General features: G+C 39.6%; 1 protein-coding gene and 1 pseudogene across 1 annotated transcript; one reads left to right on the forward strand and one right to left on the reverse strand.

The window, feature by feature from the left end:
* Window positions 1-40,492: 40,492 nt before the first annotated feature.
* CWH43 (cell wall biogenesis 43 C-terminal homolog) lies at window positions 40,493-116,673 on the reverse strand. The gene is made up of 16 exons (XM_517303.5): window positions 116,526-116,673; window positions 114,332-114,523; window positions 111,426-111,546; window positions 110,910-111,064; window positions 108,179-108,380; window positions 104,459-104,547; window positions 99,007-99,264; window positions 95,666-95,791; window positions 85,639-85,718; window positions 74,288-74,393; window positions 72,058-72,193; window positions 70,305-70,454; window positions 64,860-65,004; window positions 58,169-58,230; window positions 51,317-51,472; window positions 40,493-40,707 (listed from the first exon to the last, which is right to left on the reverse strand). Exons 1-16 carry the CDS (start codon window positions 116,566-116,568, stop codon window positions 40,629-40,631), a joined length of 2,100 nt encoding a protein of 699 aa, XP_517303.3. The 5' UTR covers window positions 116,569-116,673; the 3' UTR covers window positions 40,493-40,628.
* Window positions 85,783-86,370, forward strand: LOC104006119 (triosephosphate isomerase-like; annotated as a pseudogene).
* Window positions 116,674-144,179: the final 27,506 nt, after the last annotated feature.

Raw genomic sequence — 144,179 nt, forward strand, 5'->3', positions numbered from 1 at the left:
AAGTTCTTCCATTTGTTTGTATCTTCTTTTATTTCATTGAGCAGTGGTTTGTAGTTTTCCTTGAAGAGCTCTTTCACATTCTTTGTAAGTTGGATTCCTAGGTATTTTATTCCCTTTGAAGCAATTGTGAATGGGAGTTCACTCATGATTTGGCTCTCTGTTTGCCTGTTATTGTTGTATAAGAATGCTTGTGATTTTGCACATTGATTTTGCATCCTGAGACTTTGCTGAAGATGCTTATGAGCTTAAGGAGATTTTGGGCTGAGATGATGGGTTTTTCTACATATACAATCATGTCATCTGCAAAGAGGGACAATTTGACTTCCTCTTTTCCTAATTGAATTCCCTTTATTTTCTTCTCCTGCCTGATTGACCTGGCCAGAACTTCCAAAACTATGTTGAATAGGAGTGGTGAGAGAGGGCATCCCTGTCTTGTGCCAGTTTTCAAAGGGAATGCATCCAGGTTTTGCCCATTCAGTATGATATTGGCTGTGGGTTTGTCATAGATAGCTCTTATTATTTTGAGATACATCCCATCAATACCTAATTTGTTGAGAGTTTTTAGCATGAAGGGTTGTTGAATTTTGTCAAAGGCCTTTTAGCATGAAGGGTTGTTGAATTTTGTCAAAGGCCATAATCATATGGTTTTTGTCACTGGTTCTATTTGTAAGCTGGATTACGTTTATTTATTTGCATATGTTGAACTAGCCTTGCATCCTAGGGATGAAGCCCACTTGGTCATGTTAGATAAGCTTTTTGATGTGCTGCTGGATTCGGTTTGCCAGTATTTTATTGAGGATTCTTGCGTTGATGTTCATCAGGCATACTGAGTCTAAAATTCTCTTTTTTTGTTTTGTCTCTGCCAGGCTTTGTTATCGGGATGATGCTGGTCTCATGAAATAAGTTAGGGAGGATTCCCTCTTTTTCTATTGATTGGAATAATTTCAGAAGGAATGGTACAAGCTCCCTTTCTACCTCTGGTAGAATTCAGTTGTGAATCCATCTGGTCCTGGCCTTTTTTTGTTGGTAAGATATTAATTTTTGCCTCAATTTCAGAGCCTGTTATTGGTCTATTCAGAGATTCAACTTCTTCCTGGTTTAGTCTTGGGATTTACCCATTTCTTCTAGATTTTCTAGCTTATTTGCATAGAGGTGTTTTTAGTATTCTCTGATGGCAGTTTGTATTTTGTGGGATCAGTGGTGATATCCCCTTCATCATTTTTTATTGCATCTATTTGTTTCTTCTCTCTTTTCTTCTTTATCAGTCTTGTTAATGGTCTATCAGTTTTGTTGATCTTTCCAAAAAACCAGCTCCTGGATTCACTGATTTTTTGAAGGGATTTTTGTGTCTCTATCTCTTTCAGTTCTGCTCTGATATTAGTTATTTCTTTTCTTCTGCTGGGTTTGAATGTGTTTGCTCTTCCTTTTCTAGTTCTTTTAATTGTGATGTTAGGGTGTCAACATTAAAGGAGCACTAAACATAGAAAGGAAAACATGGTACCAGCCATGGCAAAAACATGCGGAATTGTAAAGACCATCGAGGATAGGAAGAAACCGCATCAAATAATAAGCAAAATAACCAGCTAACATCATAATGACAGGATTAAATTCACACATAGCAATATTAGCCTTAAATATAAATGGGCTAAATGCTCCAATTGAAAGACACAGACTGGCAAATTGGATAAAGAGTCAAGACCCATCAGTGTGCTGTATTCAGGAAACCCATCTCATAAGCAGAGACACACATAGGCTCAAAATAAAGGGATGGAGGAAGGTCTACCAAGCAAATGGAAAACAAAAAAAGGCATGGGTTACAATCCTAGTCTCAGATAAAATAGACTTTAAACAAACAAAGATAAAAAGTGACAAAGAAGGCCATTACATAATGGTAAAGGGATCAATTCAACAGGAAGAGCTAACTATCTTAAATATATATGCACCCAATACAGGAGCACCCAGATTCATAAAGCAAGTCCTTAGAGTCCTACAAGGAGACTTAGACTCCCACACAATAATAATGGGAGACTTTAACACCCCACTGTCAACATTAGACAGATCAATGAGACAGAAAGTTAACAAGGATATCCAGGAATTGAACTCAGCTCTGCACCAAGCAGACCTAATAGACATCTACAGAACTCTCCACCCCAAATCAACAGAATATACATTCTTCTCACCACCACACTTAACTTATTCCAAAATTGACCACAGAGTTGGAAGTAAAGCACTCCTCAGCAAATGAAAAAGAACAGAAATTATAACAAACTGTCTCTCAGACCACAGTGCAATCAAACTAGAACTCATGCTTAAGAAACTCACTAAAAACCGCTCAACTACATGGAAACTGAACAACCTCCTCTTGAATGACTACTGGGTACATAACAAAATGAAGGCAGAAATAAAGATGTTCTTTGAAACCAATGAGAACAAAAACACAACATACCAGAATCTCTGGGACACATTCAAAGCAGCATATAGAGAGAAATTTATAGCACTAAATGCCCACAAGAGAAAGCAGGAAAGATCTAAAATTGTGAAGCCTCATTTTTGAGATCATTGAGGCTTATGGTGAAAAACAGAATATCCATGGATAAATAATAGAAGGAACCCATCTATGAAATGGCTTTGTGGTGTTTGGATTCACCTCACAGAGTTTAACCTTTCTTTCGATTCAGTAGGTTGGAAAACCTCTTTTTTTAGAATCTGCAAAGGGACATTTTGGAGCCCATTGAGGCCTATGGTGAAAAAGAGAATATCAAAAGAAAAAAACTAAAAAGAAGCTATGTTTGAAATGACATTTTGATGCGTGGATTCCTTTCATGATTTAAACATTTCTTTTGATTCAGCAGGTTGAATACATTCTTTTTGCGGAATCTGCGAAGGCACATTCAGGAGACCATTGAGGAATATGTTGAAAAATGGAGTACACCAGATAAAAACTAGAAAGAAGCTAATAAAACTGGTTTGTGATATGTGAATTCACCTCACATTGTTTAACCTTTCTTTTGATTCTGCAAGTTGGAAACTCTCTTATTATAGAATCTGTGAAGAAACACTTTGCAGCCCGTTGAGTCTATGGTGAAAACCCAAATGTCCCCAGATAAAAACTAGAAAGAAGCTATCTGTGAAACTGCTTTGTAATGCTTGTTTTCCTCTCAGAGAGTTAAACCGATATTTTTATTCAACAGATTGGACACCTTGTTTTAGTAGAATAGGCATAAAAATATTTGGGAGTCCATTGAGGCCTATGGAGAAAAAGCAAATATTTCCAGATTAAAAACTAGAAAGAAGCTAACTGTGAAACTGCTTTGTGATGTGTGGATATCTCACAGAGTTAAACCTTGCTTTTGATTCAGCTCATTAAAAACACATTTTTTTTAGAAACTACCAAGAAACATTCTGAAGATACAAAATGTGCAAAAATCACAAGCATTCCTACACACCAATAATAGACAAACAGAGAGCCAAATCATGAGTGAACTCCCGTTCACAATTGCCACAAAGAGAATAAAATACTCAGGAATCCAACTTACATGGGATTCCTCTTCAAGGAGGACCTCTTCAAGGAGAACTACAAACCACTACTCAATGAAATAAAAGAGGATATAAAGAAATGGAAGAACATTCCATGCTCATGGGTAGGAAGAATCAATATCATGAAAATGGCCAGACTGCCCAAGGTAATTTATAGATTCAATGCAATCCCCATCAAGCTACCAGTGACTTTCTTCACAGAATTGGAAGAAAACTACTTTAAAGTTCATATGGAACCAAAAAAGGCCCCCATCACCAAATCAATTCTAAGCCAAAAGAACAAACCCAGAGGCATCATGCTACCTGACTTCAAACTATACTACAAGGCTACAGTAACCAAAACAACATGGTACTTTTACCAAAACAGAGATACAGATCAATGGAACAGAACAGAGCCCTCAGAAAGAATGCTGCATATCTACAACCATCTGATCTTTGACAAACCTGACAAAAATAAGCAAAGGGGAAAGGATTCCCTATTTAATAAATGGTGCTGGGAAAACTGGCTAGCCATATGGAGAAAGCTGAAACTGGATCCCTTCCTTACACCTTATACAAAAATTAATTCAAGATGTATTAAAGACTTAATTGTTAGACCTAAAACCATAAAAACCCTAGAAGAAAACCTAGGCATTACCATTCCGGACATAGGCATGGGCAAGGACTTCATGTCCAAAACACCAAAAGCAATGGCAACAAAAGACAAAATTGACACATGGGATCTAATTAAACTAAAGAGCTTCTGCACAGCAAAAGAAACTACCATCAGAGTGAACAGGCAACCTACAAAATGGGAGAAAATTTTCACAACCTACTTGTCTGACAAAGGGCTAATATCCAGAATCTACAATGAACTCAAACAAATTTACAAGAAAAAAACAAACAACCCCATCAAAAAGTGGGCAAAGGACATGAACAGACGCTTCTCAAAAGAAGACATTTATGCAGCCAAAAAACACAGGAAAAAATGCTCATCATCACTTGCCATCAGAGAAATGCTAATCAAAACCACAATGAGATACCATCTCACACAAGTTAGAATGGAGATCATTAAAAAGTCAGGAAACAACAGGTGCTGGAGAGGATGTGGAGAAATATGAACACTTTTACACTGTTGGTGGGACTGTAAATTAGTTCAACCATTATGGAAGTCGGTGTGGTGATTCCTCAGGGATCTAGAACTAAAATACCATTTGAAGTAGCCATCCCATTACTGGGTACATACCCAAAGGACTATAAATCATGCTGCTATAAATACACATGCACACGTATGTTTATTGTGGCACTATTCACAATAGCAAAGACTTGGAACCAACCCAAATGTCCATCAATGATAGACTGGATTAAGAAAATGTGGCACATATACACCATGGAATAGTATGCAGCCATAAAAAATGATGAGTTCATATCCTTTGTAGGGACATGGATGAAATTGGAAATCATCATTCTCAGTAAACTATTGCAAGGACAAAAAACCAAACACTGCATGTTCTCACTCATAGGTGGGAATTGAACAATGAGAACACATGGACACAGGAAGTGGAACATCACACTCTGGGGACTGTTGTGGGGTGGGGGGAGGGGGGGAAGGATAGCATTAGGAGATATACCAAATGCTAAATGACTGGTTAATGGGTGCAGCACACCAGCATGGCACATGTGTACATATGTAACTAACCTGCCCATTGTGCCCATGTACCCTAAAACTTAAAGTGTAATAATAATAAAATAAAATAAAATGAAAAAGAGTTTTTCAAACCTGCTATATCAATAGACAGGTTAACTCTGTGAGATCAATCCACACATCGCAAAGCATTTTCTCAGATAGCTTCTTTCAACTTTTTATCAAGAGTATCTGTTTTTCACCATAGGGTTCAAAGGTCTCCAAAGTGTCCCTGTGCAGATTCTACAAAAAAAAGGGTTTTCAACCTGATGAATCAAAAGAAAGGTTTAACTCTCTGAGATGAATTCACAAAGTGAAAAGGATTTTCACAGACAGCTTCTTTTTAGATTTTATCTTGAAATATTCAGTTTTTCACTATAAGCCTCAATGGGCTCAAAATGTTTCTGCACAGATACTATAAAAAGAGCATTTCCAACACGCTGAATAAAAAGAGAAGCTTAACTCTGTGACAGCGTTTTCACAGAGAGCTTTTTTTTTCGTTTTTATCATGGGATATCAGTTTCACTGTAAACCTTAATGGGCTCTGAAATGTCCCTGCGCAGATTGGACAAAAAGAGCATTTCCAAACTACAGAATCAAAAGTAAGGTTTAACTCTGTGAGGTGAATCCACATAGCACAAAGAGTTTTTCACAGGTAGTTTCTTTATAGTTTTTATTGCAGTATATTCAGTTTATCACTATAGGCCTCGATGGGCTTGCAAATGACCCTCCACAGATTCTACAAAAAGAGTGTTTCCAACATGCTGAATCCAAAGAAAGGTTTAGCTCTGTGAGATTAATCCACAAAGTGCAATCCATTTTCACAGATAAACTCTTTTTAGTTTTTATCAGGAGATATTGGGTTTATCACTACAGGCCTCAATGGGCTCTCAAATGTCTCTGTGCAGATTCTACAAAACAGTGTTTCTCACATGCTGAATCAAAAGAAATGTTTACCTCTGTGAGATGAATCCACAAAGTGCAAAGCCTTTTCACAAATAGTTTCTTTTTATGTTTATTGCAGGACTTTTGGTTTATCTCTGTAGGTTTCAAATGACTCCCAAATGCCCTTGAGCAGATTCTATAAAAAGAGTGTTTCCAATCTGCTGAATCAAAAAAAAAGATTTAACTCTGTGACATGAATACACACATCACAAAGCATTTACACAGGTAGCTTTCTTTTGGTTTTCATCACTGGATATAAGTTTTTCACTATAGGCCCCATTGCAAACCAAGATGTCCCAGCGCATATTCTACAAAAAGTGTGTTTCTGACTTGCTAAATGAAAAAACAAGTTCACTTCTGTGAGATGAATCCACAAAGGGCAAAGCATTTTCAAACACCTTCTTTTTAGTTTGCATCATGGAATATCGGTTTTTCACTATAGGCCTCAATGGCCTCCAAAATGTCTTTGTGCAGATTCTACAAAAAAACTGTTGCTGAAAATTATCTCCTGAGGGGAGGAGCCAAGATGGCCGAATAGGAACAGCTCCAGTCTACAGGTCCCAGCATGAGCGATGTAGAAGATGGGTGATTTCTGCATTTCCATCTGAGGTACCAGGTTCATCTCATTAGGGAGTGCCAGACAGTGAGCGCAGGTCAGTGGGTGTGCACACCGTGTGTGAGCTGAAGCAGGGCGAGGCATTGCCTCACTTGGGAAGTACAAGGGGTCAGGGAGTTCCCTTTCTGAGTCAAAGAAAGGGGTGACGGACGGCACCTGGAAAATCGGGTCACTCCCACACGAATACTGCGCTTTTTGGACGGGCTTAAAAAATGGCAAACCACAAGATTATATCCTGCACCTGGCTCAGAGTGTCCTATGCCCACGGAGTCTCACTGATTGCTAGCACAGCAGTCGGAGATCAAACTGCAAGGCAGCAGCGAGGCTGGGGGAGGGGCGCCCGCCATTGCCCAGGCTTGATTAGGTAAACAAAGGAGCGGGGAAGCTCGAACTGGGTGGAGCCCACCACAGCTCAAGGAGGCCTGCCTGCCTCTGTAGGCTCCACCTCTGGGGGCAGGGCACAGACAAACAAAAAGACAGCAGTAACCTCTGCAGACTTAAATGTCCCTGTCTGACAGCTTTGAAGAGAGCAGTGGCTCTCCCAGTATGCAGCGGAGATCTGAGAATGGGCAGACTGCCTCCTCAAGGGGGTCCCTGACCCCTGACCCCCGAGCAGCCTAACTGGGAGGCACCCCCCAGCAGGGGCACACTGACACCTCACATGGCAGGGTACTCCAACAGACCTGCAGCTGCGGGTCCTGTCTGTTAGAAGGAAAACTAACAAACAGAAAGGACACCCACACCAAAAACCCATCTGTACATCACCATCATCAAAGACCAAAAGTAGATAAAACCACAAAGATGGGGAAAAAACAGAACAGAAAAACTGGAAACTCTAAAAAGCAGAGCGCCTCTCCTCCTCCAAAGGAATGCTGTTCCTCACCAGCAACAGAACAAAGCTGAATGGAGAATGACTTTGACGAGCTGAGAGAAGAAGACTTCAGACAATCAAATTACTCTGAGCTATGGGAGGACATTCAAACCAAAGGCAAAGAAGTTGAAAACTTTGAAAAAAATTTAGAAGAATGTATAACTAGAATAACCAATACAGAGAAGTGCTTAAAGGAGCTGATGGAGCTGAAAACCAAGGCTTGAGAACTACATGAAGAATGCAGAAGCCTCAGGAGCCAATGCGATCAACTGGAAGAAAGGGTATCAGTGATGGAAGATGAAATGAATGAAATGAAGTGAGAAGGGAAGTTTAGAGAAAAAAGAATAAAAAGAAATGAGCAAAGCCTCCAAGAAATATGGGACTGTGTGAAAAGACCAAATCTACGTCTGATTGGTGTACCTGAAAGTGATGGGGAGAATGGAACCAAGTTGGAAAACACTCTGCAGGATATTATCCAGGAGAACTTCCCCAATCTAGCAAGGCAGGCCAATGTTCAGATTCAGGAAATACAGAGAACAACACAAAGATACTCCTCGAGAAGAGCAACTCCAAGACACAATTGTCAGATTCACCAAAGTTGAAATGAAGGAAAAAATGTTAAGGGCAGCCAGAGAGAAAGGTCAGGTTACCCTCAAAGGGAAGCCCATCAGACAAACAGCGGATCTCTCGGCAGAAACCCTACAAGCCAGAAGAGAGTGGGGGCCAATATTCAACATTCTTAAAGAAAAGAATTTTCAACCCAGAATTTCATATCCAGCCAAACTAAGCTTCATAAGTGAAGGAGAAATAAAATACTTTACAGACAAGCAAATGCTGAGAGATTTTGTCACCACCAGGCCTGCCTTACAAGAGCTCCTGAAGGAAGTACTAAACATGGAAAGGAAAAACCGGTACCAGCCACTGCAAAATCATGCCAAAATGTAAAGACCATCGAGACTAGGAAGAAAGTGCATCAACTAACGAGCAAAATAAGCAGGTAACATCATAATGACAGGATCAAATTCACACATAACAATATTATCTTTAAAATGCTCCAATTAAAAGACACAGACTGGCAAACTGGATAAAGAGTCAAGACCCATCAGTGTGTTGTATTCAGGAAACCCATCTCATGTGCAGAGACACACATAGGCTCAAAATAAAAGGATGCAGGAAGATCTACCAAGCCAATGGAAAAAAAAAAACAGGCAGGGGTTGCAATCCTAGTCTCTGATAACACAAACTTTAAACCAACAAAGATCAAAAGAGACAAAGAAGGCCATTACATAATGGTAAAGGGATCAATTCAACAAGAAGAGCTAACTATCCTAAATAGATATGCACCCAATACAGGAGCACCCAGATTCATAAAGCAAGTCCTTAGAGTCACCTACAAAGATACTTAGACTCCCACACATTAATAATGGGAGATTTTAACACCCCACTGTCAACATTAGACAGATCAACGAGACAGAAAGTCAACAAGGATACCCAGGACTTGAACTCAGCTCAGCACCAAGCGGACCTAATAGACATCTACAGAACTCTCCACCCCAAATCAACAGAATATACATTTTTTTCAGCACCACACCACACCTATTCCAAAATTGACCACATACTTGGAAGTAAAGCTCTCCTCAGCAAATGTTAAAGAACAGAAATTATAACAAACTATCTCTCAGACCACAGTGCAATCAAACTAGAACTCAGGATTAAGAATCTCACTCAAAACCACTCAACTACATGGAAACTGAACAACCTGCTCCTGAATGACTACTGGGTACATAACGAAATGAAGGCAGAAATGAAGATGTTCTTTGAAACCAACGAGAACAAAGACACAACATACCAGAATCTCTGGGACGCATTCAAAGCAGTGTGTAGAGGGAAATTTATAGCACTAAATGCCCACAAGAGAAAGCAGGAAAGATCCAAAATTGACAAACTAACATCACAATTAAAAGAACTAGAAAAGCAAGAGCAAACACATTCAAAAGCTAGCAGAAGGCAAGAAATAACTAAACTCAGAGCAGAACTGAAGGAAATAGAGAGACAAAAAACGCTTCAAAAAATTAATGAATCCAGGAGCTGGTTTTTTGAAAGGATCAACAAAATTGATAGACCGCTATCAAGACTAATAAAGAAAAAAAGACAAGAATCAAATAGATGCAATAAAAAATGATAAAGGGGATATCACCATTGATCCCACAGAAATACAAACTACCATCAGAGAATACTACAAACACCTCTATGCAAATAAACTAGAAAATCTAGAAGAAATGGATAAATTACTGGACACATACACTCTCCCAAGACTAAACCAGGAAGAAGTTGAATCTCTGAATAGATCAATAACAGGAGCTGAAATTGTGGCAATAATCAATAGCTTACCAACCAAAAAGAGTCCAGGACCAGATGGATTCACAGCCGAATTCTACCAGAGGTACAAGGAGGAACTGGTACCATTCCTTCTGAAACTATTCCAATCAATAGAAAAAGAGGGAATCCTCCTTAACTCATTTTATGAGGCCAGCATCATTCTGATACCAAAGCCAGGCAGAGACATAACAAAAAAAGAGAATTTTAGACCAATATCCTTGATGAACATTGATGCAAAAATCCTCAATACAATACTGGCAAAACGAATCCAGCAGCACATCAAAAAGCTTATCCACCATGATCAAGTGGGCTTCAACCCTGGGATGCAAGGATGGTTCAATATATGCAAATCAACAAATGTAATCCAGCATATAAACAGAGCCAAAGACAAAAACCACATGATTATCTCAATAGATGCAGAAAAAGCCTTTGACAAAATTCAACAACCCTTCATGCTAAAAACTCTCAATAAATTAGGCGTTGATGGGACGTATTTCAAACTAATAAGAGCTATCTATGACAAACCCACAGCCAATATCATAGTGAATGGGCAAAAACTGGAAGCACTCCCTTTGAAAACTGGCACAAGACAGGGATGCCCTCTCTCACCACTCCTATTCAACATAGTGTTGGAAGTTCTGGCCAGGGCAATTAGGCAGGAGAAGGAAATAAAGGGTATTCAATTAGGAAAAGAGGAAGTCAAATTGTCCTTGTTTGCAGACGACATGATTGTATATCTAGAAAACCCCATTGTCTCAGCCCAAAATCTCCTTAAGCTGATAAGCAACTTCAGCAAAGTCTCAGGATACAAAATCAATGTACAAAAATCACTAGCATTCTTATACACCAACAACAGACAAACAGAGAGCCAAATCATGAGTGAACTCCCATTCACAATTGCTTCAAAGAGAGTAAAATACCTAGGAATCCAACTTACAAGGGATGTGAAGGACCTCTTCAAGGAGAACTACAAACCACTGCTCAAGGAAATAAAAGAGGATACAAACAAATGGAAGAACATTCCATGCTCATGGGTAGGAAGAATCAATATCGAGAAAATGGCCACACTGCCCAAGGTAATTTACAGATTCAATGCCATCCCCATCAAGCTACCAATGACTTTCTTCACAGAATTGGAAAAAACTACTTTAAAGTTCATATGGAACCAAAAAAGAGCCCGCATCGCCAAGTCAATCCTAAGCCAAAAGAACAAAGCTGGAGGCATCACACTACCTGACTTCAAACTATACTACAAGGCTACAGTAACCAAAACAGCATGGTACTGGTACCAAAACAGAGCTATAGATCAATGGAACAGAAGAGAACCCTCAGAAATAATGCCGCATATCTACAACTATCTGATCTTTGACAAACCTGACAAAAACAAGCCATGGGGAAAGGATTCCCTATTTAATAAATGGTGCTGGGAAAACTGGCTAGCCATATGGAGAAAGCTGAAACTGGATCCCTTCCTTACACCTTATACAAAAATCAATTCAAGATGGATTAAAGACTTAAACGTTAGACCTAAAACCATAAAAACCCTAGAAGAAAACCTAGGCAATACCATTCAGGACATAGGCATGGGCAAGGACTTCATGTCCAAAACACCAAAAGCAATGGCAACAAAAGACAAAATTGACACATGGGATCTAATTAAACTAAAGACCTTCTGCACAGCAAAAGAAACTACCATCAGAGTGAACAGGCAACCTACAAAATGGGAGAAAATTTTCGCAACCTACTCATCTGACAAAGGGCTAATATCCAGAATCTACCATGAACTCAAACAAATTTACAAGAAAAAACCAAACAACCCCATCAAAAAGTGGGCGAAGGACATGAACAGACACTTCTCAAAAGAAGACATTTATGCAGCCAAAAAACACAGGAAAAAATGCTCATCATCACTTGCCATCAGAGAAATGCAAATCAAAACCACAATGAGATACCATCTCACACCAGTTAGAATGGCAATCATTAAAAAGTCAGGAAACAACAGGTGCTGGAGAGGATGTGGAGAAATAGGAACACTTTTACACTGTTGGTGGGACTGTAAACTAGTTCAACCATTGTGGAAGTCAGTGTGGTGATTCCTCAGAGATCTAGAACTGGAAATACCATTTGACCCAGCCATCCCATTACTGGGTATATACCCAAAGGACTATAAATCTTGCTGCTATAAAGACACATGCACACGTATGTTTATTGCGGCATTATTCACAATAGCAAAGACTTGGAACCAACCCAAATGTCTAACAATGATAGACTGGATTAAGAAAATGTGGCACATATACACCACGGAATACTATGCAGCCATAAAAAATGATGAGTTCATGTCCTTTGTAGGGACATGGATGAAATTGGAAATCATCATTCTCAGTAAACTATCACAAGAACAAAAAACCAAACACCGCATATTCTCACTCATAGGTGGGAATTGAACAATGAGATCACATGGACACAGGAAGGGGAATATCACACTCTGGGGACTGTTGTGGGGTGGGGGGAGGGGGGAGGGATAGCACTGGGAGATATACCTAATGCTACATGACGAGTTAGTGGGTGCAGCGCACCAGCATGGCACATGTATACATGTGTAACTAACCTGCACAATGTGCACATGTACCCTAAAACTTAAAGTATAATAAAAAATAAATTTAAAGAAAAAAAAAAACTGTTGCAAACCTATTGAATCAAAAGAAAAGTTTAACTCTGTGAGATGAATCCAAAAAGTGCAAAGTGTTTTCACAGATAGTTTCTTTCTAGTTTTTATCACAAGATATCAGTTTTTCACTATAGGCCTTACTGGGCTCCAAAATTTCCCTTTGCATGTTCTACAAAAACAGTGTTTCCAATCTGATGAATTAAGAGAAAGGTTTAACTCTGTGAGATGAATCCACAAAGCATGTAGCTTTTTCACAAATAGCTTCTTTTTAGTTTTTATTGTGACATTTTGTTTATCACTATAGGCCTCAATATGCTCCCAAATGTACCTGCACAGCTTCTACAAAAAAGTGTTTCCAACCTGCTGAATCAAAAGAAATGTTTAACTCTGTGTAATAAATTAACACATCACCAAGGATTTTCTCAGAGAGAATCTTGTTAGTTTTTTGCATGGAATATCAATTTATCACTGTAGGCCTCAATGAGCTCTAAAATGTCCCCAAGGAGATTAGAACAAAAGAGTTTTTCCAACCTCCTGAATCAAAAGAAAGGTTTAACTCTGTTTGATGTATCCAAAAAGTGTGAAGCATTTTCACAGCTTCTTTTTAGTTTTACTGTGGAATATTCAGTCCATCATTATAGGCCTCAGTGAGCTCTCAAATGACCCTGTGCAGATTCTACACAAAGAATGCTCCCATGGAGCTGAATTAAATAAAAGTTTAACTCTGTGAGATGAACCCACAAAGTGCAAACCGTTTTCACAGATAGCTTCTTTCTACTTTTTATCACAAGATGTCATATTCTCATTATAGGCCTCAATGGGCTCTGAAATGTCCTTGAGCAGATTCTAAAAAAGAGTGTTTCCAACTTGCTGAATTAAAGAAAGGTTAAACTCTTTGAGGTGAACCCACAAAGCACTAAGCATTTTCACAGATATCTTCTTTCTAGTTTTTATTGGGGGATATCAGTTTGTCCCTATAGGCCACAATGGGCTCTAAATATCCCTTTGGAGATTCTACAAAAAGTTTGCAACCTGCTGAATCAAGAGGAAGGTTGAAGTCTGTGAGAGGAATCCACAAAGGGCAAAGCATTTTCACAGATAGCTTCTTTTTAGTTTTTATCACAGCATACTCAGTTTATCATTATAGGCCACAGTGGGCTCCTAAATATACCTGCACAGATTCTACAAAAAGACTGTTCCCAGCCTGCTGAATCAAAGTAAAGGTTTAGCTCTTTGAGATGAATCCACAAGGTGCAAAGCATTTTCACAGGTAGCTCTTTTTACATTTTATCAAAGGATATTCAGTTTATCATTATAAGCCACAATGGGCCCCAAATGTCCCTGAGCAGATTATACAAAAAAAGTGTTTTCAACCTGCTGAATCATAAGAAAGAAGTAACTTTGTGAGATAAATCCATAAAGTGCAAAGCGCATTTAAATATAGTTTCTATTTAGTTTTTATTGCGGGATATTCGGTTTTCACTATACTCCTAAATGGGTTCCAAAAGGTCCCTGTGAAGATTCTCTGAAAAGAGTGTTTCTAACATTCTAAATCAAAAGAAATATTTAACTCTGTGAGAGAAATCCACACATGGCACTGCATTTTCACAGATAGCTCCTTGCTAGTTTTTATCAGAAGATAGCTGTTTTTCTGTATATCCCTCAATGGGCCCTGAAATATTCCTCTGCAGATTCTAGAAATAGAGTGTTTCCAACCTGCTGAATAAAAAGAAAGGTTTAACTGTGTTAGATGAATCCACAAAATGCAAAGTGTATTCATAGATAGCTTCTTTTTAGTTTTTATTGCAGGATATTCAGTTTGTCACTATAAGCCTCAATGGGCTCTCAAATAACCTTGTGCAGATTCTACCAAAAGAGCGTTTCCAAGCTGCTGAGTCAAAAGGAAAGTTTAACTCTGTGAGATGAGTGCACAAAGCACAAAGCATTTTCACAGATAGTTTCTTTTTAGTTTTTATCACAGGATATTCTGTTTATCACTATAGGCCTCAATGGGCTACAATATGTCCCTGTGCAGATTCTTCTAAAAGAGGGTTTCCAACCTGCTGAATCAAAAGAAAGGTTTAACTCTCTGGGATGAATCCACAAACACAGAGCACTTTCACAGATAGCTTCATTCTAGATTTTATCAAGGGACATTGGTTTTTAACTATAGTCCTCAATGGGCTCCGAAATGTCCCTGCACAGATTACACTAAAAGAGTGTTTCCAATGTGCTGAATTAAAAGAAAGGTTTAATTCTGTTAGGTGAATTCAATAAGTGCAAAGCATTTTCACAGATAGATTCTTTTTAGTTTTATCCATGGGATATCATTTTTCTCCTATAGGCCTCAATGGGCTCTGAAATGTCCCTGTGCAGATACTTCAAAAAGAGTCTTTCCAACCTGATAAATCAAAAGAAAGGATTCATTCTGTGAGATGAATCCACACATGGCAATGCATTTTAGCAGTTAGATATTTTCTAGTTTTTATTGTAGGATATTGGTTTTTCATTACAGGACTCAATGGGCCTCCAAATGTCCCTGCACAGATACTACAAAAAAAGTGTTTCCAACCTGGTTAATCAAAAGAAAGAATTAACTCTGTGAGATGAATCCACACACGGCAAAGCATTTTCAGTGGTATATTCTTTCTAGTTTTTAACGTGGGATATCAGTTTTTCAGTACAGGCCTGAATGTGATCTCAAATATACATGTGCAGATTCTACAAAAAGTAAGTTTCCAACCTGCTGAATCAAGAAAAGGGTTTAACTGTGAGATGAATCCACACATTACAAAACGTTTTCTCAGATAGATTCTTTCTAGTTTTTATCAAAAGATATCAGTTTTTCTATATAGGCCTCGATAGGCTCTGAAATATTCCTGTGCAGATTCTACAAAAAGAGTGTTTCCAACCTGCTGAACCAGAAGAAATGTTTAACTCTGTGAGGTGAATTCACAGAGTGCAAAGCATTTTCATAGATGGTTTCCTTTTAGTTTTTATTGCAGGTTACTTCATTTAACACTATAGGTCTAAATGGGTTACCAACTGTCCCTGCACAGATTCTACAAAAAGAGTATTCCAAAAAACTGAATTAAAAAAAATGTAAATCTGTGCAATGAATCCAGAAAGTGCAGAGCATTTTCACAGATAGCTTCTTTCTTGTTTTTATCATGGGATATTTGTTTTTGAATATAGGCCTCCTTGGGCTTTGAAATGTCCCTGTGCAGATTCTACAAAAAGAGTGTTTCCAACCTGCTGAATCAAAAGAAATGTTTAACTCTGTGAGATGAATCCACAAAATGCAAAGTGTTTTCAAAGATAACCTCTTTTTAGTTTTTATCACAAGATACCAGTTGATCACTACAGGAATCACTGGGCTCCAAAATGTCCCTGCACAGATTCTACAAAAAGAGTTTTTCCAACCTACCGAATTGAAAGAGTTGTTTAACTCTGTGAGATGAAGCACGAAGCATTTTCACAGATTATTCTTTTTAGTTTTTATCATGGTGTGTTCCATTTATCACTATAGCCCTTAATTTTTCACTGTAGGCTTCAATGGGCTCTGAAACGTCCCTGTGCTGATTCTACAAAAAGAGTGTTTCCAACCTGTGATTCAAAAGAAAAGTTTTACTATGTGAGATGAATCCACAAAGTGCAATATGTTTAAACAGATAGCTTCTTTCTATTATTTATCATGGGATATTGGTTTTTCATTATAGGCCTCAATGGGCTCCTAAATGTTCTTGCACAGATTCTACTAAAAAGTGTTTCCAACCTGTTAAATCAAAGGAAAGGATTATCTCTGTGAGATGAATCCACACATGGCAAAGCATTTTAACAGATTCTTTCTAGTTTTTAGTGTGGGATATTGGTTTTTCACTGCAGGCCTCAATGGACTCCCAAATGTTTCTGTGCATATTCTACAAAAAGCGTGTTTCCCAACTGCTTAATAAAAAAGAAAGGATTAACTCTGTGAGCTTAATACACACACAGCAAGGTGTTTTCACAGATAGATTCCTTCTAGTTTTTATCAAGGAATATCAGTTTCTCACTACAGGTATCAATGGGCTCCCAAATGTCCCTGCACGGATTCTACAAAAAGAGTGTTTCCAACCTGCCAAATTTAAACAAAGTTTTAACTCTATGAGATGACTCTACACATCACAAAGCTGCTAATTCAAATATAGGTTTAACTTTGGGAGATGAATTCACAAATTGCAAATCAATTTCACAGGTAGCTTCTTTCCAGTTTTTTTCATAGGATATCAGTTTTGCACTATAGGCCTTAATGACTTTAAAAGTGTCCCTGAGCATTCTACAAAAACAGTGTTTTTAACGTGCTGAATCAAAAGAATGGCTTAACTCTGTGAGATGAATCTACAGTGTGCAAAGCATTTTCACAGATAGCTTCTTTTTAGTTTTTATCATGATATATTCAATTTATCACTACAGTCCTCAAAAAGTTTCCTAATGTCCTAATAAAATGCCAAGCATTTTCAAAGATAGCATCTTCCTAGTATTTATCATGGACATTTGATTCATCACTGTAGGCCTAAATGAACTCCCAAATGTCCTTGTGCAGAATCTACAAAAAGAGGGTTTCCAACATACTGAATTAAAGGAAAGTTTTAACTGTGTGAGATAAGTCCACTAAGCACAAAGCATTTTTACAGATAGATTATTTTTGTTTTTATTCTGTGGTATTCAGTTTATCACTATAGGCCTCAATGTGCTCCCAAATGTCCCTGTGCAGATCTACAAAAAGAGTGTTTCCAACCTGCTGTATAATAAGAAAGGTTTAACACTTTGAGATGAAACTACACATTGGAAAACGTTTTTACAGAGACCTTCTTTCTAATTTTTATAACAGGATATCTGTTTTGCACTATAGGCCTCATTAGGCTCCTGAATGTCCCTGTGCAGATTCTACAAAAACAGTGTTTCTGAACCTGCTCAATCAAAAGAAAGGTTTAACGCTGTGAGATGAATCCAAAAAGTGCAAAGTGTTTTTCACAGAGTGCTGCTTTCTAGTTTTCATCATGGGATGTCGATTTTGTACTATAGGGCTCATTGGGCTCTGAAATGTCTTTGTGCAGACTCTACAAAATGAGTGTTTCCAACCTGCTGAATCAAAAAATGTTTAACACTGGGATGAATCCAGAAAGCACAAAGCATTCTCACAGATAGCTTCTTTTTTGGTGTTTGTTTGTTTGTTTGTTTGCGGGATTATCGGTTTATCACTCTAAGTCCCAATGGGCTCCCAAAAGTCCCTGCACAGATTCTACAAGAAAAGTGTTTCCAACCACCTGAATCAAAATAAAGGTGTAACTCTGTTAGATTAATCCACACATCCTGAGTGTTTTTACAGGGAGCTTCTTTCTAGTTTTTATCACGAAATATCAGTTTTTCACTACAGGCACCAATGGGCTCTGAAGTGTCCCTATACAGATTCTACAAGAAGAGTGTTTCCTACCTGCTGAATCAAAAGAAAGGTTAAAATCTGTGAGGTGAATCCACAAAGCACAAAGCATTATCATAGATAGCTTCTTTTCAGTTTTTATCAAAGGATATTCAGTTTATCACTATAGGCCTCAATGGGCTTAGAAATGTTCTTGCACAGATTCTACAAAAAGAGTGTTTCCAACCTGATTAATCAAAAGAAAGGTTTAATCCTGTGAAATGAATCTACAAAGCACAAAGAACTTTTAAGAATAGCTTTTTTGTTGTTTTAATTGCAGGATAATCAGTTTATCACTCAAGGCCTCAATAGACACTAAATGTCACTAAACAGATACTACAAAAAGAGTGTTTCCAACCTGCTGAATTAAAAGAAAGGTTTAAATTTGTGAGATGAATCCTCAAGGTGTAAAGTGTTTTCACAGATAGCTTCTTTTTAGTTTTTATTGTGGGATATTCAGTTTATCACTATAGGCCTCAATAGAACACCAAATGTCCTTGTGCAGATTCTACAAAAAGAGTGTTTCCAACCTGCTGCCTCAAAAAAAGGTTAAACTCTGTGAGATGAATCCACACATTGCAAAGCATTTTCTCAGATAACTTCCCTCTAGTTTTTATCATGGAGTTTTCTTTTCTTCACTATAGGCCTCAATGGACTCAGAAATCTTCCTACTAAGATTCTCCAGGAAGAATGTTTTCATCCTACTGAATCAAAAGAATGTTTTAACTTGTGGAATGAATCCATAAAGTGGAAAGCACTTTCACAGATATCTTTTTTAGTTTTTATTGCAGAAAACTCTTTTTATCACTATAGGCCTCAATGGGCTCCCAAAGACCCTGCACAGATTCTACAAAAAGAGTCTTTTGAACCTGCTGATTCAAAGGAAAGTTTTAACTCTGTGAGATGATCCACAAAGCACAAAGCATTTTCATAGATAGCTTCTTTTTAGTTTTTATCGCAGGATATTCTGATGATCACTATAGGTCTCAAGGGACTCCCAAATATCCTTGTGCAGATACTACAAAAAGAGTGATTCCAACCTGATGAATCAAAACAGTGGTTTAACTCTGTGAGATGAATGAATAAAGTGCAAAGCATTTTAACAAGTAGCTTCTTTCTTGTTTTTATCACATGACACCTGTTTTTCACTATACAACTCATTGTGTTTCAAAATGTCTTTGCACAGATTGTACAAAAAGAGTGTTTCCAACCATCTGAATCAAAAAAAAAGGTTTAACTCTGTGAGATGAATCCACAAAGCACAAAGAATTTAACAGTTAGCTTCTTTTGAGTTTTTATCATGGGATATCAGCTTTTCACTATAGGCCTCAATGGATTCTGATGTGTCCCTGCACAGATTCTACTAAAAGAGTGTTTCCAACCTGCTGAATCAAAAGAAACATTTAACTCTGTGAGATAATTCCACAAAGTTCAAAGCATTTTCACAGAAAACTTCTTTTTAGTTTTTATCATGGGATTATAAGTTCATCACTACAGGCCTCAATGGGCTCCCAAATGTCCCTGCGCAGATTCTACAAAAAGAGGGTTTCCAACGAGATGAATCAAAAGAAAGGTTTAACTTTGTGAGATAAATCAACACTTCACAAAGCATTTCCACAGATAGCTTCATTTTAGTTATTTGGGGGGAATAATTTGTTTTTAGCTATAGGTCTTAATTGGCTTCCAAATGTCCCTTTGCAGATTCTAGAACAAGAGTGTTTCCAACCTGCTGATTTAAAAGACAGGTTTATCTCTGTGATATGAATCCACACATGGCAGAGCCTTTTCACAGGCAGCTACTTTATAGTTTGTATTGTGGGATATTTGATTTTTCACTAAAGGCCTGAATGGGTTCCCAAATGTCCTTTGCAGATTATACAAAAATAGTGTTTCCAACCAGTTGAATCAAAAAAAAGGTTTAACTCTGTGAGGTAAATCCACACACTGCAAAGCGTTAGCACAAATAGCTTCTTTCTAGTTTTTTGGGGGTAATATTCAGTTTTTCACTATAGGCCACAATGGGCTCCCAAATGTCCCTTCATAGATTCTACAGGAAGTGTGTTTCAAACATGCTGAATAAAAGAAAGGTTTAACTCTGTGAGAAGAATCCACTCATTGCAAAACGTTTTCACAATAGCCTCCTTCTAGTTTGTGTCATGGAATATTTGGTTTTTCACTATATGCCTAAATGAGTTTCCAAATGTCCATTTGCAGATTCTACAAAAAGAATGTTTCCAATCAACTGAATCAAAAGAAAGGTTTACCTCTGTGAGATGAGTCCACACATCACAAGCGTTTTCAAAGAAAGTTTCTTTCTAGTTTTTTCATGTGATATTCTGTTTTTCACTGTAGGCCTCAATGGGCTTTCAAATGTCCTTCTTAAATTCTACAAACTGAGTGTTTCCAACATGCTCAATAGAAAGAAAGGTTTAAATCTATGAGCTGAATCCACACATTGTAAAGTGTTTTCACAGATAACTTCTTTATAGTTTTGATTATGGGATATTTAATTTTCTACTATATACCCCAATGGGCTCCAAAATATACCTTCACAGATTCTACAAAAAGAGTATTTCCAACATGCTGAATCAAAAGAAAGGTTTAAGTCTGTAAGATGAAACCACATTGCATAGTGTTTACACAGATAGCTTTCTTCAAGTTTTTATCATGGGATATTCAGTTTTTGACTATAGGCCTAAAAGGGCTCCTATATGTCCTTTCACCGATTCTACAAAAAGAGGCTTTCCAACCTGCTGAATCAAAAGAAGTGTTTAACTCTGTGAGATACATCCACACATCTCAAAGCCTTTCCACAGATAGCTTCTTTCTAGTTTTTGTCACAGGATATTCAGGTCTTCAATAAAGGCCTCAATGAACTCCCAAATGTCCCTTTGCAAATGCTATAAAAATAGTGTTCCCCACCTGCTGAATCAAAGAATTGTTCAACTTGGTGAGTTGAATCCACACATTGCAAAGTGTTTCCTCAGATCACTTTTTCTAGTTTTTCTTGTGGTATATTCGGCTTTTCACTCTAGGCCTCAATGGCCTCCCATATGTGCCTTGGCAGAATCTACAAAAAAAAAAGTGTATTCAAACTTTCAATAGAAAGTTTTAACTTTGTGAGATGAATCCACACTTCACAGAGCGTTTCCACAGATAGTTTTTTTCTAGTTTTCATTGCAGAATACTCAGTTTTTCAGTATAGGCATCAACGGACCCCAAAATGTCCGTTCACAGATTCTATAAGAAGAGTGTTTCCAACATGCTGAATGTAAAGAAAGGTTTATCTAGATTTGATTTATCCACACATGGCAAAGCATTTTCACAGATATATTCTTTCTAGTTTTTATTGTGGGATACTCGGTTTTTCAATGTGTGCCTCTAAGAGCTTCCAAATATCCCTGTACACATTCTACAACAAGAGTGTTTCCAACCTGCTGAATCAAAATTAAGGTTTACTTCTGCGAGATGAATCCACACATCACAAAGCATGTCCTCAAATAGCTTTGAGGGTTTTTTGTTGTTGGTTTTGTTGTTGTTGTTGTTGTTTTTGTTTGTTTGTTTGTTTTTTTGGCCAAGGGGAAATATTCAGTTTTCCCTACAGGGCTCTATTGGCTCACAAATGTCCCTTTGCAGATGCTTCCAAAAGAGTGTTTCCAACCTGCTGAATCAAAAGAAAGGTTTAACTATTTGAGTTGAATCCTCACATCCCAATCATTTTCACATATATCTTATTTCTAGTTTTTACACAGAATATTTGGTTTTTCACTATAAGCCTCAATGGGCTTCCAAATGTCCCTTTGCAGATTCTACAAAAACATTGTTTCATACCTGCTCAATCAAAAGAAAGGTTTAACTCTTTGAGATGATTTCACGCATCACAAACTGTTTTCACAGACAGCTTTTTCTAGTTTTTATCTGGGGATTTTCAGTTTTTCACTATAGGCCTCAAGTGGCTCCCAAATTTCCCTTCACAGATTCTAAATAACGAGTGTTTTCAACCTACAGAATCAAAATAATGGCTTACCATTGTGAGATGAATCCTCACATTACAAAGCATTTTCAAAAATAGCTTCTTTCTAGTTTATATCACAAAATATTCAGTTTTTCAATATAGGCCTCCATGGGCTCTCAAATGTCCCTTCTCATATTCTACCAAAAGAGTGTTTCCAACCTGCAGAATCAGAACAAAGGTTTAACTCTTTGAGATGTATCCTCACATGGCAAAGCGTTTTTACACACAGCTTTTTTCTGGTTTTTATCACGGGATATTAGGTTTTTCACTATGGGCCTCAATGGGCTCCCAAAATGTCCCTTTGCACATTCTACAAAAAGAATGTTTCCTACCTACTGAATCAAAAGAAAGGTTTACCTCCATGAGACAAATCCACCCATGGCAAAGCATTTCACAATTCATATCATTCTACTTTTTAATCACAGGATATACAATTTATCACTATAGGCCTCAAGGGCTCCAAAATATCTTTCATACATTTCCAAAGAGAGTGTTTGCAAAGAAATGTTTAACTCTGTAAAATGAATCCACACATTGCAAAGTGTTTTTCACAGATAGTTTCTTTTCAGTTTGTATTGTGGGATTTTCAGTTTTTCACTACAGGCCTCAATGGGCTCCCAATTATCCCTGGGCAGGTTCTACAATAAGAGTGTTTCCAACCTGGAAATAAAAAGAAAGGTTAAACTTCGTTAGCTGGATCCCACATTCCATAGTCTTCCCACAGATAGCTACTTTTTTTTTTTTTTTGAGGAATATTTGGTTTTTCACCAAAGTCCTCAATAGGCTTTTTTTCTTTTTTTTTTTTTTTTGAGATGGAGTCTCACTCTGTCACCCAGGCTGGAGTGCAGTGGTGTGATCTTGGCTCACTGCAAGCTCTGCCTCCTGGGTTCATACCATTCTCATTCCTCAGCCTCCCAAGTAGCTGGTACTACAGGCGCCTGCCCCAACGCCCAGTTAATTTTTTCTATTTTTTAGTAGAGATGGGGTTTCACCATGTTAGCCAGGATGGTCTTGATCTCCTGACCTCATGATCTGCCTCGCCCTCCCAAAGTGCTGGGATTACAGGTGTGAGCTACCACACCCAGCCCTCAATGGGCTTTTAAATGTCCCATCACAGATTCTACAAAAAAAGATTTTCCATCCTGCTGAATCAAAGTAAAGATTCAATTCTGGGAGATGAATGCATAAATTGCAAAGAGTTTCCACATATAGTTTCTTTTTAGTTTTTGTGTGTGTGTGTGTGTGAATATTCGTTTTCACTACAGGCCTCAAGGGTTCTCAAATGTCTCTTCACAGATTCTACAAAAACAGCATTTCCAGGGTGCTGAATCAAAAGAAAGGTTTAAGTCTGTGAGATGAATCCACACATTGCAAAGCGTTTTCACAGAGAGCTTCTTTCTAGTTTTTATCCTGGGATATTCACTTTTTCACTATAGGACTCAATGGGCTCCCAAATATCTTTTGTAGATTCTACAAAAGAAATGTTTGCAACATGGTGAATCAAAAAAAAGGTTTAATCTTCTAAATGAATCCACACATTGGAAAGCATTTTCCCAGATAGATTCTTGCTAGTTTTTATCACAGTATATTCGGTTTTTTGCTATTGGGCTCAATGGGCTCCCAAATGTCTTTTGTTGATTTTCCAAAAAGTGTGTTTCCAACCTGCTGAATAAAAAGAAAAGTTTAACTCTGTGAGATGAATCCACACATCAAGAATCATTTTCACAGAGCTTCTTTCTAGTTTTTGCTACAGGATATTCAGTTTTTCATTATAGGCCATAATGGGCTCCCAAATATCCCCTCGCAGATTCTACAAAAAAAAAAAAAAAAAAAAGTGTTTCCAAGCTGCTGACTCAAAAAAAAGGTTTAATTCTGTGACATGAATCCACACATCACAAAGCATTTCCAGAGATAGGTTCTTTCATGTATACATATGTAACAAACCTGCACATTGCGCACATGTACCCTAGAACTTAAAGTATAATAATAAAAAAGAAAGAAAGAAATGATGCAAGCAAAAAAAAAAGAAAAGAAATCTACCTGGTGGTCTACTCGAGTTCTGCTGAGTTGCCACCCAAGCCACAAATCCAAGTCCTTCCCACTATTGCCTTCCATTTCCACAAGAAAAAAGTCTCTCCCCATGGCCACCACTGCCCCAGGCCTGCAATGAGTCCTGCCTGGGTACTGCCAATGTTCACTCAAGGCCCAGTGGCTTTTCAGTCATCTTGTGGTAAATGCTGCCATGCCTGAGACTCACCCTATTAAGGCAGTGGGCTTCCCTCTGGCCCAGGGCAGGTCCAGAAATACCATCCAAGATCCAAGGCCTGGAATCAGAGACTCCAAGAGCCTACTTGCTGCTCTGTCTCACTGTGGCTGAGCTGGTACCTAAGTTGCAAGACAAAGTGCCTTTTACTCTTCCCTTTACTCTTCTACTCCTTTTCTCAAGCAGAAAGAATCTATCCCCATAGCCACCACAGATGGTAATGTGGTGGATCAAATTTAAAACCAGTATGTCTCTGAGTATTACCCAAGGCATGGTGAGTACTGCCTGGCTACCATTACTGATTATTCAGGGTCCAAACGCTCTTTAGCCAGCAGATGATAAATTCTGCCAGGACTGGGTCCTTCTCTTCAAGGCAACAGGTTCCCTTCTGGCCCAAAGCATGTCTAGAAATGTCACTTGGGAGCTAGGGCTTGGAATGGCTGCCTCAAAACTCTGCCCAGTGCCCTAACCTACTGTGGCTGAGCTGGCATCCAAGTTGCAAGACAAAATCCTCTTTATTATTCCCTCTCTTCTCCCCAAGTGGAGGGAAGGAATCTCTCCCAGAGCTTTGAGCTGTGCTACCGGAGGTTGGGAGAGAAGTGGCACAAGCACTCCTTTGGCCACACTGGCTGGTGTTTCACTAGGTTGCATGTCGCCCAAGTCCACTGGCTCTGAGACCAGCACAGAACCAGGACTTGCTCAGCAGGTCTTGCTATTTCTTCTGCCCTAGACTGCCTTTCAAGTTTATTTAGGACCCCCAGAGCACTTTAGCCCGCCCTGAAAGGGCTTCCAGATGGGTGATTTTCCTCTGACTAGGGCTGTTCTAAATCCTCCTTCAATGGTCACCAGCTGAGTTCTGCATGGTGTTGCTTTCCACTGTGACAGGGTAGCACTGAGTTCCAATGCAAAGTCCCACAATCACTGCACTTTCCCTCCTATCAAGCACACAGATTCTCTCTCCACACCATACAGCCATTGCTGAGGGGGTTAAGGGAGGGGTTATGTAGGCAATTCAAGACTGTCCTTCCTAACTCTTCAGTGCCTCTTTCAGTTACATGAAGTTAAACCAGGTACTGTGAATGCTCATCTGGTTTTTCTTTCTTATGAAGGTGGTTTTTGTGTGAATAGTTGTTCAATTTGCTGTTCCTGTGGGGAGGACAATTGGTGAAGGTTTCTATTTGGCCACCTTGCCCCACTATTTTTCCTTTGTTACTGTTTCTTCCATTGTTCCCAGAATCTATGTGATCATCTAAAAAGTGTACTGGGATTAAAAATCAAATGAGAAATCAGAAACAATAGGATATTTCTTGAATTGCCAGATTCCACTAAGCAGACAATTGGCTGAAGAGAAAGTCCTGAAGATGGACGGCCTAGCCTCCAGGATGGAAGACATTAGCTGTTAAGACCTTGTCCAGTATAAAGAAGGGGGAGAGATCTGGATGCTTCCTTTTCTCCTGCAGGATTCCACTTTTTCCATCTGCAGACCATAACCACCCCAGGTTGGGGGTCACTGGATTACAAAACCTACCTCCCTCAGGGCACACTCAAGAAACTAGTGCATTGTTATTTACAATTTAAAATAAATCTGAGGGGAAAAGAAAGAAAACAATATCCAAATTCAACATTTAAATTTAGCTAGCTAAATTTTTAGAAGAAAAAAACAGAAATGGAAATTGCCAGAGATGTTAGAAAATGTTTATGAGGACATTGTTAGAAAGCTCTGTTATGGCAAAAATAAAAAATAAAAACAGAGAGAAATGTTAATATACTGTCTATTTTTCTATGAAGCAGTGTTAATATGAGAATCTGCACACTTTATTTCTCTGAAAAGCAAACTGGAATTGATTTATTTAATTTCTAATCTATAGATTTCCTCAGAAATCTTAAAAATAAGGAGAGCTAGGAACATAATTGTATTTTGCTGGATTCACAGATTATACCACTTCACTAATCATTTCAAGTTCGACCATGTCATGAAGTCTCCATCACTTCTTAGGAGGTCACCTCCCTCCCTGACAACTTACATAGTAGGCCTTAGCCTCCTTCCCCAAAGCTGTTCAGTGGGTACACTCAGAAGGGCCTCAACTGGAGAAACTGTAGTCAGCCACGCTCTCACTCTGCCCATAATATCAGGACCTTTGTTTTACCTCAGGATTTTGCAACAACAAGCATCTGTGAAGTCAGGACACATAGAAGCACTGGAATAATGATCATCAAGTTAAAGAGGATTAACATAACACCAATGTTCCACTAGTATTGTGTAATAATAACTATACTAACTTTTTGTTCACTTGCACACAGCACACTACTGTATGAAGGTGTGAAGGGATTTTTAAATATGTGTTTATTTTTATATATAACAAACAGTATCTTTGGGAATATTAAACAGATACATTTGAATTTTACCCCCATTTCCCTCTACCTTTGGATCTCAGTTTCTTCTGAGACATCTTCCAGTTCACAAATTCTCTTCAATTATTTGTTTATTCTGTTGTTAAATCATTCCACTGAATTCTTAATTTCAGTTATTGTATTTAAGAGTTCTACAATTTTTCTTTTTTTCTATCTTATCTTCACTCTTTTTTTAATACTCTTCTTTTTTTATTATACTTTAAGTTCTTTAAGTTTTTATTATACTTTAAGTTTTATTATACTTTAAGTTTTATTATACTTTAAGTTTTTATTATACTTTAAGTTGCAATGCTCTGATGGCCAGTGATGATGAGCATTTTTTCATGTGTTTTTTGGCTGCATAAATGTCTTTTTTGGAAAAGTGTCCGTTCATATACTTTGCCCACTTTTTGATGGGGTTGTTTGTTTTTCTCTTGTAAATTTGTTTGTGTTCATTGTAGATCCTGGATATTAGCCCTTTGTCAGATGAGTAGGTTGCAAAAATTTTCTCCCATTCTGTAGCTTGCCTGTTCACTCTGATGGTAGTTTCTTTTGCTGTGCAGAAGCTCTTTAGTTTACTTAGGTCTCATTTGTCAATTTTGGCTTTTGTTGCCATTGCTTTTGGTGTTTTAGACATGAAGTCCTTGCCCATGCCTATGTCCTGAATGGTATTGCCTAGGTTTTCTTCTAGGGTTTGTATGGTTTTAGGTCTAACATGTAAGTCTTTAATCCATCTTGAATTGATTTTTGTATAAGGTGTAAGGAAGGGATCCAGTTTCAGCTTTCTACATAAGGCTAACCAGTTTTCCCAGCACCATTTATTAAATAGGGAATCCTTTCCCCATTTCTTGTTTTTGTCAGGTTTGTCAAAGATCAGATAGTTGTAGATGTATGGCATTATTTCTGAGGGCTCTGTTCTCTTCCATTGATCTATATCTCTGTTTTGGTACCAGTACCATGCTGTTTTGGTTACTGCAGACTTGTAGTATAGTTTGAGGTCAGGTAGCATGATGCCTCCAGCTTTGTTCTTTTGGCTTAGGATTGACTTGGCGATGTGGGCTCTTTTTTGGTTCCATATGAACTTTAAAGTAGTTTTTTTCCAATTCTGTGAAGAAAGTGATTGGTAGCTTGATGGGGATGGCATTGAATCTATAAATTACCTTGGGCAGTATGGCAATTTTCACACCATTGATTCTTCCTACCCATGAGCATGGAATGTTCTTCCATTTGTTTGTATGCTCTTTTATTTCATTCAGCAGTGGTTTGTAGTTCTCCTTGAAGAGGTTCTTCACATCCCTTGTGAGTTGGATTCCTAGGTATTTTATTCTATTTGAAGCAATTGTCAATGGGAGTTCACTCATGATTTGGTTTTCTGTTTGTCTATTATTGGTGTATAAGAATGCTTGTGATTTTTGTACATTTATTTTGTATCCTGAGAATTTGCTGAAGTTGCTTATCAGCTTAAGGAGATTTTGGGCTGAGACAATGGGTGTTTCTAGATATACAATCATGTCATCTGCAAACAGGAACAATTTTACTTCCTCTTTTCCTAATTGAATGCACTTTATTCCCTTCTCCTGCCTGATTGCCCTGGCCAGAACTTCCAACACTATGTTGAATAGGAGTTGTGAGAGAGGGCATCCCTGTCTTGTGCCAGTTTTCTTTTTTTTTAAGTTTTTTTTTCTTTTATTATTATACTTTAAGTTTTAGGGTACATGTGCACATTGTGCAGGTTAGTTAAATATGTATACATGTGCCATGCTGGTGTGCTGCACCCACTAACTTGTCATCTAGCATTAGGTATATCTCCCAATGCTATCCCTCCCCCCTCCCCCCACCCCACAACAGTCCCCAGAGTGTGATGTTCCCCTTCCTGTGTCCATGTGATCTCATTGTTCAATTCCCACCTATGAGTGAGAATATGCGGTGTTTGGTTTTTTGTTCTTGTGATAGTTTACTGAGAATGATGATTTCCAATTTCATCCATGTCCCTACAAAGGATATGAACTCATCATTTTTTATGGCTGCCTAGTATTCCATGGTGTATATGTGCCACATTTTCTTAATCCAGTCTATCATTGTTGGACATTTGGGTTGGTTCTAAGTCTTTGCTATCGTGAATAATGCTGCAATAATCATACGTGTGCATGTGTCTTTACAGCAGCATGATTTATAGTCCTTTGGGTATATACCCAGTAATGGGATGGCTGGGTCAAATGGTATTTCTAGTTCTAGATCCCTGAGGAATCGCCACACTGACTTCCACAATGGTTGAACTAGTTTACAGTCCCACCAACAGTGTAAAAGTGTTCCTATTTCTCCACATCACTCCAGCACCTGTTGTTTCCTGATTTTTTAATGATTGCCATTCTAATTGGTGTGAGATGGTATCTCATTGTGTTGCATTTCTCTGATGGCCAGTGATGATGAGCATTTTTTCATGTGTTTTTTGGCTGCATAAGTGTGTTCTTTTGAGAAGTGTCTGTTCATTTCCTTCGCCCACATTTGATGGGGTTGTTTGTTTTTTTCTTGTAAATTTGTTTGAGTTCATTGTAGATCCTGGATATTAGCCCTTTGTCAGATGAGTAGGTTGCGAAAATTTTCTCCCATTTTGTAGGTTGCCTATTCACTCTGATGGTAGTTGCTTTTGCTGTGCAGAAGGTCTTTAGTTTAATTAGATCCCATTTGGTCAATTTTGGCTTTTGTTGCCATTACTTTTGGTGTTTTAGACATGAAGTCCTTGCCCATGCCTATGTCCTGAATGGCAATGCCTAGGTTTTCTTCTAGGGTTTTTATGGTTTTAGGTCTAATGTTTAAGTCTTTAATCCATCTTGAATTGATTTTTGTATAAGGTGTAAGGAAGGGATCCAGTTTCAGCTTTCTCCATATGGCTAGCCAGTTTTCCCAGCACCATTTATTAAATAGGGAATCCTTTCCCCATTGCTTGTTTTTGTCAGGTTTGTCAAAGATCAGATAGTTGTAGATATGCAGCATTCTTTCTGAGGGCTCTGTTCTCTTCCATTGATCTATATCTCTGTTTTGGTAACAGTACCATGCTGTTTTGGTTACTGTAGCCTTGTAGTATAGTTTGAAGTCAGGTAGCCTGATGCCTCCGGCTTTGTTCTTTTGGCTTAGGATTGACTTGGCGATGCGGACTCTTTTTTGGTTCCACATGAGCTTTAAAGTAGCTTTTTTCAATTCTGTGAAGAAAGTCATCAGTAGCTTGATGCGGATGGCTTTGAATCTATAAATTACCTTGGGCAGTATGGCCATTTTCATGATATTGATTCCTCCTACCCATGAGCATGGAATGTTCTTCCATTTGTTTGTATCCTCTTTTATTTATTTGAGCAGTGGTTTGTAGTTCTCCTTGAAGAGGTCCTTCACATCCCTTGTAAGTTGGATTCCTATGTATTTTATTCTCTTTGAAGCAATTGTGAATGGGAGTTCACTCATGATTTGGCTCTCTGTTTGTCTGTTGTTGGTGTATAAGAATGCTCATGATTTTTGTACATTGATTTTGTATCCTGAGACTTTGCTGAATTTGCTTATCAGCTTAAGAGATTTTGGGCTGAGATGATGGGGTTTTTCTAGATATACAATCATGTCATCTGCAAACAGGAACAATTTGACTTCCTCTTTTCCTAATTGAATACCCTTTATTTCCTTGTCCTACCTGATTGCCCTGGCCAGAACTTCCATCACTATGTTGAATAGGAGTTGTGAGAGAGGACATCCCTGTCTTGTGCCATTTTTCAAAGGGAGTGCTTCCAGTTTTTGCCCATTCAGTATGATATTGGCTGTGGGTTTGTCATAGACAGCTCTTATTATTTTGAAATACGTCCCATCAATACTTAATTTTTTGGGAGTTTTTAGGATGAAGGGTTGTTGAATTTTGTCAAGGCTTTTTCTGCATCTATTGAGATAATCATGTGGTTTTTGTCTTTGACTCTGTTTATATGCTGGATTACATTTATTGATTTGCGTATATAGAACCATCCTTGCATCCCAGGGATGAAGCCCACTTGATCATGGTGGATAAGCTTTTTGAAGTGATGCTGGATTCGTTTTGCCAGTATTTTATTGAGGATTTTTGCACCAATGTTTATCAAGGATATTGGTCTAAAATTCTCTTTTTTTGTTGTGTGTCTGCCTGGCTTTGGTATCAGAATGATGCTGGCCTCATAAAATAAGTTAGGGAGGATTCCCTCTTTTTCTATTGATTGGAATAGTTTCAGAAGGAAAGGTACCAGTTCCTCCTTGTACCTGTGGTAGAATTCGGCTGTGAATCCGTCTGGTCCTGGACTCTTTTTGGTTGGTAAGCTATTGATTATTGCCACAATTTCAGCTCCTGTTATTGGTGTATTCAGAGATTCAACTTCTTCCTGGATTAGTCTTTGGAGAGTGTATGTGTCGAGGAATTTATCCATTTCTTCTAGATTTTCTAGTTTATTTGCATAGAGGTGTTTGTAGTATTCTCTGATGGTAGTTTGTATTTCTGTGGGATCGGTGGTGATATCCCCTTTATCATTTTTTATTGCGTCTATTTGATTCTTCTCTCTTTTCTTCTTTATTAGTCTTGCTAGTGGTCTATCAATTTCGTTGATCCTTTCAAAAAACAAGCTCCTGGATTCATTAATTTTTTGAAGACTTTTTTGTGTCTCTATTTCCTTCAGTTCTGCTCTGATTTTAGTTATTTCTTGCCTTCTGCTAGCTTTTGAATGTGTTTGCTCTTGCTTTTCTAGTTCTTTTCATTGTGACGTTAGGGTGTCAATTTTGGATCTTTCCTGCTTTCTCTTGTGGGCATTTAGTGCTATAAATTTCCCTCTACACACTGCTTTAAATGTGTCCCAGAGATTCTGGTATGTTGTGTTTTTATTTTTGTTGGTTTCAAAGAACAACTTTATTTCTGCCTTCATTTCGTTATGTACCCAGTAGTCATTCAGGAGCAGGTTGTTCTGTTTCCATGTAGGTGAGCGGTTTTCAGTGAGTTTCTTAATCCTGAGTTCTAGTGTGATTGCACTGTGTTCTGAGAGACAGTTTGTTATAATTTCTGTTCTTTTACATTTGCTGAGGGGTGCTTTACTTCCAAGTATGTGGTCAATTTTGGAATAGGTGTGGTGTGGTGCTGAAAAAAATGTATATTCTGTTGATTTGGGGTGGAGAGTTCTTTAGATGTCTATTAGGTCTGCTTGGTGCAGAGCTGAGTTCAATTCCTGGGTATCCTTGTTAACTTTCTGTCTCGTTGATCTGTCTAATGTTGACAGTGGGGTGTTAAAGTCTCCCATTATTAATGTGTGGGAGTCTAAGTCTCTTTGTAGATCACTAAGGACTTGCTTTATGAATCTGGGTCCTCCTGTATTGGGTGCATATATATTTAGGATAGTTAGCTCTTCTTGTTGAATAGATCCCTTTACCATTATGTAATGGCCTTCTTTGTCTCTTTTGATCCTTGTTTGTTTAAAGTCTGTTTTACCTCAGACTAAGATTGCAACCCCTGCCTGTTTTTTTTTTTCCATTGGCTTGGTAGATCTTCCTGCATCCTTTTATTTTGAGCCTATGTGTGTCTCTGCACATGAGATGGGTTTCCTGAATACAGCACACTGATGGGTCTTGACTCTTTATCCAATTTGCCAGTCTGTGTCTTTTAATTGGAGAATATAGTCATTTACACTTAAAGTTAATATTGTTATGTGTGTATTTGGTCCTGTCATTATGATGTTAGCTGGTTATTTTGCTCCTTAGTTGATGCAATTTCTTCCTAGCCTCGATGGTCTTTACATTTTGGCATGTTTTTGCAGTGGCCGGTACCAATTGTTCTTTTCCATGTTTAGTGCTTCCTTCAGGAGCTCTTTTAGGGCAGGCCTGGTGGTGACAAAATCTCTCAGCATTTGCTTGTCTGTAAAGGATTTTATTTCTCCCTCACTTAAGAAGCTTAGTTTGGCTGGATACGAAATTCTGGGTTGAAAATTCTTTTCTTTAAGAATGTTGAATATTGGCCCCCACTCTCTTCTGGCTTGTAGGGTTTCTGCCGAGAGATCCGCTGTTAGTCTGATGGGCTTCCCTTTGAGGGTAACCCGACCTTTCTCTCTGGCTGCACTTAACATTTTTTCCTTCATTTCAACTTTGGTGAATCTGACAATTATGTGTCTTGGAGTTGCTCTTCTCTAGGAGTATCTTTGTGGCATTCTCTATGTCCTGAATCTGAATGTTGGCCTGCCTTGCTAGATTGGGGAAGTTCTCCTGGATAATATCCTGCAGAGTGTTTTCCAACTTGGTTCCATTCTCCTTGTCACTTTCAGGTACACCAATCAGACGTAGATTTGGTCTTTTCACATAGTCCCATATTTCTTGGAGGCTTTGTCCATTTCTTTTTATTCTTTTTTCTCTAAACTTCCCTTCTCACTTCATTTCATTCATTTCATCTTCCATCACTGATACACTTTCTTCCAGTTGATCGCATTGGCTCCTGAGGCTTCTGCATTCTTCACATAGTTCTCGAGCCTTGGCTTTCATCTCCATCAGCTCCTTTAAGGACTTCTCTGCATTGGTTATTCTAGTTATCCATTCATCTAATTTTTTTTCACAGTTTTTAACTTCTTTGCCATTGGTTTGAGTTTTCTCCTGTAGCTCAGAGTAGTTTGATCGTCTGAAGTCTTCTTCTCTCAGCTCATCAAAGTCATTCTCCATCCAGCTTTCTTCCATTGCTGGTGAGGATCTGCATTCCTTTGGAGGAGGAGAGGTGCTCTGCTTTTTACAGTTTCCAGTTTTTCTGCTCTGTTTTTTCCCCATCTTTGTGGTTTTATCTACTTTTGGTCTTTGATGATGGTGATGTACAGAAGGGTTTTTGGTGTGGATGTCCTTTCTGTTTGTTAGTTTTCTTTCTAACAGACAGGACTCTCAGCTGCAGGTCTGTTGGAGTTTGCTAGAGGTCCACTCCAGACCCTCTTTGCCTGGGTATCAGCAGCAGTGGCTACAGAACAGCAGTGGCTGTAGAACAGCAGATCTTGGTGAACCGCAAATGCTGCTGCCTGATCGTTCCTCTGGAAGTTTTGTCTCAGAGGAGTACCCAGCCGTGTGAGGTGTCATTCTGCCTATACTTGGTGGTGCCTACCAGTTAGGTTGCTTGGGGTCAAGAACCCACTTGAGGAGGCAGTCTGCCCGTTCTCAGATCTCCAGCTGCATGCTGGGAGAACCACTACCCTCTTCAAAGCTGTCAGACAGGGACATTTAAATCTGCAGAGGTTACTGCTGTCTTTTTGTTTGTCTGTGCCCTGCCCTCGGAAGTGGAGCCTACAGAGGCAGGCAGGCCTCCTTGAGCTGTGGTGGGCTCCACCCTGTTCGAGCTTCCCGGCTGCTTTGTTTACCTAAGCAATCCTGGGCAATGGCAGGCGCCCCTCCCCCAGCCTCGCTGCCACCTTGCAGTTTGATCTCAGACTGCTGTGCTAGCAATCAGTGAGACTCCGTGGGCATAGGACCCTCTGAGCCAGGTGCAGGATATAATCTCCTGGTGTGCCATTTTTTAAGCCCATTGGAAAAGCGCAGTATTTGGGTGTGAGTGACCCAACTTTCCAGGTGCCATCTGTCACCCCTTTCTTTGATGAAGAAAGGGAACTCCCTGACCCCTTGCACTTCTTGAATGAGGCAATGCCTCACCCTGCTTCAGCTCACACACAGTGTGCTGCACCCACTGTCCGGCACCCACTGTCTGGCACTCCCTCGTGAGATGAACCCACTACCTCAGATGGAAATGCAGAAATCACCTATCTTCTGCTTGGCTCATGCTGGGAGCTGTAGACTGGAGCTGTTCCTATTTGGCCATCTTGGCTCCTGTCTAATGTGGGTATTTTCTAATTGATTTCTGATTCCAGTAATTCTAATAGTTCATCTGTAGATTATTTTTCATTCTTTACATAAACAATCATGTTGTCTGAAAATAATGACAATTGTATTTGTTTTTTTCTTACCTTCTATCCTTTATTTGTTTTTCTAACTGTATTGCACTGGCTAGGACCTCTAGTACAATAGCACATAGTAAGCATTTATGCCTCATGCCTGATCTCAAGAGGAAAGCATTCAATCTTTCACAGTTATCATGTTCACCATAAGATTTTGTTCATATGCTTTATTAGATTAGAAAATTTTCCTCTATTCCTAGTTTACTAAGAGATTTTTGGTGGTTTTAAAAATAATGAATAGATGTTCCCCTTCCTGTGTCCGTGTGTTCTCATTGTTCAATTCCCATCTATGAGTGAGAACATGTGGTGTTTGGTTTTTTGTCCTTGGGATAGTTTGCTGAGAATGATGGTTTCTGTTGTGGGGTGGGGGGAGTGGGGAGGGATAACATTAGGAGATATACCTAATGCTAAATGACGAATTAATGAGTGCAGCACACCAACATGGCACATATATACATATGTAACAAAACCTGCATGTTGTGCACATGTACCCTAAAACTTAAAGTATAATAATAAAAATAATAATGAAAAGAGATTAAGTTTCATCAAATGCTTTTTAAATATATCATTACATATACTGTTGATATGGAGAATTACATTGATTTTGAAATGTTAAACCAACCTTCCATTCCTAGAATAAATTTAACTTGATCATAATGTAGTCCCTTTTCATATAGTGCTGGATTTGACTTGCTAATATTTTGTTTAGCAATTTTATATCCATGTATATGATAGAGATTGGCCTATAATTTTCTTTTCATTTAATATTCTTTTCAGTTTTGATATTGTACTATTCTGGGTTCTCCAGAGAAGCAGAATCAAGTGTGTGTGTGTGTGTGTGTGTGTGTGTGTGTGTGTGTGTGTGTGTGTGTGTAGATAGAGGCAGAGACAGAAAGACAGAAAAGACTACGAGAGAGATGTATGATAAAGAACTGACTTGTGTATTTATGGAAGCTGAGAAGTGCCATGATCTGCAGTCAGCAAGCTGGACCCTAAAGAGAACTGGCACAATAGTTCCAGTCTGATCTGAAGGTGTGAGAACCAGAAGAGCCAATGGTGTAAGTTCCAGCCACAATCCAAATCTGAAGGCAGGAGAAGGCTAATGTTCCAGCTCAAAACCAGGCAGGCAGAGAGAGTGAATTCTCCCTTACCCTGCCTTTTTGTTCCATTCAGGCCTACATTGGATTGGATGAGGCCTCTCCACATTGGGGAAAGAAATCTGCTTTACTCAGTCTACCAATTCAAATGTTAATTTCATTCATAAACACCCACTCCCGCACACACAGGATAATATATAACCAAATATCTGGGCACCTTGTGGTCCAGTCAAATTGACAATAAAATCAACTATCACAGTTACCAAATTTATGGTGACTTCATGCAAGTTGGGAAGTATTTATTCCTTTTTATTATTCTTTGTAAAAAGTCTATAAGATTGGTGTTATTTCTTCCGTACATAGTTGCTAAAATTCACCGGTAACCTATCTGGGTGTAGAGTTTTTGCTGTGGGAAGTTTTATCAATCAGGATTTAATCAGAGAAAGGGAACTAGAATATATATAAGGATTTATTACAGAGACTTGACTTTACATAGCTGTGGTTGCTGATTAAGTCACCTGTAAGGCTATTGTCTTGAAAGTTAATATTAGAGTGTGAAATCTGCAAGGCAGGCCATGGAGAAAGGAAGATGGATGTAAAGTTGGGGAGATCAAGAACAAGCTGGAAGACACAGGAATGAGCTGGAGCACATGAGAGTAGACTGGAACTGATGTCAATTTTTCTTGCCTCTGACCTTGATGTGTGGCTCAGAAGTCCTGTTTTATGTTTGGTTGTTTAATTATTAATTTTATTTCTTTAGTAAGTTTTCTATTTCTTCTTGTATCTGTTGTGGTAAACTTTATTTTTTGAGACATTAATTGGTATAAAATTGTTAATAATGTCCTCTTATTTTCTTTATAATGTTTGTAAGATCTACAGTTGTGTCTACTTTTTCATTCCTAATGTTGGTCAGTTTTGTCTTCTTTCTTTCCTTTTTCTTCTGATCGGTCCTACCAAAGAGTTCAATTTTATTAGTTTTTTCAAAAGAGTCAACCTTTGGTTTTGTCACTTTTATCTTTTGTAATTGTTTGTTTTCCATTTCACTAATTTCTGTTCTTAGCCTTTTTTCCTTTATTCTACTCTCTTTTGGGTTTAATTTTCTGTTCCCTTTTCAGCTTCTCTTGATGGGTACCTATGTAACTGACTTTTAGTCTTTCTTCTTTTCCAGTTCATGCATTTAAGTCTACATATTTTCCTCTAAACACAAAACTATATCGTATAACTTTTGATATGCCATATTTTCATTACTATTTAGTTCAAAATATTTTCTAACTTCCACTGTGGTCTGTTTTTGACCCATGGATTACCTAGAAGTTTATTATTATATTTCCAATATTTGGGACTTTCCCATTATCTTTTTGTTATTTGTTTCTAGTTTAGTCTTATCACCATCAGAAAATATAATCCTGTATGAAGTCAATATTTTGACATTTGTTGAGCCTTGCTTTTTGGCCTAGCATATGGTCTGTTTTGGTAAATGTTCTGCAGGCACTTGAAAATAATGAGTAACTTGAAGTTCCTTAGAGCACTGTTCTACATATGTCACTTCAATTAATTGTGTTATTCAAGCTTTCTCCTTGTTTTATCATTTACTGAGAGAGGTGTATGGAAACCTCCCACTTAGATAAGCCATGGACATAGAAGTTAAGATCCCAAGAGCCTAATGAGTAAGCAGGAGGCTAAAACATAAAGATAGTTAATCTGATTGGCATTAGAAATTAGTAGAAATTTGGGGGAGATATGAACAACTAGAGAAGAAAATAGGATATTGCCAAACTACATGATGTGGAGAAAAGATTTGCAAAGCAAGGGAATATCTAATTACCTCATTTGAATATGTTTTGAGTTCTACAATGTAAACCCTTCTCTATCTTCCCAAACATTCAGTAAAAGATGCTACCCACTAAGATACATAGTAAGAGTTTTTTATTTGTTTCTTTTGAGGAAGTCAAGAAAACAACCGAAATCTCTGCTTGGCATAGAACAGAGGCAGCTCCTGCTGTCTGTGTGTGGATCTGTCTCCCCAGCCACTAACGATGTGTTTTAAATGCATATCTGCTTGCATTTACCTTGCACAGTAGCATGATTCGGGTGTCAGAAATGCAATGAGACCACGTATAAATTGAAATATGACAGTAGAAGGTGATCAGTGAGAGAGATGCCTATAAGAATGTGAGTCTTGTCTCCTTCACTTCCCACAATTCACAGAAATCTTGGGAAGACACTCTCTTCTGGAAGGAGTGGAATGGGCATTCTGGCTGTCTTACCTAGAGCTTAAAGGTAGAGAGACCCCAGTTGGCACATGGGTTATATAACCCTGCATTATTGTTGTCAGGAGATAACATTGGTAAAGCATCTAGCTCAATAGAGGGTAAATAATCAGTAGCTGCTATTCAAGATATCTTCGTATTTTCCCATCTGCCATAGTTGTGTTTAGGGTAATGTCTTTTTCAGTTAAGTGACACCTCCCACCACTACCACATGCCTAGTACAGTATAATGGACAAAACGGACACTGAATAAATATGTTTGTTGTTCCCAGATTCCCAAAGTTTTTCAAATATAAGTAAGTTTAAGGACTGTGTTACTTATGTATTGATACAAAACAAATTACCCCATTACATAGTGGCTTAAAACAACAAATGGTTATTATCTGTCAAGATTTGGGACCAGTTAAGCTAGGTGCTTAGGGCTCAGGATCTCTCATGAAGTTGTAGCCAACATGGGGCTGAAGTCATCTGTAGTTTTTCTGGGGCTGGAATTTCCAAATCTAAGGTGACTCACTCCCATGGCTATTGGCACGAGGCCTCAGTTCTCACCACCTTTCCAAGGGGCTGCTCATGACACAGCAGCTGGCTTCTCTCAGAAGCAGACAGTGAGATTAAGACAAAAGCCCCAGTATTGTTTATAACCCAGACTTGGAGTCACATACCATCGCTTTCACTTTATTCTCTTCATTAGAAGTAAGTCACTAAATCTAGCCCATACTAAAAGAGAAGTGAGTGAGGTTCCACCTTTTGAAGAAACTGCAGGATCATTCACGGACTCATCTTTAAAACTACTATAGGAATTCAGTGTTTTGCATATGGCAATGTGTTCAGTATATGATATCGTTTGGAGTTTGGATGTGTCCCCAGTCAAATTTCATCTTGAATTGTAGCTCCCATAATCCCCATGTGTCATGAGAGGGACCTGGTGAGATGTAATTGAGTCATGGAGGAGGTCACCCACATGCTGTTCTCATGATAGTGAGTGAGTTCTCATGAGATCTGATGGTTTCATAAGGGACTTTTCCCTTTTTGCTCAGCACTTCTCCTTCCTGCCACAATTTGAAGAAAGATGTGTTTGCTTCCCCTTCCACCATGATTGTAAGTGCCCTGAGGCCTCCCCAGCCCTGTGGAACTGTGAGTCAATTAAACCTCTTTCCTTTATAAATGATCCAGTCTTGGGCAATTCTTTATAGCAGCATGAGAACAGACTAGTATGATACAATTTTGTTAAATAGATCTAAGGAATCTCCTTAGATTGTGACATAATACTTTTAGAAACTTTCTTTCTGACAACTTTTATCCCTGCCCCCAAAAGATAAAGCAGCATTCAGTGTCCTTTCCAGTTCTAAGACCTCATGTGCCTCCATGACCTACATTCAAATCATTATCTTCTGTGGAGATGGTGCTGTTGTGTTGAATTCTCCCCTTTGCCTGCCTACTTGATTCTACAGAAGGAAAGTCACTTCATGGGACCCCTCTGTGTGTTAAGGTATGCTTGCTGAGAGTCTGGTGGCCTGACTGATGGGAGGCATCAACACAGTGTGCCATGTACAGCCATGAAGTGACATAAGCATGGGGAAAAAGACAGACGACCCCTCACAGTTCAGGGAAGGATGGTGATGGGCTGCTGCTTATGTTAAGTCAGTAATAGTCACATGCACATTATTCTTCTAGTAATTAGACTTAATTTGTTGAACATTTTCCCCAGCTTTGTCCCAAGAAGGGTTTAAAGTGCTTGATTTTCACAAGTAGTCCTTCCAGCTCATCCACAAATCAATGTCCAGCTGGGTGCAGTGACTCAAGCTTGTAATCCCAGCAGTTTGGGAGGCTGGTGGGAGGATTGCTTGAGCCCTGAAGTTTGAGACCAGTTTGGGAAACATAGTGAAACCTCTTCCCTACAAAAAAGTAAACAATTAGCCAACCATTGTAGCAAGCACCTATAGTCACAGATACTCCAAAGGCTGAGGTGGGAAGACCACCTGAGCCCAAGAGATCAAGGCTACAGTGAGCATGATCGCACCACTGCACTTTGGCCTGGGCAACTGAGAGAGATCCTGTCTCAAAAAAGAAAAAAAATCCTATTTTTAAGCCTTAAAGATCAAGGTGGCAGTGAGCAGCGATCAAACCACTGTACTTTGCCTTGGCAACTGAGAGAGACTTTGTCTCAAAAAAGAAAACAAACAAACAAAAAAATATTTCCTATTTCTAAGCCTTAAAAAGGTAAGACATTTTTAATTATTTTAACTCCATAGTGAAACTTTCTTATATTACCCCAAATTCTATTTTTTATCAAAATTTAGGGAAAACAATTTAGAGAAATGTTTTTATTAAGCAACATAGTTTACAAATGGAGGTAATTTCCCACTGCATAGATACCATGTTTTTTTTAAGTTGAGGTTCTTCATGTGTATTTTCCCACTTTCATTAATCTCTTCTTTTTATCTTACATACTTTTTTTCTTAGATTTGCCCAGCCAATAACTTCTTGTTTTAAATGTTTCATAAAAAGTATTTGGGAGTATTCATATGAAAATGATGGTTGTTTTCATAATTGTGTCCTTCTTTGTAGGATCCAAATCTAAAAAAATAAAAAATAAATAAAAAGTCATTGGCATGTAAAAACCATTCAGAAAGGTATGTTCTTATGTAAAATTTCAACCATAAAATAAAATAGCAAATGAATAAATAAAAAAGATTCATGCATATAGGAAAGGCAAACTAAAATTTTAACCCCCAAAGTCCTCTTTTCATGGTTATGGATAATTCCAAAAGCGCAACTGTTTAAGAATTATTGGCTAACATTGCTGAAAAATAAGTCCAGATTTTCTCTCTCATCTTGAGTTTGAATAATATTCTCTTATAGGCAAAGGGGCCATTAAACCTGAAATGCTATTCATGTTACATTTATGCATATAAAAATCTATTTTGGCAGAACTTCTAAATTTTCTACATGTGTTAAGGTGCTGCAGATTAACTCTTTGCACATGAATAACTATTTAATTATACAGCTCTGGTTGATATGATAGAATACAAAAGACACTAGGAAGAAAGCTAAGACTTGCACATAAGAGGCCACTTCCTTCCTTTTCTTCATAAGCAACCATAATATCTAACCTCTATAATGTAAGAGACAGGAGACCTGCTTCCTTTGTCATCTTAAAAGAATAATAACAAGGAATATCAAATTTAACATCACCTTTGATTCTGCTATTTCACATCTAGAGCTAGACCCTAAGGAAGTAATCAAGGTTATGCTCAAATAGATAAGAATTCCTTAGAAGACTTTTTATAATAATAAAATAATAAATATGCAAAAATAACAAAATCGATTAGCTAAATGTTGGTGCATCCATACAATGAAATATTATGCAATGATTAAAACATATTTTAAGAAGAATACTTTATTATGGAATGAAGTTCATAATATACTATTTGGATGAAAGAATCAGATTAGCAAATAGAACAAAAGCACACATATACACACAGATATACGCACATACATATATGTGTCATACATTTACAAAAGAAGGATAATTGTGTGATGTATAGATATATATAAGAGTTGTGTCAACAAGATGGCAAAATAGGACTTTCCAGTGCTTGTCCCTGTAGAAACATCCATTTGAACAACTATCCATGCACAAAAATATCTTCACAAGAGCTGAAGATTTCAGATGAGAGATTATAGCATTTGAATGTATTAGAGAAATAAGAAAAGTCTCATTGAGAAGGGTAAGAAGGACAACTTCACATTACTTCTATCACTCCTCCCCCAAGACTAGGTAGCATAGTAAGTAGAGAGATAGATACTCTCTGCATAGGGTAAAATGAGTGAAGTAAGCACCCAACTTTGCCACAGACCCCAGCACCAGGTCCAGGCCAATGAACATTGGCACCAGGCTGGCACCCACAGACCAAGCTTCCAGGCCCACCTAAACACCAGGCCAGCCCCAACAACCCCAGTCCCTAAGCCGGCCCTAGCAAATTCAGGCTCCATCCCCACCCAAGGCTCCAGACTGGCATCAGTGTCGGGCCACCCCCAAAAGCCCCAGATTCCAGGCCAGAACACATGGACCCAACCTTTATGCCTACCCCAGCTCCAGGCCAGCCCTGTGGTCCCTGACTCCAGTGCCCATGGACCTGGCCTCCAGAGCAATACCCACAGACCCAGGCTCCAAGCCCAACCTGGTGCTAGGTTGGCCCCTATGCAACCAGCTCCAGGCCACCCCTCATAACCCCAGGCACCAGGACAGCATTGCCAGTTCCAGGTTCTAGACTGGCCCTGTGAACCCAGGCTTTAACCCACCCGAGCTCCAGACCAGTCCCTGCAGCCCAGGTAACAGAATCTAGGCCTGCTCCAGCAATTCCAGAGTACAGGCCCAACATAGGAGACCCCAGCACTGGGTTTAACATAGAAGGCCTAGGCTCCATGGGCCCAGGTTGCAGATCTATCCCAATGGATCCAGGCACCAGGTTCATTCCAGCACCAGGGTGGCTCCTGCAGACTCAGGCTGAAGGCCTAACCCCACACATCTACCCCAGGAATCAGGTTGGCTCTCATGGACCCAGACTTCAAGTCCAGTCCCTATTGACACAGGCTCCAGGCCCATCCCAATGGACCCCAGCACCAGGCTGGCCCCCATAGACCCAGGCACAAAGCCTATCCACTTGCTGATCCAGGCACCAAGCAAGTTGGCCCAAGAACTCTAGCATAAGTCCACCCATGAGCCCAGCTAGATAGCCCACTGAGAATCTTTGGACCAGCCAACTGGTAAAGTCATTCCCTGCCAAAGCCAATCTGTAAAGACTAGAAGAGATGCCCACTTTTTCAAATGTACAGATACCAGGGCATGTCCATAAAGATCATAAATAATCAAGGAAACATGATACTACCAAAGGAACAAATAAAGCACAAGTAACTGATGCTAATGAAAAACAGCATAATGAAAAATTCAAAATAATCATCTTGAAGCTAAGTGAGCTACAAGAGAACACAGATAGACAACTAAACAAAATAAGAAAAAAGAGTACATAAACAGAATGAAAAGTTCAATAAAGAGATAGAAGTCACAAAAAAGAACCAAACAGAAATTCTAGAGCTAAGGAACATCATAACTAAACTGAAAAATTCAATAAAGAGATTCAACAGCAGACTCAATCAAGGAGAAGAATCAGAGAGCTCAAAGTCTGGTCATTCAAAATTACCCAACCAGAGTAATAGAAAAAAGAATGAAAAAGTGAAGATAGCCTACAGAAATTATAGGTCATCATTAAGTAAACCAATATACACCTTACTGGTGTTTCAGAAGAAGCAGAGAAAGAAGGAAAAAGGGAGAGAAAGCTTACTTTTAAAAAAGCAGCTGAACTTTCCAAATTTGGAGAGGAAGATTAACATGCAGATCCATGAAGCCCAAATAACTCCCAAATATATTAAATATAAAGAGAGTGCTACCAAGACACATTATAATCAAATTTTTAAAAATCAAAGACAAAAAGAAAATTTTGCAGGCAACAAGAGAAAAGCAAAGAGAAAAAACATTCAAGGGAACCCCTATAAGACTATCAGTGTGTTTCTCAGTAGAAACCTTGCAGGCCAAAAGAAATTGAGATGATGTATTCAAAGTGCTAAAAGAAAGCAACTGCCTACCAAGAATACTATGTAGCAAGGCTGTCCTTCAGGGACAAGGAAAGGTAAGGACTTTCCCAAAGAGACAAAAGCTGCAGGAGTTCATCGTCATTAGATGCACTTTATGAGAAATGCTAATGGGAGTTTTTCAAGTTGAAATGAAAGGACATTAACAATGTGAACACATATGAAAGTATAAAACTTATTGTAAAGGTAATAATAGAGTCAAATTCAGAAAACATTAATACTTTAATGCTGATGCAGCATCATTTTTAACTCCAGTGTAAAAGTTAAAAGATAAATATTAAAATAACTATATCTACAAAAATTTGTTAATGGGTACATGATATATAAAATACATGAATTGTGACATCAATAACATAAAATGTAGTGGGAGGAAAAGCTAAATCTCAGTTTTTATATGCAGCAGACAAAGTTGTTTTCAGCTTAAAATAAATAGTTATGTTTTATGTAAGACTCATAGTATCTACAAATAAAAAACCTATAGTAGATACACAGATGATAAAGAGAAAGCAATCAAAGCATACTGTTACCAAAAAACTCATCAAATCATAAGGGAAAAGAGGAAGAATAGAATGAAGGAACTGTAAAACAGTCAGAAAACAATTCTTTAAATGGCAATACTAAGTCCTTAACTATCAGTAATTACTTTAAATGTAAATGGATTAAATTCTTTAATCAAAAGACAGAGTGAAAAAAATAAGTTATAAGAAATTGCTGCCTATAAAAAAAACTCACTTTAGCTTTAAGGATATACATAGACTGAAAGTGAAGGTTTGGAAAGATATTCCATGCAAATGATAACCAAAAGAGATGAGGGATGGCTCTACTTAGACAAAGTAGACTTTAAGTCAAAAACTGTCAGAAGAGACAAAGAAGGTCATTATACTAAAGTGCTCAATTCATCAATATAATATAATAATTATAAATATATGTGCACCCACCATCAGAGCACCTAAATATATGAAGAAAATATTAACAGAACCAAAGGGAGAACTAGACAGCAATACAATAGTAGTAGGGGACTCCAATAACCCACTTCCAACAATGGATAAATCATTCAAATAGAAAATCAACAAGGAAACAGTAGACTTGAACAACACTATAGACCAAATCGACCTAACATACATAGAGAGCATTTCACCCAACAGCCGCAGAGTATACATTCTTTTCAAGTGCAAATGAAAGGAAAATAAATCTTGGGACCCCAAAATCACTAAGCTAGCGGGAAAAGTCAAGCTGAGAACCGCTTAGGGCAAACCTGCCTCCCATTCTATTTGAAGTCATCCCTCTGCTCACTGAGATAAATGCATATCTTACTGCCTCTTTCAGAGAGGCTAATCAGAAACTCAAAAGAATGCAACCATTTGTCTCTTACATATGAACTGAAAGCCTCCTTTCTGCTTCGAGATGTCCTGCCTTTGCTTCCAGTTGTCCTGCCTTCCCGGACTGAACCAATGTTCATCTTACGTATGTTGATTGATGTCTCATGTCTCCCTAAAATATATAAAACCAAGCTGTACTCTGACCACCTTAGGCACATGTCGTCAGGACCTCCTGAGGCTGTGTCACAGGTGTGCATCCTTAACTTTGGCAAAATAAACTTCCTAAATTGACTGAGAACTGTCTCAGATTTTGGGGGTTCACACATTCATGGAACATTCTCCAGGACAAATCTTATGTTAGGCCACAAAACAAGCCTTAACAAATTCAAGAATACTGAAATCATTTTGAGTAGCCTTTCCAACAACAATAGTTAAATTATAAATTAATAAGAGGAAAATTGGAAAATTCACAAATATGTAGAAATTCAACAACACTTTCCTAAACAGACAATGGATCAAAGAAGAAATCAAAAGGAAAGATTTAAATTATGTTGAGACAAATAAAAATGGAAACACAATGTACCAAAACTTACAGGATGTAGCAAACACGGTTTTAAAAGGGAATTTTGTAGCAATAAACACCTACCTTAAGAAAAAATAAAGACATCAAACAACCTAACTTTATACCTGTGGGAGTAGAAAAAGAACAAAGCCTGAAGTCAACAAAAGGAAGTAAATAATAAATATTAGAGAAAAAATAATGAAATAGATGATAGAAAAATAAAAAAAAATATGAAACTAAGAGTTGGTTTTTTGAAAAGATAAAATGGATAAAGTGTTAGCTAGACTTACTAAGAAAAAAGAGAGAAAATCAAATTAATAAAATTATAAATCAGTATGGAGATGTTACAACTGATACCACAGAAACACAAATAATCATAAGTGACTACTATGAGCAATAATATGCCAAAAAATTGGATAGCCTAAAAGAAAGAAATGGACCAGTTCATAGTAACAAACAATCTACCAAGACTGACTCATGAAGAAATTCAAAATCTGAACAGTTCAATAATGCATAAGGAAATTGAACTGGTAATCAAAATCCTCCTCAGAAGCAAAAAGCCCAGACCCAATTGCCTCACTGGTGAATTCTACAAAACATCTAAAGAAAAATTAGGTTGACCATAGTGGCTCATGCCTGTAATCCCAGCACCTTGGGAGGCCAAGGCAGGCAGATCACCTGAGGTCAGGAGTTCAAGACCAGCCTGGCCAACATGGCGAAACCCTATCTCTACCAAAAGTACAAAAATTAGCTGGGTGTGGTGGTAGGCGCCTATAATCGCAGCTACTCAGAAGGCTGAGGCAGGAGAATTGCTTCAACCTAGGAGGTGGAAGTTGCAGTAAGCTGAAATCGTGCCATTGCATTCCAGCATGGGTGACAAGAGTGAGACTCTATCTCAAAAAAAAAAAAAATGAAAGAAAAATTAAAGCCCATCCTTCTCAAACTCTTTCATAATTGAAGAGGAGGGAACACCTGCAAATTCAGTTTATGAGGCCATTATTAGCCTGATACCAAAGCCAGACAAGGATGCTACAAGAAAATGATAAGCCAATATCCCTAATGGACACACATGTAGAAAATCCTTAACAAAATACCAGCAAACTGAATTCAACAGTACCTTAAAAGGATCCTACACCCTGATCAAGGGGGATTTATCCTTGGGATGCAAGGATAGTTAAATATATGCAAATCAATAAATATGATACAATGTATTAACAGGGTAAAAGACAAAAATCATATGATCATCTCAATAGATGCAGAAAAAGCATCTGAAAAATTCAACATCTTTTCATGATAAAAACTCTCAACAAATTAGGCATAGCAGAAATAGACCTCATCATAACAAAGGCCATATATGACAACCCACAGCTAACATCATACTCAGTGATTAAAAGTTGAAAGCTTTTTCTCTGGGATCAGGATCAAGAAAAGGATGCCCACTCTCAGCACTTCTATTCAACACAGTACTGAAAGTCCTAGCTAGAGCAATTAAGCAAGTAAAAGGAATAAAATACATCTAAATTGGAAAGGAAAAAGTTAAATTGTCCCTATTTGCAGGTGACATGCATATATATATATATATATATCCCTAAAAACTCCACTAAAAAAACTGAAAAACTGTTAGAATTAATAAATTCAGTAAATTTGCAGGATACAAAAGCAGCATACAAAAATCAGTAGCATTTCTATGTACTACCAATGAACTATCTGAAAAAGAAATCAAGAAAACAATCCCATTTACAATAGCATCAAAAAATACTTAGGAATAAATTTAACCAAGGAGGTGAAACACCTGTACACTGAAAACCACAAAATAATGATGAAAGAAATTGAAGACCACAAATTAATGGAAACATATCTGGTGTTCATGAATTGGAATAATCAATATTGTTAAAATATTCATACTACCAAAAGCAATCTGCAGATTCAATGTAATCCTTATCAAAATTCCAATGACATTTTTCACAGGAATAGAAAAATCAACCCTAAAATTTGTATAAGACCACAAAACACCTCAAGCAGCCTAAGCAATCACAAGCAAAAAGAACAAAGCTGGAGGCATCATGCTACCAGATTCCAAAATACACTACAAACCTGTAGTAATTAAAACAGTATGGTACTGGCAAAAAAACAGATATATAGATCAATAGAACAGAATAGAGAGCCTAGAAATAAATCCACACATTTACAGTCAATTGATCTTTGACAAAGGTACCCCAAACACACAATGGGGAAAGGACAACCTTTTCAATAAGCAATGTTGGGGGAACTGGGTATCCACATGCAGAAGACTGAAACTGGACTCTTACCTCATACCATATACAAAAATCAACTCAAAATAGATTAAAGATTTTGGGGCTTGAAACTGTGAAACTACTAGAAGAAAACATCTAGAAAAACCTTCAACATTGGTCTGGGCAATGATTTTTTAAATATGATCCCTAAAGCACAGGAAACAATAGCAAAAATAGACAAGTGGGATTCTATCGAACTAACAAGCTTCTATATAGCAAAGAAAACAATCAACAGACTGAAGAGACAACCTATAGGATGAGAGAATATATTTACAAACTATATAGGTTGAGTATTCTTTATCCAAAATCACTGGGACCAGAAGTATTTCAGATTTTGGATTCATTTTTGGAATATTTGCATTATACTTACTGTTTGAGCATCCCAAATCCAAAAGTACAAAATCTGAAATGCCCCAAGCATTTCCTTAGAGCACTGTGTCAGTGCTCAAAAAGTTTTGAATTTTGGAGCATTTCAGATTTTGGCTTTTTTTACTTGAGATGTTCAACCTATATATGATAAACGGCTAATATCCAAAACATATAGGGAACTCAAAAAACTTAATAGCAAGAAAGCAAACTGATTTTTTAAAATGAGCAAAGGACATGAAAAATATTTCTCAAAAGAAGACATCCAAGTGGCCAGCTAGTATGTGAAGAAATGCTCATCACTAATCAAAGAAATACAAATTAAAAGCGCAATGAGACATTACCTCACACCTGTTAAAATGGCTAGTACCAAAAAGGCAAAAGACAGCAAATGCTGGCAGGAGATGTACAGCAAAAGGAACCCTTGTTCACTGTTGTGGGAATGTAAATTAGTATAGCCATATTATGGAAAACATTACCAAAGTTCCTTTAAAAATTAAAAATAGAACTACCATATGATCCAGCAATCCCACTTCTTGGTATATATCCAAAGGAAAGAAATTAATGTTGAAGAAATATCTGTACTCCCACATTCACTGCAGCATTTTTCACTATAGCCAAGAAATATAATTAACCTAAGTGTCCATTGACAGATGAATGGATAAAGAAAATGCAGCTATACACAAACATACATATGTATGGAATAGTATTCAGCCTGAAAAGAGGAAATCTTGTCATTTGCAACAACATGGATGAACCTAGAGGACATCATGCTAAGTGAAGTAATCCAGGCACAGAAAGGTAAATACTTCATTATCTCATTTATATGTAGAATCTGAAAAAATTGAACTCATGGAAGCAAAGAGTAGAATGGTGGTTGGCAGGGGCTGGGGGAGATGAGGGTTGAGAAGATGTTGGTGAAATGATACAACGTTTCAATTAGACAGGATGAAAAATTTCTGGAGATCTATTGTAAAGCATTGTGACTATAGTTAATAATAATGTATTTTATATTTGAAAATTGCTAAGGTGTGATTAATATTACTTGTATATTTGAAAATTGCTTAAATATTCTCATCACAGTTTTAAAATTAAGGCATGCCTTCTATTTATGCCTTTACTATTTTCGTAATTAAACTGAGTGGGAAAGCAAATCTAGCTCCCTTCACAGTTGGTTTGGATCAATCTGCAGTTGTGGTTAGCCAAAAATATTTTATTTGGATTTCTCCGCACTCCTGCTATGTGAAGAATAACGACACAAGAAAATCCTTTTCTTCTCTGATTTTTTAGCTTCCATTTAAGAAACCATCTCAATCAGCAAAAGGAGGGAATCCTTCTATTTTACTTCTACCATTACTACTGCAAATACTAATGTTGCTATTGCAGCTACTGTTAAACAATAAGCACTCACTATGCACTACTCTAAGAACTTTTTGTGCCATTCATACCTCACATAGCCTTAGGAAGTAGCCACTACTATTTTTCCCATTTTTAGATGAGGCACTTGAGGCTCAGAGAGGTTAAGCAACTGGCCCACAGTTACCAAGCTGTTCACTGGCAAGAGTGAGGATTTGAACCAGACAGATGACCCCAAGGCCCGCGGTTTCCTAGTCACATTACACTTACACAGGGCAAGATCAATACAGGAATTGGAACAAATCTAGACTTGGTGATAACTCTCCTCATATTCATCACCTACACTTTGGTACAATTTTTTCTTGTTGTAAGGAGGGACAAAGAAGAAAAAGAGAATGGAGAAATTTCTTTTTTCCCCCAAAAAAATGAGAAATGTTTATTAGCTGGTAAAAGCAGTAGAAATGTCAAATAATAATAATGTATACGATATGTTCTGTCTTTGGCTTTATGTAGAAGTTTCCTCTCATTATCCAGTCATGGGGGAGAAAAGAGCACATACTCCAACTCATATGTTTTGCTGCAAATAGATTTCTCTTTTAAAAACAAAACAAGGCCAGGCACGGTGGCTCACACCTGTAATCCCAGCCCTTTGGGAGGCAGAGGCAGGTGGGTCACCTGAGGTCAGGCTTTCGAGACCAGCCTGACCAATATGGTGAAACCCTGTCTTTACTAAAAATACAAAAATTAGCCAGGCATCAGGGCGTGCACCTGTAGTCCCAGCTACTCAGGAGGCTGAGACAGGAGAATTGCTTTAACCCAGGAGGCAGAGGTTGCAGTGAGCTGAGATCATGCCACTGCACTCCAGCCTGGGTGACAGAGCAAGACTCCATCTCAAAAAAAATTGTATTTCACATGGTAATGAATTTTTCACATGTGATGTAAATGAATTATCCATCATCCACAGTCTCAATCCTAACTGCACATTAGAATAACCTGGAAATAATTTTTTAAATTCCACAGCCCAGATACCACCCCAGGAGGTCCTGATAAATTGGTCTGGGGTGGGGCCCAGGCAGTGGTATTTTTTAAAAGCTGTCCAGGTGAATCTAATGTGCAGCCAGAGCAGAGAATACCAGCAACCCAACGATGCTAACAGGCTGTCTCCCCACTTATTAGTTCCATCACTCACTAGCCATGTGACCCCAGTGAAGTTACTTCATGTTCTTAAGCTTGAGCTTCCTCATCTATTAAAAGGGGATAATAAGAGGACCAACCAATAAGGATTAATTGAGACAACACAAAAAGCACCTATAACAGGGTCTGGGACATAGGAGCATTCAAATACTAGCTATCATGGAGGTGACAGTGATGATGATGGTGATGATGTTCATGATGATAATGATGATGATGATGCTGTGAACTTTTTTAACCTGAGGTTACAACATATTTCTTGATTCCAGAAAGCAAGCACCGTAACTTCAACCCAAACCAGATTTTATCATCTTTGTCACAGTCTCCCTTACCTGGAATAAACCTCTAGGACAAAATATAATTTCTAGCTCATTTTGAGGTAATATGTAGGTTCCATAGAGGGATGCAGTAGCTCATAACTGGAACTACAGCATAAAGGAACTCACCTGGGATTAAAATGAATTTTCTCAGGAACTTCTCTGCGGTCTATGACCACTTTCTGGTTGTCTCTATAATTAGTGGGGTCATCAGGGATCCTAAATTTTGCCATCTGAATTTCTGAATCACTCAGTTCAGCATGGGAGATTCTTGCATAACCCAACCTGTAGCAGAAACAGAAATGGTTTGTAAAGATTTTATTATTGTATAGAAATCTAACGAGATCCAAGTGATACCACCTTTGTTATTAAACCAGTTTCCCACTTCTAACTCTACTCTGTATATCACAACTGGAATTAACTTAAATTGTTAATCTAAATATTGGCAAAATATTGCTTTTATGATATAAATGAATAAAGAATATGTACATAGATTTAATTAAGTAACTATTCTTAGCAACCTTACTTTACTTTTTTTATACTAATGAATATTCTAGCCATACAAATTGCCTCCCACACAATCATGTTTTGAGTTAATAACAGGAATTCTTCAGAATGACAGGGGTGTTCACCTTCTTTCTTACCTTTAAAAATCCAAATGCCACATGCATATTTTCAGCCTACTTTCAAGTCTGAAATCAAAGATTTTATATATCTGAAAAAATTCCATATCCCGTTTTGGCTTAGAGCTTTCAATTCCTGGGGAAATTCAACGCACTTTGTAGACATTATGCAAAGAGTTCTTATTTGAGAAGCTCGTGGAAAACACGGGGAACCATGAACAACAAAGAATTCATTTTATTTTATTACATTGTGCTCTTAGAGAAAAAAAGACTTAGGTCAGCTTCAGTCATTCGTTTATTCAATGAAGCACATATGTATGTATATGGAGTGCCTACTACATGCAGGCACTGTTCTGGGTGTTGGGGAATAAGTCGTGAATAAAATGAAGTCCTTGCCCTCATGGAACTTTCATTCTAGTAGGGAAGGATGCATTAAACACATATGTATGTTTACAATCAGTCAGGTAGTGATAGATAAGTAAGCACTGGGGTGAATGCAGTGTAAGAAGGACAGGCAGTGATGAGTAGGAGAGGTTGCTATATTATGGTGGATGGTCAGGGCATACCTCTGCAATAGTGACACTACAGCAAAAACTTCAATGAAGGGAGGGATCAAGCCATACAGATACTGGAGGAATGGTGTTTAGGGAAGGGGAACCACAAATGCAAAGGTCCTGAGGTGGAAATATGCTTGGTGTTTTGCGGGCCAACTCCACCATGACCGGAGTGAAGTGCATAAGAGGGAATATGCAAAGCCTTCCTCACAGGCCACTATGAAGACCTCAGTTTGTTGTTGTTGTTGTTGTTGTTGTTGTTGTTGTTGTTGCTGTTGTTGTTGCTGTTTTTTTTTTTTTAGAGTGAGATAAGAATCCATCAGAGGGGTTTGAAGCAGAGGTCTGTGACAGCTACCAGGTAGAGAATCACCTTCAGGGAAAGGGTCAAAGCAGGGAGACAAGTTATGAGGCCACTGCAATAACTTAGGTAAAAGATGATGGGGGCTTGGACCTGAGTGGCAGGAGAAGAGAAGCACTTAAAACAAAGCCAATGCCTGTAACTCCATGCAAAATAGAAACAGAAACCCAGAGTAGGACCAGCAGAAGCAGCAAGTCTGCCCATTGGGAAAGGTAAGTAGAGCTGTGACTGAACATCAGATGTGACTCTGAGCTGTCAGACAGCTTAATGCATTCTCTGGGCTCAAGTCCTAAATCTGTGCACTTCTGTGTAATTCTAGGTCACTGTCTTTAGCAAATCTAGGTTATTTATTCCCAAATCTCTAAGATCAAAGTTCTGATCCATTTAACAGACACTGCCTTCAAAAATACACCAAAAGCCTTGAAACTGAAGAATCTGACAATCCAAATCTTCCATTAAAACAGAGGATCTCCCATTGTTGTCCAATAAGTATTTATTAAGCACCTAATACCTACTACATGTAGGGCATTGAATTTGGTGATTGAGATGAAAGCTTACAAAATTAGTTTTGTGGACAGAAACTGAAAAACCCTAGTTCCTAACTTCATTAATATGGGAATTTTTTAAATTACCTTCCTATTTTGTGTTCCCCCCAAAATTCATTTGTTGAAGCTCTAACCCCCAGTGTGGCCATATTTGGAGACATATCTTCTAAGGAAATAATTAAGGTTAAATGAGGTCATAAGTGCAGGGGGGACCTGATCCTAAAGGATTAATGGCTTTATAAGAAGAGACACCAGAGAGCTCACTCTCTCTCTGCAGGCACAACCCAAGGAAAGGCCATGTGGGCACATGGCAAGAAGGCAGTTATTGGCAACCCAAGGGGACAGTCCTAACCAGACACCAACCCTGCTGGCACCTTAATCTTGGTCTTAGAACCTACAGAACTGCAAGAAAATTAATTTCTGTTGTTTAGACAACCAAGTCTATGGTATTTTGTTATGTCACAGAGTATTAAATTCATACATAAAGAAATATATATATATGATATCATATTTTATATATATACTTTATATATACATGAATGTGTGTGTGTGTATATATATATACAGAGTTTATATATATATACACACAGAGTGTATATATATACACACACAGAGTGTATATATATATATACACACACAGAGTGTATATATATATATACACACACAGAGTGTATATATATATATATACACACACAGAGTGTATATATATATATACACACACAGAGTGTATATATATATATATACACACAGAGTGTATATATATATATATACACACAGAGTGTATATATATATATACACACAGAGTGTATATATATATATACACACACAGAGTGTATATATATATATACACACACAGAGTGTATATATATATATATACACACAGAGTGTATATATATATATACACACAGAGTGTATATATATATATACACACACAGAGTGTATATATATATATATACACACAGAGTGTATATATATATATACACACAGAGTGTATATATATATATACACACACAGAGTGTATATATATATACACACACAGAGTGTATATATATATATACACACACAGAGTGTATATATATATATACACACACAGAGTGTATATATATATACACACACAGAGTGTATATATATATATACACACACACAGAGTGTATATATATATATATACACACACAGAGTGTATATATATATACACACACAGTGTATATATATATACACACACAGTGTATATATATATACACACACAGAGTGTATATATATATATACACACACAGAGTGTATATATATATATACACACACAGAGTGTATATATATATATATACACACACAGAGTGTATATATATATATACACACACAGAGTGTATATATATATATACACACACACAGTGTATATATATATATATATACACACACAGAGTGTATATATATACACACACAGAGTGTACATATATATATATATATATATATATATATATATATATATATATATATAAACTCTGCCATCCCATTCTCCTAAGGAGAGGTAATAAAGGTTTCAGAGCCCAACAATGAGCTATTATGGGCACCAGTTACTATAAATACCACTGTTCCTTGGTTCCCAACATTTTTTGAAACTTGGAATTAAACCTATTTCAGCCTATATGAAAAGTTGTTTTCTAGAATTTCTGATATCTCAATTGCTTTAACAAATATTTAAACAGAAACAGTGTTTTCAATCTTAGATATAAAATATTTAACAAAACTCACCCTTCAGCACCTTCTCTCCTACCGTAACACTTTGGAAACACCAAATTATAGTCAAGCTATCTGTTCCACAGCTATTTGGGCATGTGATGCTCCTTTTAGAGTTTCTGAGTTAGTGGTGTAAACCAAAACAATCTTAGCATCTCAAGGGCCTCCTTGGCCCACCTCAGTAAGCATATGGCTCCATGGAGTTGTCCAAGAACCAGTAAGGTCACTATTTTACTTAATAATGTCCAAAGTGCTTGCTAAGGATCCCTAGATCCTTACAAGATCTGTTCTCTTCCCTGCCTGCCCACACACTCTCTCCTTCCCTCCTCGGCCGCCCCTCACCCCACTCCACCCCAACCCTCTCCAGCCCCACTAGCCTCACTTTTCCTCAAACATATGCAGCACTCCTGCATTGGGGCTTTTGCACTAGCTCAGCCCACTACCTCAGAAGGAGGTATCTTCTGCCAGGTGGCCAAATGGCTCCCTCCTTCCAATCTTGGCTGAAATGTCATCTTCTTAGTAAGACCTACCCAGCTCCCTACTTACAATTGCACCCCACCTCCATATTCTGGAAGCTCCTTCCCCTGCTCAGTTTTTCCCACCACTCTCATCATCTTCTAAAATAGATCATCCTGTAATTATTTATCATGATTTTTGTCCATCCTCCCTCCACCAGCATAGAGATCCTTCTCTGTTTTGTTTACAGCTTTACCCCTGTTGCCTGGCATCCATTCTGCTAGATCAATACTTGTTGAATGGCAAATGGAGTCTAGAGCAAGAGAAACTAACAATTTGCTTTCACTGGACTGTAACTCATAACCAAACAAGCCATATCCCCACTGGGAGAGGAGTTGAATCCATGATTCTATATCATCCCAGAAAGCAACCATTTTCTCTCATAAATGTAGGCCACAGATCTTAGAAGATAAAGTTACTTAAAGAGATCCATTAACGTCGGCCCCTATCTTCAGGCAGGCAATGCCAAGATGCCTTTTGGTGATAAACTGCTCTATATGGAGAAAAGACTAAGGCTCAGGGAAGTCTGTCCTAGGAGGCCACACCAGGGCTCCCCACATTGTCCCCAAGATGGCAGTTAGAGGGCTCAGGTCAAATACCTCCAGACAGATTCTGTCCTAACAGGAGAACCCTTGAGTGTTTCAGGGAAGGTCTCCAGCATGTTCCCTCTGTGGAAGAACTTTGTATGTAGAGGAACCTGTGAATCAACTCACTGTGTACATCATCTACCACCACCTGCCATACTCACATCACTTCTCTCACTCTACTCCAGCGACACTGGCCTCCTTGCTCTTACCCCGCAACATCCAGCATCCTCCTCTCAAACTTTCCCCGCCTCCCCTGCCTGAAGTGCTCTTCCTCAGGGTATGCACAGGTGGGGTCCCTCCTTCCACTTGAGGTGCTGCCAAGATTTCACTCCATCATTCCTCACCCACTTTTTATAACCTACCACAGCCACCCCCACACACCCTGCCTTCTCACCTGGATTTATTATTTTTCTTTCATCATGCATATCTCCACCTGTCATAGCTTGTCATTTCTTATCTGCTTATTTTATGTCTCCTTCCACTGCAATGTAAGTTCTACAACAGTCAAGGATTTTGTTTTTTTCCTATTATATTCCCACTCCCAAGAACAACACCCAGTACATAAAGAGGATTTAGTAAACATTTATTGGATAAATGAATGAATGAATGAATGAATGGTTAGTCCCTCTTTTTTGGCATTAAACTGTTCCTTGCTTTATTGATACAAATACTGCCTTCAAAACTGATTTATACAGTTACATATTTGAATTTTAAAATCTCAGCTGTATTATTTTGGATCACATATGTATGTATACAGTCATGTGTCACTTAACAAGAATGCATTCTAAGAAATGTGGATTGTGCACATGTACCCTAAAACTTACAGTATAATAATAATAAATAAATAAATAAAAAAGAAGTTGAGAGTAGAATAGTGGTTACCAGCAATGGGGGAGAACAGGGAGAAGGGAGAGGTGGGGAGATGTTAGTCAATGGGTACAATGTTACAGTTAGGAGGAATAAGTTCTTATATTCTATTCACAGTAGGTTACAACAATGTACTATACATTTCAAATAGAAAAGAGGATTTTGAATATTCTTACAACAAAGAAATGATAAATGTTTAAGGTAACTGATATGCAAATTATAATGATTTGATCAGTATACATACAAGTATTGGAATACCACATTGTACCCCCCCAATAAATGTGTACAATTATTATGTGTCGATTTAAAAAATAAAAATATATTAAAAAAAAAGAAAGAAATGTGTCATAAGGCGATTTCATCATTGTGTGGACATCATAGTGCATACTTATACAAGCCTGGATGGTATAGCCTACTACACACCTAAGCTATATGGTATGGCCTATTGCTCCTAGGCTACAAACCTGTACTGCATGTAACTGTACTGAATATTGTAGACAACTGTAACACCATGGTAAGTATTTGTGTATCTAAACATAGAAAAGGTACAATAAAAGTATGATATTATAATCTTATCAACTACCATTGTAGATGTGGTCTGTTATTGAACAAAAATATCATTAAGCAGCACATGACTCTATGTATCCAAATATGTATTATCCAAGTATATCATACACACACATACGCATGTATATGATATACTCGGGTAATATTTTTATGTGGAATGATATTTTTTAAATACAATTTACCTATAGAGCTCACTACAGTATAGTAATGGCCCCATCAAATTAGTTAACTTACCCAGGATTATTGATTAGAAGCTGGCAAGGCTGGAACTCAAGCCCAGGACTTTCTCATCCAATGGCCCGTGATGTTTCCACTAACCCATACATTCAAAAATGGTGCCATTCCTCCCATGTGTTGACAGCTACATATTCACCATGCCTAATAGCCTACACAGTACCCTCTTATATAATTAAACTTAATTTGCTTAGCTATTTCTACTTTTGTAAATTATGAGACTATGCCTTGAAAAAGATGTTAAACTGTATAGTCAAATCAATGTTTATAAACATTGATTGCTTTTTATAAAAAGCAACAAAAATTAATTGCTTCCATAAAGTTCTTTTTCCTTCTTGGACAGACCCAAAAGATCACATTAATAATAGATTAAAAACAAAATCAAACCCCTGTGCTCACCTGATCAGCCCTCGATACATAATGTATTCACACCATCTGTCATAATCAGTGCTGTCGATATCCTAATAAAGAGCAGAGAGGAGAATGTTTAAAGCATAAAAAGCAAAGTTCTATTCCACATTGCCAAAAAACGTGTGAGCTACATGATAAATATCTCTTTGTACATGCTGTTTTCTCTTCCTGGCTCCTACTGATCTTTCTTGGTCCAAATTATTTGCTCATTCTACATATATTTATTGAGCACCTACTGTGCGCCCATCTAGCTTCTGTACCACATGCTAAGAAAACAAAGAGGAAGGAGGTCTGGAGAGTGACTCAGATAAATCAACGATTACAAAATAGCCCCTGACTCCTGGCAGCTTTCCAGGTCTCTCATCCCCAGCAGCACTGACTGCACCTTCATTGGTCATCCTGTACAGTACTTTACACACACTAGTTATGCCATCGTGCCAGGTATCTGTTTCTATGTCTCCATCCTTCCACACCTGCACAGAGGGAATCTTAAGCACTTTTGGCCAACCTGTCACTTAGCATAAAACCTGGCATTGAGCAGGTGTTCCATCTGTGTTTCTTAAATTGAATCATGGAAATAAAAACACTTGGGGAGCAATCACGAGTCTTTTTGATGTTGAGGGCTTGGGACCAGGGTTATTATTCATCAAAGAAAAAGAACAGAAACATATTCTTTTCTATCATGTGTTGGGAAAACTATAAATATGAGGTGTTTATTCTGAAGAAAGAAACCTCCATTTTATTCTGTTTAAATATCTTATAAATAAAAAATATACCTGACTTTTCACCACTTCTGAATTTTACTATTAACATTTAATTAAAAACACATTTTTAGATCACTAAAAGAATACATCACAATTTATTATATAATTCTTCATTTTTTTCTTAAGCTTAGTGGTAGACACATGGATGTCTATTAATTAATCTTTATTGTTGTTTATAGTACACACATACATATACCTTTTGTATACATAAAAATTATAATAAATTTTTTAAATTAAATTTAAAATGTTGATGAAGGAAATAAAGAAGCACTGTTCCGGTTTGTCTTGGGAAAATAGAAAACTTTAGTATTGGGAATAATAAACTAAATAGATAAATAAATAATAAATAAATCTATTTAACTATCATTTTGTTTATCAGATTTTTTAAAGATGCTGTAAGACTTGCAAAAAAATTTTAAAAATAAAGATGCTATAAAGTTTTAAGACTGCAGAATTTAAATACTCATTTCTTTAAGAGAAAAATCTGTTCATCCAAGCATTAATGATTAAAACTCTTCTCCACATTAATAAACTTCCTCCTAGAGAAAGCAATATAAGAATCCAGTACCAATTTTGACACAGCTTTTGATCACGACAGTGGAAACCAAGAGAGGATTAGATGAAAATCAAATCAAATTCTCCTTCCTTAATACCATGTACATCCCTCACACACACTCACGTGCACATGCACACACACAATATAAGAATGCCCTATTAGGATGCCATTTTTACATAGACTTGCCAAATTTCATCTTGTCTAATATTCGTTTGTGCTTCATAGACCATGTACTTACGCGTTTCTCTTATTTGATTTTCAACATACAGCCAGACACACATAATATATGTCATGTAAGTCTGAGGGCTTTGCAGATGTTATCTTCTATTTCATCCTCAACCCTATGATTCCATAGATATCACTCTCACCACTTTGCAGATGTGGAACTTGAGGTCCAGAAAGGCTAAGTAACTTGCCCCAAGGTCACACAGCTGGTAAATGCAGCATCATCTAGGCTAGTAAATAATGACAGACCATGAGAAGAGAGAGAGGTCCAGCACCAGGGCCCAGACGCCTGTGTGGGGCTATCTTAGACCCTCCTGCCATAAGTAAGCCATCAGCTGACTGCATAGGAGAACCCAGGCAAGAACAGAAAACCACCCAGTCAACCCAAAGAATCATGAGAATATTCGATTATTACTGTTTTAAGCCACTACGTTTTGAGGTGGTTTGTTACACAGTGATAAATAATTGATACAGTCTCTGTGATTACACACTTTCCAGGTTTTCCTCTTCTGAAATCTCGTTACTCCCTTTCCTGAAATAATCTGTCTTCTCTTCCTTCACCTACACCCCCAAGATAGCCACATTCAATGTGACTTCATCAGGGCTTTATTTGGTCTTCCTTTTGCACTTCTCTAACTCTAGCACTCTAATTTGCACTTCTCTAATTACTAGCAATACCACTCACTTCCATGGCTTCAACGCTTCCCTACATGGTGGCCACTCCTTAATCTATAACTCTAGTTCTCACTGCCCTTCTGGATTCCAGATCTGTATATGCACCTGCCTATTGGACATCTCCATTAATGTCCCACAGATGCCTCAAACTCAGCCCAAAGCTGAACTCATCTTCCTTGTAAAACATTTCTTTCTTTTGTATTCTCTATAAAAATAAATGTCAGTATCATAATCCCTCTGACCAGACCCAGAAATCAGGGATCCATCTGTGGCTCCAAGGCTAAGTTATACAAGGCAATACAGGCTTTTTCTTGTTCTCTTGGGATACTCACTATTGGAAATCAGCTGCAAGGCAGAGAGGAGGCCCAAGTAGCCCATGGTGAGGAACCCGGGTCCACAGCCCAAAGCACCAATTTGCCACCTGTGACTCATCTACTGAGTAGGTCCTCCAGTCCCTAGTTGAGCCTCCTAGCTGATCCTGCATGGAGCAGACATGAACTATCCCCATTGAGCCCTGTCTGAAGTCCAGATTCATGAGCAAATAGATGACTGCTGTTGTTTTAACACTCTAATTTCTGTCTATCCAAAAAATGCAGAGACTAACTCATCTTCCTAACATCTGCCTTGCCCTTCTTCCAAAATTATGGTATTTTAGCTGTGAATATGGCCATCAGGACTAAACACTGCACCTCTCAACTTTCTGTACAGCAAGGTATGGCCATTAGACTAAATTTCTGCCGGTGAAATATAAGTAGAAGTGTTACAGATCAGTTTCTGGGACTTGCCTTCAGAGGATCTGGCATATGCTCTTGGCCCCTTCTTTATCCCTTCCTCTATCCTGCTAACTAGAACTTAAAGGCTGCTGGTTTGGGAACAGAGGCCTTGTCAAATGGAACCACAAGGTAGAACACAGATTCCAAACACCACACAGTGCCATTCCAGTGCTGATTCACCTGCCCACACTTTTACATAAAGAAATACATCTCCTTAAGCTGATGAGCAACTTCAGCAAAGTCTCAGGATACAAAATCAATGTGCAAAAATCACAAGCATTCTTATACACCAATAACAGACAAACAGAGAGCTAAATCATGAGTGAACTCCCATTCACAATTGCTTCAAAGAGAATAAAATACCTAGGAATCCAACTTACAAGGGATGTGAAGGACCTCTTCAAGGAGAACTACAAACCACTGCTCAAGGAAATAAAAGAGGATACAAACAAATGGAAGAACATTCCATGCTCATGGGTAGGAAGAATCAATATCGTGAAAATGGCCATACTGCCCAAGGTAATTTATAGATTCAATGTCATCCCCATCAGGCTACCAATGACTTTCTTCACAGAATTGGAAAAAACTACTTTAAAGTTCATATGGAACCAAAAAAGAGCCCGCATTGCCAAGTCAATCCTAAGCCAAAAGAACAAAGCTGGAGGCATCATGCTACCTGACTTCAAACTATACTACAAGTCTACAGTAACCAAAACAGCATGGTACTGGTACCAAAACAGAGACATAGATCAATGGAAGAGAACAGAGCCCTCAGAAATAATGCCGCATATCTACAACTATCTGATCTTTGAAAAACCTGACAAAAACAAGCCATGGGGAAAGGATTCCCTGTTTAATAAATGGTGCTGGGAAAACTGGCTAACCATATGCAGAAAGCTGAAACTGGATCCCTTCCTTACATCTTATACAAAAATTAATTCAAGATGGATTAAAGACTTACATGTTAGACCTAAAACCATAAAAACCCTAGAAGAAAACCTAGGCAATACCATTCAGGACATAGGCATGGGCAAGGACTTCATGTCTAAAACACCAAAAGCAATGGCAACAAAAGCCAAAATTGACAAATGGGATCTAATTAAACTAAAGACCTTCTGCACAGCAAAAGAAACTACCATCAGAGTGAACAGGCAACCTACAGAATGGGAGAAAATTTTCAAAACCTACTCATCTGACAAAGGGCTAATATCCAGGATCTACAATGAACTCAAACAAATTTACAAGAAAAAAACAAAAAACCCCATCAAAAAGTGGGCCAAGGATATGAACAGACACTTCTCAAAAGAAGACATTTATGCAGCCAAAAGACACATGAAAAAATGCTCATCATCACTGGCCATCAGAGAAATGCAAATCAAAACCACAATGAGATACCATCTCACACCAATTAGAATGGCTATCATTAAAAAGTCAGGAAAGGACAGGTGCTGGAGAGGATGTGGAGAAATAGGAACACTTTTACACTGTTGGTGGGACTGTAAACTAGTTCAACCATTGTGGAAGTCAGTGTGGCAATTCCTCAGGAATCTAGAACTAGAAATACCATTTGACCCAGCCATCCCATTACTGGGTATATACCCAAAGGATTATAAATCATGCTGCTATTAAGACACATGCACACGTATGTTTATTGCGGCACTATTCACAATAGCAAAGACTTGGAACCAACCCAAATGTCCAACAATGATAGACTGGATTAAGAAAATGTGGCACATATACACCATGGAATACTATGCAGCCATAAAAAATGATGAATTCATGTCCTTTGTAGGGACATGGATGAAACTGGAAACCATCATTCTCAGCAAACTATCGCATGGAGAAAAAACCAAACACCGCATGTTCTCACTCATTGGTGGGAACTGAACAATGAGAACACATGGACACAGGAAGGGGAACATCACACTCTGGAGACTGTTGTGGGGTGTGGGGACGGGGGAGGGATAGCATTAGGAGATATACCTAATGCTAAATGACGAGTTAATGGGTGCAGCATACCAACATGGCACATGTATACATATGTAACAAACCTGCACAATGTGCACATGTACCCTAAAACTTAAAGTATAATAATAATAAAATTTTTTAAAAATCAGAAAAAAAAAGAAATACACTCTCTGTTATTTCTGTCACATGCAGAAAATTCTCATCATGCCATGCTCTTTAACCTGTCATCCAAACTCTGTAAATAATGTTACACCCTAAGAAGAGTTAAAGTAGTAAAATCAACATAAGACAGATAAGCTTTTTTCTCTGCAGATATTATCTCAAGACATGAAGTTGAAAATGGAATGAAAGGGACCAAGACATCTGCATAGGGCATAACTAAACATAACAATCATATTTCTCATTCTAAATTAATTCATTTGGCATTATAGTATATATATATATCTCAGTATATATATATCAGTGTATATATATATCAGTATATATATATATATCAGTATATATATCAGTGTATATATATATCAGTATATATATATATCAGTATATATATATCAGTGTATATATATATCAGTATATATATATCAGTATATATATATCAGTCCCCTGAGAATTTGATTTGTGTGGCAGTTCCCCAGAACATGATTATATTCTGGTACACTGACAAATTCAAGTGTTTCAGACCTGAAAAGTTAGAGTAATTCAGTGTCATCTGCTGTGGCCCTGTTGGATAATTAGCCATTCTCTCTGTGTGGCATTTCATTTTGTTTTACTCTCAATTCTTTTTTTAATTTTTATTTATTTATTATTTATTTATTTATTTAATTTATTTATATATTTTTTTGAGACAGAGTCTCGCTCTGTCACCCAGGCTGGAGTGTAGTGGTGCGATCTCAGCTCACTGCAAGCTCCACGTCTCAGATTCCTGCCATTCTCCTGCCTCAGCCTCCCAAGTAGCTGGGACTACAGGCACCTGCCACCATGCCCGGCTAATTTTTTATATTTTTAGTAGAGATGGGGTTTCACCATGTTAACCAGGATGGTCTCAATCTCCTGACCTCGTGATCCGCCCACCTCAGCCTCCCAAAGTGCTGTTATTACAGGCGTGAGCCACCGCACCCAGCCCCATAATTAACTTTCATAATGTGGCAGATTGTGTTTTCTAAACATGGCTACAACAAAATCTCACTTTCCATTAGTATTCTTGTCTTGTGGTTTTGATATTCCTCCCATCAAGAATTTAATGTGATCAGACTTGTAATGACAGTGGAAGTAACAGTATATGACTTACAAGGCTATGCCATACAAAGCAAAACAGATTTTTTCTGGTTCTCTTGGGATATTCACTATTGAAAGCCAGCACCATGCAGGGAGGAAGCCTAAGTAGCCCATGGCGAGGAACCAGGGTCCCAAGCCTAAAGCACAACTTGCGACCTATAAATCACCTATGAAGTAGATCCTCCAGTCCTTGGTTGAGACACCTAGTTGACCCTGCATGGAACAGAGATGAGCTACCCCCATTGAGCCCTGTCCACACTGGAGATTCATGAGCAAATAGATGATTGCTGTTGTTTTAAGCTCGCATGTTTTGTGGTGATTTTCTAGGCGGCAGTAGATAGACTGCACATTAAATTGTTAGGTGAGGTTGGTTTTTTTAAAAACATGAAAGAAAAAGAATTGTTTTACTTAATAAATTAGAAATCCTATTAAGATTATGTTACCTTCACATTGCCATGTTCAGTGAGCTGTAGATAATCTCTGGAGCCAGGTGCTGAAGTGATATATCCCAGAAATATCACTTGATTAGAGCTACTTTTCAGTAGTTTTGAAACAGCAATAGCCTGCAGTTTCCTGTCGAGGTCATCTCTAAAAAATGTAAAAATATGACCCTTTATTGTATTTGTAAAACAAACTTTAAAAAGCCTTAGGTACCTAAGTTGCCAAAGACTATCTGCATATAGTGAAGAAGCCCAGAGTCATTCCTACTCGGGCAACTGTCTTAACATTATACAAATGAACAAGACCTAGATACAGCGCTTCAAATGAATAGGCTGACAGACATTTGGCTAAGAACAGGACCTTTCTTCACAAATCATTTGGAGTCAAGTCAATTTAAAGATCTACTCTAAATACAGCATTTGTTCAACTTTTCATCAGAAGAAATGAAATCACTAACGTGATAGCTCACCATCAGTATTACAGCTAAAGAATTAGTAGTTTAAAAAAGTAAAAAGAGCCAGGAATACTGGTAAGATGAAGAATCCTGACATTCACAGAGCCCATCAGGCTTATGTAACCTAAGCTCCTTCAACTGAACACTTTTTTTTTTTTTTTTTTTTTTGAGACAGAGTCTCACACTGTCACCCGGACTGGAGTGCAATGGCACAATCTCGGCTCACTGGAACCTCCACCTCCTGCATTCATGCAATTCTCCCGCCTCAGCCTCCTGAGTAACTGGCATGACAGGTGCACACCACCATGCCCAACTTAATTTTTGTATTTTTAGTAGAGACAGCATTTTGCATGTTGGGCAGGCTGGTCTTGAATTCCTGGCCTCAAGCAATCCACCCACCTTGTTTCCCAAAGTGCTGGGATTACAGGCGTGAGCCACTGTGCACAGCCCAACTGAACACTTTCTGAAAGCCTCCTTGGCTCTCCTGCTCAAACACCGGCTGAACATGGTGCTTTTATTATGCTAAGCACTGTAAACCTATAACTGAGATACTTAGGTGGGTACATCAAGCTTCTGGGGAGTTTAGGGGAAAATAGGACATCATATTTTACATGATCTAGCCAGGAAAACAGAAACACCCTAGATGTTTCAAACAAATTGAATTTAATATAGGGAATTGGTTAGCTAGGTGATGGGAAGCCAGATAGGAGTCAATGAGGCAATCAGAGATTAATAACAATAAGAAACCAGTACCACCTCTACAGCTACAGGGAAAACAGGAGGTGATATTATCAGAGTCCAGAAGCCAGCACCGACTAGTGGGAGATGTAGCAATGGAGGAGGCTTTCCAGAGGAGCTGGGACCATACAAAGAAGAGCTGGAGCCACAGAAGAGACTCAGCTCCTCCCAGAGACACCAGAGGAAGCAGAGAGAGAAGGAGAAAAATACACTAGCTTCTCTACTCCCTCCAACCTTGCACTAGTGCCTCCCATTGGCTAAACCTACCCAGAAGCCAGAAGGCAAGGGACTGTGGGAAATGCAGTTCTCTGCAATGCATAGCTGAGAGTAAGAGCAAGGAATGGAGCCCAGAACAGATAGGCAGTAGTCAAACACAGGCATTTACATAGAATGGTAGCTAATACATGAGTGTTAAGGGGGAAAATGACAAAGAAAAATAGAAGATCACCAAGCACTGAGAAGACTGGAGAAACCTTGTTGAGTTAGGATCTCAAGACAGGACTGAGTTGGATAAAAATAGTTGAGGGCTATTAAAAGATGTCTCAAGAAATAAAAGAGTGAAAAGAACGGCCATTTGTTAAACCCCTTTGCTACTGAATGCTCACAACAGAAGGCAGGTGGTAGCTCTATTTTTAAATGAGGTTAATATGCCTATGGTTATTCTTCATTTCCCCAGCCCACATTCATCCTCTGTCTTTCTCTATGCCCTGAGAGGCTGACCCCTGCAGATTTCATCTCCTGGACTTCCTTCTCTGCTGGTTTCCAGTTAGGCTTGGCCAATCGGAGGCACCAATGGGAGATTAAAAGGTGGGAGAAGAGCAACATTCAGGGATTCCTTCCCCAGTCCCTCTGGCAGTAGCTGCATTCTATGCCAGGTGGTCCCTTGTCCTGGTTCTGGGTCTCACTGGGCTCTGGGAACACTGTTTTCTCTGCCTGTTCCTTCAGCCTTAAGGCAGGTAATAATTCCCCACTGTTAACTAGTGTCTGAGTGCCTCAGCCTCTCTTATTTTTTCCATGGGTCCCTCCAGCATCTTGTTAAGTAGTTCTTTCATTAGGTCTGCAGGGAATTCTGTTCCTTCTGTTACCTACAACAAGGATTCAAATCCAGATCTAGAAAATTCCAAAGCTACTAACCACAGGCAGTGTTTTCAATCCAATATATTTTAGTAGCCTCTAACTGGAAGTAATCTGTGAATTTGGTTTTACATTTTCTCAGGAGATAAATCTTACCTAGTGAGAGTAATAAAAGTAAAAAGTATATGTATAAGGAAAGAGGTCAAGACAGAAAGAGAGAGAGCTCACATATGCTTTATGTTTTCTTATCTGTTAATATTTTGTTGGTCCAATAACCCTATAAAGTAAGCTGGAAAAGAGAATTTTATCCCATTTCCAGAGACACGAGAACTGGAACTTACCAAGGTTAACCGGTAACGGAACCAAATCTTGAACATAGGTTCTGTGTCACATAGTGTCAGACTATGGATTCTGTGTTCTCTCCTCTTTGTATATGATGCATGTTATAGATTTCTTTAAATGGTGATTAGTGGCTCAGTTAATTACCTAAAATAATATCAATTTTCATTATGGTGTTTGCCTGAGTGACTTCTAAAAAATGCTGCTATTTCCTATTTAGTGGTTGTAAAAGACATATTTGTGCAGTCAGTACTTTTTAAAATCTTGTTGAATCAGCTAATAACATGCACAAGCATTAGAAATTATTCATTCCTAATAGGATTTTCACATTTATATGCCATAATCACTGGAAAACGAAATCTCTAAATATTTATTCACAGTAAGAATTTGTGTATCTAGTACTGTAGAAAACAAAGACAAATAAAACATGTCGTGATCACGTCACAAATTATTCAAGGTGTTAACTTTCCTATGTCGCTTGTTGGGAGGCTACAGTGTCCCGGACAGTACTTCTGGGGAGTGGCTCAGAGCAGTGGTTCCTAAAGCAAGGACTGAGTCTAGCTGTGTGCTTGGGACATGTCAGATGCTTGATTCATGTTTGACAAATGAATTATTTTTTAAGCTGCCCAATATACCTTATATTCATAGTTGTCTGATTTGGTTTAGTAATGGCCAGTGTTAATTGAGCACTTACTACATTCATGTACTTTGCATGAGGTAATATGGGCACAAGAACCCCATGAAATAGGTAGGACTATTGCACCTGATTTACAGATGAGAAAACTAAAGCTCAAGGTAGTTAAGAAACTCAGCAAAGGATACACAGCTAGTTAATGAATTAGAATTCAAACCAGATTGTCTGATTCCAGGTTCTGGAATCCCATGCTCTTAATCATTAAATTACACTGCCTTCATTCCTGGAGTTATGTATCATCAAGTGTTCACTATTATTGTTACTGCTATTGTTGTCATTATTATTGAATCAAATGAGCAAGACAGCAAGTAAAGGATATGGTGTTATCCAGAGAGCTTTAAGTAGGTGGTTAACAGAAAGTGAGAAAAGGCAATCCTTCCCTCCTCTTTTCCAAGCACATTCCTAGGGCTCTCTTTTAGCTTTCTCTTCCTTTTCAAACCTCTTCTTTACATTTTGGGATATATTGGAGAGAGTTAAAGGGGACAGGGGAAAAAGGCAAAGGAAAAAAGTCAAGGAGTTAAACTGTTTCTTAGGTTGAGAACTTGCAACCTTTAAACACGAAAGTATTATTTTTTTTAAAGATAAACCCAATGTTAAGTACAACATAAGGTCATGGGAATGATTTCTGAATGCCTGTACTTGCTACATGAAAATCACTGGGAAAAAAAGAAAGCATTTCTTCAAACAGCTTTTTTAAGAGATATGAACCATCTATATCATCCATCCTCCAAACACTCTTCTTATTTCTAAGGAGGTAAGCAAGAGTCTGGTTCATAAATGGTTCATATTAATTATATTTGGATGGTTTATTGATATTATTTATGATCTGACTTATTTAAGAAAATATTCAAATATGCTTTCACAGATTCACATAATAGTGTTAGAAACAGTGAGGTAACCAGGGAAATAAGAGTGGCAGACACACCAATTTGTTTAAATAAAACTTATAGTACAACAACGTTGTTTTCCTAAAGTATGTCTCTTTAAAGTTCTGTGGCCTCATGTCATTAATGCAGGCAAAGCTTGCATGTGAATGTCATAGCACATAGCTCTTTATATTCATGTTTAAATTATTGTGGTTTAGTATGGTCAAGTATAAGTTACATACTTTTATGTTTGCTTTTACAATATATTGCTGGGATTATTCATGATTTATTCAGTACTGTCACTGGTTGTAAATGTTATTCTTTGGGGATAAAACTCATTCCCCACTCTTCATGTTGCGTATAGAGGGACTTCCTTAGAAAACCATCACTGGCCTCTCTCCCCATTCTTTACTTTTTGGGAGGACTTTTCTAATTCAATAATCTTGAAATTAACTTCACGTGCTTGTCTCAAATCCTTCTTTTCTATTCTCCTTGGAAGCTGCCAGTTTGCAGACAGGCTGTTTTCCGTCCTCTTCTTTCCATCAAGGAGAGAGCTTGCCAGGGCAAGCAGGGTAGGCCCACCATTTAGGGGGAGTCAGTTTTGTGTATATTTAGGCATGTATTCACAAGTCCATATGGGCACTTAAGCCAGGTTTTCCAAATAGGCTTATCAGTATTCAAAGTGATATTTTGATCTCCCTCTTCCAGATTCCTCTGCCTATCTGTTGTTTGTGAAAACATGAGGGAGAGAAGAGATGTCATTTAATAACCTCAAATCCCAACAGTACTTCCATATGTAGCAGTAATCCTGTAGGAAAAGGAAATTTCTTTTTCTGTTGTCTGGTTTATTGTGTGGTTGCAAGCACTTGTAACCCTGGGTTTGGGACTGCCTATGCCCTGGCTGTGTGCTTGCTCCTGGTTGGATGGGTTGCCTGACCTCTCTCAGCCTAGTTTCTTTACCTGCAAAATGGGGCTCTAAGAGTGCTTACCTTACACAGAGTGAAGAGCAAACACAGTAATGCACTTCGGACAGCCCCTGCACAGGGAATTGACTGTACAGCTCAGTAAATGCAGACTAACACGGCCTGTCCCTACACCAGCACTAACGGCTGCCTGCATCTTAAATGCTTCTGTCTGATTTTTAAAACCAGCAACACAGGGAGAAATACTTTGGGAGGTAAAAAAGAAGAAAATGAGAAAGGTGATTTCATAGAAATCAAAGTACATTGTTAATAACATTTCTTGGCATTTGTGTAATATTAGGTAGGCCAAAGAAACCCACTCGTGGTTCCCAAAGTGTGTCACGACAAAATCCACCAGCTTGCCCGAAATGTTAACGGTCAATGTGATGGCTGGTGCGATCTCGCCCTCTGGTGACGGAAGAAGGTGATGCTCAGATTTCACAATTGGGTATCTTGACAAAGCCATAATCCTGTATTGGAATGAAAAGAGACATGGGCATCATTGTCAGTCCCATTCTACCATGCACTGGGACTAAGCAAATGCATTAAAAAGGGATGTGTCCCACTGCACACATCCCACCAAGGGACATTCAAAGCAATGCGGCAGAGACTTATATGGCAGTCCATTTGTCAGATCGTTTCATCTGATAGCATGTCTCACTGTGTCACTAAGGAAACACCATCAACTCTATTTTAATAAGTGCTATGGACACATGAAAAGGGCAGCATTAGTAATACAAAAAACCCATTGTATTTGCAGTTACTCTGGCAACACATTTGCATAAACAATTCTAATATTAATCAACACATATGGGAAGGTACAATCTTGCCAGCTAGAACATGGAGTAACAACTTACAAAATTAGAAATGAAAAACTGTCCTATAGGCATATGAAAAGGCATTCCACCTCACTCTAAGCCACAGAGCTCAGTCCTTGGCAGGTTTCTCTTCCCTAGCTAGACGCATTCTCTGTCACCTTCATGGAGTCTCTGAGACAGGTCTATCTCTATACGATGATAGCTGAAGGTACATCTCCAGCCTGGCCTGTCCTTCTCAGCCCTCCAGGCCATACCCAACTGCCTACTGGGCATGACTTGACTGTCTTGGGGTATCTCACACTTAGCACAAACCTAAAGGTCTCCTGATGGTTCCCATTCCATTAAAGGGTATCATCTCTTAGCGGGACTCAGGTCAAAAACCTAGACATCACCCTTGATTCTTCCTTCCCCTCCCATGACATCTAAACTATTGTAAGTTCTGTTGGTTCTATTCTAAAATAGTTCCTGAGTTTGTCCTCTTCTCACCATCTCCACTGTTCCCATTGTCATCTCTCATCTGTGCTATTCTACCTATCATCTCTGCCTCCTGGCTCCCACTCTTGCCCCTGAGAATCTGTTCTTCCAGATCACTATCCTGTTTAAAATCCTCCAGTGGCTTCCAGTCACAACTGGATAAAATGGAGCCCTCTATGATCAGGTTCCCATCCTTGACTTCCTTTCTTACCAGTTGCTCTTTGGCCCCCCATGCTCCAGGCACACCCAGATGGATCCTGCCTCAGTCTTCACCCTGACTGTTCCCTCAGCTCTTCCCAAGGCTGGTCCTGGGTCCTGCTCACCATGATATCTTCGCAGAGACCTTCCTGACCACCCTACCTATAGTAGCATTTCCATGGCACTGCCCACCCACTTATTCTCCCTCAGTGGTTTCTTTTCTACACAGCGCTTATCATGATTGTGAAGTACCTTATTTATTTTTGTGTGTACATGTTGATTTTCTGTCTTACACTGGAAGGTAAGCTCCATGAGGACAGCATCCAGGCCAGACATGCTTGGTGCTGCAACCTCAGCTCCTAGATTGATTGGTTTATAATGCTGAAGAACTGGAAATATCCAGCCACAGAAAAACCATTTGAAAAATTACAGAATGTGCATATCTCCAGCACCTCCTCATCCCCCAAGAAGCATCACTGGGGCACATTCTCCAAAGGTATTACAATATCAACTTGCCACTCCAAGCCTATGCAGCCTAGCCTTTCATGACTATCTTCGGGATTAACTCCCAAGGTATACTCACCCCCAAGTGTGATACCTTGTGCTTGGACCAAAGTCTGTATAGAAACCCAACTTTTCCCCTAGCCACATGGTTAAGTCATTGTTCCCCATATAGGGCTTAGAAGCATCACTCTCCAAAATTGTTATGAAATCTGCACCTGTTCAGAAAAAAAAAAAAAGTAGCATACAGTGATGAATCACAGCAAGGCAAAAAACAATTAGCAACACTTTATTCTTGACCCTTAACCTTTTTTTCTTTACTGATAAACCCAAAAACAAAGTAATTATTAGTGAGTCACTAGAGGGAAGTGGCTCAAATCTGAACTCTAAAGGAATTTTCCCACGTTTAGAATGCAGTTAAAACATGAAACACCTCCAGGAACTACCAAGAAGGATAAGAATTTTCAAATGTGCTCAACATCATTCCCAAAATTTCAAATAATCTTAATGCATTTCTCAAATATCCAATTTATGTTCAGAAACAAGAGAATGGTGCACCATAGCATTTTATTCCAGCACAGACAGCTCCATAGTACTGACCCAGAACTAAGTTGATTGGCTTTATTAGATCTTGGCCAGGTGTGCCTTGGAAGCCTGTAATCAGACTAAAAAAGGGCTAAGGGGCAAAAAAATGTCTTAGTGGTATTACATCCATATAGACACTCAGATATGTCTCAGGAGGCACACTTATCATTAAGAATAACCAGAACAGGTTAGTCCTTTACTTATCCTGCTCCATACACCCGTAGTTGGTCTACAAACCAAAAACACTCTCAGATTTCAAAGATGCTTCACACAAAAATGAGCACCCCGGAGCATTGAAACAAATCAAATTGGCCCTAGGCCTGTTGAAAGCAATTTGCTTCACAAATCAACCTCCCTCTGACCCATGAACGGGGCCAGCCCCTCCACACCTGTGGGTATTTCTCGTCAGGTGGGACAAGAGACTGAGAAAAAAAATGAGACACAGAGACAAAGTATAGAGAAAGAACAGTGGGCCCAGGGGACCGGTGCTCAGCATACAGAGGACCCGCACTGGCCCCAGTCACTGAGTTCCCTCAGTATTTATTGATTACTATTTTCACTATCTCAGCAAGGGGAATGCAGCAGGAGAACAAGGTGATAGTGGGGAGAAGGTCAGCAGGAAAACATGTGAGCAAAGGAATCTGTGTCACAAATAAGTTCAAGGGAAGTTACTCTGCCCGGATGTGTAAGTAGGCCAGATTTATGCTTCTCTCCACCCAAACATCTCAGTGTAGCAAAGAGTAACAGAGCAGCATTGCTGCCAGCATATCTCATCTCCAGCCACAAGGCAGTTTTCTCCTATCTCAGAATAGAACAAATGTATAATCGGGTTTTACACTGAGACATCCATTCCCAGGGACATGCAGGAGATGGAGGCCTTCCTCTTATCTCAACTGCAAGAGGCCTTCCTCTTTTACTAATCCTCCTCAGCACAGACCCTTTACGGGTGCCAGGCTGGGGGACAGTCAGGTCTCTCCCTTCTCATGAGGCCATATCTCAGGCAGTCTCAGTGGGGAGAAACCTTGGACAATACCCAGGCTTTCTTGGGCAGAGGCCCCTGTGGCTTTCCGCAGTGCATTGTGCCCCTGGTTAATCGAGAATGGAGAATGGCGATGACTTTTACCAAGCATAATGCCTGTAAACATATTGTTAACAAGGCACATCCTGCACAGCCCTAGATCCCTTAAACCTTGATTCCATACAGCACACGTTTCTGTGAGCACAGGATTGGGGCTAAAGTTACAGATTAACAGCATCTCAAGGCAAAACAATTTTCTTAGTACAGATCAAAATGGAATTTCTTATGTCTTCCTTTTCTACATAGACACAGTAACAGTCTGATCTCTCTTTCTTTTCCCTACAACCCATTCTGCCTTTTGAGCCAAGGCTTCTGGTCCCCAACAGTGGGTCCCCAGGTGACAGAAGCTACTAGCAGGGGCATCCCTAAGAACAACAACACAATATGAATCCCCTAAAGATACTCAGTATGAAGAGTTGCTCAGAATCAACTGAATTAATTGCTCTCAAACAAAGACAGGAGTGGTTACAGAAGCTCAGTCCCCCTGCAGCTGCCTGCCAACGTAAAGCATTTTTGAGGTGAGTTTATGACCATGCTGGTCATAAATTTAACCTAATACCTGCATTAAGTTATGGCTTATGACCCTGCTGAAAATAAAAGTAACAATAATAGTTTCTCAAAACCTGGAACTAATTCCAGGAAGACTTACCTGTTTCATTGAGCAGGTGAGCTGATCTTTCTAGACTAGACCACCCTTCATTGTCATATCCAAACCTGAAAGGCCAGATGGCAGCAGAGACCTCTTTGGTTGGTGCCTGAGGAATTGTTTTAATGGTAGTTTAGGATGACTGTGAACAATGGCAGTTTCAGTGACCCACTTTTCTCCACTCCTCTCTACCAAAATTCTTATTTCAGCAAAGGAATTTCCGTAGACATTTTCCCACATTTAATCCATGAAAATAAGGAGATATTTGCTATATGGCATTCTCAAATTAGTCTTCTGTGAACTTCTAGCTTAAGTTTGGAAGTTAGGAGGGATGTTTGAAAAGTGAGTTTTGTAATAAGCACTGCTTATAATAGTAAAAAGTTAGAAACAGCCTGGCTGTCCATCAACAGGAAAATGAATAAACAAATGGTGCTATGTGGAATGGAACATTACACAGCCCTAATAAATGAATTAGGGCTACATAGGTCCACAAGGAGGAATCTCAGAAAGATGATTTTAAATTTAAAAAAAGTATGTTGCAAAATAGATACATCAGATGTCATATAGAAAAAAATATTGTCTAGGGATCTATCATATATGGTAACAATAAAAAGGAATACATGAAAGTGCTTTAAAAAATCACAATACTCAGGATAGTGTTTACTCTTGCATGGGAAATAAATCACACAGAGGGATACAGAGGGGCCTTCAACATATTGAAGAAGTGGTCAGCCTATTTTAACCTAGTTATGAATGATATAACACCCTTGCTGTACTGGAAAGGTCAAGGCCCAGGAGCACAGCCCTATTTACGAGGTCCTCTCTTAGGTCGTGAGCGAGTCAGATAATGCACTGCCCAACCCTAAGTATCCATCTCAAATGATTACCTACTAGGGTAGTGGGGGACTCAGGGAGGGAGGTGGCAATGGTTAATGGGTCAAAAAAAATCAGAAGAATAAGACCTACTATTTGATAGTACAATAAGGTGACTATAGTCAATAATAACTTAATTGTATATTTTTAAATAAAGAATGTAATTGAATTGTTTGTAACCCAAGGGATAAATGCTTGAGGGGATGGATATCCCATTCTCCAAAATGTGCTTATTTCACATTGCGTGCCTTTATCAAAACATCCCATGCACCCTAAAAATATATACACCTACTATGTACTGACAAAAAAATGTAAATAATTTTTAAAATGGCAAAAACAGAAAAAAATCTAATGACTACCTGGTAAAGAAAGGAGAACCATCAACAGAGATTTCAAGAGACATATTATATTTATCATGCTATCCTTTTTCTTACAACTATTCATCTGTAATTAATTCTAGATGTCATCACTCCAAAACATGTTATTCCTTCATTCTTCTCAGGAAATGCCACCTCCCTTCATCCAGTTGCTCAAACCAAAAACATGGAAGTCTCCTTGATTCCTTCCTTCTCCTCACCCAACAACATCTACCCTCTCAGCCAATCCTATCGGTTCTACTTTCAAAATATGTTCTAAGTCTATCCATTTATCTCCAACTCTACTTCCATTACACCAGCAAAGATCACCATCATCTCTCTATGAGACAGCTGAAGAAGCCTCAGAACTTATCTCCTTGCATCTATTCTCATCCCCTTATAATCCATTTTTCACAGAGCAGCCAAATTGACATATATCATTTTTCTTCACTCTCCTGCTTGAGGCACTACAGTGGCTTCCATTGCAAGTAAAATAAAATCAGCATGAGAATGTAAATTAGTACAATCACAATGGAAAACAGTTTAGAGATTCCTTAAAGAACTAAAAGGAGAACTACCATTTGATCCAGCAATCCCACTACTGGGGATCTACCCAAAAGGAAAAAAGTCATTATGTTAAGAAGACACTTGGACACACATGTGTACAGCAGCACAATTCACAATTGCAAAGATATGGAACCAACTTAAGTGCCCATCGACCAATGACTCGATAAAGAAAATGTAGTATATATGTACACCATGGAATACTACTCAGCCATGAAAAGGAACAAAATAATGTCTTTTGCAGCAACTTGGATGGGGTTGAATGCCGTTATTCTAAGTGAAGTAACTCGCGAATGGAAAACCAAATATCGTATGTTCTTACTTATAAGTGGGAGCTAAGCTATAAGGATGCAAAGGCATGAGTTATACAATGAACTTTGGGGACTTGGAGGGATGGGTGAGAGGGGGTAAAGGATAAAAGACTACATCTTGGGGATGGCAGGAAAATGGCAAATAGGAGGCAAAACTAACTTGCAGCTCCCACTTCAACAGAGAGAGCAGCACATGGAGACCCACACCATGAACTTTTGCTCCAAGAACTACCACAGGAACATGCCAAGAAAGCCAAGAGAATCCACAGACCCTTTGAAGGAAGTGGATTGTTGCTGCAGGGTCCATGGGACAGCCAAGGAACTATGAATTGGCTTGCTTTCTCAGCTGGGAGGCTTGTAGCCTGGGGCAAGTTCCTAGCCCTGCTCACCGGCTGCCTGGGCATAAACTCAGTGCTGTTGTGGGGGCACGGTTGGAGTGAGAACAGCCTTTCGTGCTGTGGGTTGCATGAGAGCTGGGTGAGGCCTGTGGCTGCCGGCTTCCTCCCACTTCCCTGGCAACCTGTGTGAGATAGCAGAGGCAGCGATAATTCTCCTGGAAACATAACTCCATTGGCCTAGGATGCACACACCCATCTCCCACAGTGGCTACAGCCAGCCCAGCCCAATGAGCGTCTGAGCTCAGACACACCTAACCCTGCCCCCACCTGATGGTCTTTCTCTACTGGCCCTGCCTGGTAGCTGAAGAAAAAGGACATAATTTTGGGGGAGTTCCATGGCCCCACCCACCACCTGATCCTGCCTATACTACCACAGCTGATGTGCTCTTGAAAGTGCCACACCCTGGCTGGAGGCCAACAAAACCAGCACACTTAACAAAAATACAACCAAGGACCCTCTCAGAGTATGCTTCACTCCTCTGCTACCTCGACTGGAGCAAGTGCTGGTATCCACGGCCAAGAGATTTGAAGATGGATCACATCATAGGACTCTTTGCAGATATTCCCAAGTACCAGCCCAGAGCCCAGTAGCTCTGCTGGGTAGCTAGATCCAGAAGAGAAATAATCACTGCAGTTCAGCTCTCAGAAAGTCCCATCCCTGGGGAAAAGGGGAGAGCACCACATCAGGGGAGCACCCTGTGGGACAAAAGAATCTGAAGAGCAGCCCTTGAGTCCCAGATCTTCCCTCTGACATAGTCTACGCAAATGAGAAGGAACCAGAAACACAATTCTATTAATATGACAAAACAAGGATCTTTAACACCCCCAAAAGATCACACTAGCTCACCAGCAATGGATCCAAACCAAGATGAAATCACTGAATTGCCAGAAAAAGAATTCAGAAGGTTGACTATTAAGCCAATCAAGGAGGCACCAGAAAAAGGTAAAGTCAGACTTAAAGAAATCAAAAAAAAGGATACAGGATATGAATGGAAAAATCTCCAGTGAAATAGGTAGGATAAATAAAAAACAATCACAACTTCTAGAAATGGACATGCTTAGAGAAGGGGAAAATGCACTGGAAAATCTCAGCAATAGAATTGAACAAATAGAAGAAAAAACTTCAAAGGTTGAAGACAAGGCTTTCGAATTAACCCAATCTGACAAAGACAAAGGAAAAAAATTTAAAAGATAAACAAAGCCTCCAAGAAGTTCAGGATTATGTTAAATGACCAAACCTATGAATAATTAGTATCCCCAAGGAAGAAGAAAAATCTAAAAGTTTGGAAACAGATTTGAGGGAATAATTGAGGAGAACTTCCCTAGCCTTGCTAGAGATCTAGACAACCAAATACAAGAAGCTCAAAAAACACTTGGGAAATACATTGCAAAAAGATCACTACCTAGGCACATAGTCATCAGGTTATCTAAAATCAAGACCAAAAAAAATCTTAAGAGGTATGAGGCAAAAGCATCAGGTAACCTATAAAGAAAAACCTATCAGATTAACAGCAGATTTCTCAGCAAAAACCCTACAAGCTAGAATAGATTAGGGTCCTATCTTTAGCCTCCTTAAACCAAAAAATTATCAGCCAAGAATTTTGTAGCCAGCAAGACTAAGCTTTCATAAATGAAGGAAAGATACAGTCTTTTACAGACAAACAAATGCTAAGAGAATTTGCCACTACCAAGCCGGCACTACAAGAACTGCTAAAAGGAGCTCTAAATCTTGAAACGAATCCTTGAAATACACCAAAATAGAATCTCCATAAAGCATAAATCTCACAGAACTTAAAAAAACAACAACAAAATGAAAGAAAACCCAAGGTATTCAGGCAACAAATAGCACAATGAATAGAATAGTACCTCACGTCTCAATACTAACATTAGATGTAAATGCCCTAAATGCTCCATTTAAAAGATACAGAATGCAGAACTGGTAAGAATTTACCAACCAAGTACCTGCTGTCTTCAAAAGACTCATCTGACACCTAAGGACTCACCTAAACTTAAGGTAAAGGGGTGGAAAAGATATTCCATGCAAATGGACACCAAAAGTGAGCAGGAGTTGCTATTTTTATATCAGACAAAACAAACTTTAAAACAACAGCAGTTAAAAAAGACAAAGAAGGACATTATATAACGATAAAAGGACTAGTCCAACAGGAAAATATCACAACCCTAAATATATATGCACCTAACACTGGAACTCCCAAATTTATAAAACAATTACTATTAGACCTAAGAAATGAGATAGATAGCAGCACAGTAACAGTGGGGACTTCAGTACTGCACTGACAGCACTAGAGAGGTCATCAAGATAGAAAGTCAACAAAGAAACACTTAAACAATACCCTAGAACAAATGGACTTAACAGATATTTACAGAACATTCTACCCAACAACTGCAGAATATACATTCTATTCATCAGCACATGCACCATTCTCCAAGATAGACCATATGATAGGCCATAAAACAAGTCTCAACAAATTTAAGAAAATGAAATTCTAGCAAGTACTATCTCTCAGACCACAATGGAATAAAATTAGAAATCAACCGGGTGCAGTGGCTCATGCCTGTAATCCCAGCACTTTTGGAGGCCAAGGCAGGTGGATCACCCGAGGTCAGGAGTTCAAGACCAGCCAGACCAACATGGGGCGAAACCCCATCTCTACTAAAAATACAAAATTTAGCTGGACGTGGTGGTGCATGCCTGTAATCCCAGCTACTTGGGAGGGTGAGGCAGGAGAATCACTTGAACCTGGGAGGTGGAGGTTGCAGTGAGCCGAGATTGTGCCATTGCACTCCAGCCTGGGTGACAAGAGAGAAACTCCATCTCAAAAAAATAAAAATAAAAATTGGAAATCGACTTCAAAAGGAACCTTCAAAACCATGCAAATATATAGAAATTAAATAACCTGCTCTTGAATGATCATTGTGTCCAAATGAAATCAAGATGGAAATTTAAAAATTCTTTGAACTGAATGATAATAGTGACACAACCTATCAAAACCTCTGGGATACAACAAAGGCAGTACTAAGAAGAAAGTTCATAGCATTAAATGCCTATATCAAAAAGTTTGAAACAGCACAAATAGAGAACCTAAGGTCACACCTCAAGGAACTAAAGAAACAAGAACAAACCAAACCCAAACCCAGCACAAGAAAAGAAATAACAAAAATCAGAGCAGAATTAAATGAGACTGAAACAAACAAACAAAAATACAAAAGATAAATGAAACAAAAAGCTGGCTCTTTGAAAAGACATATAAAATTGATAGACTATTAGTGAGATAACCCAAGTAAAGAATAAGTTCAATTAGAAACAAAACAGACGATACTACAATGGATACCACAGAAATACAAAAGATCATTCAATCCTACCATGAACACTTCTATATACATAAACTAGGAAACCTAGAGGAGATGGATAAATTTCTGGAAATATACAGCCCTCCTACATTAAACCAGGAAAAAATAGAAACTCTGAACAAACCAATGAAAAGTAGCAAGATTGAAATGGCGATTGAAAATTGCTAACAAAAAAAAGTCCAGGAACAGACTGATTCACAGCTGAATTCTATCAGACATTCAAAGAAGAATTGGTACCAATCCTAGTGACACTATTCCAAAAGATAGAGAAAGGGGGGATCCTTTCTAAATCATTCTATGAAGCCAATATCACCCTAATACCAAAACTAGCAAAGGATGTAACAAAAAAGAAAACTACAGACCAATATCTCTGATGAATATAGATGCAAAAATCCTCAACATAATACTAGCAAACTGAATCCACCAGCATATCAAAAAGATAATCCACCATGATCAAGTGGGTTTCATATCAGGGATGCAGGGATGGTTTAACATCAGTAAGTCAATAAATGTGATACACCACATAAACAGAATTTAAGACAAAAATCACATGATCATCTCAATAGACACAGAAAAAGCAGTTGACAATATCCAGCATCCCTTTATGATTAAAACCCTCCGCAAAATCGGCATAGAAAGGTCACACCTTAAGGTAATAAAAGCCATTTATTATAAACCCACGGCCAACATTATACTGAATAGGGAAAAGTTGAAGGCATTCCCCTGAGACCTGGAACAAGACAAGGATGCCCACTTTCACCATTATATTCAACATAGTACTGAAAGTTCTAGCCAGCACATTGAACAAGAGAAAGAAATAAAGGGTATCAAATTGATAAAGAGGAAGTCAAATTGTCACTGTTTGCAGATGGCATAACGGTATACCTGGAAAACCCCAAAGACTCCACCAAAAAGCTTCTAGAACTGGTAAATGAATTCAGCAAAGTTTCAAGATACAAAATTAGTGTACACAAATTAATAGCCCTGCTATACACCAACTGTGATCAGTGATAATCAAATCAAGAATTCAACCCCTTTTACAATAGCTGAAAAAATAAATAAAATAAAATATTTGGGAATATACTTAACCAAGGAGGTGAAAGACCACTACAAGGAAAATTACAAAACTGCTGAAAGAAATCATAGATGACACAAACAAATGCAAACACATCCATGCTCATGGATGGGTAGAATCAATATTGTGAAAATAACCCTACTGCCAAAAGCAATCTACAAATTCAATGCAATTCCCATTAAAATACCACCATCATTCTTCACAGAACTGGAAAAAAATCCTAAAATTCATATGGAACAAAAAAAGAGTCTGCATAGCCAAAGCAAGACTAAGTAAAAATAATAAATCAAAGGCATTACATTATCCAACTTCAAAATATACTATAAAGCCCTAGTCACAAAAACAGCATGGTACTGGTATAAAAACAGGCATATAGACCAATGGAACAGAGTAGAGAACCCAGAAATAAGCCAAATGATTACAGTCAACTGATCTTTGACATAGCAAACAAAAACATAAAGTGGAAAAGGACATTCTATTCAATAAATAGTGCTAGGATAATTGACAAGCCACATGTAGAGAGATGGATCCTCATCTCTCACCTTATACAAAAATCAACTCAAGATGGATCAAAGACTTAGATCTAACACCTGAAACCATAAAAATTCTAGAATACGACATTGGAAAAACTCTTTTAAAATTGGCTTAGGCAAAGACTTCATGACCAAGAACCCAAAAACAAATGCAACAAAAACAAAGATAAATAGATGGAGCTTAATTAAACTAAAAACTTCTGCACAGCAAAAGAAATAATCAGCAGACTAAACAGACAACTCACAAAGTAGGGGGAAATCTTTGCTATCTACACATCTGACAAAGAACTAATATCCAGAAGCTACAAGGAATTCAAACAAATCAGCAAGAAATAAAATCCCATCAAAAAGTGGGCTAAGGACATGAATAGACAATTCTCAAAAGAAGATACACAAATGGCCAAAAAACATATGGAAATATGCTCAACATCGCTAACGATCAGGGAAATGCCTGATCAAAACCACAATGTGATACCACCTTACTCCTGCAGGAATGGCCATAATCAAAAAATCAAAAACTAATAAATGTTGGCATGGATGTAGTGAAAAGGAACACTTTTACACTGTCTGTGGGAAGGTAAACTAGTACAACCACTATGGAAAACAGTGTGGAGATTCCTTAAAGAACTAAAAATAGGTCTACAATTTGATCCAGCAATCACACTCTTGGGTATCTACCCAGAGGAAAAGAAGTCATTATATGAAAAAGATACTCACACATACATGTTTACAGCAGCACAATTTGACATTTCAAAAATATAGTACCAGCCCAAATGCCCATCAATCAACAAGTGGATAAAGAAAATATGATTTATATATGTGTGTGTGTGTGTGTGTGTGTGTAAATGGAATACTATTCAGCCATAAAAAATGAATAAAATAATGGCATTTGCAACAACCTGGATGGAATTGGAGACCATTACTCTAAGCGAAGTGACTCGGGAATGGAAAACCAAATATTATATATTCTTGCACGTAAGTGGGAGCTAAGCTATGAGGATGCAAAGGTGTAAGAATGATACAATGAACTTTGGAGACTCAGGGTAAAGGGTGGGAGGGAGTGAGGAATAAAAGACTACAAATTGGGTACAGTTAAACTGCTCAGGTGATGAGTGCACCAAAATCTCAGAAATCACCACTAAATAACATATTCACATAACCAAACAGCACCCATTCCCCAAAAACCTATTGAAAAAAACGTGATCACAAAAAAAGACTACATATTGGGTACAGTGTACACTGCTTGGGTGACGGGTGCACTAAAATCTCAGAAATCACCTCTAAAGAACTTATCCACATAACCAAAAACCACCTGCCCAAAAACTATTGACAATGGCTAGGTGCGGTGGCTCACGCCTGTAATCCCAGCACTTTGGGAGGTCAAGGCAGGCAGATAACTTGAGGTCAGGAGTTTGAGACCAGCCTGCCCATCATGGTGAAATCCTGTCTCTGCTAAAAATACAAAAATTAGCTGGGCATGGTGGTGTGCGCCTGTAATCCCAGCTGCTCTGGAGGCTGAGGCAAGAGAATCGCTTGAACCCAGAAGGCAGAGGTTGCAGCGACCGAGATCATGCCACTGCACCCCAGCCTGGGTTACAGAGTGAGATTCCATCTAAAACATTAAAAAAAAAACTATTGACATTAAAAATAATACTAATAATAAAATGAAAATAAATAAAAAATAAAAGCAGCACTTCTCACTGTGTTCTACAAGGCCCTGGTATGGCCCTCCCCAGCCTCTCCACGTCATCTTCTACTACTCTTCACCGAGCTTCAGCCATGCCAGTCACCCTGATGTCCCTCAAACACACCAGGTGTGGTTCTCCCTCAGTCCTTTATATGTGTTCCTTCTGCCGACATCCCAGGCCTCACAACTTTTTTCTCAACTTGCAAATTTCATCTCAAATGTCACCTCCTCAGACAGTTTTCTCTAATCCCCCATACCCAGTTACCCTCCATTCTACAATCCTGTTTCCTTCATGGCAGCTTGATCTAAAAGGAGACCATTTCTTTATTTGTTCTCTAAATACTATCATTCTCCCCTACTAGAATGCAAACTCTGGCAGGGCAGGTTCTTGTCCAACTTGTTTATATCTGTATCACTGGCACCATATAAAGAAACATTCGGTAATCATTAGCCAAATGAATGAATGAGCAAATGACCAAAAGAACAGGTATTAAATCCAATTCAAATAACTCCTTCCAAAAAGAATTCCTGGATGACATTAGGTATCCTTTTCTGATGGACATTATGTTGCAATAATAATGACCGACAGTTAAAGGAGCATGTAATGATGGTCTACTATTATCTACTTATTAAGAAATAGTTACTTAGTTCTGAATACCTGGCAAGCACTCTGTAAGTTACTGGAAGTACAAAGACCAAGAAGAGAAACATGGTCTGTGTTCTCAGTGTAGCTTTTTATTCAAAATGAAAAATGTTCCTGCTAGTACAGATTGCTAAAATTCAAAGTCAACCCTCAACAATTTCTATTTTAACCAAAACTGTAACTCTGACTGCATTATGAAACACACTAGATTTTTTATCAGATCAGATAGAAAGCACAACATTCAATTACTTATTCTTATTTCTGCCCACTGTTCTAAAAGAGAAAAGGATATTAAAACATTTAAAACTGCAGATAGCAAGAGAGGAAAGAAAGAGACAAGAAAAGTTTTACTACCTGTCAAGGCATAAGCTACCCATAATGTGCAAAATCAAGAATTATCTGTAAGAGTTTTCCTAAAGAATCTCACATTGCTGTATTCAGCAATATCTACCAAGAAGTACAGAAAATCCAATATAAAATAGTTGCTTATTTCATAGTGACATGGTTTGAATCTGTGTCTCTACCAAATCTCATGTTGAATTTTAACCTCTAGTGTTGGAGTTGGGGCCTGGAGGTGACCAGATCATGGGGGTGGAATTCTCATGAATGGTTTAGCACCATACCCTCAGTACTGTTCTCTAATAAATAAATAAATAAATAAATGATAAAACACCCCGTTTGGTGTTGTTGTAATAGTGAACGAGTGAGTTCTCATGAGATCTGGTTGTTTTAAAGTGAGTAGCACCTGCCAGGCGTGGTGGCTTATGCCTGTAATCCCAGCACTTTGGGAGGCAGGCGGATCACAAGGTCAGGAAATCAAGACCATCCTGGCCAACATGGTGAAACCCGTCTCTACTAAAATACAAAAAAAAAAAATTAGCCGGGCGTGGTGGCACACCGCCTATAGTCCCAGCTACTCAGGAGGCTGAGGCAGAGGAATCGCTTGAACCCGGTAGGCAGAGGTTGCAGTGAGCCGAGATCGCACCACTGCACTCCAGCCGGGCAGCAGAGTGAGATCATCAAATTAAAAAAAAAATGTGTAGCACCTACTCCCTCTCTCTCTTGTACCTGCTCCACCACATAAGATAATTAGCTCCCTGTTTGCCTTTCACTGATTGCAAGTTTCCTGAGGCCTCCCCAGAAGTAGAGCAGATACCTCCATGCTTCCTGTACAGCCTGTAGAACCATGGGATAATTAAAACTCTTCTTTATAAATTACCCAGTCTCAAGTATTTCTTTATGGCAGTGCAAGAACAAACTAATACACATAGTTCAGATTGTTAAATCATGAATGGCAGAAATAACTCCATAAAACAAAATCATCAACAATTTGCCTCTAGTGTATGGGCCTATCCTATTCCAAGAACCCAACTTCATAAAATAATCCCACTATCTTATCAGTCTGGCACACAAGGGTTAAGGATATAGGGCCCAGGGCTCTGAAGTCATCAGATCCAGGTTCAATCAGAATGGTAAACTGTACAAATATATGCACATATATATACCATATAAAATTCTATTTCAAGGTTTTTAATTACTTACCACTTTGCCCAGTTTTCTCTCATAGGCTTTATGCCGTAGTCCTAATCCCAACAATCCCACACCAACAAGCAGCCACAGAACTAAACAGAAAAAAGAAATAATTGGGTTTTTTTTAAATAAATAAAATAAAATAAATTTGCTGACACTGACCTTCAGTGCCTCAGCTCCAGTGCCATGGCACCCTCCAGGAAGTTCTTCTTGGGGGAACTGGAAGATGAATGGGTGGAAGAAGAGTCTTGGGGAGCTCATTGACACTGAACGTGACCAAGGTGCCAGCCGACGCTGAGGTGGTTTTCTCTCCCCCAACTGCCTATATCGACTTCACCCAGCAGAAGCTAGATCCCAAGATTGCTGTGCCTGTGCAGAACTGCTACAAAGTGACTAATGGGGCCTTTACTGGGGAGATCAGCCCTGGCATAATCAAAGACTGCGGAGGTACGTGGGTGGTCCTGGGGCACTCAGAGAGAAGGCATGTCTTTGGGGAGTCAGATGAACTGATTGAGCAGAAAGTGGCCCATGCTCTGGCAGAGGGACTTGGAGTAATCACCTGCATTGGGAAGAAGCTAGATGCAAGGGAAGCTGGCATCACTGAGAAGGTTGTTTTCGAGCAGGCAAAGGTCATCACAGATAAGGTGAAGGGACTAAGCAGCCCAGAAGCCCAGTAACTGCCCCTCCCCTGCACATGCTTCTGATGGTGTCATCTGCCCTCTTTTGTGGCCTCATCCAAACTGTACCTTCCTTGACTGTTTATATCTTCACCCTGTAATGGTTGAGACCAGGCCAATCCCTTCTCCGCTTACTATAATGGTTGGAACTAAACGTCACCAAGGTGGCTTCTCCTTGGCTGAGAGACGGAAGGGGTGGAATTTGCTCCTGGGTCCCCTAGGCCCCAGTGAAGGCAGGAGATAAACCATCCTCTCCCTTCTTACACCATGAGGCCAAGATCCTCCCATCAGAAGCCAGGAATGCTGCCCTCTTCCATGGTGCCCACTCCTGTGTGTGCTCTGTATGTGAACCACTCACATGGGAGGGAATAAACACATGGCACTAGGGAAAAAAAAACCTAAATTTGTTTTAAAATAACAAGGTTTATAAAATTATTGAATTTATTGGCCAATGATTTTGTGCAAAGGGGAAATGTGTAGTTCTTGGGTTAATTTTCATGTGTGACATGTGTACATCAACCACTCTTTAAACCCAGATTTCAAGAATTTTCCCTAAAAATGTTCCAAGGACCATGAGCTTAAAGTAAAAATAAGTCACAAAACACACAAGAAAACAAGTTTCCATGAGCAGGAAACAAAGAAAAAAACACCCTGCAGAATCAAGCCCACAAAGAGACAGATGTTGGAACTCTCTGAATCAGAATATAAAACAAGTATGCTTATTATATTTACAAAAATAAAAGAGGGTATTCAAAAGTATGACTAGGGAACATGAGACTAAAATAAATAATCAGAAAATTTTGAAAAGAAATCAAATAGAGTTCTAGAAATAAAAAGATAATTATAATAATTGAAATTAGAAACTCAAAGACAATCAAATTAGACAAAGCTGAATAGAGAATTAGTTCAAGGGGCAGCCCAAAACATAGAGGCAGAAAATATGAAAGAGGTTAACAGCAATGGAAAACAGAATAAGAAAGTCCAGCACATATCTAATTGGAGTCAAAAAGAAAGAGAAAGAATGGGAAAGAAGCAATATTTGCAGAAATAATGTTGAGAATTTTCCAGAAATAATAAAAGACATGACTCTTCAGATTCATAAAGCCTGAAGACTACCAAGCAAGATGGAGGAAAAAATCTGCATCCAGATATATCACAGTGAAACTACGGAACACCAAAACACAGAAAAATCTTAAGAGCTGCCAAAGAGAAAAGACAGATTATTTTCAAAGGAAAAATAATTACACTGACAGCTGACTTCTCAACAGCAGAAGACAGGAGAATAATATCTTCAATGTGCTAAGAGAAAAACAACCAACTACTAAAAGAATAGATATTGAAAGTATAATTTCCAAACTAGAAAGAGGAGTGGGGAGGAGGGGCATAAGGGAAAAAAAAACCCTAATCAATGAAAAAATAATCAAAAAGAAAAAGGAAAAAACATACCTAGAAAAAGTGGAAAATGAAAAAGAAAAGTAAGATGATCAAATTAGATAAATATACATTCAGAAATCATGGTAAAAATAGATTAAACCCTTAAAAGACAAAAATTGACATTCTGGAAAACGCAAAACAATGAAAACAGTAAAACATTAGTGGTTGCCAGGGGTTTGGAGGAGGAATAGATGATTAGGTGAGGCACAGGGGATGTTTAGGGCAGAGAAAGTATTCTGTATGATACTGCACTGAGGGATCTATGTAATTATACATTTGTCAAAACTCCTAAACTGTACAAAGCTAAAAGTGAACCCTAATGTAAACTATGGCCTTTGGGTGACAATGATGTATCAATGTAGGTTCATTTATTATAACAAATGTATCATTCTGGTGAGTAATTTTTATAGTGGGGGGTGCTGTATGTATGTGGGGGCATGAGGCATATGGAAAAATCTCCATGCTTTCCATATAATTTTCCTATGAACCTAAAATTGCTCTAAGAAACTTGTCTTTTTTTAATCACACAAAAATGACTAAATAACTGTAAATAAACTGTTCCAAATGCCTCGATTTGATAAGTGAATTAAAGAATTATGGTTCTTACCAACAACAAAAAAAAAAGACAAAGATTGTCAGGATTAAAAACAAAAACTGCTAGTTATTTGTTTCAAGGGATATACCAAAACATAAGAAAACACACCAAAAAAATCTCATTTCTCCCTAAGTTTAAATAGAATCTTTTCTTCTCTCTCTCTTTTTTTTTTTTTTTTTTTTTTTTTTTTTGAGTCAGAGTCTCATTCTGTCATCCATGCTGAAGTGCAGTGGCACCATCACTGCAGCCTTGACCTCCCAGGCTCAAAAGATCCTCCCACTTCACCCTCACCTTCCCTAGTAGCTGTGACTACTGGGACTGCAGGTGCACCACCACAAATGGCTGATTTTTAAATTTTTTGTGGAGATGGGGTCTCACTACATTGCTTATGCTGGTCTCGAACTCCTGGCCCCAAGCAATCCTCCTGCCTTGGCCTTTCAAAGTGCTGGGATTACAGAAGTGAACCACTGCACCTGGCCAAATATAATATTTTAAATTAAGATGAAACACATATGAAGGTTTTTATATAATGGTCTGTTTTGTGATATTTCTGTTGGAAATACATAGAGAACTTATACAGCTTCTTAATTGTTTTTTATATCTTTACACTATAATATTTTGTCTCCTTTGTAAAGCACCAAGTCCCTGAAGGTGGAGACCATTATTCACATCTTTGAATCCTACTTGACAACTACTTAACACACTATCTGCACATTAAATACATTCAATACATTTTTATTTAATCCAGTCTATTTTAAATGAGTTTACTATATTGAATAGTAAACTAATTTCATGTTTGAGATTTTAGTTCATCAGCATCCCAAACATTAACATAATCTCCCCAAAAAAGGAAATCAAGAAATGGAGTAAATAGTCTCAACCATTAGAAAAAATCATTTTGGAAATTCTGCATGTTGAATTCTCTTATCTATGTTACAAGTGAAATAAAACCAATACAGAGTATTTATGGTGGAAATGGCATGATATCAGAGATTTGCTTTAAAGTACAAAAAAAAAGTAGAGAAATAGATGGCCGAATAGGAACAGCTCTGTTCTGCAGCTCCCAGCATGATCGACACAGAAGACAGGCGATTTCTGCATTTCCAACTGAGGTACCTGGTTCATCTCATTGGGACTGGTTGCACAGTGGGTGCAGCCCACAGAGGGTGATCTGAAGCAGGGCGTGGCATCACCTCACCTGGGAAGTGCAAGGGGTCAGAGGATTTCCCTTTCCTAGCCAAGGCAAGCCATGACAGACTGTACCTGGAAAAACAGGACACTCCCGCCAAAATACTGGCTTTTCCCATGGTCTTAGCAACCGGCAGAACAGGAGATACCGTCCTGTGCCTGACTGGGTGGGTACCACACACAGGGAGCCTTGCTCACTGCTAGTGCAGCAGTCTGAGATCAACCTCCAAGGCGCAGCCTGGTGAGGGGAGGAGCATCCACCATTGCTGAGGCTAGAGTAAGTAAACAAAGCAGCCAGGAAGCTCGAACAGGGTGGAGCCCACCACAGCTCAGCAAGGTCTACTGCCTCTATGGACTCCATCTCTGTGGGCCAGGCATAGCTGAACAAAAGGCAGGAGAAACTTCTGCAGACTTAAACATCCCTGTCCAACAGCTCTGAAGAGAGCAGTGGTTCTCCCAGCACGGCATTTGAGCTCTGAGAACAGACAGACTGCCTCCTCATGTAGGTCCCTGACTCCCATGTAGCCTAACTGGGAGACACCTCCCAGTAGGGGCTAAGAGACACCTCATACAGGTGGGTGCCAATCTAGGACAAAGCTTCCAGATGAAGGCTCAGGCAGCAATATTTACTATTCCGCAATATTTCCTATTCTGCAGCCTCCGCTGGTGATACCCAGGCAAACGTCTGGAGTGGACCTCCAGCAAACTCCAACAGACCTGCAGCTGAAGGACCTGACTGTTAGATGGAAAACTAACAAACAGAAAGGAATAGCATCAGCATCAACAAAAAGGACATCCACACCAAAACTCCATCTGTAGTCACCAACATCAAAGACCAAAGGTAGATAAAACCACAAAGATGGAGATAAACCAGATCAGAAAAGCCAAAAATTCTAAAAACCAGAGTGCCTCTTCTCCTCCAAAGGATCACAGCTCCTCACCAGCAATGGAACAAAGCTGGACGGAGAATGACTTTGATGAGTTGACAGAAGTAAGCTTCAGAAGGTGGGTAATAACAAACTTCTCCGAGCTAAAGGAGTTTGTTCTAACCCATTGCAAGGAAGCTAAAAACCTTGAAAAATGTTAGACGAATGGCTAACTAGAATAAACGTGTAGAGAAGACCCTAAATGACCTGATGGAGTTGAAAACAATGGCACAAGAACTTCGTGATGCATGCACAAGCTTCAATAGCTGATTCGATCAAGTGGAAGGAGGATATCAGTGATTGAAGATCAAATTAATGAAATAAAGTCAGAAGACAAGTTTAGAGAAAAAAGAGTGAAAAGAAATGAACGAAGCCTCCAAGAACTTTGGAACTATGTGAAAAGACCAAATCTAGGTTTGATTGGTGTACCTGAAAGTGACGGGGAGAATGGAACCAAGTTGGAAAACACTCTTCAGGATATCATCCAGAAGAACTTCCCCAACCTAGCAAGGCAGGCCAACATTCAAATTCAGGAAATACAGAGAACACCACAAAGATATTCCTCAAGAAGAGCAACCCCAAGACACATGACTGTCAGATTCACCAAGGTTGAAATAAAGGAAAAAATGTTAAGGGCAGCCAGAGAGAAATGTTGGGTTACCCAAAAAGGGAAGCCCATCAGACTAACAGCGGATCTCTTGTCAGAAACCCTACAAGCCAGAAGAGAGTGGAGACCAATATTCAACATTCTTAAAGAAAAGAATTTTCAACCCAGAATTTTATAACCAGCCAAACTAAGCTTCGTAAGTGAAGGAGAAATAAAATACTTTACAGACAAGCAAATGCTGAGAGATTTTGTCACCACCAGGCCTGCCCTAAAAGAGCTCCTGAAGGAAGCACTAAACATGGACAGGAACAACCAGTACCTGCAAAAACACGCCAACCAGTACCATGCAAAAACATTCCAAATTGTAAGGACCATCAATGCTATGAAGAAACTGCACCAATTAATGGGCAAATAACCAGCTAACATCATAATGATAGGATCAAATTCACACATAACAATATTAACCTTAAATGTAAATGGGCTAAATGCCCCAGACACAGACTGGCAAATTGGATAGTCAAGACCCATTACTGTGCTGTATTCAGGAGACCCATCTCGCATGCACACACACATAGGCTCAAAATAAAGGGATGGAGGAAGATCTACCAAGCAAATGGAAAGCAAAAAAAAAGCAGGGGTTGCAATCCTAGTCTCTGATACAACAGGCTTTAAACCAACAAAGATCAAAAGAGACAAAGAAGGCCATTACATAATAGTAAAGGGATCAATTCAACAAGAAGAGCTAACTATCCTAAATATATATGCACCTAATACAGGAGCACCCAGATTCATAAAGCAAGTCCTTAGAGACCTACAAAGAGACTTAGACTCCCACACAATAATAATAGGAGACTTTAATACCCCACTGTCAATATTAGACATATCAATGAGACAGAAGGTTAACAAAGATATCCAGGACTTGAACTCAGCTCTGCACCAAGCGGACCTAATAGACATCTACAGAACTCTCCACCCCAAATCAACAGAATATACATTTTTCTCGGAACCACATCACACTTATTCCAAGATTGACCACATAAATGGAAGTAAAGCACTCCTCAGCAAACATAAAAGAACCAAAATCATAACAAACTGTCTCTTAGATCACAGTGCAATGAAATTAGAATTCAGGATTAAGAAACTCACTCAAAACCACACAACTACCTGGAAACCGAACAACCTGCTCCTGGATGACTACTGGGTAAATAATGAAATGAAGGCAGAAATAAAGATGTTCTTTGAAACCAATGAGAACAAAGACACAATGTACCAGAATCTCTGGGGCACATTTAAAGCAGTGTGTACAGGGAAATTTATAGAACTTAATGCCCAAAACCGACAGCAGGAAAGATCTAAAATCAACACCCTAACATCACAATTAAAAGAGCTAGAGAAGCAAGAGCCAGCAAATTCAAAAGCTAGCAGAAGGCAAGAAATAACTAAGATCAGAGCAGAACTAAAGGAGATAGAGACACAAAAATCCTTCAAAAAAATCAATGAATCCAGGAGGTGGTTTTTTGAAAAGATCAACAAAATTGATAGATCACTAGCAAGACTAATAAAGAAGAAAAGAGAGAAGAATCAAACAGACATGATAAAAAATGATAAGGGGATATCACCATCAATCCCACAGAAATAAAAACTACCATCAGAGAATACTATAAACACCTCTATGCAAATAAACTAGAAAATCTAGAAGACATTGATAAATTCCTGTACACATACACCCTCCCAAGACTAAACTAGGAAGAAGTTGAATCTCTGAATAGACCAATAACAGGCTCTGAAATTGAGGCAATAATTAACAGCCTACCAACCAAAAAAAGTCCAGGACCAGAAGGATTCACAGCCGAATTCTACCACAGGTACAAACAGGAGCTGGTAACATACCTTCTAAAACTATTCCAATCAATAGAAAAAGAGGGAATCCTCCCTAACTCATTTTATGAGACCAGCATCATCCTGATACCAAAGCTTGGCAGAGACACAACAAAAAAAAGAGAATTTTAAACCAATATCCCCAATATACATCATTGTGAAAATCCTCAATAAAATACTGGCAAACCGAATCCAGCAGCACATCAAAAAGCTTATCCACCAAGATCAAGTTAGCTTCATCCCTGGGATGCAAGGTGGGTTCAACATATGCAAGCCAATAAACATAATCCATCACATAAACAGAACCAAAGACCAAAACCACATGATTATCTCAATAGATGCAGAAAAGGCCTTCGACAAAATTCAACAGTGCTTCATGCTAAAAACCCTCAATAAACTAGGTATTAATGGAACATATCTGAAAATAATAAGAGCCCTTTATGACAAACCCACAGTCAATATCATACTGAATGGGCAAAAACTGGAAGCATTCCCTTTGAAAACCAGCACAAGACAAGTATGCCCTCTCTCACCGCTCCTATTCAACATAGTGTTGGAGGTTCTGGCCAGGGCAATCAGGCAGGAGAAGGGAATAAAGTGCATTCAGTTAGGAAAAGAGGAAGTCATATTGTCCCTGTTTGCAGATGACATGATCGTATATTTAGAAAACCCCATCATTTCAGCCCAAAATCTCCTTAAGCTGATAAGCAACTTCAGCAAAGTCTCAGGATACAAAATCAGTGTGCAAAAATCCCAACCATTCCTATACACCAATAACAGACAAACAGAGAGCCAAATCATGAGTGAACTTCCATTCACAATTGCTACAAAGAGAATAAAATACCTAGGAATCCAACTTAAAAGAGATGTGAAGGACCTCTTCAAGGAGAACTACAAACCACTGCTCAATGAAATAAAAGAGGACACAAACAAATGGAAGAATGTTCCATGCTCATGGATAGGAAGAATCAATATCATGAAAATGGCCATACTGCTCAAGGTAATTTATAGATTCAATGCCATCCCCATCAAGTCACCAATGACTTTCTTCACAGAATTGGAAAAAACTACTTTAAAGTTCATACAGAACCAAAAAAGAGCCCACATAGCCAAGACAATCCTAAGCAAAAAGAACAAAGCTGGAGGCATCAGGCTACCTGACTTCAAACTATACTACAAGGCTACAGTAACCAAAACAGCATGATACTCATACCAAAACAGATATATAGACCAATGGAACAGAACAGAGGCCTCAGAAATAACACCTCACATCTACAACCATCTGATCTTTGACAAACCTGACAAAAATAAGAAATGAGGAAAGGGTTCCCTATTTAACAAATGGTGCTGGGAAAACTGGCTAGCCATATGGAGAAAGCTGAAACTGGATTTCTTCCTTGCACCTTGTACAAAAATTAATTCGGGATGGATTAAAGACTTAAATATTAGACCTAAAACCATAAAAGCGCTAGAAGAAAACCTAGGCAATACTATTCAGGACATAGGCATAGACAAAGACTTCATGACTAAAACACCAAAAGCAACGCAACAAAAGCCAAAATTGACAAATGGGATCTAATGAAACTGAAGAGCTTCTGCACAGCAAAAGAAACTACCATCAGAGTGAACAGGAAACCTACAGAATGGGACGAAATTTTTGCAATCTATCCATCTGACAAAGGGCTAATATCCAGAATCTACAAAGAACTTAAACAAATTTACAAGAAAAAAAAAACGACTCCATCAAAAAGTGGGCAAAGGATATGAACAGACACTTCTCAAAAGAAGACATTTATGCAGCCAACATACACATGAAAAAATGCTCATCATCACTGGGCATCAGAGAAATGCAAATCAAAACCACAATGAGATACCATCTCACACCAGTTAGAATGGTGATCATTAAAAACTCAGGAAACAACAGATGCTGGAGAGGATATGGAGAAATAGGAACGCTTTTATACTGTTGGTAGGAGTGTAAATAAGTTCAACCATTGTGGAAAACAGTGTGGTGATTCCTCAAGGATCTAGAACTAGAAATACCATTTGACCCGGCAATCCCATTACTGGGTATATACCCAAAGGATTATAAATCATGCTACTATAAAGACACATGCACGCGTATGTTTATTACAGCACTATTCACAATAGCAAAGACTTGGAACCAACCCAAATGTCCATCAATGATAGACTGGATTAAGAAAATGTGGCACATATACACCATGGAATACTAGGCAGCCATAAAAAATGAGTTCACGTCCTTTGCAGGGGCATGAATGAAGCTGGAAACCATCATTCTCAGCAAACCATCACAAGGACAACAAACCAAACACCGCATGTTCTCACTCATAGGTGGGAATTAAACAATGAGAACACACGGACACAGGGTGGGGAACATCACACACCGGGGCCTGCTGTGGGGTGGGGTGAGGTGAGGGGGGAGGGATAGCATTAGGAGAAATACCTAATGTAAATGACGAGTTGATGGGTCCAGCAAACCAACATGGCACATGTATACCTATGTAACAAACCTGCACGTTGTGCACATGTACCCTAGAACTTAAAGTATAATTTTTTTAAAAAAACTGGAGAAGATAGCTATTAACAACATGGCAAAATGTTGAGAATTGCTGAAACAGGATGAAGGATACATGAGGGATCATTATACTCTTTAATTTCATACATTTAGAATTTTATATAATTAATTTTTTTAAGAATGTAAAACTATACTTACAAAGTTTCATGTATTTTTCACTCTTTCTGAAAAGCAGTTTAGAACTGTTTTTTGTTTGAAGAAGCAAGTCAAGGTTTTTCTTAGGACCAAATAGCATATTCAGCCCAATAATTAACATCATTGTCCCTGTTATAAGAGAAAGAAAGAATATGTTATAGTCTGATCCAAAAATCCTTCCAATGTTGTATTCCAGCAGCTGAGAGTTCCTTGAAAGGAACATACCCTGGAAATTCATGTACTGATTTAATTTATCTCAGAACCTAAACAATTACTCTAGTAGTGCTTTTGATAACTGGAAAATATCACGTAGGGTTCTAGGAATCGTGCTTTAAATGACAGGACCCCAGCCTTTTCCCGATACATATTTCTTTGAATTTCTTGAGTATTTCCTAGTTGTTAGGTTGCTGAACGTGTTCATGACTGACTGTTGATTGGGCAGGGGACAGTGAAGTCTTCTGAGCTCCGATAGGGATGCAATAAGAGCCCTTCCGTGCACCAGGTTGAGGATCACAATGGATCATATGTAGGCTCTTAATATGGCAGTGCTTGTGATAATTCTGCCCCAGGATGTGAGTTTTCTGGGCACAGAGGCCTCACAGAGGATGCATGCTGGAACTCACAGTGTGCCAACAGGCCAGCCAATAAAGTGGAGCTAAATTGGGATATGCAACAAACTAGCTTACACTTAAAGTTTACTTACTTCATCTAAAACCATACATACTAAGAATGGAAACAGAGATATGCTGCCATATGGAAATTAAGAAATTAAGGCATTTAAGAAATGTCAAGTAAAAGTCAGAAGCCAAGCAAAAGCAGCGGTGTCCAATTTTCCAGGAAATAGCAGGAGGAATCCAGAAAATAAATTTATAACTAAATTCTGATATAATAAATATTCTTTTCAACTCAGTTGTATTAAAAGCCACTCTGAATATTACTAACATTTCTTGGCTTTTGTGGCCTCATCAAATAACACCACTCTTATTTTTCTTTAAAGTTCTTAGTTGTATGAAGCTGTAATTATGCACTGTTTCTACAATTCCATAAGTAGTGAGAAGAAACTAAAAAAAAACTCATCGTTCATAAAATTCTAAAGAAACAAACTCATGCATGGAATAGCTCTTACTTTCATTTGTTTTTTTCTCATGGCAGATCCCTAAGCAAGCTGGTATAAGAAAAAAAGCAGGGCATTGGACAAGAAAACAAAGCAGGAGAGAGTACACACACCTGAGTCAGAAGAAATCAGAAGAAATACAAAGTTTGCAAAGCCAAGGTTACCACGGAGGAAATGCAGCAATGTGTTTCTCTCATTAGATGAAAGCTTGAGTATTTACCAGAAATACCAAATTCTCCAAGTTAATTCAAAAATATTTCATGTAATTTTAAAATATGTCTTTCAAACCAGCCTCTCCTGACAGATGTCTAGCTCATGGGGTAGAAAAGCATATGGCAAAATGTGCAGAGTAGTTGGATGTCTGTCAGGGCACCAGGGGAACTGTAACAGAACCCAGGTAGATGTAATCCCAGCACCTTGGGAGGCCAAGGCAAGAGAATTGCGTAAGCCCAGGAGTTTGACACCAGCCTGGGCAACAAAGTGAGACCCCATCTCTACAAAAAACAACATAATCAGTCAGGCATGGTGGTGTGTGCCTGGAGACCCAGCTACTTGGGAGGTTGAGGGGGGAGCTCAAGGATACAGAGAGCTATGATTGCACCACTGCACTCCAGCTGGAGCAACAGAACAAGACCCTGTCTCAAAAAAAAAAAAAAAAAGAAAAGAAAAAAACAGAACCCAAATAGAAGCCTTCACTTCTCCTGAGTAGCACTCACACAACTGTAATTTCTTAAGTATTTGTCTCGTTTTATATATGATGTTTCCCCCATTCAACTAAAGCTCCAGGTAGGCAAGGACAGTGGGTGTTTTTAATATTTCAGCAGCTGGGAGTGGTAGATAAAGTAGACCAGAAGAGTGAGAGGGTGGGAAAGGGGGCAATGATGAGAAATTGATTAATGGATACAATGTACCCCGTCAGGGTGATGGATACTCTAAATGCCCTGACTTAACCACTATGCAACCTATGCATGTAACAAAATTGCACTTGTACCCCACAAATTTATACAGATAAAAAGGTGGAAAAATAATCTTCAGTATCTGGCACTGTTCCTGGAACATAAGGTACATGATCATTTTTTTTTCAAAATGTAGACAACCAGTGAAATCGTGTTAATATTTTTAATGAATAAGTGAACAGACAAACATGTAAATCCCTTATTAACATGTTTTTTCTCCTCATCTTTCAAACATTTTGTGGAAGTATTTGACATGTTACTTAAGCTAAAATTATGTAAACTAAAATGATTCACAACATTCGATTTATGTATGCCTGGTATACACCAATAATTGTATTATTGCCAGAAGCCAATTTTTAAAATATTAAAATTAAACTAAGTTTATGAAATTATAATTTTGGTATGTGAATCAATTTTTAAAATATTAAACTGAGCTAAGTTTATTAAATTATAATTTTGGTATGCAAATTCATAACCACTAAAATGGTAAATATATTTGTTCTATGACTTGGAGATTTACCATTTACACTAAGATATATGAATTTTTGTTACAAATATGGTAAATAAAAATAATAGAGTCTAAGTGTGGTGGCTCACACCTGTAATCCTAGCACTTTGGGAAGCCAAGGCAGGAGGATCACTTGAGGCCAGGAGTTCAAGACCAGCCTGTGCAACATAGCAAGACCCCTGTCTCTGCAAAAATTTTTTTAAATTGCTGGAGTGTGGTGGCCCACACCTAGTAGACCCAACTACTTGGGAGGCAGAGGTAGAAGGATCGCTTGAGCCCAGGAGCTCAAGGCTGCAGTGAGCTGTGATCACATCACTGCCAGAGTAAGACCTCATCTCAAAAAACATTCATAAATAAAATTCAGGGGAACCCCAAAAAAACACAATCCCCATGTATATTTACGAGCCAACCACTGAAGTGGCAGCATGAGTATCATGATCATACCTTTTCCTAACACATCGTATAACACAAGTGTTACATTGTTTATGCTTTAGTATGGACTGAATCTTTTCACAACTAATTAATTTAAAAGACCTTTGTAGTAATAAGTATTACAGAAATGCGCTGGTAAATTAATACATTTGATTTTAATTTATAATTTAGACATCCCTCCAGGTTTTGTGTTTTAATCAAGAGAGTCTATTTTACCAAGAAAGCTAGATCATCCTGCTTATTTCCACCAGTTACATAAAGTGCTAAATCCTGGTCAGTCCATAAGGATATTTTTGAGCAATTATTTTAATCCAGACCTTTCAAATGTACTCACCCAAAAGCACATCTGATCTTTCTCTAGCGTAGACACCTCCTGGGACAAACTTAAAAGCTGTGCACCAGGCACAGAAAAATATTTCTAGAAGATAAAATATCATGGCAATGGTCATGGTTTTCCCAGGGTTTGTCCCTGAGTTAATAAGGTGTCCAAGTGTTTGGGGCCACATGGATGCAGTAAAGATGGCGAAGACACAGCCAGACACAGCAGCTGCCCATGTGTGCAGGTAAAGGAGCCCCGCAGCTGAAGCTGTTCCTGTTTGTGAGAGAGAGAAACGAATCAGACAGGAAAGCAGTCGAGCTTAGAGGATGACCAATTTATAGCCTTTAGGACCAGAACAGACCTTAGGGGTATACTGATCCAATCTCCAGACAGATGAGAAAACTAAGGTCTGACAAGGTTAATGTGATTTGCCTAATGTCACACAGCCAGTTATTGTCTCAAATGGAGGTAGAATGTGGATCTAGTAAATCTCAGTTCACTGCTATTTCTTCAGAAAGGGCAGGAGGAGTGAAAAGGGTATTTTTGGGTAATTGCTGTTAAGATCCTAACAGCAATAAAAACTAAAATTATCTGCAATACCAAAAATATGTCCAAAAATATTACATTTAACCAATCAGATGCAGGACATTAGAAAACAGGTAGAGTGTGGTTTCTAGAACACTTCTGTTAAGGGGCTTCTAAGGAATTTCTATCCATCTAAATGCTACCACCTGTCCTACAAGAGGTACATTGACTTTTCCAACCACACAGCCCCAAGAGAAGACATAGCATTTGTAGGCTCACTGCTTTAGGAATTCTGCAATCAGTTCATTCATTACCCAACAGCCTCCTAGGTGTCAGGAGCTATGCATTCTGCCTGATCCACAGCAGGCACTCTGTAAATGTTAGTTTATTGAGCCAATGCTGAGATCACATAACCTTTCCCCCAGTTCTTGTGAAATCAGCTTTGAAATAGCACTGCAGGGTCCACTCCATCTTGGGACCATCAATATAACCCCTTTCCATAGAAAATATGGCATTTTTGAAACATTCCATTCCATGTTGTATAATTGGGACCCACCCTTCAAGGGTAGCTAGAGCAGGCTCTTCACTACTTCGGCCAAGAACTCCAGAAAGGAGTGGGAAGCAGAAAGTGGCCCCAGTCAGCATCTTAATGCCCCATGGCTCAATAAGTTCATCAATACATTCCACTGCACCATCACAGGGCAATGCCACCTGCCTGACTGCCTATTTCTCCCCACTTCAAAAAGAACATCTCTCAGATGAGCATGAGAACTAGATTCCAAGGTCCTCTACAACCCATGGAGTTTAACTCCATAGGGAGATCTTCAAATACCTAGATTCTCAATGGAATTTTTTCATTTTAAAATAAAACAACTGTAATGCCTATTTGCTTTAGAAATTTTAAAAATACAGAACGGAAAAGAAGCAATTAAGGATTGTCTAAGATGGAGATAACCACAGCCAATATTTCTGTGTATTTCTAAGTCTCTTCTGTGTATATACAGAAGTATTTTTACATAAATGGAATTGTACCACATATTAAAGACTATATGCTGCTATTTATGAAACATTATATCAGGAACATTTACTAGTGTAATAATTTTTTTCTAAAACATTTTAATGTACATATAATACTTCACTGGATAAATACACCACAATATAAGTAAGCATTTTCCTATTGCTGGCCATTTGTGAAGGTTCCTATGTCAAGCTTTTAAAAAAACAGTGTGATGAACATCTTTTTTTGTCAATGATCCCTTACCACATTACCTATTATTTCCTTAAAACCGATTCCTAGCAACACAACTCTTATGTCAAGGGGCATAAGTATTTTAAAGTCATGACTTGTGACCAGTTGCTTTCCTGAAAGCAACTTTCAGGAAACCTTATACCCAGCTTTCAGGAAACCTAATACTTGTCTTTGCTTCCTGCAGAAAACTTGCCAAGTCTTGACACCTCTTACATCCTGCCAAAATTTCATCTTTAATTTGGTAAAAATCTTTACCAAAAATCTTTTGGTAATAATACCAAAAATCTTTACCAAATTAAGGTCGAAAATGCTATGACATTTTAAATTGCACTTATTTGACTGTTAGTGAGGTTGAATTTTTCTTACTTACGGCTTACAATGACTGTTTTTAAAAGAATGATCCCGAATTTGATATTCTAATCTAAAGACGTTAGAATAATATTGTTCTCCTTACTACAGAGAATTATCTAGAGGGAATGAAAACATCTCTCAAATTTATCTTGACTGTTATCATTTTTATTTCTATTTTTAAATAGGCTCTATATATTAAATCCACCAAAATTGTACTGTTTAAATAGGTTATAAATTCAAAATTACAATTCAAATGCTACAAAAGGGACTTTCTGACCCATAACCCATTTGTTCCCCTTAGTGAAGGCAACCAATCCAGTGTAAGCACTTACCATTGCATCCTTCCAGAGATACCCTACACATACAAAGAAATACATATGTGCATGCATTTCCCTTCCTTTTTGTACACCAATGACAGTATATGATACGCACTGTTAGTCACTTTACCTTTTTCATTTAACTGTATTCCTTAACTGCTTTTGTTTGAGGCCCTCCAATAATCTCCCCCAAATCTGTACAACATCAAAGACATCAAGCAGAAGTAATAGTTAACTATTTCAATAACAATTATAATAACTGACATGTAAGTTTTCAATAAATGAAGTTTTCCATATAGTAAAATTATCTGGACACTATAGTACAATGGGGTCCTATCAATGTGTTTACTATATCTAGCCTTTTTTAAAAAATAGAACTCTGGCTTTACTAATTTAACTGCTATCAACACTTAAAGCACCTGTATCTTTGCTTGTATGAAATTGTTCAGTCACTGCCATAATTAATTTCATGCTGAGTCTCCAGTTGGGATTGTCAACATAAACTGTGCAATGGGAAAACAGGATTTCTTTGGCCACAGCTTGCATTATTGTGTGGTTTCCAGAGACGAATCACAGTGAAAAGTGGGCACCACCTCCAGATAATTAAGGTTGAGCTCCAACTTATTGCAGGTGAGTAAGTGATCAGAAAGGAAGATGAAGCTGGTGAATTATGGCCCTGCTTTCTTCTACTGCAAGCAGCCTTCTAAAAGCCTTAAATCTGCTTTTCTTAGAGTCTTTAAAGCTACTATTTAATACTCCAGAGAGACAACAAAACTAGATTAGGTTTGACTCTCAAGGATATGACCTTACTTGTCTGGGGAAATAAGCATAAGATGGTAGGTTCACAGCTTTCCTGTTCTTTAACTAACAGTCTATTTCTCTGTGTTCTTCAGGTTAAAATGAAGCTGTTAACTACCTGCCCAATAAGCACTTTGCTTATACTTTATGAGAAAAGGCATGATATAAATGCTGAACAAACGCTCAATGCATTTCTTTTTCCTTTTCCAAGTTATATGCAGATTAAGAAGCTACTGTATATGCTTAATGCAAACTCAGCACTGACAAACTTTCCTGGCCCTTTTCCTGAGGAATCTCACAAATAAACTCTCTGATGAGAAGAAAGATTACGCTTAGGTACACACAAACCTCCACAGGCTCCAAATACAATGCCTATCAAAAAATACACAAGCAAGTACAAACAGCTCAACAAGACTGCAACAGTATGCTCACATAGCTCCAGGAGGAAGAGGACCTGGCCAACCTCATTGATTTAGCCACGTATCTGGATTACACATACATTTCCATGCAAATGTGACGGCACTTACGGTGTACAGAAATTCACTTGCTATGTTGCCATCCTAAATCTTCTATTACTGATACAGTCTCTCAAACCCACACACAGCATCTAGAGTACCACTCTGAATCACCAACTTAATTAACATGTATTAACAACATCTCATCTCTCCTCACATAAACCAAATATAGTATTTGCTATATAATAAAGTGGTTTTTTTTTACTTAGAGTCAGAAAACCTGACTATAATCATTAAATATTGCCTTTTAAGGGAAAGGAGGAGGGCTGGCATAATTCTGTTATAGGAAAATAAGTTCAATGCTCCCTCCTCTTCACAAAGACTAGGGGAGAGGGAAGAGGGCAGCCCAAAACATGATTGTCTTCACTGATACTTCTGGGGTCCTAAAGGGTGTAACTGGGAAGAGATGGGTCAGGTCTTTGAGTAGGTAGACATGGACCCTACAGCTGGGTGGAAGGCTGGGAGCTCCACTGTTACATGTAAAGGAGAAAGGGAAATGGAGCTTCATCATGGAACTCTAAATGGCATTTTTGAAATATGGAAAAGCAAGGAATCTTGAAGAGTGAAAGAGGTCTGGCAACTGGCAACATGGCAATGCACAGCCCTCATCTCCTCAGTAAAATCTGCTACTGATGAGAATTACTTATGGGTTCACCATATCCATCAGGTGAGGGACAGCCTAAGAACTCTGACTTGACCACTACCCAATCTATGCACCTATACACTGCTGGTGAGAGTGTAAATTAGTCTAATGTTTGTGGAAATCAGTGTGGCAATTCCTCAAAACAGAATTACCATTTGACCTAGCAATCCCATTACTGGGTATGTACCCAAAGGAATATAAATTGTTCTACCATAAAGACACATGCACGCGTATGTTCATTGCAGTGCTATTCACAGTAGCAAAGACATGGAATCAACCTAAATGCCCATCAATGGTAAACTGGATAAAGAAAATGTGGTAATATACACCATGGAATACTATGCAGCCATAAAAAAAGAATGAGATCATATCCTTTGCAGGAACACAGATGGAGCTGGAGGCCATCATCCTTAGCAAACTAATGCAGGAACAGAAAACCAAATGCTGCATGTTATCATTAAATGGGAGCTGAATGATGAGAACACATGGACACAAAGAGGGGAACAACAGACACTGGGGTCCACCAGAGGCAGGTAGGAGGAGAGAGAGGATCAGGAAGAATAACGGGTACTAGGCTTATTACCTGGGTAACAAAATAATCTGTACAACAAACCCCCATTGCATGAATTTACTTATGTAACAAACCTGCACATGTACCCCTGAACTTAAAAGTTATCAATCAATCAATCTCACTTGTAACCCATAAGTTTATACAAATAAAATAATATACTTTAATTAAAAATCAAGAATTTTTATAAATCTGCTACTTAACACATGTGCCTTGTTTATGTATTTTTGGGAGTAGGTAGTATTATGGCAGTGTAGTCCAGGAAAGCAGCACAGCCGCAGGAGGAGGGGGAGGCAGAGGTAGGAGGAAGCAGGAACTCAGAGCAGGTAGTCACCGGTGACCTTGGTGACATCTGCATTATAGTTGCTGTTTACAACAGCCCATTTGGCCACAGTACATATTTGTATGGATGTATCTACTTTCAGTCGAGTTGCGCATGCTTGCAAACAAACTGGATAACCAAGCTCAGTCGTGTTCTATCTGCAGGTAAATTCCACATACCTGTAACCCACCAGATCAAACCAGTACCACGAAACCACAAACAAGATGGAAGCATCAATCCACTTGCCAAGCACAGCAGTACTGCACCTCTGTGAAAAAGGACATGCTCTAAGACATGTGACATTAGTAATATTTCATCATCCCGAATATAAAATAGAAATATACCTCCCACCTCTGGGTACATATAAGAGAAAACGTGTGTGAAACAACCAGTGAGATCATGAGAGCCCACTGGAAGCCAATATTATACACATTCAGAACAGAGAAGGAATAAAACCTCTGCCATGAGATCAATGATATCTGCCAACTTATCATGTAAACACAGTAACCAAGCTTTCTCAGACTATTAAAGTACAGTCCATGTTGGTCAGTAACATTTTAAATGATTCTGCCAAGAACAAAAAGCAAAGGTCATTGGAATGGTTTCTATTTGGTTTGCTTTTTTTTCTTTCTTTCCTCTACCTCAATACTGCTCTTGCCTAGAGTCTCTGCCTTCACAAGACCAGCGTCAGTTTGATAAATAACTGATAGCTGTGTGTCTTTTAAAACAACCACAAACTATTTTATTCTGTTGCTATTTTGGCAAAAAGTTGCAAGAGGAGGAAAAAAGAAATTTGACTAAACTTTAGAAGGAAACCCAGAAACAATAATAGCTGGAACATAGGACTCATTTAAGTAGCTGTCACATAAATTAAGCTCAAAACCATAGCATGCACTACATACTAGGCACTATTTTAAGATTTTCCCCTGTAATTATTATTCATTTAATTCTCATGTGCCTGTAAGATAAATGCTAATATTATCCCCATTTTGCAGAGGAGAATTCTGGGGGAAAGGGCATGTAAGTAACCTGCTTGAGGTCATACACAGTAGCCCACATAGGACTAAGAATCTAAAATTGTCCTCAGGCCCTGGGATGAGGCTGTTAGCCACATTACTGCCTGCTCCTACCTGTGTAAGAATGACCCTGGGGCTACAGAAGACCAAATATGAGAAGAGGCCATGAAGGACAGTGTGGATCTTTTTTTACTCCCAAATCAACCACAAATATTTTTGAGTGCCCACTATGTGCCAGGCTCCGTTCTAGGTGTTTGGGATGCATCAATGAACAACGATCCCTTTCTCCCATAGAGCTCACATTCCAGTTGGGGAGACATATAATAAACACCATTAATAAATAATGCAGATAGGGCCAGGCACAGTGACTCATGACAGTAATACCAGCACTTTGGGAGGCAGAGGTGGGAGGATTGTTTGAGGTCAGGAGTTTGAGAGCAGCCTGGAAAAAATAGTGAGACCTTGCCTCTACAAAAAAAAAAAAAAAAAAGTTTTAAGTTAGCCAGGTGTAGTGTCAGGTGCCTGTAGTCCCAGCTATTCATGATGATGGCCTAATGCAACATTTCTCAAGCTGGTTCTGAGAAACACACCTATACTGTCAGATATTAATAGATGTTCTAAAGAAGAATTCCATGTTCAAATAACTTTAGGAAACCTGCAAAAGTCTCTAATATGCTGATGTGCATTGTGAAGCACAAAGAAAAGGAGATTGAAATGCACTATTTCCTCAACCTATTTGATGTAGAAGCATTTTCTTTTTCTCAGAGTAACCATTAACATCTCAAGAAACCAGCATCTCACAGAACACAGTTTGGGAAATGCTGGTCTTGTGAGTTGCAGTTCCGTCTTCAGTGTCTCATTCTAACATACAGGATTAGGAAATGTCTGAAAAGCAATCACTGATTTTATATATGTGAGAAAGTTTCCCCCTGAAGTTTAGTTACATTCTTCTTGTGAGAAAAGCAAGGCCAGGGATGTAACATGATTGGCCCAGAGTTGAATGGTGAATTTCTCCTGGCTACCAGGACTCACCATTTACCATTAAAGTTCTTCCTTTACTCTGCCACAAAACTTACGCTTGTTTTCACAGGTAACTTTGGAAACTAAGCTTTAACACATAGGAATAAACTTCTTCCTTCCTCTCTGGCCTTTTGTTCCTTTCTTTCTTCTCTGCCTTCCTCCCAGATATGGAAGAAGATACAGACTCTAAATGAAATAATATTTTCAAACGTCCTTGTTCAGGACCTGACACAGAGTAAGTAATCAACATTCATTCCTTTTCCATTCACTGCCCTCAAGGGACTTAGTGTCTAGACAGGAAGAAAAACATTTTTTAAAATCTGTAATACAGAATATAAAGTTTCTAACAGATACATATATATGTGTGTGTGTGTGTACACATATATAACACATATATAAAAATTGATTGACTCAAAGTATTATAGTATGTGGCATAAAGGAGGATCCCCTGTGATAATAACAGAATAATTCACAGAGAAAATGTTTGTGCTGGATTTTGAAGGGAGTAGGGCTTGCCAGGACATCAAGGCAGAAAAGCAAGCCCAGGCAGAGGGGGGACAGGAACAGTCTGGCACTTCCAGAGAAGCGCAAGTGGGTTCGACTTAGGTGAAGCAGGAGGATAAGATCAGAAAGCATTTGGAAAGGTAAGTAGGGGGGCCAGATCCTGCCTCATATGGGAGAATTGGGGGCAGTATTTTCCCCAGGTATTGGTGGGGGGGGAACTGCTGAGAGGTTATAAGTGAAGGAGTGGTGGAATCAGATTTGCATTTTACAGAGATCATTCTGGAACCATGTGGAGAAGATTCTGCTAAAGAGAGACAATTAGGAGACAACAGTAATAGCCTGAATGAAAAAATGGTGAGGACTCCACTAAGGCAGATGAACTTAGGGATAGAGAAGAAGGGGTTAATCTAAGAGAAGTCATAGAACTGAGTTGGAGAAAATGAGGAAGATGGAGAATTCTGGGCGAACTCTTGGTCTCAGGTTTGGATGATGAGGTGGACAGACAAAATGGACCTGGGCATGGGGGAAGAAGAACATGCGTGGAGGACTGGGAAATACTGAGTTCAGATTTGGACAAGCTGAAGTTGACAAGCCTGTGGGATATGCCCAGATCCCTGCTGGGGAAAGATCCAGTAGGCAGCTGCATGCCTTCAATTGTAAGAATTCAGCACTACAAGAGAGAAAAGATATCAGAAGCAGATCTTTTAAGAATTCCTCCAATTTTTTTGCAAGAAGAGATGGAGCCAGTTACAAGAGAAAAGATGTGTCAGGAAGAGCAGAGAGAGAGTTAAAAAGGACCAAACACAAGGACCAACACTTGACTCCAGACTACTAATTCCCTGTGTGTCCCTGTCCCACAGCTGGAACAAGAAAGTACCAGAAGATGCAGGGATCTCCTGGGGCTGCCCTCCTTTGCTGAGAATAGAGATCTGTGCCCCAGGCAGCCAACCTAGTCTCCTCAGGGGACTGTGGTCTTATCCTACTAAATGCCCATAACCATAACCAGAGGGTCTGGAGGAAATGGCCAGGGAATGCTGCTCCTCTCCCACCACTGAGAATGCTCTTCTGTGCAGGCATTCCTCGAGATGCCTATGCTGGAGCTCTGGGAACCTCTTACTTAGCTGTGCACAACCACTGGGCCTCCCACATCTACTTTTCAGCAATCCTTCTGCACAGAGGAAAAGACCCTTCTAGTGCCCTTCTCTCCAGAGCACACAATAATTTCATGCCACATTCTGATATCTAGGGAGAGTGGTATGAAATATCTGGCTAGCACAGACCTAGCTGTCTGACAAAGGAGGCATTGCTTCCTCCAGGCATAACTGCCGATTTTGTGATTGCTTCCAAGCCCAAACTCACCCAAATGGGTTAGGATCTGGCCCTGGATGTGGATGCCCACTCACTGCCCATCTGGAAACAAGAGAGACTTCTCCAAAAACCCAGTGGGTGAGGAACACAAGGCTACCAAAAGCAGCCCCTGCCAGCAGCCAGTTGGGTCTAGAGGCCATCCCCGTGGCTACCTCACCAGTCTTCTTTTCTTCAGGTTTACTGCAGTCACCATCTAGAATTAAAAAATACATATATGGAAAAAGTTTAGTTATATGGAAATTTGCGCTCTATATTTAGCAGACTTTTAGCAAGGAAGAAATGGTATTTGGCTTCAAGAAGCTCACTTCGGAAGAGGAGATGAGACATGCAACTACAATATGATGCTAAACATGCTGACAGCTATTTAGTGGGAGACATAATTCCATGCAGGCCAGATAAGGAATGGTTTAAGGGAGAAAAGGCATTTTGGAATTCAACAGGTGAAAATGCAGAAAATTATTTGCTTCATGTGAAGCTAACGCATTGCAGAAAAAGTGTTTGTGTTTGTGAACAAATGTTGTACAAATTGAGTGGAACATTTCCAGTACACAAGCTGCTTCCTCCCAAAGAACAGGGCTCTCATCTAACCCTCTGTGGGTGCAGAGTAATATTAGTGCATTGACTGGGCAGCCACTGTGCACCAACCCCTCTTCCAAGCCCTGTATATTAACTTTATATTAACTCATTTAACTTTCACAACTTTATGAGGTAGGCTCTACTATTAATCCTATTTTACAAGTTAGAAAACAGGGCCAGATGCAGTGGCTCGAGCCTGTAATCCCAGCACTTTGGGAGGCCAAGGCAGGTGGATCACCTGAGGTCAGGAGTTTGAAACCAGCCTGGCCAACATGGTGAAACCCTGTCTCTACTAAAAATACAAAAAAAAAAGTTAGCCGGGCACGGTGGCAGACGCCTGTAATCCCAGCTACTCGGGAGGCTGAGTCAGGAGAATCGCTTGAACCTGGGAGGCAGGGGTTGCAGTGCGCTGAGATTGTGACACTGCACTCCAGCCCGGGCAACAAGAGTGAAACTCCATCTCAAAAACAAGAAAACAGACACAAGAGAGATCAGGTAGCCTTTCCAAGTTCACACAGCTAGTAAAGATAACCTAGGAACCTGGGATTGGAGCTTAGGCAGTGTAGCTCTTTGGTACTGTTTAACCAAGAGGTCCAATTCGTCACAGCAATGACTTCACACACAAAACTGTAACAACTGGAGAAGATGCCAGCAGGAGGACTTCTTCGTAGAAACAGAGAGAGCCTATTGGGCAGATGCTTTGTGACCCCATCCAGCCCTCTACAGGACAGAAGGAAGGTCTTAGGGTCTGACTGTATGGCTGGCAGTCTAATTTCCCAAGAAAGCTTCTCTGACATTAACAGGATCAGAGTGAGGAGGGGCAGAGCCGAGAGCTATGGGGATGGGATGGAATGGGAGAAGGCGGTGGTGACAGAAGGGAGGCCAGGGGTCTGGGGGCTCAGCAGAGAGTTTTGAGGAAAAAGAGCCATCTAAACTGAATTTGCTGAGTAAAATGCAGTGTATTACAGTGGGTGACTCCACCCCCACCCAGGACCCAACAAATCTTCAAAGGAAACTACAAAAAATACTTGGTATGCTCAGATAGGCTGAGAAGGTGCAGGGTGAACAGTCAGTTTTATAAAGGAAGGCACAGAGCAGAAATGGAGGAAGGGACTGCCAGCCAGGAACTGGGTCACATACATTTAAAACAGAGGCCAGATAGAAGAAAAGTCAGGAAATGTAAACAGTACCCTGAAGTTCAGATCTTTATCAGGCTGTACCGGCAAAATGGGCTGCCCGAGTCTCTGCCTCTAGATATGAATGTAAAACATAAGTTAGGGGACCAGACAGAGTTCTAAGTCTTCTACTATTAACATCACACGGCCAATTTACTGACATAATTTCCCTCTATTCTCATTTCATGCCAAACTAGGGGCCACAGGGGGAATTATACAAGCACTTTTTGGTGAGCCAATACCCTCTAAACTTCCATTAGTCTGTGAGATTTCACCTTGTAGTTACAGAAGAACAGTGACTCACTGAGAGTTACACAAAAAGCTAGGAGCAAGTTAACTAGAATCCACTAATACCTCTCCCTTCTTTTTATAAGAGTCTCGGGTTGGTTTATGAAACAAACTCTAAGCTGGGCATGTTTCTGTCTCGGAGAAAGCTGGCCCCTGGGAGAGACAGGTGATTGGAAAGTCGGTACGCATATGCAAGGTTTCTTATCTTTTCAATTCTTAGATTTGGAGCTTCAGACCTCTGGGAAAAAAAACCCAGGGAGTTCCAGTGACAGCCATACGTGACAGAAACTTTCCCTAGTGTTGCAGATGTACTGAGGTCAGTGTGGAGGTGGAGGATGGAGAATCCCATCCTAGAGAGCCCTGACCAGGGGAAAGAAGGAGGAAGACAGAGCTGAATGCCAGCTGGGATATGAGGCCTGGTTCTCGTCTCCCACTGCCACAGTGCTACAAACCAGTAATGGTATTTTATTTTCACCCTCTGTCTGTACAGGCAAGGAAAATGTGCCTCCTGCTTAGCAAATAGCCCACTGGCTGCACCAATTATTATTTCAGAGGAAGAAAAAGCTGAAATATAGATATAATGCAGAAAGACTACTTTTATAGATTTTCTTTCCAAGATGTGCAACATTCACATAGGAAAGGTAAGCTCTGCAAAAGAGAAATTTCCTAAGTTACAGTATTACCTGTGCCAATACGATCAAGTGTGGCTATGGCACTTAATGTCAATATCACTTTGTTGGACATCTGATAACTCCAGATTGGGTTTAGTGAAGTATACCATATGCGTAGAACAACAAGAACAATCTGTCCTAAAATGAATCCCCAAATTCTGAGGTACCTGTAAGTGCAAAAGTATTTTTAAACACTTTTTATGTGGACTCAATGTACTATGTCCATCATGAATTTCAGTTTCATAGAATAAGTAGCTGAAATAGTCTTATTGGTAATTTGCAATAATGAATGTGATTTAGCCTCTATATAGCAACTTCAGCAACTTGCTATAATTCTTTAATTTTCAAAACCTTATTGAGATTGATGGCAAGTATTCATGTCCTTGTTTTGGGAAAAGGAAAAAAAAGGAGACTTTGACAAGGCCATATGGAAGGTAAAAACTATAACCTGGAACTCCTGGCCCCAGGTTTCCCTTTGGTAACTGGTTATACTTGTTTGTCTATAAGTACATGAAACATTAACCATACCTTTGCAAATGACTTCCTGACCACCAAGTCACAGCTTGCACTATCAGTGAGGAAGACACCCCAAGCGCAAGAACCATCAGTCGAAGTTTGGCATTTGGAGCCTGGAAGGAGGCTATGCTGCCTACAAACAAAATAGGGAGAGCTAAGCATTTCTGGCAAGTATGGATTGGAACTCCGTGATCTGCATTTGATGCATGTTATCTGATACCATCTTTATACTCAGGAAGACAGAGTTGATGTATAATTTTATATATGTATTTAAAATTTTTATTGAAATACAATTCACATATCATAAAAGTCACCATGTTAAAATATACAATTCAATGGTTTTTAGTATACTCATAAAGTTGTGCAACAATCACCATTATCTAATTCCAGAACAATTTCATCACCCCAAAAAGAAACCCCATCCCCATTAGCAGGTCACTTCTCATTCCCTTCTCTCCACATGCCCTAGCCTCTGGCAACCACTAATCTATTTTCTGTCTCTGTGAATTTTTCCTATTCTGGGCACTTCATATTAAATTGTATAATATGTGGCCTTTTGTGACTGCCTTCTTTCCCTTAGCATAACGTTTTCAGGGTGCATCCAGGTTGTAGCATGTATCAGTGTTTCATTATTTCTCATAGCTATATAATATTCCATTGCATGTATATACCACATTTTGTTTATCCATGTATCAGTTGATGGGCATTTAGGTTGTTTCCATTTTGTGGCTCTCATGAATAATGCTGCTATGAACATTTGTGTACAAGTTTATGTGTGAACAGATGTTTCCATTTTTCTTGGGTACATACCAAGGAATAGAGTTGTTAGATCATATGATAACTGCTTCTATCACACTTTGCCAAAGCAGCTGTGCCATTTTATATTTCTTATATTTCTACCAGTAATGTGTGAAGGTTCCAATTTCCCCACATCCTTGTCAACACTTATTATTGTCTGTCTTTTTTGATTATAGCCTTTCTGGTGGGTCAAAAATAATCTAAATTGATAGGAGTATGAACTGGTTTCATAGTTAATTACACAGTAATTAACCTAAAATATCTGAGGTGCCAGAAGTGAGATGGCATGTAATGCTCAGATCCTCTCTGTATTTATATAAGAATATCTCAGGACTCTAAAAACAAAGTTGTTTCATGTCCTTAAGAAGTATTTGAAGGGAGTTTTAAGACAAATCGTGGCTTACTTTAGCCTCTGTTAGCAACAACAAAGCTCAATGGTCACCCGGAACAGCATTTAGCAGAGATTGGCCACTTCCTCCTCAACTCTGAGTAATGTTCCCTATCTACTCCATATTTCCAAATATAAATCTACTTCTGCTCAAGGGGATGGGTTTTCATGGAGGAAGAAAGTGAAAAGGGAATAGGAAGCATCGAAATAAAATACAATATCTACCCCAAACTTATTTTATATCACATCCCTTACCATCACCAGAAGTTACTGGGCCAAAAATGGGCTTAAGTAATGGAAACTGTCCCAGTAACTACTCAGTCTGTGGATCTATAGGTAAGGCCCACATAGGCAGCACCAAAGGTGACAAGAAAGTACCACCTATGAGATCACTCCCATAAAATCAACCTGAAGTGTGATAAGGAAATGAATCTTGCAAGACTCGGAGCTACGGTGGTTCATGTAAGGATACTGTAAGCCAATGCCAGTTGAAATCAATTAATATATACTCAGTTAAGGGTAGGAAACTTCATTTGTTATTTCTGGAGCTGAAAATTTCAAGACCATTTGACATGTCTTTCAATTCCTATGGACACCAACTTTGTAAAGGGCACACTTTTCAGGAGTTTTTACCACTATCCTTCTGAGCCTGAGTTGTTTTAAAAACAAGAGCTCTAGGCCATGAGCAGTGGCTCACACCTATAATCTCAGCACTGTGGGAGGCCAGGGAGAATGGCTTGAGCTCAGGAATTGGAGACCAGCCTGAGCAACATAGCAAGACTTCATCTTTACTGACACAAAACAAAACAAGAGCTCTATACCTTTGTGGGGATCCACAGAACTCACTGCTCTGACTGTGTTGTGCGATGGCAACATCCTAGTGAAATGTCACTAAGCAACGCATGACTGTGAGTATATCTGTAGGATATATTCCTAGAAGTGGAATTTCTGGTGAAATATGCATATTTGTAATTTTGATAATACTGCTAAATTGTTCTTCATAGAGGTTGTGCCAATGGACACTCACACAAGCAATGTATGAGTGCCTGTTTCCCCACCCCTACTGCACAGTGCAGTCAGACTCAGCTGTTCTTTGCCAATCTACTTGTCAAACTCTAGATAAACATATCTGTATGTGTATAATTTATGACCTATACATTTGATTCCATTTTTAAGAACTAATTGTATTTCCTTTCCAGTGAACTGATCAGATCCTGTGCCCCCTTTTCTATTGAGTTGTTGGTCTCTTTTTATTATTGGTTTGTAGGAACTCTATATATAAGAGAAATTAGCCCTTTGGCTGAAAGAGTTGCAAATATTTTTCCTAGTTTCTTGTTTGACTGCTTACTGTGGTGTTTTTCATCATAATTTTCACATTTCTTGTGAATTATTATTTAACAAACTTTTTTAAATGGCTCCTGAGTGTTACGTCACAGTTGGAAAGAAAAACACAATGTATTCAAGAGCTGATCAGTTCTTTAAGGTGTCTTTCCCCTACTCATTGCAGTGATTTTTAGGTCTTTCTAGTCTGGCAAAAACAATGGAAATGTAAAACACATTGACTGTCAGTCTAGTCTTCCAATTACTAAAGCTCTTCTAAGATAGTGGTAAGGGAAAGAGAAATTTCTGATTTTTTAAATTCAAATATTTAGTATTCAAAGAACAGTCTACATAATCTCACTTGATTTTTAACTTAAAAAAAACAACTTAAAGAAACTCTTTTAAATCTTACCAATAGTGATTATCCTCAGCAGGGTTAGCATCCACTTCTTGTTAACCAATTTCCAGAAAGGAGTAATTGTTAGGAATATTGGAGAAAGAAATGCTATACTAAAACCTTCAAGCCCAGTGAGTTCTAGTGTTTGCAAAGGAAAGTAATAGATCATCGGTCCCAGGTCATGGTAGAGAGACCAAGAAACACATCCTACAAAAAAAAAAAGTTAAAGAGAGAAAGTGTAACTTCAGCATTGTTTCTAACGACAGTCCTGTCCCTCCACTCCAGCCGCTTGGGCTGGTCATTCTTCTTCATGACTCTGGCCTGAACTGGGTTCCAGTTGTCTCCACTGACATGGAACAAAACAAGAGCTCTACACCTGTGTAGGGATCCGCAGAACTCACTGCACTGACTGTGTTGTGCTTAAGAGACTGATGGACAGAAAAGCAATGGCAATTTCCTCGTGAAATGTCACTATGTAACACATGACACTGAGTATATCTGTAGGATATATACCCAGAAGTGAAATTTCTGGTGAAATGTACATATTCTCCCACTCCTCGCATCAGGCCCCAGTAGAGGATGGCTTCTTGCTGCCGTGAGTCTCTCAACATCCCTTGTGTGTTCCTTTCCCTTGCGCATATGGCTGTAGACAGTCTCTTTATTAAGTCCTATTCATTTGGACCATCTGAGTTGAATTTAGCATCCCGTCAGGACCCTGACTGACAAAATTTTCTTACCTAAGTTGTCCCCTGTATAATGAAAAATATTGTGAGAGTCCAAAAGTGCAGCAAGCAGCAGGACTCCCTCCTCCATCCCCAGACTACACCCAAAAGCACTTGAGTGAGGCAGCAGTCGTTCCCTTGAGTAGACCATTTTCAGTCCAATCCTTATGAGGCAGTGCTGGGTAGTGGAATACCCAGATCTGAAGTAAGTTGTACCTCTGCCAACAGCTGCTGTATAATCTTGAGCAATAATGATAATTAACGCTATGGGCACTTGCCATGCACTAGGGTCTGTGCTAAGTATTAACATGTACCATCTGTCTCATTCCTTATACAGCCCCATATGCTATGAGGCGGGTACTATTTCCGCTCCCCTCTTATAAATGCAAAAACTAACTAAGCAAGAACAAAACAACAAACAAAACACTGAGACTCAGAAAGTTAAGTGAGTACCTAAGGTTACACACGTAGCAAATGTCAGAGTTGCCCTAACTCTAAGCAGCCTGGCTCCAAAGGTAGCCGGTCTAACCACTAGGCGTGGGAACTTTCTACCAACTGACTTTCCAACCTCCCCTTCTTAATCAGCAAAATAGGACTTTCAACCCCTTCACAGTGTTGTTGGGAGGATTAAATGAGATCAAGTGCACTGAGTACCTAGCACCTGAGGTACTTATTGAATGCTAGGCACTGTACATCTCCCAACTTATAGATACAGGCTGAGCCAGAAAAAAATAGTCTGAAGCACTCCCGAGAATTACCAGCTCCCAGAAAATCAAGTTCTCAGGAAGGCGCCCCACCCAGACCAGAGGGATCTTTGTTTTGTAACGAACAGGGGATTCTAGCAATATCCCAAATGTTTGTCTGGGAACTTTGACTTTATTACTCACACAGCTCCGACAGAATTACACCAATAAAATTGTCCTCGGGATTTTGTAAAGCTGGTGAGAGAGCAGATGAGACTCGAGTCTGATGCTTTTCGCCAAATGCCCAAGTGTGCAGCCGACACCAAGGCCACTTGTCCTGGGCCCAGCCCACGGCAGCAGCTGCCGCCCAGTGTCCACCTACAGCTCCTGGGGAAAACGGGTGCCCCTTTCCTTCTGAATTTTAAAGTTCAGCACTGAACTGTATTAAGTTAAACTTAAAGGCCACGGGTGGGGGGCTTTGGGGACGGTACCGGCCGCGCGGGGTCAAGGCCGACACGAGGAGAATTCGCGCTCCTTGGGCACAATCCCAGGGCTGCTGGGAACTCGGGCGACGGGGTCTCCCGCGGGCGCCTCGCAGACTCAGCTTGAAGACTTCAATCTAGGTCTTTTCCTTTATTCCCTTCAGTAGGAAAAGTTCCCAGGGGACGATAAGCATCTCCACTCTGGGCACGGAGCGCCCTTTTCCTCCTACCTGAACTCAGCCAACCTGGCCTAGCTCCACGGCTCTGGACATGGCCCGGGGAGCTGGCACCCGCGAACTCGCGGCGAGGGGCTTCGGCTTACCCAGCAGCGACTCCAAGAGGATTTCTCTCCACAGCGAGGGCATTGCCGCGGCGAGGGGCAGCGCTTTCCAGGAAAGCCGTGCGGGTCGGGCCCGCTGCCCTAGCCCTGCGCCCCCAGGTTCCCGCCGCCGCGTCCTCCCGGGCCTGCGTCCGCGCCCCTCGTTCCCGCGTCCGGTTGCCAAGTGAGCCCCAGCCAGCTGACCCACTTGCCGAACCGAGGCAGGGTGGGGCCGGTCCGCCCGCCCCTTCCCGACCACACCCAGCCTCGCCTGCCAGAGCCTGGCCAGGCCGGGCGCCACCTGTGCGCGTTGCGCCGCCTCCGGCGCCTCTGGTCCCCGCCTTTGCCTCCTTGGCGCGAGCCCCAGCGGCACCCTTGGCCGGCGCAGAGGACATGCGTCTCGGCTCTGACTCTGCTATTGGGCCCGAACCCGAAGCAACCCCGGGGATGCAGCGCTGCCAGAGCCCAGGAGGGAGCGAACAAGTGCAACTCCGGACCAGTGGTGCCCTCGTTTAGACTAGGCCCACGGGGTGCTCTGCGAGGAGAAGGCAGAGAGAAAGGACTGCTGGAGACCCAGATGGGGACCCTGGAGGACCTGCACCGGCTCCAGCGCCCTGGAAGCCTTAGGGGACCACGGGGCGCGAACCCGACCGTGGCGATCTTCAGGCCAGGGCGACGCATCGGAAGCGTGCCGGCAGGGCCAGGGCCACTGCTGGGCCACTCTCAGCTTTGATAGTAAAAATGCAATTTGTTAATTGCCTCCTAGCAAAGGGGCCCAAAATTCCAGCGGCTGCAAGATATTCTCAGGGGAGAGAAAGTAACTGATGCGAGTGGAAACCCGACCCTCCCCTAGTTTATGAATAATGATATTTGAGAGTGCTTATCCCTAAAAAGAAGGTGGGAGACGTTCTGATTAATGTGGAGAGTGAACTAGGCCAGCTATTTCTCGCTCAAATGTATCACACTCCTGGATGTGTTGAACTTGTTTAAGAACCCCTGAAAGCAATTTATTTTAATGCACTTTAATTTCTTAAGAAGAGCTTATTATTTATCAGTTCCAGAAAGTTTGCTCTGAAATTAAACAATGATGGCATGCCCAAAAAGTATTAGAATCACATTAGCAGCAATCATTGCTATTAAGTCCATAGGAGTATTGAGCAAAGAGGTTTTTTCTGTTTTGTTGTGTTTGAGACGGAGTCCTGCTCTGTAGCCCAGGCTGGAGGGCGGTGGCATAATCTCGGCTCACTGCAACCTCCGTCTCCTGGGTTCAAGCGCTTCTCCTGCCTCAGCCTCTCGCGCAGCTGGGACTACAGGCACGTGCCACCACACCCAGGTAATTTTTGTATTTTTAGTAAAGACGAGGTTTCACCATATTGGCCAGGCTGGTCTCAAACTCCTGACCTCATGATCCACCCTCCTCCGCCGCCCAAAGTGCTGGGATTACCAGCGTGAGTCACCGCGCCTGACCAAGTAAACAGTTCTTAATCGGTTAATTACTAGCTCTCTCAATCTCAAGGGTAGATACATAGATTAATGGAATAGAAGTGAGAGACTGGAGATAAAAACCCCCTTTTAGGGTCAAATGAGTTTCACAAACTTGCCAAGACAATTCCACAGGGAAGAGTCTTTTCAAAAAAATGATTCTATGACTACTATCTGTATGCAAAAGAATAAAGTTGGATCCATATTTCACACCATATACAAATATGAACTCGAAATGGATCAAAGACCTAAATGTAAGAAATAAAACTGTAAAACTCTTGGAAGAAAACATCAAAGTAAATCTTCACGATCTTGAATTAGGCAATGGATTCCTATTATATATAAAATGCCAAAGCACAAGCAACAAAAGAAATAATAGGTAACTTGGACTTCATTAAAATTAAAAGCTTTTTGCTTCAAAAGACTCCATCAAGAAAGTGAAAAGACAATGTCCACAATGAAGTTCTGGGATACAAGTGCAGAACGTGCAGGTTTGTTACATAGGTATACACATGCCATGGTGGTTTGCTGCACCCATCAACCTGTCATCTACATTAGGTATTTCTCTTAATGCTATCCCTCCGCTAGCCCCCAACCCCCCTACGACAGGCCCGGGTGTGTGATGTTCCCCTCCTTGTGGCCATGTGTTCTCATTGTTCAACTCCCACTTATGAGTGAGAAACATGAGGTGTTTGGTTTTCAGTTCTTGTGTTAGTTTGCTGAGAATGATGGTTTCCAGCTTCATTCATGTCCCTGAAAAGGACATGAACTCATTCTTTTTCATGGCTGCATAGTATTCTACGGTGTATATGTGCCACATTTTCTTTAACCAGTCTATCATTGATGGGCATTTGGGTTGTTCCAAGTCTTTGCTATTGTTAATAGTGCTGCAATAAACATATGTGTGCATGTGTCTTTATAGTAGAATGATTTATAATCCTTTGGGTGTATACCCAGTAATGGGATTGCTGGGTCAAATGGTATTTCTGGTTCTAGATCCTTGTGAAACTGCCCCACTGTCTTCCACGATGGTTGAACTAATTTACACTGCCATCAACAGTGTAAAAGCATTCCTATTTGTCCACATCCTCTCCAGCATTTGTTGTTTCCTGACTTTTTAATGATCACCATTCTAACTGCTGTGAGATGGTATCTCATTGTGGTTTTGATTTGAATTGGGAGAGAATATTTTAAATCACATCTGTCCCACCACATTTACTTTGATCTCTATTTGCAGTAGGGCATTATTGGCGTTCTCCCTTGATCTATTGAAAATGTCTCCCAGTGTTCAGAAGTCCCTGGATAATTTTGTTTAAAAAAATGTAATTTTAGAAATGTTAGAATTTATGGTGGCATTGATTGCTTTTTTAATGAGAAAACAAAGAGGAAGAATCAGATCATCTCTTCTTACCCTTCTATTATATCTCTGACTTCTTGGGATCCTGCACATATCTGAAGGTCTCTTAGAAAACATTCTAGCTATTAGGTACCACTTTCCTCAGTATACAATTTTACACATTTGCCAGACATCTCAAGTCACACTGGAACATAGTCTCAAATGCATCATTCTTCTAATATCAGGTTGGAAAATTTGTAGCACATGGGAAGGCCCACAGTGCTCTCTGACCCAGCACATTGCAGATATACACAGCCACAGCTCTCTTCCCTGCTTGCCTCAGAGTTTACCTCAAAATCTTCTCAGAAATAATGACTGGATAAACAAAATGTTGTATGCCCATTCAATGGGATATTATTCAGCCGTAAAAAGGAGCAAAGTACTGATCTATGCTATAACATATAGAATATATGTTATATATTATCTTGAATTCATTACGCTAAGTCAAAGAAGCCAGACTCCAAAGGTTGCCTGTTGTATCACTCCATCTATGTGAAATGTCTCGAATAGGTAAACCCATAGAGGCAGAAAGAGCATTGGCAGTCACCAGGGGGTCAGGGGAAGGAGGAATGAAAAGTGACTGCTTAAGGGGTTTCTTTCTGGGAGTGATGAGATGTGCTGGAATTAGATTGTGGTGATAGATGCATCATTCTAGGAATATGCCAAAGCCATTCCATCGTACACTTTTAAAGGGTGGCCCGGGAGTGGTGGCTCACTCCTGTAATCCCAGCATTTGGGGAGGTCGAGGCGGGCGGATCATTTGAGGTCAGGAGTTCCAGACCAGCCTGACCAACATAGTAAAACCCCGTCTCTACCAAAATACAAAAAAAAAAATTAGCCCAGCATGGTGGCTGGCGTGTGTAATCTCAGCTACTCGGAAGGCTGAGGCGGAAGAATTGCTTGAACCCAGGAGGCGGAGGTTGCAGTCATCCGAGATCGTGCCACTGCACTCCAGCCAGCCTGATCAACAGAGCGAGACTCCGTCTCAAAAATAAATAAATAAACAAAAATAAAAATAAAAGAGTGAATTTTATGGGATGTCAATTTTTAAAGGAAGAAACAATTGTTCATAGCGGCATTATTTATAATAGTCAAAAAATGGAAACAACCTGAATGTGCATCAACTGGTTGATGAATAAACAAAATGTGGAATATCCATGGAGTTGAATATGATTCAGCAATGAAAGGAATGAAGTACTGCTATATATGCCGACATGAATGAACCTTGAAAACATTGTGCTAAGTGAAAGAAACTACCTATTGTATGATTCTATTTATATGAAATGTTCGAAACAGACAAATTGATAGTGATGGAGGGTAGATTAGTGGTTGCTTAGGGCTGTGGGGACATGTGGGATAGGAAAGGCGACTAATGAGTACAGAGTTTCTTTTAGAGGGAGATGAAAATGTTCTAAAATTAGATCATGACAATGGTCGCACAATGGTTGCACAACTCTGTCAATACATGAAAAACTTTGTGTTGCACATGTTAAATAGTGTTTGAATTATATCTCAATATGGCTATTTTTAAATGCAATTCATTCCAGTTAAATAGTATTCAAATGCTTTGGTTGGGATTTCAGTCATTTAGTGTCAAGTATTCCCCAACATGTGAAGGACTTCAGTGACTACAGATATCAGACACTGCATTTTCCTTCTTTGTTGCCCTTTGTTTATTTTCCATGCACTTATAGAAAGCATCTAGCTCAGTGCTGTGTGTGCCTAGCAGGTGCCTTGTAAAGTGTGTTCCTTTACAAAGCTGAGTGATAGGAAAAACTTTACTTCTACTAAGGATGCAATGTGCCTTCTCCTCCACCAAGAGCTCAATTTTTGGTTTTAGTGTTTTTGGTTTTATTTATTGCCTCATTAACCATTTGATCACAGCTAACCATAAGGAAGTCTGGAAAATGCAGTCTAGCTGTGGTCCCAGAAAGAGAAAGAAATCAAGTTTTAGTGAGCAGCTATCTATCTCCGCTACAAGAACTGCTTTATATATAGGATTGTTTTAAAATTTATTTATTTATTTATTTATTTATTTATTTATTTAGAGATGGACTTTTGCTCTTGTTGCCCAGGCTGGAGTGCAGTGGCTCCCTCCGCCTCCTGGGTTCAAGTGATTCTCCTGCCTCAGCCTTCCGAGTAGCTGAGTAGCACCTGCCACCACACCCAGCTAATTTTTGTATTTTTACTAGAGATGAGGTTTCACCATGTTGGTCAGGCTGGTCTCGAACTCCTGACCTCAGGTGATCCACCTGCCTCTGCCTCCTGAAGTGCTGCGATTATAGGCGTGAGCCACACCAGACAAAGTTTTAAGGCACTCAGCACAGCACCTTTGGTACTCACAGTATTCAGGAAATAGTACTTGTATTATTACAAGTATGCCCCCACCCCTAATGTTTTGCCTTGTGACAAGTACATGGTAGGTCTTCAGAACACAACTGGTAATTATATCAACAGCATCTCCATCCTGCACTCACTTTAATTGCCTTTTCTAGCTTTCCACAACTCATTCTGGCTTTTTTCCAACTGCGGAGACAAGAATGGCACTGAGTATGCCAGGAAAAATTTCGTCAGAGGACCCTCCACCCTTCTACAAAGGAATCAAGATGTTTCTGCTGTGTTTGCAATCATTGTTCAGATTTGACAGTTTGTCCCTCAGTGGCACATTATGGGAAAGTTTGTCATGATTTCTAGCACTTTCCTATGTAATTTTTAAGTATAGTTTGAATTATTGTTCCTATAACAGGTTAAATATGAAGCTGCTTTTTAATTTCATCCCTAAATATCATAAGTCAAATAGGATACTCATAAAGTCGAATAGAATATTCATATAAACTTCTTGCTCTCCATTACGTTTCACTGCTATTTAACTACTAATGTTATATATTAGTAGGCTGGAGTGCAGTGGCATGATCTTGGCTCACTGAAACCTCCGCCTCCCAGGTTCAAGCAATTCTTGTGCCTCAGCCCCCCAAGTAGCTGGGATTACAGGCACATGCCACCATCCCCAGCTAATTTTTGTATTTTTAGTAGAGATGGGGTTTCACCATGTTGGCCAGGCTGATCTTGAACTCTTTACCTCAAGTGATCTGCCTGCCTTGGCCTCCTAAAGTGCTGGGATTATAGGCATGAGCCACCATGCCCAGTCTGATATTATGTAATTATTACTCAGAACATCCAGGATATGAGTTATCATATGACTGATGAGATAATATCATCATTCAGTTTGACTTGTCTTGTGAGTACATCCATTATACGTAAGTTTACTGCTGCCACGTCAATTTTCATATTTACAGTCTGCCTGGTTTTAATTTAATTTTGAAGGCCACTGTCTTTTCATTGTTGTTGGAATCTCTTCTTGGACTTCAAGTTACCATTTGCATACTTATTTTTTTTCTTTTTTTTTGAGACGGAGTCTTGCTTTGTCACCAGGCTGGAGTGCAATGGCATGATCTCAGCTCACCATTTGCATACTTATTTTACATGGAAATGAATGAAGTCCATTATGACACTGCCCACACCTTTTTCTTCCTTCCCTATTTCTTGGAGCGTGAACACATCAAGTTTACTCAGAGCATGTTGAGACTACTTTTCTTTTCATCAGAAGACAAGACACAATGCAAAGAAATGATAAACATTTGAGGTGACAGGTATACTAATTACCTTGATTTGATTATTATGCATTGTATACATGTATGGAAATATCACTCTTTATCCCATAAATATGTACAGTTATTACATGTCAGCTAAAAATAAAAGGGAAAAAATTGTTTAAAAAAATACAAGAATCGGCCAGGCATGGTGGCTCACGCCTGTAATCCCAGCACTTTGGGAGGCTGAGGCAGGCAGATCACTTGAAGTCAGTAGTTTGAGACCAGCCTGGGCAACATGGTGAAACCCCATCTCTACTAAAAATATAAAACTTAGCCAGGCGTGGTGATACACGACTGTAGTCCCAGCTACTCAGCAGGCTGAGGCACAAGAATCACTTGCACCCAGGAGGTGGAGGGTGCAGTGAGCCTAAATCACACCACTGCACTCTAGCCTAGGCGACAGAGCGAGATCCTGTCTCAAAAAAAAAAAAAAAAAAAAAAAAACAAGAATCTCTACTAGTAGATAATCCCTTTTATCATATAATAAAGACTTTCTGTTTACCTAGAGAAAAATAGAAATCCTCTTCTTTTTTTTCTTTTTGAGACAGGTTCTCACTCTGTCGCCCAGAGTAGGGTGCGGTGGCATGGATCACAGCTCACTGCAGCCTGGAACTCCTGGGCTCAAAGCAATCTGCCCCCCGTCAGACTCCCAAGTAGCTGAGACTACAGACACGCATCACCACACTTGACTAATTTTTAAAAATTTTTGTAGAGACAGAGTCTCACTATGTCTCGAACTCCCGGGCTCAAGCAATCCTCCTGCCTTGGTCTCTTAAAGTGCTGGGATTGCAGACATGAGCCTCCATAGCTGGCTTCCTTTTCTTTAAAGAGGTAAAATAAGGAGAACCCCCTTAATACCAGTTCAGGCCCTCAATTATGCTCATTAATTTTAAAAACACCTCTGCCACTTTAGGAAGAGCTAAGTTCATATTAATTTAATTTTGAAGGCCACTGTCTTCTCATTGCTGTTGGAATCTCTTTTTGGACCTCAAGTTACCATTTGCATACTTATTTTTTTTTCTTTTTTTTAAGACGGAATCTGGCTCTGTCGCCAGGCTGGAGTACAGTGGCACTTCATCTCCGCTGAAGCTAAGTTCAGTGACAAAAGTCTATTTCTCCCTTGTATCACGTCTATCGTGGGATGGCTGCAACTGCACTCCATCATGATCCAGGACTCTGGCTGAAGGGGCAGTCTCCACTTGCAGGTCTCATAGAAGACCACATCTCTTCCTCTCACACTCAGCAAACACAGTGGCCAAGACAACCTCAATGGGGCAGCATCTACGCAAAAGAGGCAGGAAGTGTTTTGAACAATAATGCAATCTATTGCAGCCCTCCTTTTTAATAAGAATGTATAGCTCTGTTCTTTTCATGTTAATTTGTAATTCATTAGTAGTTATTTAATGATCATCTTTGTTTTGGAGGTTTTTTGAGTTAAAAAACTATGTTCTACTAAATAAAAATCTCATGTTCAACTGAAGATTGTATTACAAAGCACACAGATTTCCATTTATAAATATCTGATCAGATACATATGAGGCTATAACATAAATTATTCATTGTGACTATATCTAGTTCATTGCTTTTGCTAGTTTCTTTTCTTCTTCTTTTCTTTTTCTTTTTTTGAGACAGTCTCCCTCTGTCTCCCAGGCTGGAGTACAATGGTGTGATCTCAGCTCAATACAGCCTCGACCTCCAGGGCTCAAGCAATAATGATCATCTTTTCTAACCTGCTTTTTTTTTTGTCTAATACATTAAGAATATTTTTTCATGTCAATAAATATTCTTCTGCAATGTGACTTTAAAAACAATTTGTTTTTAGAGACAGGGTCTCACTCTGGGGCCTTGTCTGGAGTGCAGTGGCATGATCATAGCTCACTGCAGCCTCAAACTCCTGGACTCAAGCAATCCAAGTAGGCATGCACATCCATGCCTGGCTAACTTTTTAAATTTCTGCAGAGACAAGGTCTCACTATGTTGCCCGGGCTGATCTCAATTCCTAGGTTCAAGCAATCCTCCTACCTTGGCTTCCCAAAGTGTTGGGATTACAGGCATGAGACACTGTACCCAGCTGCAACGTGACTTATAAATATTAATAGTAATATTATTTCATAACATGATTACATAATTTACTTAACCATTCCCATTTTGAAGGCTATTTAGGTTGTTTTGTTTATGGGAATAGTCAAACAGACTCCCCACCTAGAAAACATGAACACTTTTTTTTTTTTTGCCACGTAGTTTATTTTAAATAGAGAGTTTACGTTGTCTCCAACAAAAAGTAATGATATTCTCTAAGGAGCTGATGGTCCTTGGTTCTATTTTAGCTAGAATCTCCAGGGCACTGGATTTTGCTTAAGATCAGCAGACTCAGACCCCAGGTGTTTTCCGAGTTTACTCACCCAGTGCTGTCTGAGTTTACATTACTTATGCCTGTAATCTCAGCACTTTGGGAGGCTGAGGTGAGTGGGTCACTTGAAGCCAAGAGTTTAAAGACAAGCCTGGCCAACATGGTGAAACCCCCATCTCTACTAAACTTACAAAAATTAGTCAGGTGACTCATGCCTATAATCCCAGCTACTCGGGAGGCTGAGGCAGGAGAATCGCTTGAACCCAGGAGGCAGAGGTTGCTGTGAGCCAAGAACATGCTACTGCACTCCAGCCTGGGTGATAAAATGAGACTCTGTCTCAAAAAAAAAAAAAAAAAAAGCCGAGCGTGATGGCTCATGCCTGTAATCCCAGCACTTTGGGAGGCCAAGGTGGGCAGATCACAAAGTCAGGAGCTCAAGATAAGCCTGGCCAACATGGTGAAACCCTGTCTCTACTAAAAATACAAAAATTAGCCAGGTGTGGTGGCGGGTGCCTGTCATCCCAGCTACTCAGGGGCTGAGGCAGGAGAATCGCTTGAACTCAGGAGGTGAAGGTTGCAGTGAGCCAAGATTGCGCCATTGCACACCAGCCTGGCAACAGAGCAAGACTCCGTTTAAAAAAAAAAAAAAAAATCAGCAGACTTCCACTCTGACTCTAAAGAAACGACGGCGTGCACTTTGTCCGCCTCTCTCCACTGAGACAGGTGGGTTTCTTTCCTTGAATGGAAAGAAAGTGGAAGCCCCCTATGGCAGAGGAGGTTAACTATCAACCAAACATCGTGCTTATCCTCCATCATCTATAGAGTAGTTCCTGGAGAGGAACTGCCAGCCAGGGGCTGCATTTCTCAGCTCCCCTGGCATCTCCAGGGTTTGGCGTGATTAGTTCTCACCAACTGAATGTGGCCGGAGTCACTGAGTTGTGTCACTTCCAGAGAAGAAGATTTAAAAGTGTTTTTTTTCACCCCTCTTTCCTCTTCTGCTTGTGATAATAAGGCCCTGGGGAAAGGCTGAGCCACAAGAGGAAGGGAGCCCTTGCTGGGAACACTGACTTTGAGCTGTTACGTGTGATTGTCTTAGACCACCGAAATGACGGGGTTTACTTATTACAGAACTAGCATTGCCCAAACTGTGACACTCCCAGCCTCCTTTTTCCTCTGAGAGAGTTAAGAGGGTATAAAAATTAAAGGGAATCCCATTGAGCATTCATCCTATGCCCCTCTAGGCACCGGAAAGAGAGAAAGAGAATCAAGTTACAAAATGGGAGTTTAATGTTTCAACTAATTTCTCCTCTAGGAATTGTTATACTGCCTGAGATGATTATTTGTTCAGTAAACACCATCCAGGGCAATCAGTACAGGCAGGGATCCAGTCTTCCCCACCCCCAGAATGCTCTGTCGGATTTTTAAACAGAGATTGCATGTGAAATCACTACATTCTTTGAACTAGAAAAATGGGGAGGATGACACAACTATGAAGAGTGGGACCTCGGAGGTAAACCAACCTGTGTTTGAATCCCAGCTTTACCACTGACTAGCTTGCTCAAGGCTAAACTTCCAGGAACAATGGCCAAAAACCATGCTGCATAACTGATCTGAAAAGATCTCCACTGGCTGCACTGAACACCAGATTCCACAGTTGCCCCACTGCCATGTTGGTGCTAAGAATTCAACTACCCCGAAACTGTTCCAGCCACCAGCACCAAAGCCACCACTGACCCCCGACCTTGCCTTTTCAGCTACTGTTTCTGCCATCACTTCCAAAGAGGGTGGGTCAATATTGGTCTTTTAGGAAGCAGACTCCAAGGCTGGAATTAGAAGTGGAAGAGATTAAGAGGGAAATGCCCATGAAAGACAAAGAGGGAGGGAGCAAGAGTCGGAAGGGAGAACCTTCAGCTGTGATATGGATCTGGCACCTTAGAAAGGAGCAGGGGAAGGGGAGGACTGGGTAAGAAGAGACTCAGACGGTAGTGACCTCTGCAAACATCTCTGCCAGGCAGCAAGGGAGCCTATTAGAGTATCTGGCACTGGGGAGGAATGGCCCAGCTCCAGTATCCTCTCTGTGCCCATTCATTGACTGGAGCTGCCTAGACAGAACAGAGACTCATAGAATGAATGCTGCAGCAGATGCCAAAGGCTGTCAGTTAATTACACCCCTCACAGCAGGTTATCTTGAAGGCATAGCTGAGTGGCACAGCAGCTCCATGCTGCCAAAGGAATGCTTGGCATCAATAGATCCTGAGTTGAAGTCTAACTGATAGAGATTAGACCATGTGTCCTTGCTGCAAGAAAGCCTGGAGAAACAAGTGACTGGCATTTTCAGCACCAAAGGAGAAAAGGTCAAAACAAATGAGTGTCCACTATAGCATGTAAATCACTGAGCCCCATACCTGGCATACAACAGACAACTGGATGAATGGAAGCTGCCATCCTCACTAACCACACTGCGAGAGTGATGGAAGGAGAATAGGTTGTTGCATCAGTCTCTCCTGGGTTCACATCTGGACTCCAGCCTTCCAAGTAAAATCAGAGAAGCTACTTAACCTTTCCGAGCCTCAGTTTCCTCATCTGTAAAGTCTCCTTTGCAGAATTGTGAGAATTTGAGTCATGCATCAAATGATTGACCCAGAGTAGGCTCTGAGATAACAGTACTAAAGTTACTTGGTGGTGAGCAGAGTATGGAGCACCAAGATTAGAGTGAAAACTCTGTGGGGGTGAGTACTGCGCTGCACCACACTCATCTTTGATGGTTTGTTTTTTGGGTTTTTTTTTTTCTTTTTTTGGTTTTTCTTTTTTTTGGAGACCAAGTCCCATTCTGTCATCCAGGCTGCTGGAGTGCAGTGGCACAATCTCGGCTCACTGCAACATCCACCTCCCGGGTTCAAGTGATTCTCCTGCCTCAGCCTCCTGAGTAGCTGGGACTACCGGTGCCCACCACCATGCCTGGCTAATCTTTTTGTATTTTTTTTTAGTAGACATGGGGTTTCACCATGTTGGTCAGGTGGTTATCAAACTCCTGACCTCAGGTGATCCATCTGCCTCACCCTCCCAGAGTGCTGGGTTTACAGGTGTGAGCCACTGTGCCTGGCTTCATCTTTGATGTTCGGATAATCAGTAGCGGAGCATGGCATATACCAGGTGCTCAGCAGATATTTGGTGGGTGCAAATGAATGAATGAGTGAACGAATGAACAGTGTTTCTTATTGATAGATAACAAAGACAAAGCTGCATAAATCATTTTAGGCTGGGATTTTTGTTCTACAGACTGGTTCTTCCCAATAATACTCTCCCTTCCCCTTTATTTCTTTTTCTTGCATTCCATCCAATCACTTCAAGGAGCTTAAAGATTATATAGTCAAAAAGTTTATTTTATTTCGTTAAGTTATTATTTTTATCACAGTGAAATTTTTAATTTTATCAAAACAGTTCTAAGATTCACACAGTAAGGACAAAACTTCTTTCTCCTGGCCCTACCCATCCCATCCCTAATTCCTATTCTTCAGGGGCAAACATCTTCATAGCTATTTTTTCAGCGTTCACTTCCATATTGCTTTTTCTTGATTTTTAAATATTTTGACATCATTGTTTTTATTGTAGAAGATGAAGCGTTAAATCTCTTACAGTGCTTCTCCCCTAGAAACACATGCACACAGATACATAACATGCACGCATACCCCCCACATACACACGCCTTCTCCCACTCAATATAGTTGTTTCAACTATTTCTCAAATTTTGATTAAATCAATAATGTGTTTATCATATTAAGATTGTATCACTGCTAATCATGCAGAACGCTTAATTATATTTTATTTCTCATCTAATTATTGTGTTCTCTTTCATTTAATTGATTTTTTGTTAATTTGTTTGTTTGTTTGTTTACTTAACTGTGACAATCACAAACTCATTCCCAAACTATCCTCCAGTCCTGTAAAACCTCAGGACCATCAAGCCCATCAGGTATTCTATCAGCTCCCTTTTTCTCTGAAGTCATCGCTCCTGGTGTTCTCTGCTCTTCTGCTCCAATCTGGGCAATCTGCTTTCCAAGCTTGCTGCAGGGCTGTTGTCCTGAACTTCCCTTCAGCCTCATTGGAGACATTGCTTCATCTCTCTCCTATACTCGACTCCCTCTTTATAGGATCCTATGTCTTCCTCTTGACTGGTTTACTCCAGCAGCTTCCTGAGAAAGAGTGCATGGGAAGTAAGTTTTTTTTGAGGCCTTTCATGGCTGCAAATGTCATAATTCTACCCCATGCATGTTAGTACAATCCATTGAGATTGAAAAATTATTAGAATAGGAAACACCATATTGCAATTATTCATCCCCAGATTTAGCCAAGTGTGAGAGGAATTCCAAAATAACAGTGACTTGAACGAAATTGAGATTTTATCTCTGTCACATAAAGGTTGCCATAAGTAATCCAGGGCTGGTGTGCTTGCTCCACAGGCGTCAAGAGCCTGGGCTCTTTCTATCCGGGTACTCACCATCCTCAACAGGCATCCTTCGTTTCATGGTTCAGGACAGCTGCTTCAGCTTCAAGCTTCACATTCTCAGTCTAACTTACAAGAATAAGAAAAAGGAAGGAGAAGGACAGGGGACCACCCTTTCAGGACATTCCCTAAAAGTTGCATACCTGACTTCTACTTCCAACCCATTGACCAGAATGCACTCATCTGACTGCATGAACAGTCCATCCTTATTTTACCCTTGTGTTTAACCTTAATTTCATGACACCTCCCACAGATTTTATTGTACCTATATGTCTGCATCATTACTATTATTAGATTTTAAGTATATGGTGTGACATAAACATGCCTCTTAATTTTTATTATATCTTCACTTAGTAACCCAGATGTTGGGTGCCACTAACCATTACTTCTGTTTTGTAGGCTATATGAAGTTTGAAGCACAATATTACCATACTCCCCCAGAAGAAAGTTCACTCCACAAATCATTAATGATTTTTGAAGGTTGGCCTGATTGTCTTCCTGGGGAACTTTGTCCATATTGATAATTTATTTATTTATTTATTTATTTATTTAGAGACAGGATTTCCCTTTGTCACTGAGGCTGGAGTACAGTGGCAAAATCTATAGCCCACTGCAGCCTTGAACTCCTGGGCTCAGGCTCAAGTGATGCTCCCACCTCAGCCTCCCAAGTAGCTAGAACTACAGGTATGCACCACCACATCCAATTAATTTTTTAAAATTTTGTGTAGAGATGGGGTTTGTATTGGCCTGTTTTCACACTGCTATAAAGATGCTACCTGAGACTGGGTAATTTCTAAAGAAAGGAGGTTTAATTGACTCTCAGTTCCATTCTGCATGACTGGGAGTCTTCAGGAAACTTACAATCATGATGGAAGGTGAAGGAGAAGCAAGGCACCTCTTACATGGCAGCAGGAGGAGCAGGGGGAAGTGCCACACTTTTAAACCATCAGATCTCATGAGAACCCACTCACTATCATGAAAACAACATGGGGGAACCACCCACATGATCCAATCACCTCCCACCAGGTTCCTCCCTTGACACATGGGGATTACCATTCAAGATGAGATTTGAGTGGGGCCACAGAGCCAAACCATATCAGGGCCTTGCTATGTTGCCCAAGCAGTGGTGTAATCATACCTCACTGTAACCTTGAATTCCTGGGCTCAAGTGACCCTCCCACCTCAGCCTCCCAAAGTGTGGGGATTACAGCCATAAGTCACCACACCTGGCCAATATTGGCAGCTTTAGGCTTCAGAACTGTTTTTATCTTTTTTGGTGAGGAGGTCATGTAATGTAAAGCAGGGGAGGTGTTTTGTGTTTCCCACCTTGCAGAGTAAGGTGGCTTGTATCAGAAGAAAATGAATTCTACATTAATAAAAGGGCAGAGAAGAAAGAAGTTCCTTGGATTAGATTGATGATTTAGTTATTCCAAAATGTATACATATATCAAAATATTGGCCTGGCATGGTGGCTCACACCTGTCATCCCAACACTTTGGGAGGCCATGGCGGGCAGATCACTTGAGGTCAGCAGTTCAAGACCAGCCTGGCCAACATGGTGAAATCTCATCTCTACTAAAAATACAAAAATTATCTGGGCATGGTGGCATGCACCTGTAATCCCAGCTATTCAGAAAGCTGAGGCAGGAGAATTGCTTCAACCCAGGAGGTGGAGGTTGCAGTGAGCTGAGATCATACTGCTGCACTTCAGCCTGGACAACAGAGCGAGACTCTGTCTCAAAAAAAAAAAAAAGAAGAGAAAAAACTATCACGTGTGCACCACCAAAACTATACACAATTTTTACTTGTCAATTAAAAATAAAGGACCAGGCATGGTGGCTTATTCCTGTAATCTCAGTACTTTGAAGACCAAGGCAGGTGGATCACCTGATCCCAGGAATTCAAGACCAGCCATCTCTACCAAAAATACAACAAATTAGCCAGGAGTAATGGTATGCACCTGTGGTCCCAGCTACTCAGGAGGCTGAGGTGGGAGGATTGCTTGAGCCTGGGAGGCTGAGGTTACAGTGAGTTGAGACTGCACCACTGCACTCCAACCTGAGTGAGAGAGTGACACCCCATCTCAGAAAAACAAAAATAAAAAATAAAGGAAAAGCAGGGAGGAAGAAGACTCTCAGCAGCATTTGAGCCCCTCATTCTGTTTTACAATCCAGCTGCATCTGTGCTCTTTCAATGGTTTGGTTGTTCAATAGTTCCATGGATCCTATTAGTCAATGTATGAGTCAGGGTTCTCCAGACCAGTAGAACCTATAGAATGTGTCTGTGAGTATGTGAGTGTCTGTGTGGTGGGGGAGCGGGGTGGAGAGAGAGATTTATTATGTGAAATTGCCTCATATGATTATGGAAGCTGAGAAGCCCCAAGATCTGCAGTTGCTAAGCTGGAGACCCAGAAGAGCCAATGGTGTAGTTCCAGTCCAAGAGCCAGGAGGCTCAAGACCCAAGACGACCAGATGTTTTGGTTTGAGTCAGAAGACAGAAAAAGACTGACTGCCAGCTCAAAGTGGTCAGGCAGGAAGAGTTCCTTTTTTTATCTGGGGGAGGGCCAGCCTTTTTGTTCTATTCAGGCCTTCAACTGGTTGGAAGAGGACAACTCACATTTGGGAGGGCAATCTGCTTTACTCAGTCTACTGATTCAGATGTTAGTCTCACCCAAAACCACTCTCACACACAAACCCAGAAATAATATGTAACCAAATATCTGGGCACCCCAAGGCCCAGTTGACATATAAAATTACCATTACAGTCAGAAAATTCTCCCTTTTATCCAAGACTGTTTAGTCTGGGTTTTAGTCACTTGAAAACAAAGTAATCCTTGCAGCCAGGTGTGGTAGCTCAAACCTGTAATCCCAGCACTTTGGGAGGCCTAGGTTGGAGTACTGCCTGAGCCCAGGAGTTCAGGACCAGCCTGGGTAACATAGTGAGACCTTATCTCTAAAAAAAATAAATTAATTAAATAAATTAAAATAATAATAATAATCCTGACATTCATATTCAAAGTCACTTATTGTATTTGCAACAGAGCTTTCTCATTGTGCACATGGCTAGTTTCCCATGCATGTATGTGTTGCAGGGGGTGATGAGGGCAGAGGATTGGAGGGTAGGGGAGGTTAGAGAGTGATGACAAAAGGGTATGGAGTTTCTTTGGAGGATGATGAAAATGTTCCAAAAGTGATGATGAATATACAACTCTGTGGATATATGAAAAGCCATTTGTCCTGCAGCAGATATAACACAGGCTCCTAAAAAAGGAGCAGTGATGGCAATTAATATTCCCACAGAGGACCAGACAAGCCATGTTCCTGTAGCAGCAGAGCCAGAAGTGCCAACCAAATTTATCCCTGTGGCCAGGGCCAAGAGGGTTTCTCAATGAGATTAAAGGGCATCAATCACTTTGGTGCCCCCAAAGTAAAAAGGTCTGCCTGAACAAACATTTTCAATGTAGTAAAAATAAAATAAAAAAGTTTTAAGAAACATTGAGTTCATATCTTAACATGAACATTTGGTTTTCTTTCACTTAGACTTATCATCAAGAGCACCATCCTAGCAGATTCTTTTTAAGGTTTACTTAGAAGGCATGTCTAGGAAATCAAAAATCTATATTTAAAAAAAAATGTATGGATCATTCTGCAGTTTCTTGGATATATACATTTTTACGTAGTCATCCTCTGAACATTAACTGTGAGCCCTCTGTGGGTGAGGGGCCATCATCATCCCTGAGTGCATAGAGATGAGCAAGACATAGTCCCAGCCAGGAGGAGCTCATGGCCCAGAAGTGGAGTCAGCTCAGGTGATCACAGTCCAGCAGGATAAGGGCTGCCTTTGGAAGGGGTTGGGGGCATGATCTGAGGATCTGAGGGCATGGAGGAGAGAGTCACCTGGGGGCCCCAGAAGCAGAGCTGCGATAGTCTAGTTATGAATGGCGTATTGTGGTGCTCATTTACCTTCCTGAGCCTCCATTTTCCCACCAGCAAAGTGAAGCCAATTAAAGAATGATTGCGTCAGTGCACTAACTGGTCTGACTTGAAAGAAACCACAGATCAAATGCAACTTACATCATGCTGTGAGTTAGCTCCCTTGGAAAACTGTGACTCAATGTATAAATTTCTAGAAGGAGTTACCTAAATACAAGAATTCCATTAGTATTATCAAATTTCTCATTCATTTCTTCATTCAATAAACATTTCTTGAGCATCTACTACCCATGCTTCTGAAACTGAAATACACGACAGGGGTAGGTGGCAGTGTATCAGATGGTATAGACTCAGCAATTCAACATTGCAGATCTGCTTGGAGCATTAGGTTTATTCAGGGTAAGCAATTCATAACATTTTTATGTTAAAACAAGCATGGATATACTACAGAGAAGAATGCAAAATGCATATGAAGTTTTAGGATAAAGCATTTTGAGTTCATAGTAGACTTCTCTGATATGTGTCTTCCAGAATTTGGGGTGAAACTTGTGCATTCTCTGTTGCTATTAATTAAATATCAGTTGTTAAGTATCTTAAAAGATGCAAAACATACATCCCTCCAAAAGTGTATAATCTGAGCTGAAACAGGATATCTAAAACTATAAATCAAATAGATACCCATATGTGTCTTTTGAGAAGTATGAGATTGCTTCTGTGTCTGTGAGATCATTTTATATCAGATGCCTGATGGGACAGAACTATGAAAAACCAATTCAGGGGCCCCACCAGAGAGAATCTGAAGAAAATGAAATTCATCTGGTTGCTCATTAAAGAAACAGATTCAAGAATAGCAGAAGAAGGGTCCCTGTAAAGTAAAAGCTCACATCCACTCAGGCAGTCAAGGCAGATGGCTTGGACGGATGGAGAGGATCACAAATGGCAGGGATTGGGAGAAGCCCATTCCAGCTGAACAGAGTGACACCGAGAAAAGGAACAAAGTAAAGCAAAGAAAAGTTGTATTTGGGGTTCAAGGATTAATCAGTTGGTCTAAATCAGAAGTTTGACCAAGCATGCCAGCACAGCCTAATGAAGGGACCTTGAAACCAAGGACAAAGAATGTGAAATGCACCTGCCATTTAGCACATGCTCAAATGGAGTTTGCTGAATTAAATGAGCAGGACCAGGCTGATGAGATAATGCACCCCACTGAGCCCTGGCAGGTTACAACCAGTTAGCACCAGAGTCTGCCTTGAAGTGTTTCCAGCCTGCTTGCTCCTCCCTTTCCCTCACCTCCCTGTCTAGTCTCTCCCATTCCAACACACATACAGAAAAAAAAATGTTGCAATACCACTCTCAACATTAGCTTCAATATACATAGTTGAGTCCACAAGTAGTCCTGTGTGATGGCTCATCCAGAGGGTGGAGTAACTTGTGCTGGGTGAATAAAGGGGTAGAGAATTGTGACTGCCCAGTTTTGGGTGTGCGCTATCCTTGCAAGTTTGTCATTTTGGGGTCTTCATAGTTGCCAGATTGTCCATTCACCTTGCGAAGGAACTATGTCTTGACTAATTTAGTTTCCTGTGGCTAGCACATAGTGTGGAGGTTTGAGAGAGTCAATATACATAACAGCCTTCTTCCCCACTCAATCTCTGAACCAACTGAAAGGTATAAACGAATCAAGCAGATAAAGATGTAAAAATCAGCAGCTTGACTGCTCATAAAAGCTGAAAGGGAGCATGTGGCTTAGGTATGCAACAACAATGGGTGTCCTGATAACTGAACCCAAGAATTAGGCAGACTCACCCACACAGCCACAGGCAGCCCTGGAAAAACCACAGGTCTCACCCACAGGTGCAGAGCCTGTATTTCATAACCAACTGCAGAACAGAGTGTGTGCTCTGGGGCAGGCCAATCCCAAAAACAGAAAGGGAGGGGAAAAGCCTGAATGAAGCAGGCCAGCAACTTATTCCCAAACCACCAGTACCTCCTGAGGGAGACTTAAGCCAGTTGGTAAGGATAGGCCATAAGTGTTACCCTAGTAAGAGTCCTTAGGGTCTAAGAGTTTCCCCCAATATGTGGCATCACTAGCCATGCATCTGCTTGGTTGTCTATGTAATGGGGAACTTACTAAGGCTAACTTCAAACAAGGGACCTATTCAGAGAAGGTGTTCAGTTATTCCAGCTGGTCTCCTCTCTGCAGATGGAAGCTGCAGCACATCTTCTTGTCCCAGGAAGAATCATTTGATCAGCCCCTCTTGGTTATGAAGTGTATTGTCCAGGAGGCATTGGAGGATGATAAAGGGTGTACAAAAGAATCCCTGTTCATCTTGGAGATCTCTGGAATGCAAAGCAGGTCACTGGGGAGGGATGGTGTCAATTTGCATAAGGGCCTTTGGGGAAAGAAAGAATGGGGCCCAACACCTGCTTTCACAGATCTGAAAACTTAGAAACTGGCTGGTTGCAATACTATGGTGACAATAGCGTCAACCTTCCCCAAGAAACAATAAAACTTTGAAATACAAAGTAGATTATAGCAAAAGACTTTTATCTTTTATTTATTTTTAAAAACACACATTTCCTAGAAGGTGCCAAATTTTCAACAACAGAAAAGTAAGTCTACTGATTCAAAGGATGCTTTTGCCAAGTACTGTATATGTATACCTATACATATATTAATTTGACAATACTGAATCTGTGGTAATCACCACAAATAGGACTATATGAAAATTGCATAGTATAATAGACGTATGTGAGGTTTTAGGCCAATTAATAATATGCATGACATAGTGACTAGTTCAAACATTTAGTCTATTTACTAAAACCAAAATATTCCAACCTAGTAGCACACTTATAAAAGATAATTACACTAATTACAAATAATTACTGCAAGTTCATTTTTAAATTTTAAAGAGGCTTGATGTGCTGTCTTCTTGGAAACAGCCTAGTGTGTATTCTACATGCATATTAAGTTCATAGAGTTTGTTGATGAAAAATGTCAAACTCTGTAAAATATTTGAAGAGATTTATACTGAGCCAAATATGAGTGACCTGTGACACACCCCTCAGCAGCTCCTGAGAACATGTGCTCAAGGTGATCAGGCTACAATTTGGCTTGATACATTTTAGGGAGGCAAATGACATCAATCAATACAAGTAAGATATACGTTGGTTTGTTCAGGAAAGGCAGGGCAACTAGAAGCAGAGGGGCTTCCACATCACAGGTAGGTTCGAACATTTTCTGATTAGCAATTTGTCGAAAGATTTGTTAAGTTACTGTCTAAAGACTTGGAATTGATAGAAAGGAATGTCTGGGTTAAGATAAGGGGTTGTGGAGACCACGGTTTTATCATGTAGGGGAAGCCTCCAGGTAGCAAGCTTCAGAGAATAGATTGTAAATGTTTCTTACCAGACTTAAAGAGTCTGTTCTATCAGTACTTCTAAAAACTGAGGCAGGTATAATGAGGCATGTCTGGCTTCCCCTTCCCATCATGGCCTGAACTAGTTTTTCAGGTTAACTTTGGAATGCTCTTGGCCCAGAGGATGGGTGAATTAAAATGGTTGGGGAGACTTAGAATTTTATTTTTGGTTTACAAGATTTAGAGTTAGAAGGGATCTTAGAAATTAACTACTTATTTCCTTCGGTAGATACGCCAGTCCTCTGATTTTATAAATTAGTATGTGATTTACCCAAGGTCAAGTTATTCCAGGAACAAAACCAGACCAGTCTTTTGTTTTCTAGTTTGTGCCTAAAAAGTATATTTTTTAAAAATCTAGTTCTGAATTTTTCTATTTTAGACTGACTTTCCATCCACCTGATCTAAATTAATTTTTTTGTACAGACAAGAACAACAGAATGGAACCAGTAAGTCATACAAAATTGTCCTCAAACTCTGGCACTTCCTGGGGAACAGAAGAATTACAGGGAGATGTGGCAGGTTTCCTATGGAGCTAATGACCCTTTCAAGGGGTCCCAGCAATGTGCTCACCTGGTCATATGTTTACATAAAATTTTCAAAAGTAAGATATTTTAACCACAACTGGTTCAGACAACTGTCTCCTTTCACTAGAACTTCCTGTCTGTCACATTTGCCTGATGTCTCTGGCATTAGAATGGCTGCAAGCAGTTTTGGGATCCTGCTAAGGAGAAACTGACCGGGGAATGTGCCATTTTAGCAGAAATTTGGAAAGTTGCTTTGGAAAGTTCCAGTAAACCAAGTGAAAAGTGACAGACATCATTTGACTTATTATTTATTTATTTATTTATTGGTTTTTGAATTGTGTTTTGTTTTGTTTTAGAGACAAGGTCTTGCTGTCACCCAGGCTGGAGTGCCCTAGAGCAATCACAGCTCATTGCAGTCTCAAACTCCTGGGCTCAAGCAACCTGCCCACTGCAGCTTCCCAAGCTAGCACTACAGGCACATGCCACCATGCCTGGCTTTTTATTTTTTGTAGAGGTGTGGCCTCACTGTGTTACCCAGGTTGGTCTCAAACTCCTTGCCTAAAGCAATCCTCCTGCCTCAACCTCCCAAAGTGCTAGTATTATAGGCATGAGCCACCATGCCCAACTTTGTCGTATACTTATTAAAGAACTGGAAGAAAATTCAGGGGAAAAAATGGAATGTGAAGCAAAAGTGGCTACAATAAAGAATGGAATCAAGAGAAAGTCTAACATTGAGAAGGAAATTATGACCAAAAATTTCAGATCATAGCACAGAGGAGGAGATACATTTCAAATAGAAGTAATAAATAGGTTTTTGGATTGTTTGATAATCCCGTTAATGAAAAAGAGCAAACAATGTGAACACACAGGGAAAATATTTAAATTTCTTGCTAATTTGACATGACACTGCCATCTTAAAAGATAGAATTCACAGTATTCCGCTACAAGGCGGATGGAAAAACAAACTGGGAAATGAATGCTGTCACTGCAAACAGTATTCAATATTAGACACTGCACAAGAAAACTGGAAAATGTCCTCAGATCTTATGGCCCATAAGTGAATTATAGAGTTCCCCGAATTTGACCACAAGCCTCAGAATGTACATGACATTACCTGTGAATTGTGAAGCTCAAGGAGACTCTTCTCAACTGTCAACAGTAAACAAATTTTGATGAACCATGATAGAGGAAAAGCCAAATGATCTTTCTAGTCTTACTATAAAAAATATTGCCTGGCTGGATGTGGTGGCTCACATCTGTAATCCCAGCACTTTGGGAGGCTGAGGTGGGCAGATCACTTGAGGTCTGGAGTTTGAGACCAGCCTGGCCTCAAACTCATGGTGAAACCCCTTCTCTACTAAAAATACAAAAAATTAGCCAGGCGTGATGGCGTGTGCCTGGAGTCCCAGCTACTCAAAAGGCTGAGGCAGAATCACTTGAACCCAGGAGGCAGAGGTTGCAGTGAGCCAAGATCACGCCATTGCACTCCAGCCTGGGCTACAGAGTGAGACTCCAGTCTCAAAATAAATTGCAAAATCATTTTTATGAAGAGACAAAGAATTTTTTTAAGTTTAGAGGAAAGATGTATGTGAGACAGTTAATCTACAAAACATTTATTTTTCTGTCTTGTGTGGTGTGCATAGTAATTGTCACCTTTTTGAAATTTGCAACTTGTTGCAATTTTGTTTCTCATTCTAAAATACGTATTCTCTTCCATACTTGATATTATATTTGTAATTTTATATTTTTTCATTTTAAAGAAGAGTCCTAAAATGGAATATGCTACAGTTCCCACAAAAACTTGGACCTGCCTCTGGATGTAAGTTAAAAGGCAATGTATTTACTTAATAGGAAGAAATTGGGGCCTGTTTTTGCAACCTCGAGGAGGAGCTCATTCAGATGCTGACCAGTATGGCCACCAGAACGTTAGTTATACTGCACCATGACCAGCAGGTGGCAGTGAGGTAGAGCAATTCAAAATAATACCTACGTTTGCCATTAAAAATACCAGCAAGATAAAATATTATTTTTGTATACTGCCTGGTACCAGATGTTTCACTTTGGTGCTTTGGATTATTTTAGAAGAATGTTATAAGAAAGATATGAACCATAAATATAGCTTCCCTATAGAGCTGAAATGTACCAAAGGAGTTTTACATTTACTAGTACATCAATCTTTACCCATATTTTAATTACTTGGTTTTACTACTGTAAACTAAAAATAAAATTCTAAGCACCCCCCCCAACACCCATTCATCTGAAGGGACCTCTCCTCTCAGCCAACGGCATTCCAAAGTTAACCTGAAAAACTAGTTCAGGGCCAGGTGTGCTCATGCCTGTAATCCTGGCACTTTGGGAGGCCAAGATGGGTTCTTGGTTAGGAGTTTGATACCAGCCTAGCCAACAAAGTGAAACTCCATCTTTACCAAAAATACAAAAACTAGCGAGGCCTGGTGGTGCACACCTGTAGTCCCAGCGACTGGAAAGGCTGAGGCAGGAGAATAACCAGGGAGGTCGAGGCTGCAGTGAGCTGAGCTCGTACCACTGCATTCCAGCCTGGGCAACAGAGTTAGACTCCATCTCGAAAAAAAAAAAAAAATACCCTAGTTCAGGTCATGATGGAAGGGGGAGTCAGACATGCCTCATTATACCCCTTCCCTTCAGAATTCAGGCACTACTGACCAGCATGAACATTAAAACAGAGATCTTAAGACTTTTTGTAGCAATAAGACACCAAATTCCAGCCTGACTCAAGTATAGATACATGACAGATAGCAGGCCCTGAAAGAAATCAAAGTATTTTACCCTAATATATATTTCTTTGACATAGTTTGAAATGGTCCTGCAAAGCTGTATCTTATGGGGAAATCTACATTCTGTAGAGAATCCCTTTCCCTTTCCAGGTACTTTCCCTGATCCAAGAGAGAATTAATTAAGACTCTGTTACCTTTTTAAGTCTAATAAGAAACATTTACAATCTATTCTCTCTGAAGCCTGCTACCTAGAAGATTCATCTGCATAATAAGAACCTTGGTCTTCACAACCCCTTGTCTTAACCCAGACACTCTTTTCTATGGATTCTAGGTCTTTAGATAAACTCTTTAAAGCAATTACCAATCAGAAAGTCTTTGAATCAATCTATGACCTAAAAGCACCTCCACCCCCCAACTTCCAGTTGTGACCAAGCCAATGTACATCTGACATGTATTGATTGATATCTTACATCCCCCTAAAATGTATAAAATGAAGCTGTAACCTGACCACCTTAGGCACATGTCATCAGGGCTCCTGAGGCTGGGTCATGGGCACATCCTTAACCTTGGCAAAATAAACTTCTGATACAGGAGATAGAAAGAAATTATTTAGGCAGATAGTGAGGGTAAAAGAGTCCTTGATGGAATTTCCCTTTTAACAAAAAGCAGCCCCAAAATTATTCTTTTCTAACAAAGAGCAGCCTGAAAAATCAAGCTGCAGACATAGATAAGCAAGCTGGAAGTTTGCACAGGTGAATGCCAGCAGCTGTTCCAATAGAAAAGGGCTACCCAAGGGCTGGGTATATTCAACACAGAGGCTCCATCTCCCCTTTTTTATTTCACCATGTGTACAGTAAAGAAACAGGCAACATGGCCAGGCAGAGAACCCATCTGCAAAATACAAGATTAGGGTGGGGGCAGCCAGATTTTCGTGTGCTATGCAAATGGCACACAGGCCTAACCAGTTTTTTGTGCCTTATGCAAATGGCAAACCTGGTCCAACCAATATTTCGTGCCCTATGTAAATCAGACATCGCCTCCTCAAGCTCATCTATAAAACCCCTCAAATTTCACTGCAGACCAGAAAACCCACTTGGGTCCTCTCTCTCTGCAGGACAGAGCTCCTCTCTTTCTTTCACCTATTAAACCTCCACTCTTAACCTCACTCCTTGTGTGTCTGCATCCTTGATTTCCTTGGCATGAGACAACAAACCTCAGGTATTACCCCAGATGAATGATGTCACTTCACTTTTAAATTGGTTGAGACTTGTCTAATGCTTTCTGGTTTACACCATCATGAAACCATGCTTCAGAGTTTACTCCAAAAAGGTGTCTTCTACCTCATTTTTCTGTGGGATAAGCCATTATTTCTCCACCTAAGAAGAATCTCTTCTTTTTTTTTTTTTTAGCACAATACAGCAATTTATTTACATGCTTAAAGTGAATACAGAGGGAAATAAAGATCACAGAATTATACATACTACAACAGTGTGTCATATATTAGATGGTATAAATGAATACACCAGGATGGTGTTTAACTAAAGATAAAACTAAATATCCAAAATGCAACACTCACTGATTTGCTGCTTCAACACAACACGCTTTTATACAGATTTAAAAGGTGTCAACATTAGTAGCTGCAAAGTCAATTCTTGCATGTGATTTTAGCTTAAGAGATGTCAGAAAACAAATCTAAAATACCAGTTTTTGGTATTCTCAAGATATTCAGAACAAGAAAAATCCTATAATACAAGAGAGTCCAGATGTGTGAAGAGCCTCTTTTAATCTTGGAAAGCAAATATTAGTTTGCAGGGTCTGTTATATGCAAAACTAAAAGAATTTCATGCTTATAAGGAAAAACCAACATAATCATAACAACTAGGGCCAGTGGATAGTAGAAAGTTTATGATCAATTAAACCCAGGGTCCATTCCAATGCTGATACTCAAGAACCTTGGAAAAACTATTAGTAATAGGAGTGAATACAGCAATAGGGCCATGTAGAGCTATGTAGAATTAGGCATAGTTCCAAGTTCTGCATATTATTTTATTAACCTTAATTTTACTCGGCTGGGCGCGGTGGCTCACACCTGTAATCCCACCACTGCCTGACTAACATGGAGAAACCCCGTCTCTACTAAAAATACAAAATTAGCCGGGCGTGGTGGCGCATGCCTGTAATCCCAGCTACTCAGAAGGCTGAGGCAGGAAAATCACTTCAACCCAGGAGGAAGATGTTGCAGTGAGCCGAGATCACGCCATTACACCCCAGCCTGGGCAACAAGAGCGAAACTCCGTCTCAAAAAAAAAAAAAAAAAAAAAAAAGTACTCAATCCCATGAGGTGGCACTATTATTATTTTGCTTTCAGATGAGAAAACTGGGCCACAGAGAGGTTAAATAACTTACCTAAGGTCACACAGTAAGTAATAGAGCTGGGCTTTGGATCTAGGCAGCCAGGCTCAAGAACTAGGGCAATTCACCACCATGCTATAACTTTTGCTACAAATCCAGTCTTATTTTCTCCTTTCCCAAGAGAACATCTTTATAAAGCAATCAGTAGGACGTACCCCAAGAACAGCAATATTGCAATATTCTAGTCTTTTAACAATGATAAAAGGAATGTGGCTATTAAGTTTGATTCCTTCATGCTAAGACTACTGCATTCATTGTACAAGACTGGAGGAGAAAGAACTCAGCTTCACTCACTTTTCTCTTGTAGTGACTGACCAAGGCACCTGCCAGCTTTACAACTCCACATGGATTCTCACAAAGATGTCTTATTCCACTTGCCTCTCAGGTTATCCAGAGCCTCTACTTTTCTGGCTCTTAAATTCTTTGAAAGAATAGAATGAATTCACTTTCCTTACCACTGAATCATCCACTCTCTCTTCAGCCCTCAACCCTGCTTCTGCCCCTTCTACTCCTGGGAAGGTGATCTCAGTGAGGCCACCAACAACCTCCAGTCAGCCAAACTCACCTCTTCTAGGCCCTTCCCTTGGCATCCATGACCCTTCTCCCTCTGGCTCTCCTCCTACATCTCTGTCCTTTTCTTCCTTTGTCTCATTTGCTGATTCTTTTTCCTCTACCCATGCCTTCCCCTCCCTCCCCTCCTTTTCCCACCCCATTCTCTTCTCTCCTACACCTTTCCCTGGTCCTCTCATCCTTCCGGCCTCAGCTGTCCCTTAGAGGCTGATGATTCCCAACATTCTCTTATTCCAGTTGCTCTTCTATGTTTTTATCTTATATCTCCCCCTGTCCATTATACATCTCACTTTGGATGTCTCACTCAAAATGTCCAAAACATTGTCTTCTGCCCACTGACTGCATTTTCTTCCATCCTTTGTTTCAGCTAAAGGCATCGTCATTCACCAAGGCTGGCAATCCCAGCACCATCTTGCACCCCTTCCCTTCCCTTCCCTCATATCCATTTGGTCAATGAGTGGTGGTGACTCTTCCTCTAATATGTTTTCAGTCTTTATGCCTCTTCTTCTCCATTTCCACTGCCACTATCCTGGCTCAGTCTCCTATTCATCCATATTAGCTCTGAGCAATAGCGTTTCCTAACTTGTCCATCAGCCTACACTCATCACTCCCGCACCCACCCCTGCCTGCAAGTTCCATCCTATTACACTGATCTTCCTGAAAGA

This window comes from Pan troglodytes, chromosome 3 (genome assembly GCF_028858775.2).
Source record: "Pan troglodytes isolate AG18354 chromosome 3, NHGRI_mPanTro3-v2.0_pri, whole genome shotgun sequence".
NCBI classification, from domain to species: Eukaryota; Metazoa; Chordata; class Mammalia; order Primates; family Hominidae; genus Pan; species Pan troglodytes.

Coding starts and splice junctions, on each gene's coding strand:
- CWH43 (XM_517303.5), bottom strand. CDS start 116,568: ATGCCCTCGCTGTGGAGAGAAATCCTCTTGGAGTCGCTGCTGG. Junction 111,065..111,425: donor TCAGGAAGTCATTTGCAAAG/GTATGGTTAATG, acceptor TTGCACTTACAG/GTACCTCAGAATTTGGGGAT. Junction 108,381..110,909: donor ACTTGATCGTATTGGCACAG/GTAATACTGTAA, acceptor TTTTAATTCTAG/ATGGTGACTGCAGTAAACCT.